We start from the raw sequence: 143,633 nt of genomic DNA on the forward strand, positions 1-143,633 counted from the left end.
GGGAAGGCCTTGTCTAGACACCAGGAAATGTCCACTGGTTGGCACGCTTCACTATCCCGGACTTTTTAAAGATTCCAAACACCATCAGGATGCAGGCAATGAGTTTTTAATTACTACGCGTGGTGGCATCATCTCTTACAGATGCTAAGTGGGGCCAGGATGCGGTGCTGGAGGTCCAACAGCCGAAAGAGCCCTAGGTGGAACCATGCACGCCGCTGACACCTATTCGGGGTGCCTTTCGGGTTTGAGGAGGGCTCAACAGGTCATGCCTGCCGGATGTGGCTGGGTTTCCTTACTAGAGGAGCCCTGTGCGCGGTGGAGCAGTTGTCAAGGCCCGCGGCTGCTCGGGGCGAGCTCCAGGCCCTCTGTCCCCCCCTCCCCGGGGTGCAAAGGGTTAAGTGCGGAGGCGCGGGAGAGGCGGGCAGGCAGGCGCGGGGCACAGCGCGCACTAGGCCCTCGGAGGGCAAGCTCAGCCGCAGCCCCCGCGGGTGGATCTCGATCCCGGAGTCGGCGCGCGGGGCCGCGGGGTGCACGCGCGCCGGGGCCGTGGGCGGTCTCCCAGCTCGCGCTCCCTGCAAACGCGGGGCGCACGCACGAGAGAGCGGCCGCTGCCAACCCCGGAGGTTGGCGCCGGAGCGGAGGAGCCCGGCGCGCTCCGGGCGGTGGGAAGGCGCGCAGGATCGCGGCGCTCGCTCTCACAGGTGCGTGGAGGGTTCGCCTGGGCTCCCCATCTCCGCTTCCACCCTGCCGGCGCTCGCACAGGTGCGCGCGAATGTTCGCACGCGCATGCGCGCCTGAGACACCCCCCCCCCCCTCCTGGCCAAGCTGCGTGTCCTGGGCTCGGGTGGGCGCAGGGGTGGAGGGAGAGCGGCGAGCCGCCAGCGTTAAGGTAGGGGGACCGGGCGCGGCCTGCGGGACGCTGGGAGGATGGAGGGACCCCGGGGATGGAAGGCAGAGGCGCTGATCTTGGAGGGAGGTGGGGACTGGCGGGGGGCCGGGTTCCTTCTAGGTAAGCACCGGGAGGGGCGTAGGAGGGCGGCAGGAGACAGTGAGTCGCCCGCGCGGGTCCCTCCCAGGCCTGGATCTGGCCGCTCCTTTCTGCTGCCTGCGGCGCCGGGTTCTTTCCTGGGGGGCCCAGGGACGCGGCACTAGCTCAAAATGTGGACATGGTTTGGTGCGCCTGGACCGGGGGCCTTATGCTGTCTGTCCCCATGCGCCACGCTTAGTCTGCGGGGGTGGGCCACGGCACAACCATACTTTTCGTTCCGGTGAGCCTCGGCTCGTGGAGCCAGACGGCGGGTCGGGGATGCCCGGTGGCCTGCGCGGGTACGTGCCTGACAGCTCGGTGGGGAGGGGGTGGAAAGGAGGAAAGCGCGCTGCATTTAAATTAGGACTGTGCGGGCCGCTCGCCTTGATCCAGGCAAAGAGGCTGGCAAAGGAGCCCCAGCCTTCCGGGAACCCTGCCAGCCCGGCTGCGCGGCTGGGACAGCCCCTCCGGGGCGGTGGGGCAGATCCTGCAGAGTTCCTCTCCATTGGCCCGCTGCACCTGTATAGTTAGACAGGAAGGTTTTTCTCTCCAACACTATTTAGCTTTCCTAAATAAGTACCCGCCCGGGCCCGCACGCGCCGCCGCTAGTGTCTATTCCGGAGACAGGAAAAGCACGTCATCGTGGTGAGTGCTTTCACTTCCACTCAGCCCACTCGGGAGCTTATCTTGAAGTTCCTTAGTTCCCTGTGGGTTCCCAGCACCCCACCACTTCCCACTGAATCGCAGTTACTCAGTCTCTAATTAGTAACCCCGTGGCTGTCAATGGGGCTCTTAAGCCTTTCATCCTGAGCGGTTCCTATTATTAGAACCCTCCCCACTCAAGTCTTGCCAGGCAGAAAGGAGCTTTCCCCGGGTACCAGAGTTGCTGGGAGAAACCAGTCCCGTTCCCTCCCCCCCCCCCCCCCCCTTGCACGCGCTGATTGACTAGGTGCTCCAATGCTCCCAATGCTCCCTTCTGGTGTAACTCAGCTAAGGTTCGATGACAGCTTTTCAATGTCAGCTACGAGAAATGGCTCATCATGTCATTAGAAAAATACAGAGGGGAAATGCTGAAAATATTTTGCTTACAGTACGTTGGTCATCTCTGGTTTAGGAGGAGGGAGAAAGCATTAAATGTGTCCTTTTTCTTTACAAGCCCTTCCTGGCAACGCCATCTTGGGGGCCACTACGCCCTGAGAGGATGGAAGGGTCTAGATCTATGGTTTGAGATCAATCACTACTTTGTTCCCCGCTGTCGGTGGTCTCTGTTGGGGTATGTTCCAGTACGAGTCACAGCATGAACAAAGAAACTGGACAGCGTCTCTCTCCTTGCAGTATGCTTCCTGAGCCAAGCAGCTCTCCCTTTGCAAAGCGCTCCATCGAAGCTCATATTTCAGATGTTTCCTAAACACCAACGGCATAGATTACTGTGTAATAACAGCTTGGTGCAAATCTGGATCCACTTAGGCAGTTGCAATGATTCTCTGGACCGCCCTGCATCTCCGCTGTGGTCAGAACAGACTGAGTCAGCTGGGTATGGGGACTGCATGGAGCAGGGCAGGCTGCCTCCAGTGGAAACCAGCCCAGCCTCCTGTGAGTCCCCTTAATCCAGGCATGTCTGCCCTGTTCTGGAAGCCACGGGTTATTAGCTCACCGATGGCCTCGAATTTTAGCTTTTCTCTTGAAACTATTTCGGTTATACACTGAGAGTATCAGTAGCAGCAATGTTTGTAGAGTATTTACAGCCAACAACTTTTAGAATAAAATGCAAACTTCTAGGAGTTTATGTTTGGGGAACATTCTGGCTCCCGCTAGACGTAGTATCATAATTAAAAACTTCCTTGGAAACCGAAGCTGCTTCAAGTCCTGTGAGTACTGTTCAATGGCTGAACACTCTTTCAGTAGTGTTCCTTGATGTCTGCTGTATGGTATGATTCTAGCTGCTAGGTACATCATTCTGGGTAACATGGCCTCATCTCTCTGCCTGTGCATCTTAGACTCGAAGCAGTGAAAGGTATGAAGCATGCCCTGTCAATACTGAAGGGAGTGTACACATCCCGTAAACATACATAATGAAGGCTCCTGGTGTGGCAAGGGGATTGGTATGGTGCCTCAGCAGGGACTTCATGTGCAAAGGCCCTGCAGTGTGAGATCACTAGGGAAGGCCAGAGAGGAGCCCTTGGAGAGCCTGTCAAGGGTCTGTCTGTAACCTCAGTTCACATAACATCGATGAAGCTCGATCCTGGAGGTCCCAATGGAGTCACATGTGGCTCAGTTTTACAGAATGGAGATCCTGAGTCAAAAGGAAATCCTGAAAGTTGGCAGGTGTGGGTAAGATGTTGCATAAATAAAAGGCCTCATAGGGATGTTTGGGGGTCATTGTTTTGGTTCAGAAGCCATACAGCTTTGGTGTCTGCCTTCACTGTGTCTGGGATCTCTGAGCCACATCCATCTTCTGCTTTTGCTGGTGTGGTGGTCTCTATGCAGGATGTGACATCTGCTTTTGGATGCAATGGTCAGCACCGCCATTTGGGACACCCATCTTCTGAGATTGGTCCTTCACTTGCTTCCCACCACCATAGGATACAGTCTGTAGTTCAAGCATCAAGACTCCTGTTCAGGTTCTCTGAGAAAACTCGATGGCTTAGACAATAGCATCCATTCATTTTGCTTGCCATCCTGCAGTCTCCGAGGTGGTGGTATGTCTGCCAATCAGTGCCAGATGTGGTAGCCTGTAGGCAGGGCTTGAGTCACGGAAAGCTGCTGTTCTCTTCTGGCATGGCTGGGCGGGGGCAGCTGGACCTCTTAGTTATCTGTGTGCCAACTTGCTCCCTGGTGGATCGTGGGCTATAAGGAGCATGTCCTTAGAAAGAGTCCCATAGAAGCTGGACCACTTTTCCCGAGAAGCCTTGAATCACATAGTGTCGTTTTCATCCAAGTCACAGCCTGCTGATTGAAGGAAGAGATAGAACTCCACCACTCAGGGAACTGTGTCATCTCATACCCCAGGGAGAGCACTGAAGAAGTCACATCTAAGAGGTGTCTTTGGAAAGCGTCACTTGTCACAGTCAGACCTCCAGCTGCTGCATTCAACACCTCCCCCACCCCCACCCCATGAGATGAGGGTGAACAGTCTCAATACCTGACATTCTTGTGGGGGTCAGGGTTTTTAAGTCAGGTTACTGGGTGAAGGAGCTGCCTTGGAAGGCCTATGTACCAAGGAGGGAAGATGCTCGCCCCACACCCACAGGTACCACAACGGGCAGTACAGGGTCACTGTCAATCCTGTTAATGTTCAAACAGCCTTGGGACGTGAGCGTGCAGGCATGTGTGTGGGAGTGGGTGCTGTGACAAAATAAGAAGAAATTAAGGGCAAAGGGACTTGTTCTGGCTCATGGTCTGATGCAGGAGCCACATGGCAGGATGGGGCCATGCTGCAGGGAAGGCCCGGCTGCAAGAACATGAAGTGGCAGTCAGGGAACAGAGAGGATGGATGTGCTTCATTTTTCCTCCTTTACTCAGCCCACTTTCAGGGCGGGTCTTCTCTTTCGAGGCGTCTTCTAGATGATTCCAAATCCAGTCAAACTGACAGTGAAGATTAGCCACAACCGAGCCCCCACTGGTGGGGCAGCCCAGCAGGCAGAGGCCCAAATCTTGAGATCTCAATGTGGTTTCTTCTCACACGGCTCACAGTGCAGCTTGGTCCCAGTTATGGTTTGGGTATGAAGTGTCCCCTGAAAGGCTTGTGTTGGAGGCTGGGTTCCTGATTACTCGGTCACTTGGAGGTTGGCGCGGCCATGTGCAAGCTCTTGTAGCGCTTGGTTCATTGTGAGCCTGGCCCTCACATTTTGCCTCTTCTGGAGGCATCACTTACCCTCTGCTTTTGGCCAGGCCTGCGCCAGAAGCCATGTAGACAGCCAGAGCTGTGCCCATGGACTTCCCGATCCTCGGAGATAAATGACTTCCTATGTTTTATAAATTTCCCTGGCTCAGGTATTCAGTTACAATTAGAAAATGGGTTAGTACAGCAGGAAGAGCTGATGGTGCAGCGTGAGCCTGGGGGGTGAATTCTCTTTTCCTCAGACACCTCCATCTCTTTCTTTAAGCTCTGGACCGACCAGGGAAGGCCTACTCAGAGAATGGAGGACATCTGGCTTTACTCAGTCTGCTGACTTTGTGCTAGTCTTGTCTAAAAGGTGTTCCAGGTGACTTATAGACTGGTGTTTGACCAAACATCTGGATAGTGTGGTACACCTACATGGATGATAAAACTAACCATTTTCTCATCTCTTGGTGAGAAGGGGGATCTAAGAGGCTGATAGGCCTGTGGCCCACAGCTATCCCAAGACAGCCAGGTACAAGCTAGCAGTAGCTTGGTTCTGGCTCTCCAAATCTCTTCCTTCTCCTTGGCAATGCCTGCTCTTTGCAGCTAAGTGACTTTCTCTGCCTGTGTCCTGCCCGGTAGTACCCCCAGAGCCTAGGATGCTGTTTCATCCTGTACTGTATCTGTTTCCTTTAGCTGGAGCTGGCCCCATCTCACTCCATCCAATTTCCAGTTGTCTTGAAACATCCCCTGTGTCCAGGGCTCTCTGGAGACCCAGGCTGCTGGACAGAGGCTGAGTTTGCACACCCCATCTGAACAAAGTGTTTCCTTTACTCAGACTTCCGCAAGGCTGCTGTAAATAAAATGCTGACAGTTCCCAAAGGTGCTGCGCTCTGCCGAAAAGGAATCATAGAGCCCCATGTTTCTCTTCCTTGATTGTTTTCCGGGGCGGGGGAGGGTTCGCTCAGTGAGGTATCCTCACAGGAAACACAGAGCAGACACCTGCAGTAGACTTGCTAATATGGGAGTCTAACAGAGAAAGAGATGAAGCAACTAGGACCACAAAACAAATGACTGAAGGAAAGGCAGGAGTGAGCCTTACCTGCCAGTACTTACCTCAGGGGTAACATGGGTTCAATTTCCCCCAAAAAGCACATTGAGGCTGTTTTCCAGAGAGAAGACTCAATTAACAGTGCCTGTGAGAGGCGGGATGTCTAAGGTTAAACTGCACGAAGTGAGGTGGCAGAGAGATCTACTGTGTGAAAGGAGCCTGAGGGATTGAGGGTAATTGTGCTTGCGTCCAATGAAACAGGCTAAATCAGAACCTTGATGGCCAGACCAAGGCACTCTGTGCTGCCGGAGCACATGTAACGATCGTTAATTGGAGTCTTAATTGGAGTCACCGTTGATGTGATGAAACACCATGACCCAAAGCAACTTGGGGAGGAAAGGGTTTATTTGGCTCACACTTGCATATCACTGTTCATTACTGAAGGGAGTCAGGACAGGAACTCAAGCAGGGCAGGAACCTGGAGGCAGGAGCTGAGACAGAGGCCATTTAGGGGAGCTGTTTACTGACTTACTTCCTACGGCTTGCTCAGTCTGCTTTCTTATGGAGTCTAGGACCACCAGCCCGGGGATGGGACTACCCACCATGGGCTGGGCCCCTCCCACCAATTATTAATGAAGAAAATGCTGTACAGGCTTGCCTGCATTCTTATCTATGGAGGCATAGTCTCAGTGGAGACTCCCTCCTCTCAGCGAAGTGTAGCATGTGTAAAGCTGACATACAACCAGCCAGCACAAATAGCAACAACAATGATAAAGCAGAGATCAGTTTATCAGACAGGCAGTGTTAAGTTGCCAAACTCACTTGTTCTTGGAGCCAGGTGTTGTTTGTTTGGAAGGTTGACAGAACATGTAGGTCTGTTTGGCTTGGAGGCTGCGGGTGCCCAGAGCTAACAGGAACCTGCCTGAGACCACTGCTTGCTTGCCTTGGTTAATTTCTGTGTCCTCCCCTCTCAAAGGAGAGGGACACCTGGAACGCTGCCCTCTTAAAACTCAACCTGCTCCTTTCAACGTGGTGCCTGTCTTCGTGCCTTCTCTGCTGCTAACTGATAAAGAATGAATAAATAACTGATAAAGAATGGTAAAGAATTCTTAGGAGTGTCTAGAATATGCTCTCAGGACTGAGGAAGCTCCTGTATAAAATGAAAAGTGCCAAGGCCGGTCCAAGTGGCTGGACCACTCTCTCGAGACCCCCTTAGAGAGAAGGTGCTGATGTCTATTGGAAGGCTACCTGCAGAAGTGAGAGTCCCTGGCCCAAGCAGAGTCCCTGTGAAAGACTCTAGCAGGCCCGAGCATGGCAGCACAAAGTGCTGACAGTTTTTGCCTTCCCCTTCTCCGCCATTCCCTCTACCTTCACAAGCCTTTAGATTTCGTTCCTAAAGCTAGCCCCATGGTCTATTCCCTGATTTGGCCACTTCCTCCTCCTGAAGCTGACTGCCAAGGTCCAGCTATCCAAGTATTGAAGCCCAGCAATCAAAAGCCCCCTTTTGACCACCCTCATTAACACGCCCAATCAAAATTAACCAACTCATCCTAACACGGGGTTTCCCCCTTTTCCTTCATAAACCGCCATTTTCCTGAGGGCCACGTCTGTCTCCCCAAAGTAGCAATCCTTGTCTCTCCAGGGCAGATGTCTCTTCCCTATCTGCCTTGTTCCTTTTTCCGTTTCTCTCATCCTCTATCTCCTGTCTCTGTCTCTTATTCCCTGCCCTCTGTCCCTCTGGGGATAATAAATCTCCTTTGTGCTGAGAGCTTGGTCTTGGGGTGTCTTGTGCTGACTTTGAGGTCCCTTCATCCTGAATGTTCTACAGAGGCTACCTTCAAACCTGCGTGTTGGGAAAAACGAGATAAAGGTGAGTGTGTTGGCAACCACTGAGAAGTCAGCGATGGTGGTGAACGTGTCTGGAATTCACAGTGCCAAGCTCATCTCAGGGCCTAATCTTAGGCAGATTTTGCATCCACAGGTGTCTCCATCTCTCGGAACCTTGGGACAGGAAGTGGTCTTCTTGTCCTTACCCATTCAGGGTGGGCCTTACCCATTCTGATGCCCACTTCCACAGCAGTGGTTAAACTGTCATTGAAAAGAACCCTGCTCGTCTCTGCCCTGCTGCACGGCCAGTTAACCTAGTTAGTGGAGACCGTCACGTGACCAACCAGGGTGCCCCACCCCAGTCTTCCTGTTTTCAGTAAGTATCATCGGTTCCCAGCCTCCTCTTCCTGACACCCAAACAGGAAGTTTGGACACTATCATTGTGAGGAAAAGAATCCTGTTTTCTCTCTGGACCCGAAGCAGTTAACACTTGCTGTTGAGGCTGAGCAGGAAGTTCCAGTTCAATAATATCCTATGTTTGAGAACGGAGCAGACAGTTTTTCGTGATGCAGGCACAGTGGGTGAGGAGAGCGAGGAAGCTGAAGGCTGGCTGGGGGCTCCTGCCGGGTTTAAGTTTATCCAAGCCCTGTCATCTTCTGTGCTGACTAGAAGATGCAGATGGGACCTGCCGGTGCGTAGGCAGCCCTGACCCTGCTGCCATTGTGTGATCTTGTGCAAGCGTCAGTTTAATAAACCCAAGAGCCTAGAACTTTAGAACTTACCCCGTGAGTGTTCTTTTTGATTTCCTCTATTTCGTTTGCCTAGGACGTGAGTAACCGCCGAAGTCACTTATACCCGTCATGCCCCGCTGCCTGGTGACAATCTTATTTTGTCTGGGATTTTGCACCCTGTGTTTAGTGTAGGCCGGCTCACTTTTCCTTGCTGAAAAGCCTGCCACTGGAACATTCAGAATAACAAATTATAAACGAAAAGACTTTGAACACATGCAAAATATCAAAGAAACAAAAAGGAGGCCCCTCCCGTGTGTTCCTGAGATCGGACGTGTTGTTGTTGGGCCTTTTGATGTTCACTCATCCTGAGAAGCCCCACAGCAGAGAGCAGGAGGAAATGCCCCCGCACTTCACAAGGATGTGCTGCACAAAGACCCGTCTCACCCCCCTTCCTGTGTTTTCTACTTTATAAATGACAAGCAGCATGTGTGTATTTTACAAAGCCCATCCATGGCATTATAGGGTAACATCTGGTAAATCTTCATAAAGTCGGAATAGTGTTTGTGGGATTCACTTGGATTGGCCCGTGCTGATTTTAGCTCGTTGATTTTAAGGTAGAGTTAGCGGTGCTGTAAGTTAAGAGTCAAAATCTTTTCTCTTTTGTTCCTATCTGAAAGGACAGACTAGTCAGGTTCCCCCTGCACATTACTGCTTGGTTTAAATCTTTAAAAGCCGAGCCGGGTGGTGCCTGTAATCCCAGCACTCGGGAGGCAGAGGCAGGCAGATCTCTGTGAGTTCAAGGCCAGCCTGGTCTGTAAAGCGAGTTCCAGGAAAGGCGCAAAGCTACACAGAGAAACCCTGTCTCGAAAAAACCAAAAAAAGAAAAAAAAAAGAAAAAAAAATCTTTAAAAGCCACTCATAGTCCCCGTTGTGACCAAGGTGACAACTCTGTGGCCACCCAAGATCTTGCTGCCCCACTGGCTCCTGAGGTTCCTTACAGTCCATTGGCCACTCTCCTGTCCATTGGCCACTCTCCTATGGAAGTCAGTTCCACAGACTCACTCCACAGGCCTTACCCCTGGAGTCTTCTGCTGGCTTCAGCAGACATTTCATATTCTCAGGGAGCATCACCTGCCCTGGAAGTTAGATCCTATTATGACGTAGCACGCATCTTAAAAGGTCTTATTAATAAAATCAAAACTGGAGCCAGGTATTGGGGGTAATTGCTGGAAGATCAGAGAAGCAGAACCAGCCACAGTTTCCTCACCTTGCCAGTTCCTCAGCTGATCCCGTTTCCTCAGACTGGAAGCGTCTGTGTCCTCATCCAGATGGATCTCAGCTGAACTGCTTCTTGAAAGCCTGAAAACTTAACCAGATCAGGTTCCTGGTCCTCATGCCTTATATACCTTTCTGCTTCCTGTCATCACTTTCTGGGATTAAAGGCTTGTGTCGCCATGCCTGGCTGTTTCCAGTGTGGTTTTAAACTCACAGAGATCCAGGAAGATCTCTGCCTCTGGAATGCTAGGATTAAAGGTGTGTGTGCCACCATTTTCTGGTCTCTATATCTAGTGGCTGTTCTGTTCTCTGACCCCAGATAAGTTTACTAGGGTGCACAATATTTTGGGGAACACAATATCACCACAGTACTAGGTCTTGTGTCCACTCTTAGCTGGCGTAAGATTCCATTTGAAAACGTGCCAGCTTAGTTTGTCTCCTGATACAGCTCCAGAGGGTGAGGATTAACTGATGTCTTGCCTCATCCAGGTACCCAGCCCTGTGTACATGGTAGGTGTTCCGTGCATCTCTCTTGATGATTACTCGTTAAGTATTTTCCAGTTCTGGAGGATCAGTCAGAACCTAAGTGGTTGGTTGAGAAGGCTGCAGATTCATTGGTCTCGCTGGTCTTCCATTTCTGACACTAGCAGCTGTCACTGGTAAAATGTTAGATTTGGACTTGGGACTCACAGAGATTCCATAATCAGGCGGATTCAGGCAGTGCTAGGAATTGGACATTATAGCTATAAATATAAGATAGACTTACAGTTTGTATTCCTTTTTTCCACTTGAGTCACCAGGAGGGGCAGACACTTAGGATTTCATAATATTTCATTTGTGTCTGGATATGTGTCTCCACAGAAGTCTGGGGCACAGCTTGAGTCATCTGACCCTTGGATGCTTTGAGTGGACAAACATTTAATTTCAACCCTTTTCTGTCAATACATCTAAGTCTGATCCCAGCGAGTTTGGCTGCCTTGTACTAGAGATGGGGTGGATCAGGTTGCTCTATACACCTGGTTCGAATGATCCCATCCTTGGGCAGGTCCTTATCCCCATCCCCTTTCAAGTGTGGTACTCTAGGCATCTCATCACATCAAAGTAAAGTAAAGATGCATCCTATATGATGTGAAGCTAAGCCCTGCGTGTGTTTCAGAATAGTTGGATATAAAAACATCCACGATTGGGTGGAGGAAACAGATTGTGAACATATATGATTTCATGACCTGGTGTCCAACTGGATTAGTGGGAATTTAATCTCTCTACATGATACTTCAGATCCCTCCAAATAGCTCTCATCTGGTGATGGTCAGGGATCCCATGGGAAGGAATCCGGCCTCCTCTCTATTATGCAGTGTGGCCTGACCCTAGCATCACAGTGCACACAGGGTAAAACCCTGGGGCCTAGAGTATGTGACTGAGAGAGTGTAAACCTTTAAACACCTTGGCCAGTGAATAAGTCCTGTTAGCTCACATGGGCTTGCTAACTTAAGGACTAGGAATGCCAAGTGCCTTGGCTCTCCTCTCCAAGGCCACCTGTGGACTGTGCAGGGGCAATAGTGGGGCCCACTGCTGGACTTTGTTTGGTCTTTTGAGACCATGCACCTAATATTTCTGAGCACAGAACACTTTTTTTGTGTGTGTCTTAAATCAAGACAGTGGTAGCTACTCTGCTACTCTTGTGCATGGTTGTGATGGTGGCCACAGCTGTGGGAGCATGTCCAGATGAGTCCTGGTGGGATGTGGCTCACAGACCTCAGAATCCTGCAAGCCAGATGAAGGTCTGGGATCTGACCAGTGTTCTCTCCCCTGTGATTTTCATTTCTTAGACTTTTTTTTTTTTTACTTATGTGTTGAGATTCACGCGCGCGCGCGCGCGCGCACACGCACACACACACACACACACACACACACACACACACCCCACACACACACCAGCCATGGAATATGAGCTTAAGGAATAAGAATTTTGGCTCACAGGAGAATGGAGATTCCTAGACAAGGCTGCCTTCTCTGACATACACATTACATCTCTTCATGGCTACCATCCCGAGATGGTGGGCACTTACTGTCTCATGAGCTGCTATAGCAGAGAAGTGTCTGATGGGTGGGGATGGGAGGAAACACATCGCTCTGAGTCTCATCTACTGGCTCAAGGATCCCGGATGCAGTTATTGGTTCTTGACTATGAAGCATCAGGTAGACAGCAAAGACACCTTTTCCAGAGACCCTGTGGTCCTGTATGTGTGGGAGACACAGGCATGATGTGGGACAGACACAGGGGAGGTTTGTCTTATAAGTACTGCATATCATTGAAGTTTGCCTCAGGCTTGTAAGTCCATCAACAAAGTGAGCTGGTTGTAACGAGCTGAAGGATTCTAACAACTGGCATTACAGCAAAGCATAGCATTTAATTTTGAATAAACTAATAACCATATAGCCCAGTGTCCACAGTGGGAAGCCACATACAGTCTTACATTTTTATTCATATAAATGGTAAATAAACAGAAACTTAATATTGTTTAGATACTTTTAAGGTCTAGAAGGTCATATTCTTACAGAGGAAATGCTATGTAAATTACATTTAAAAGCTTGCTGTGGTGCATGGTTTCCTGACTAGTCAGGAAGGAGATTTTGCCTTTCATTCCCCTCCTCTGCCTGGGCACACTCCTTCCCAGCAGTCTTCTGGTCAAACAGGCTGCCTGAGGAGAGTCTTGTCCTAAGGTCAGGAGCAGGCAGGCTTCAATTACTGTGCCATCATGGTGACGGCGCTCAGCAGGAGTCTCCAAGGAATTCTCGCCCTAGAGCTGACCACAAAGCAGGGAAATTTCCATTTCCAAATCCCATCTGGTTTGCAATTCCACAAGAATGGTCTTAGCTGGGCCACAGCTGTGGAACCTTTCTTTGTTCTATTTGCTTAAACTTGGGTAACTTCTCAAAGCCAGTATGGTTTACAGTTAATCCTCTAATGGGAATGTGTCTGTTTTAATTGTACAATTAACACTGCTTTCCCAAAGACTGTTGTACACAAACATGCGCAGGAGGGAAGTGTGTTCACACCAGAGTCAGGAAGCTCAGGCATTCATTCCCACTGACTGGCTGTCCAGGGAGCCGTCCCGTCTTGTTAGTGAGGGCTTGTGTGTGGAAATGGGCCGGCTGCGCTGTCTGTTTTCAGGTTAAGCTGTGGTAATAGGTGATAAGACCCAGTCTCCTTTAATGCCACCTCCAAAAGGCAAAGGACCTCTCTGTCTTGCTCATTTGGGGAAGTTCAATACCTCCATCTCTTTTTGGAGCTGGGGAGCTGTGCAGCCAGCCTGAGCTCCCAGTTCAGGTAACCAGGCTTGTGAAGTGTGACCCTGGCTCTAATGTGGGACAGCATGATTGTCAGATTGCTCAGAACCTGTTCAGCACCAGCTTCCCAGAGGTGTGGTTGACAGGTTTTGCTGCAGGGTGTGTGTGTGTGTGTGTGTGTGTGTGTGTGTGTGTGTGTGTGTGCACGCTACTGGCTGTCACAGGGCGACAGCAGAGCTCTTGGTGGAGGGAGCAGAGTAAGGCTACATGAGCTGTGTGCTACATGCCATGCTCAGACCACAGGACTCAGCCAACTCATCCTGCCGTCTGTGCTGAGGGTAGCATGGGACATGGAGGAATTCAGTGGGACACCGTTAAAGCCATACTCTGGAAATATGCTTCCGAAAGTCATGTTGGGGGTCATGTGTGTCAGGAGTAAGAGCCACATAGGCTTAAGAACGCAGCAAGCATGCTTTTGGAGGTAGCTGAGTTTCCTTTTCCTGAATGACAAGGAGCTAGAGGCAGCTCCATCCCAGGTCTCCTGAACAGGGACAGGCCCACAGGTGTGGGCCAGCCACACCACTGCCTTAGCATAGCTTCAGCATGGAGACTTTGTTAGTTATGGGCACAGTAAAATGCTCACTTACTGCACATTCTTTCAGAATTTAGGACCTTTAAATGGCCAATCCCAAGCTGCCCTTTTAGAGTCTTCTGTTGTTTGGTTCTTCTCTCAGGCTGTGAAGCCAGGGAACCAGGTAGTTCTGAGACCACTTCCCAAGTCAGAAGATATTCTAAAGGTGACAGTCTGCTGTTCCTCCTGGAGGCAGTGTGAAGAATGGGCCGACCAGGAAAGCCAGCTCTGCTTCTGTCTCATACAGCGAGGTTTCCAGACATTTCCACGTGAGACTTGAAGCGTGTCCTGCTTCTGACTTCACGTTCCTTCAGTGGCTAAGCCTGGAGGAAAAGCTCTATAGCCCGTGGGGTGCTGGGGTACCCATCCCTCTGGTGTTTGCAGTCATCCTCACGTCCTCATCGCTGGGGGCCAACAAGTCCTACTGATGCCTGGACGGACGGAGAGCTGGATGGAGGCTTCCTTGGGGTGGTCGTAGGTCAACCAGAGGACATCATGCCCTGTACCCATCCTCCTTGGAGTCTCCTGACCCATGGGCCTGGTGAGCAAGGCTTCAGGTCCCCAGACTCCTAGCATCACCCTCCTGAGGATCTTCCTGCAGTGCCATGGGCAGAGTGAACATGCCAAATGAAACCGTTCTCGCATGGAGGGAACGGGATGTCTCCAAATTCCATAATAAGCTTGTCAGTGGCAAAGTGGCTTACAGAACCGGTGTGGGTGGGAGTGCTGCACACTACATTCTTCTGTTATTCTCTTCATCCCTATGACAAAACACCTGACCAACACCCTCAGAGGTGAAGGATTTGGGGGCTTGCTGCTTAAAGGGTTATAGTCCACTACCGTGGGGTAGGTATGACAGCTGGGGCTTCGTCTATGATGGTGAGAGCCTGCCCAGGGTTTGTCGTGTCTTAGCAGATCAGAAAGCAGGAAAGTAGTTGGGAAAGAGGTATGGTCTAGAACTCAGCCACAGCCACAGCCACGGCTCCTAAACACACATGTATCTAGGATAGCAATGAATGTGGCCTAAAATCAGATTTATAACTTAAAACATGAGGGGATTGTTTTTTTTTTTTTGGGGGGGGGGTTAAATTGACTGCACAGGTCTCCGGGCAGGAACGCTATAGAGGACAACATTCTATTGCAATGTTGAAAGGTTAGGTATGCCAGTTTCTTCAGGCATCCACAGCCCCATCCAATAGCACTTCTCCCAACAGTAGCTGGGAACCATGCACTCGAACATAAGCCTGTGAGGGACAGTTCACATTCAAGTTCTAACAGCATTTACATAATAGTGTGTGTGTGTGTGTGTGTGTGTGTGTGTGTGTGTGTGTGTGTGCGCGCAGCAGGTCAGGAGATGTGCAAGGAAAGTACCTGAATGTTACTTCTTGCCTTGGGGAGGCAAGTGCGTTCTCTGTATTAGTGCCAGCCCGTGAGCTGTCTCCCCTCATTCCTATTCTTCTGAAGGCTAGAAGAAAACTGGGCCACACTGTCCTGCCCCTCAAGTCCCCTCCAGCAAGGCAGGGAGGCCTGCACCAGTGGCTGCCAGTGCAGGAGAACTCTGCCTCGTATTCTGCAGGGTCCTGACCCCCTCCCACACCTCTGCAGCTTTGCCTTGCTTTTTCCTTTACCCCCTTCATGCTCTTTGGCAACTGCCTCTCTGAAGAAGAGACCCGGTTCCAGTCATGACCACAGGTGGCAGGTGGAGCCCCAGGATCCGATCCTTGACTGAAGACGATTTCAAATATTTGATACATACTTGTTGTAATTGAGTAAGATGGTTGTCCAGAAAAGCCAAGGGAGACTGCCAACACATTAATAAAGTTAATGAGGTTTTGTAGCCACACTGAGCTTCTCGACACATGGTCTTGCTTCTGAACATACTTCTACTAGGCTAAAACTTGATGTTGATAGCTGGCGATGTCCAACTTAATGGAACTAGCCACATGTTGGGGTTTCTTTACTGTGGTCAGAGCCTCTTTTGGTGGCACCTATTGCCTGAACTGGGCTCTTCTTAGTCTTGTGCCAGAAGTGGGGGGGGGGGAGCTGAGTAATTATGTATTTCCTCTCCACCAAACTCCAGTGCTAATCAGACGTTTGGCCAGACAGAGACTACTAACTGCTACTGATGGAGGGTCTGGGGTAAAACCATTGCACTCAACGATGAAACTCAAATCTCCCCGCTTTCCTTCTGTGAACAGGAGCAAGAATATGGAGAGTGATGTGGGCACCTGACACCCCACAAAGGAAGCAGCCGAGGCAGGCTCCAGATGGCACACGAAGAAGGCCTGGGATACACAGCAACTGCCTTTCCAGACACCCACCCATAGGTGGAGTGGTTCCCTAAGTGGACAGTGTGGGTGCAGAGCTGCCACCCAGGACTCAGAGAGACACACCTTAGCTGAACTCTGGGCTGCACAGCTGGAGGCTCAAACAGAGCTGAAGCCTAGGTTCAATGTGGTCACAGCCCCTTAAGAGAGGATTTGCTGGTCTTGGGGCCACAGCGTTGTGAGGCAAGGTGACACAGTGGGTTCGTTCACACAGAGTCAAATGAAGGGCATGTCTTGGTGGACCAGCCCTTAACCTCAGTTCTCCAGAGGAGCCGTGCAAGACAGCCGCAGCTCAGGGCTGTGGGACGTGCAAACTGCAGCAAAACTTCTTTGGCACCAAGCTGGTTGGTTCACCTCCACCCCAACGGATATAGCCAGAGTGGAGGATCCCGCGGTTCAAAAGTTCAGTGGGAGTTGGGCGCGTCCTCCTCACAGGAGAGGAGAGTGGGAAGGGCAAGGTGGGAGTGGCCGTGAACAGGGGTGTGGGGTGGTGGACATATGTGAAATCTGATCTGGTGCCAAGGAAAGGGTGTGCTGCCAAAGACCCCAGGGCAACGACCGCCCAGCCTCCACCAGGCATGTGTGACTCCTGAGCTGGTAGAGACTGCACACAACACACAACCCACTCATGGAGAACTCTGTGGCGTCTTTCGTCCTCTACCCGGGGACTGAGCCCGGGACTCCGAGAGAGGACAGCCTGCCGCTGCCAGGCGAGGAGGAGGGCGCTGCGTCCCCGGCGGCGCAGACACCCTGCAGTCTCAGCACCTCGCTGTGTTTCAGCTCCGGGGACGACTCCCCACCGCAGTCTCGCGCCTCTGCCGCGGAGGGCGCCGAGGCCTCTCCTCCTCCTCCTCCTCATCCCAGCGACTTGCGCGTGGTGGAGACGCAGTGGGAAGTCAGCAGCTCTGCGTCCCCGGAGTCCCCGGAAGAGTGCGCGCGCCCGGAAGAGCCCGCGTCGCCGGAGGAGCCCCCTTCCCGCCACGAGGACGCGCGTCCTGCGGAGTCTCTAGACGAGCTCGGGGAGCCCGTGCCGGTGCCGCCCGGGGTCGGGCCCGCGCACGGAGAACCCGACCTGGTCATCGAGGTGGCGGGTCGCCGGCTGCGGGCTCATAAGGCGGTGCTGGCGGCGCGCAGCGACTACTTCCGCGCGCGCGCGTCACGGGACGTGCTGCGGGTGCAAGGCGTGAGCTTCACCGCCCTGCGGCTGCTGCTGGCCGACGCGTACAGCGGGTGCATGGCGGGCGTGCGGCCCGACAACGTGGCCGAGGTGGTGGCCGGCGCGCGCCGCCTCCAGCTGCCCGGCGCTGCGCAGCGCGCCACCGATGCCATGGCGCCGCAACTGAGCCTGGACAATTGCTACGAGGTGCTGAGCGCGGGCAAGCGGCAGCGGCTGAGCGAGCTGCGCGACGCCGCCTACCGCTTCATGAGCGACCACTACCTGGAGGTGCTGCGCGAGCCCGCCGTCTTTGGCCGCCTGTCCGGTGCCGAGCGCGATCTGCTGCTGCGGCGCCGCCTGTGTTCGGGCCGCGCCAGCCTGCTGGCCGCCGCGCTCGGACCAACCGGGGAGCGCGCGGGCAGCCGTCCGCAGAGCCCGTCCGGGGACGCGGAGTCGCGCGGGGACGCGGCCGTTTATTGCTACCAGGCGGAGGCCGGGGAGTGGCGCGAGCTGACGCGGCTGCCCGAGGGCGCTCCAACGCGCGGTTGCGGCCTCTGCGTGCTCTTCAACTACCTCTTCGTGGCGGGCGGTGTGGCTCCCGCGGGTCCCGATGGCCGCGCGCGCCCGTCGGACCAGGTGTTTTGCTACAACCCGGCCACCGACTGCTGGAGTACCGTGCGGCCACTGCGCCAGGCGCGCTCGCAAGTGCAGCTGCTGGCCCTGGACGGCCACCTGTACGCCGTGGGCGGAGAGTGCCTGCTCAGCGTGGAGCGTTATGACCCGCGAGCGGACCGCTGGACCGCGGTAGCCCCTCTGCCCCGGGGCGCCTTCGCAGTGGCCCACGAGGCTGCAACCTGCAACGGTGAGATCTACGTGTCCGGGGGCTCGCTGTTCTACCGCCTGCTCAAGTACGACCCCCGGCGTGATGAGTGGCAGGAGTGCCCGTGCAGCAGCAGCCGAGAGCGCTCTGCTGACATGGTGGCCCTCGACGGCTTCCTTTATCGCTTTGACCTGTGCGGGAGCCGTGGTGACGCTCAGGCTGCGGTCGGTCCAGGTGGCGGGGTCAGCGTCTTCCGCTACCACTGCCTGGCTAAGCAATGGAGCCAGTGTGCTGTGCACCTGCGCCCCCCTGGCGCTCCATCAGGCCTGCAGCCCTTCCGCTGCGTCGCCCTGGACGGTACCATCTACTGTGTGAGCCGCGCGGGGACCTGGCGCTACGTGCCTTCTCAGGACACTGAGGCTGGCGGCGAAACGGGACCTGGTGGCAGCTTTGAGCCCGAACCCCTAGGATCCCCTCTGGATGTCCGGGGCGTACTGTTTCCATTTGTGCTCAACCTGCCTGAGAAACCGGACCGCGGGGAGCAGGGTGCCGCCTAGGACAGGATCAGCTGGGCAACTCCACGGTCCAGCAGCCGGGGGGGGGGGGGGGGTGTGCTGTGCAAGTGGGCTAGGGCCCCCCAGTGGGGAGGGAGGGCAAAGAGCACAGGAAAGGAGGGAGCTATGGAGAGGGCAGGCTGCTGGCCACACTGCATCATGCCACCGCTTTGCGAGTAGAAGCTTGGCTGGTTCTGAAGACATTTTTGCAATGCTGTTTTAAGCCCCGCTTTGCAGCGCTGGATTCTCCTGTTGCTTCACTTGGTTAGTGGGGTTGATGGCATAAAATTCAGGAAGATGCAGATAAACCGATGCCTAAGGGCCACGGATGAAGCCAGATGCAAGGGTGGACATAGGTGTGATGAGGAGCCTGCTCAGTCCCTTCCTTACCAGTGACTGCAAGGTTCTCAAGCCTGAATGGGGTCCTAGAGTAGGCCAGGCATCAACCCACACTGAGGTGTAAAACCATAGCTTCTAAGATCTACACGACCTGAAAAGTTCACTGTGGGAGGCGTAACTTGAAAAAGAGTAATGCATCAAGTACTGAAGGTGAATCTTTGTTGACCAGCATGGTTTCTAGTCCCAAACATACGGTGCCCAACCACAGACACACAACCAGGCCTGTGTTTTAGAGCCGAAGCATGCGTTGAGGCAACTGTGGAGAGGATGTTATTATTGAGAGTGGTCATTTATCTTTGCTTAGATTTGAAGTCTTTGGTGATGACATGCTATCCGGCAGCATGCTGAACGGGAAAGCATGGCCAGCAAGGGAGTCTTCTTACTGAAAGGACCCTAGGACGGCAGGCTCTGAATGCTTCCCTACTTCCCCTTTTTTAGAATGAACTAGGGTAAGCTTTCCCCCCTAAAACAAGTTAAAGTCATGTGTTGATGGTCGCACGGTTTGAGCTCTCTGCTCGGTTATGTTTTGAACATGTCTTCTGTGGTTTTGGTGAGGGGGATGAACTGACAACCGTCTCCCAAGAAAGTGTAGGAAAGTGATATGCTAGGGAGTAGGACAAGGAGAAAGAAATACATGTGCTTTGAATGTAGCTTAGCAAGTAAGTGACATTTACCTAACTTCCAAAATACCCTCATAGAGTTGAAAGGAATCTCATACTCAGAGAAGTTTGCAAGGACCAAAACCAAATCATTTCATTTTTTTCTCGTGTGTTAGGATGTCATATATTTTGAGTATATACGGACAAGGCTTCCTATTTATTAAGATGTTAGGGACCAAATGCATGCTCCCATGCATTTGGTTCAGATTCCACATCTAGCCTAATTGTTTTATTACAGCAGGGTCCCTACACGTCGAGAGTTTCTAGAACATACATAGAGGAAACTCCACATTCACCATGTCATCTCCATAGAAGTCGGTGGTTAGCTGGGAAATAGGTCAGACTTTAAGAGTCTGCTCTGAAAGGTCACAGTGAAGTGTGTTTAGAAACAACCCACGTGGTTATTCTGTATGACCCAGGAGAATGGAGGTTTCAGATTCTGTTTGTGTGTTCTGGTCGCTTTGTGTTTGCTTGTGATTACTCATAAACCAAGAAAATGTCTTGGCAACTTGGTTAATCATCTTAGGGAAGAAAAACAGACTTCTTATGGCCTGGTTTTATTGGTCTGTCTTAAAGGGGTCCTGGAGAAAGGTCTGCAGATGAGCAAAGTGAAGCAATGTTTAGAAAGATACACCTTTTAATATTGTAGCCTTTTCTCTCTGGAGTTTTGTTTCTGTTGCTAACACTTTTGTATGAAATGGTCCCCATTTTCCATTCCTTAAGTACCAAACTTACAAAATACTGTTAAGTAGCTTTTTCCTCAGAAATCATTCCTTTGATGTTCACTTTTGAAATTTGGCCTCTTGAGTGACATGAGAGGGCAGATGTATACCAGACAGGGGAGTCTTCCTGTGAGGACTGGCATGCTCTTGCGCCCCACAGAACACAAACAAAACCCAAGGAAGTCAAAAGGGTAAATGTATTAATTTGTGAGTCATGAAAGGAAAATTAGTTCATTGATCACGAATAGATGTGTGGCCAATCCATTTATAGAGAGCATATATTTTATATCCTGTTTTTAAATAGTGACCCCATATGAAAACATACTACAGGCCCTGGCACGTCTTAGCAAACATACATTTTGTTCTTGGGATTGGGAAGACCTACTACCCATCTGTCTTAGAGTCATTTCATGTTGACATAAGCAACTTAGGGGAGAGAGAGCTTATTCTGGCTCAGAGTTCAGGTTACAGTCCCTCATGCTGTGGACATCACCAGGGCAGGACCTTGAGGGAGCAGGTTATATTGATCTGCAGTCAAGGGACAGCATTGAATGCATATTACTGCCCAGCTCCCTTTCTCTGTGAAAACATTCCCAGGACCCAGTCAGGAAATGGTGTGGCCCATAGTGAGTAGCTCTTTCCATTTTAATTAATGCAATCAAGGTAACTCCCAACAGGCATGCATAGAGGCCCATCTTCCAGCTGATTCTAGAGCCTGTCAGTAAACACTGACCCTTGTGCCCCCCTACCCTCACCCCAATAAACAGACATGAACTCTATAAGGTGTTTGGTTTGGTAATAAGGGGAGCAGGCATCTCTGAGATGTGCCTCCGGTGTGTGAACCAGGGTAGGTCCTTTCGTGTTCTACATGCTGGTCACACTCAGCATCTAACTCCACCTAGAAGGATGGTTGGTGTGAGCACAGATAGGGCTATCAGTTAAAAGAGTCAAATAAGGCACTTATGACACCCATTTCACAATCTCAGGACATTAACCCTTGCACACTGACATCCCAAGTGTTCTAGAGAACAGTGCTGCCTCAAGAGGAAAATGATTAACACACAAAAAGGATTGACCTTTTGTTTGGTTGATGGGTAATTACATTTGTATTGCCAGGGTTCATTTGGGATCCTAGGCAACAGGGCTAATGTTTCTTGGTTTTCTTTTTGTTTTGTACTTTGGCATGGGACAAGCCCCACCTCTAGCACAGACTCTTGGCAGCTTCATGGACTTGGAATGTGGTGATTCGGTTTCTAAGGACAGGATGGCAGGAGCTTCTTTTACTCTAGGGAAATGAACATTGTGGAAAATTTGCTGGCTGTTTATAATTTCTTACCTGTATTGGCTTTGCTATGTCGGAAAACAAACAAACAAACAAACAAAACAATGCACAGTGATCTCTAGTGATCCGGGTGGTGCCTGGGCCAGCTGTTGGCAGACTTTCTCCAGTGTTGAAGTTGAAAGCCTCTGAGGGTCTGATGAAGTCAAGGTGAGTCAGGGCGTGACCATCGGGAGTGTCTCAGTGGCCGATGGGGGACAAAGCGCTCTCTGGTGTTGTGTCAGTTTTAGATGCCTCCTCTAACTCACTGTTTTCATTTTGATTCTCAAAATTTTCTAAAGTCCCCGTTTCTTCTGTGATCTTAGTCACAGGGAAGTAATGACCCACGCTGAAAGTGGAACTGTGCCAGCTCTCTCGCTGCATCTGCTTTTATCCAAGCGGCCATGTCATATATACTCTCTCCACACCCGTGAAGAGGGCTGTACTGGGAGATGGCAGGACACTGGTCCCCCCTCCCCACCAGCCGCATCACGTGGCTTTGTGGACTGGTTTGGGCAGAAGAAACAGTCTAGGTGTATTTTAATGTGAGACTGCAGCCCCCTTCCCCCCCCCCCACCGCCCCCTCACCATGCTCGGTAAATCTCCAACCAGTACCTACTAACTAGTTCTCACATGCTGCCATTTAGTCAAGATCGGCACCTGTTGAAGGGGCAGCCAGGCCAGCTGTTACTGGATACATAGTTGCCGTGCTAACGCTTGAGTTCTATCCTAGGCATAAACACTGTAAACCCTTCATGTTTGTCACTTATGCCAAGACGAAATAAACCATGTGGAGACTGCCCGCGCTTCCGAAATGTTGCTGTTTTTGCTTCCGAAATGTTGCTGTTTTTGCTTCTCCCTCTGAGCCCCAGAATGGCAGCGGCGGTGTGTCCCCATAATAACCGCATTCTAAAAATGAGTCTTGAGAGACCTAGGGTTAGTATGCCCGCAGCCAGCTTCCAAGGATGCTGAGGTTCCCTTCTCCCTTTCAGTCAGTCTCAGGGTTGTTCACGACCTCCATCTTTATACTTGTCCTCATAGATAGCCAGGTCACAGCCAGGTCCTGCCCTGGAGCATGGGGTTACGGAGCCAGGAGGTCTGGGTGTGGGATCATGAGGTTCCCATAGCTGCCAGAACCAGGAAGTGGTCACTGCATGCCATGGGTGGGTGGGGAGGTGGGGTGGGGGCTGGGAATCCAGGACAGAGTGAGAGTTGAGCCAAGCCAGGCCTTTGCTGTGGCTCCTGTAGGGATAGGCAGAGCTGAACAGACTGCTCGTTGTTGGCAGGTGTGACTGTTCTGGGTTCTGGGCTTTGGGGTTCCTCTCCAGCTCCTTGGCTCTATCTGGCCTTTGGGATCCTCTTTGATTCTCTGGCTCTGGGCAGTTCAGAGCATAGGAAGCATAGTTTTGCATCAGAGAAGGGTGTGACTACATCAGTCTGTCTGAGGGACGTGCTAGCCAAACCCCATGCTGCTGTTCCTAGGAACTGACTGATTCGGGGGGGAGGGGTGTCTCCCCTCAGCAGCACGCTCTAGCATGCCAAAACATCTTAAAACAGAAAACACAAGATAAGTCACATCAGTCAACCACACCTCTTGGAGAGGGTTCATGGGGAACTGGAGATAGCTTGACATTCCCTTTCTCCCTATGATCACCACCTGATTTGACTGGGATCCCACCGTGTATTGGGTCTGGGGTCTCCTACACATCACATGGCCTCCTGCTATCCCCAGAAAACTCAAAATAAACCAGAACAGGCTCAGCAGCTGAGAAGAGGGGACCCCACAGAACAGAGGGGACCCAGACGAGCTGAGGAGAATCAGATGAGCTGAGGAGAACCAGATGTGCAGAGCACACCCAACTGAACACAGGACCTGGGGAAGCATGGATGATTCCTAAGAGCTTGGGACACCCAGATGCTTGGGTATTGCCTCCATGACTTGGGTAGGAAGAAGTTTGGCGTTGGCTTGGGAGGCAATTAAATCAGGTGAGCTTAGCCAGTCCTTGACAGAGGCCACTGAAGGGACTCTAGCCAACCTGAGCATGGCTCACATGGCTCTGGCAGGCCTTGTCCATCTCCCCCATTCCTTCTTTCTTGCTAAAAACCCTTAGATTACATGCCTGAAGCTAGCCTCCAAAGTGTATTCCCTTATTTGGCCACTTCCTCTTCCTGAGACTGCCTACCAAGGTCCAGCTATGAAAGTATTGAAGTCCAGCAATCAAAAACCCCCTTTTGACCACCATAATTAACACGTTCAATTAAAATTAAACAAATCAATCGAAATTGAACACCTCATCCTAACACGGGGTTTCCCCTTTTACCTTATGAACTGCCTGCCATGTGCCTATGGGCCTTCCAGGACACATATCCCTCCTCTCTCTCCCTTCTTCCCTTCTCTTTCTCCCTCATCCTCTATCTCCTGTCTTTGTCTCTTATTTCCTGCCCTTTGTCTTTCTGGGGCAAATAAATCTCGTTTGTCCTGAGAACTTGGTCTTGGGTGTCCTGAGCTGATACTTGTCCCTTCATTCCCTGGGAAGGGAAGCCCAAATCCTTGGAGGGCCACAAGCAATCAAGCTCTTTGGAGGGGCAGACCCCAGGGTAGCCTAGCATGGAGGGAGGGACTCCCTATTCCCTCCTATGTAGAGGGAAAGACTGGCATATGACTGATGTTCTCTTATTGGAGAGGGGTGTAAGCCTTGGACCCTAGGAGAATACTCTTGCTATTAGGGAGATCCAAATTTCCAGTGTATATGTGTGATGGGAGGGGATGTCCAGATTCTGCTGGAACTTTGAGGACACCCACACACTATGTGTTTGTCTCAGGGTCTGGAGTATCAGAGTGTTAAAACACAGAATTCTGAAAATGAAGCTCCAGGGTTTTGAAGGCCCATGAGCCTGGACTCCAATACATTGTCTGGGCTCCATTCCTGCTCCTTATATCAGACATGGATAAAAAAATGATGAATCATTCTTTCTGTATCTGTTTCCTGCTCCTTATGTTCAAGATGACATTTGGGTATTTAGGCGATGGCTCAGTGCTTGCCTTGCAAACACAAGACCTGGTTCCATCATCAGATTGAACCTAAGAAACCCCGGGTGTGGTAATATGTGCTTGTAATCCAAGAAATGGGAAGGTGGAGACAGGTGGATCTCCGAGGCTTGTGGCTTGCCAGCCTGACTTATTTGGTGAGCTCCAGGCTGGTGAGACACTGCATCAGAAAGCTGAGTTACGTTGTGCCTGAGGACCCACAGTAATGGTTTTCTTTGTTGTGGTTGTCCTCGGGCCTCCACATGCTTGAGCATGTGTGTGCATTCACACCTAAACATAGGCGTGTGTGCACGAACACACACACACACACACACACACACACACACACACACACACACTCAGATGACATCTAGCTGGAGGCTCCTCCTGGCCACTGCCCACCTCCCGCTCAGCTCCTTGTCCTATGTATTTGATGTGAGGTGGTGTCAAACATAACCAGAGGATTTATGCCTCTCTCTAGATGGGGCTCCTGCTCTTAAGTAAGCTCTCAGTGAGAGGCGAAGCCTAGACAAGCTCCCTGACTGTGGCAACGCAACGCAGCCGGAGAAGATGCTGCCAACAACCCAGAAGGAAGAAGGAAAGCTGGTATCTTAAGTTCCCACCGTGTCTTTTCATGGCTGGATTGCGATTTTCTTTCCAGTGCTGAAAACTACTACTCCACGGTCTGGATATGCCACGGTTTACCTGTTCTCCTCCTGAAGAGTGTCTTGGTTGCTTCTCAGTTTTTAGAATTATGAGTAAAATATGAGTCACATATGGGTTTCTACATGAACACGCTTTCAATTTATGTTACTTTGAGACCAACTCTATCACATTGTACTGTGTACTTGATAATACTCTCATTTCCGACATATGGTTCACTGGCTTCTGTCCAAATGTGTTTACGTTCAATTGCCTGTCCATGTACTCAGAGAATCAGTCAAAGGGTCGTGGTGCATGTCTGTAATCCTAGTACTTGGGAGGCTGAGGCCGGAGGATTGCTGTGAGTTTGAGGCCAGGCTAGGATATATAGTAGGTATCTTGTCAACCTGGGGTTATGGGCAGGGGATGACCACATCTGTTGCTTGGTCTGTGTGGTCGGCAGAGTTCCACAGTCCAAATCTCCTTCCATTCATGACTACAATGTTGAGATTTGTGATCCTGGGATGGTTCTCAGGTCACTGTCTGACCTTAGCCTGTCTCTGACTGGTGAGGTGGTGTATAATTCTATCCTTCAATCAGAACATCCTCTATCTTCCTAAGACCAGCTGGATCTGCTTGCAAAAGTTCGTCATAGCCAGGCACATAGACTGTCAACATCCCCTCCTATAATGAGAGGAATGGAGGATTATTGGACCCTGACTTGAGTGGACCAGCCATTCCTCCCAGCCAGTTGTTTGCAAGTTTGCCTTAATTGCATGTGACCTCAGGCTCTTGAGGAGAGGCTGGAGCATAGAGCTGGGAAGACAAGGGGAAGGTGGGTTCTATTTAAGCAGCCACAAGGGAAGCCATCATTCATTCTGGGGGCAGACCTTCCAGCATGGCTGTTTCAGGGTCACCTACACTCTGTTAATGAGCCTAATAAACTCATTGGTTCCCTAGGTTGAACTTTGGTGGAACAGAACTTTGAAGGAGGGGGTAAGCATTGATTAACACCCCCCCCTTGAGAAAATTCATCAGGCACTTGGGGACAGTGGAGGCAGGGCTAAGGAGTCCCATTGCAAGGGTGCCTCTGTGGGGTGGACTGTTGTCTCCAGTAGGGGCTTTTGATGTGTATGGAACCATTGATGGTGGCTAATGACACCTAGGCCAGGCCTCTTACCTTCACTGCCTAAGCTACAAAGCCTGTAAGAAGCTGGTGGGCACATGAACACTCCCCACTCACTCACCTGTCTTGGCATGGGTGCCCAGTGTATGTGTGTTGTAGATACTATGATGTAAACTGTCCAAGGACCTGGACAAAACTTCTGGGGGAGGTCTCTGTGACCTTGGTCATGAAGCCGCTTAAGTCCACCATGTAATACCGTCCCCACGCACCTGCGGGGAGTGTGCCCACCCTCAGGGCATTGAGATTGGAACACCACTCTCCCATTCTTGCTTTGTGTCTCCCCCAGAGGAAAGTATGCGTTTCTGTCCCTACACAGGAGCCCTGTGTGACCTGCCCAGGAACATCTCTGTGTCTCTTTCGTGGATATTTTCTGCTCATGTGTAGTTACTTGTAGGTTTCAGATAGTACCAGTTTGTTACTTTAGGATTTAAAAAATATACCCTTAAAAGAAAAAAATACCTTTTATTGGCCTGCTAGAATTTTTTTTTAATGTGCAGTTTTTCAAGCCAGGGTTTCTCTGTGTAGCCCTGGCTGTCTTGGAACTCACTCTGTAGACCAGGCTGGCCTCAAAATCAGAGAGCCACTTGCCTCTGCCACCCAAGTGCTGGGATTAGAGGAATTCAAGGCATGTACCACCACTGCCCAGCCCCCACCTAAAAAAATATTTTAAGTTAACATTTTTTTTATATGTCTGAGTGTTTGGCCTGCATGTATGTTTGTGTACCACGTGCATGATGGATGATGACTGGTACCCATGAAGGCCTGAAGATAACATAGGATCTCTTGGAACTGGAGTTTGAGAGGGTTTCAAACCACCAGGTGGGTACTAGCAGTCAAACGCAAGTCCTTTGGGAGAGCAACCAGTGAGTGCTCTTAACTGCTGGGCAACAGCGGTCTCTTTTTTCTTGATTATCAAATCTATTCAGCCCTTCCCTAATAGTTTCTTATTTGGGGGTTAATTTTTAACAGTTTAGATATTTAATATTTGTTAGTAGTACTGTGTAAACTCTTCATATTTTGTAAGGTCTTTTGTAAAAGGAAACAATGTATTTTGTATAAGAAGCTTTCAAATGTGCTCTTTAAAAACTTAAATTGTGCACCGGGTGGTGGTGGTGGTGGTGGTGGCGGCGGCGGCGGCGGTGGCGGCGGCGGCGGCAGCAGCGGCAGTGGTGGCACACGCCTTTAATCCCAGCATTCTGGAGGCAGAGCCAGGTGGATCTCTGTGAGTTCGAGGCCAGCCTGGTCTACAGAGTGAGATCCAGGACAGGCATCAAAACTACACAGAGAAACCCTGTTCCCCACACCCCCCCCCCAAAAAAAACCCCAAACCAAAAAAGCTTAGATCGCATTTTATTTATTGTGTGAGATGAGGGTCACATTTGTGCCGTGCTGTGCATATGGAGGTCAGAGGGCAGCTTGTAGGAGTTGGTTCTCTTCCATCAGGCGATTGAACTCAGGCAGTCAGCCTCGTGGCAAGTTCCCTTACCAGCTGAGTCGTCTCCCCAGCCCACGTGCTCTCTTAATATAAATGGGTGTATGTAAAACCATGTCCCAGTAAATGACCCAAACAAGGTCCTGACATATAGTGGAGCTCAGGTGCAGGAGTGAGCACAGGAGATGACAGGAGGGATGCAGATGGCCGGGTCAGACCCAGACCCAGACCTAGATCAAAACCTAGTGATGATGAACAGGGAGTGGCAGCCCCCCTCCAGACACTGCAGCCATGAGTGAGCTGCCCACAGATAGTCACAGTGCCCCCCAACCCCAGCACACGGACTGCAGAGCCTCCATTCTAGCACAATTCAGGAGTACATGGTAGCCTAGAAAAGAACTGCACACATTAAATCTGGGTAGCTATTATGTGGTGATTGACCAGTTCTATGGGATGTGGTCTTGTAAAGGATCATCACAGATTCCTGGACTCAGAAGACCACTGCTTTTATTTCACCCTTAAGCCCCAGTGCTCTCAAGACCTCTGGACCTCCTCACCCTCCAGATGAAGGCTGGATGAATGTAGACAGCTTGAGCCTTGGAAAATCACAGAGCAGAGTAAGTAGGTCATCTGGAGAAAGCTGAGATCAGTGAGATGAACTCTCAGGGGTGCCCAAGCTTCTGACATTGTGAAAGACTGTGTCACCTTCAAAGTTTGAGCTCAAGAACTTCAAGAGCTCACTGAGTTCTAGAAATCAATTATGGGCTGGAGAGGTGGCTTCGTCATATAGTGCCTGTCGTGCAAACGAGAGGACACAAGTTTGGATCCCCAGCACCTGTGTAAAAGCCAGCTGGGTGGTGTGCATCACAGTGCTGGGTAGTGTCCATCACAGTGCTGGGCAGTGTGCATGACAGTGATAGGGCAGCGTGCATCACAGTGCTGGGCAGTGTGCATCACAGTGCTGGGTGGTGTGCATCACAGTGCTGGGGCAGTGTGCATCACAGTCCTGGGCAGTGTCCATCACAGTGCTGGGCAGTGTGCATCACAGTCCTGGGCAGTGTCCATCACAGTGCTGGGTGGTGTGCATCACAGTGCTGGGGCAGTGTGCATCACAGTCCTGGGCAGTGTGCATCACAGTGCTGGGCAGTGTGCATCACAGTGATAGGGCAGTGTCCATCACAGTGCTGGGTGGTGTGCATCACAGTGCTGGGGCAGTGTGCATCACAGTCCTGGGCAGTGTGCATCACAGTGCTGGGCAGTGTGCATCACAGTGATAGGGCAGTGTGCATCACAGTGCTGGGGCAGTGTGCATCACAGTGATAGGGCAGTGTCCATCACAGTGATAGGGTAGTGTCCATCACAGTGCTGGGGCAGTGTCTATCACAGTGCTGGGCAGTGTCCATCACAGTGCTGGGCAGTGTCCATCACAGTGCTGGGGCAGTGTGCATCACAGTGCTGAGCAGTGTGCATTACAGTGCTGGGCAGTGTGCATTACAGTGATAGGGCAGTGTCCATCACAGTGCTGGGCAGTGTGCATCACAGTGCTGGGCAGTGTGCATCACAGTGCTGGGCAGCGTCCATCACAGTGCTGGGCAGTGTGCATCACAGTGCTGGGCAGCGTCCATCACAGTGCTGGGCAGCGTCCATCACAGTGCTGGGCAGTGTGCATCACAGTGCTAGGGCAGTGTCCATCATAGTGCTGGGCAGTGTGCATCACAGTGCTGGGCAGTGTGCATTACAGTGCTGGGCAGTGTCCATCACAGTGCTGGGGCAGTGTGCATCACAGTGCTGGGGCAGTTTCCATCACAGTGCTGGACAGTGTGCATTACAGTACTGGGGCAGTGTGCATCACAGTGATGGGGTGGTGTGTGTCACAGTGCTGGGGAGATCTCAGAGCTTGCTGGCAGCCAGCATAACTAAATTCATCTCTCAATGAAAGACTGTGGCTTAAAAATATACAATGTTGAAAGGACTCAGGTGAAAGCAATTGCCATTGAATGATGAAAGCCTTGTGGACTGAGTTCAGCCCTGGAACCCACACAAAGGTGAGAAGCAATTCCACAACGTTGCCCTCTGACTGCTAATGTACCCATCACCACACACACACGCACACACACACTAAAAATAGTAATAAAATATTAAATATTAAAAATGGAAACTTTAATGGGCGGAGAGTGATCAAGAGACACCCAAAGTTAACCTCTGGCCTCTACATATATATACACATGTGTGCACCCATACAAAACGTGTACATTCAACACACATACAACCACAAACAAACACACAGACAAAAGCCCAAATCTCATTCATCATTGGCAAGCTTACATTTTGTGTGGAGCTCTGTTCATTGCTATTCTGGGCCACCCCGGCTGCAAGTTGGACCTGGCCGCCGAGTGCATGGGTCTTCCTGTAAATTCCATATTAACCTTGGTTGTATAGCCTTACAGCATTGTTCTATCCTGCCTTCATGGCATAATTATTATCTAAAATATGGAGCAGTAAGTCTGTAAACTTAAAAATAACTCCCTTCAAAGGATTTCCTGGGAACTATGAGGTCAAGAGCTCAACAGTGGACCCTCTGCTGCTGATAACATTTACTTGTAAAATGCTATTTGACCTTTGAGTCTTATAGGAAGGAAGCCTGTGCTGCCAGCCCCCCCCCCCCCCATTTTGAGACAAGGTTTCTCTTTGTAGCCTATGCTGTCCTGGAACTCACTCTGTAGACCAGGCTGGCCTTGAACTCACAGAGATCCTTCTGCCTCTGCCTCCCGAACGTTGGGATTAAAGGTGTGCGCCACCACTGACTAGCTTTCCAGTCAGCTTCTCTTTAGTGTGATACAGACCTTGGGCCCCCGAGACCCTGTATTTTACGCCACATGGGCGGTAGCAACAGCAAACCAGGTATGTGCAGGTCACTACAGGACTCAGTATCCCTGAGTGTCCACCCCAACCCTGGCAGCAGCTGGCTCAGGACCCGTGGCTCGGAAGCAGCTTAGCTGAGGAAATCTGCTTCTTCTTTGTACTTTTCCTGCTGTCCTGCCCCGCCCCCCACCCCGCCCCCACCCATGTTCCCAGCTCCTTTTCCTTCCAGGGTTTAGCCTGACATCACTGAGCCCCGGGCACCCTGTACACAAGCCACTTTCTTTGGTCGGTCTTGTGTGTCACAGTTTACCCTCTGTCCAACAAGGACAGAAAATCAGCAGAGAAGTGCCCATTGTCCTCTGCTGTGGGGAGGGCAGTGAAGGCTGCTGGGTGGACAAATGCCCTTTCTCTGCTGGGCCCTCCAATCGGATTTCCTCTGGTTCCCCCTGCTCTGGCCGGATGTCATTGTGGGGCAGATTAAGAGTCTTAGTGGCTTCTCCAGAAGGCCCTTATGGAGAAAATGAGCGGTTAGTCATGATAATACCTACAGTGTCATCAACAATTGGGGGCCTGCTTTTTTTTTTTTTAAAGTTTTGGGGAGTTCTATTCAGAAAGCCAAGGCTGAGAGCTAACAAAACCGGATCTGAATTCTCAGGTCTTCCCAAGACCTCACCCTGAGAAGTAGGTGTCCCTTGCCTGCTCCCCTTGTTGTCTGTCTTTATCTCTTCATCTCTGGTGATCCTTGACTCTGTCTTTAAACTCCCTCCTGGGCTCTTCTCTGTTACTGATAATTTCTTTGGTCCAATTCAAAAGATCTTCTGTCAGAGGTTTGGGTTCTGTGAATGGATGAACATTAAAAGCATCAAGGCAAGTCATGATTTACATCAATCCTTGAGTGTGGGAGAGGAAGAGAGACCCAGGAGTGTGGGATGCAGACAGGAGTGCTCTGGTGGAATGTGTCTCCAAGGAGCCCCACCCAGCCTGGGACATCCACAGCTGGCTCCATCTGCTTTCCTCAGATGCAGTAAGTAGGCTAGGGGAGCTTTGGGAGAGCTGATGGCCCTAACTCCCACATGCCAGAGGCTCATGGGTTGCAAACCCGAGAGGCTCACAGCTCTGATTCCTCAGCACTAGCTTACAACCGCAAGCTTTCCAAGCTAAGGACTATGAGCTCTCCATGCTCAGGCCCAGCAAGCTTTAGGCTTTTGATGATGGTTCTCTAGCTGTGGGTGCCAGGACCCTTGGCTCTTAGCCGCTCGTGTTCCAGTCCCCAGACTTCAGGTGTTCGAGGCTTGGCTCTCTACCCTTGGAAGCTCCCTGGATCTCTTCTAGCCACAGGCTGCGGCTCTTCCGCTCGGTTCTTTGCACACTCAAGCTCAGCTGTTTGGGTTCTCTGTAGTCTCCAGTGGTTTCCCAAGGGGACAAGCCGACTAGCTGCTGTTCCTGGGTGCCTGGGACTGGGAACCCAGTTTCACCTGTCCTTAGCGTCACCCGCTCTGCCTACTCTCCCCGTGATAGAGACAACAGGTAGCAATGCACCACCCAGAAGAGGCCATTAGTCCTCTTGTTGCACCATGGAAGTGGAAATAAGCAGGAGGGCCTCCTAGGTTCACCCATCAAGGGTGAGAAATCGCCTGCTTATGTATCGAAAAAAGGGGTGCAAGAAAATTCTGCTTAGCTGCAAGTCCACCAGCCGTAGACTTGCACGTGCATGGCTTTCCTATACACCTCTCTTAAGGAGAGGTGGCTCAGTGGTTAAGAACACTGGCTGCTCTTCCAAAGGTCCTGAGTTCAATTCCCAGGAACCACATGGTGGTTCATAACCATCTGTAACAGGACCTGATGCCCTCTCTTCTGGCCTGCAGGTATACATGCGGAGCACTCGTACATAAAATATAAATAAATAAATTTTTTTTTTTTTTAAAAAAAGGAACCAACCGGAAGCCTGGTACTTCACCAATAGCAGGCCCTTCAGGTGATTCACTGCGGAGCTGCTCCGCCTTGAGGCAAAGGCTGAGCGAGGTCATCTGAAGTTCACTGAGGCGTGCCTGGCCTGGCCTGGAGTTTTCTAAGGTGCCTGGGGTGGTAGTGGCCGAGGTAGGAATCGCTGCGTGAGCAGCAGCAGTGGGTACAGTGGTCGCTGCAGCTGGAGTTTCCTCAGGGTGACCGTGTGTGCTGAGAAAGTCAATCCCGGACCCTGGGATGGATGAGGAGAGATGAGGTCAAGGACCATGAGTTGAACCACTGACTCTTCCTAGAGGCTCGCTCTCTATTTCCCTAAGGTCCTGCAGGTGGGGAGGACTTGCTTGATTATCTCCAGTAGTCACCAAGAAGGGGCCAGGAAACTGCACCGTGCATAGCCCAGCTCTCGGGAACCCTGGGTCCTAGGCCCCACAAACCCCAAACTGTTAGTGTCTCCACTTCCGAAACCCACCAGCCCTTTGAAGGGCAGAACCACAGTCCCTGGTACGGTACCTCCCTACCTCCCTCTTCTCGAGGCCTGGGCTGTAGCCCTGACCGGTTCTGATCCTTTCTGCCTTTTGATGGGCAGTAAGTACAGTGTAGCATCGCCCAGCCTTCCTCTGTGGCGCTGCCCGTCACACTCAGTGGTACCTCCAATTCCTGATGCTGTACCTGGCAGGCTATCTTCAACTGCTGGACCCTTTATTCGGGGCCTCCAATCTGCTCCTCTGGTCTTCATCTCTCCCCCCCTCTCTCCCCACATAGTGTCCTGTCACCTGCTGCCAGGAAGTTGAACATGGGAGGGAACAGACAAAAAGAACCACGGAAGTTCACCCCCGGGTACCAAGAGTGGCCACATGCTTTTCCTTTTAGATTTAAGCTCCACACCACCTCTCCTTAGGCACGGAGCCTGGCCACTCAGGCTGTGGCTTGTTTCACTGAGACACTGAACAAGGCTTTGTCTTCCTTAAGATACTGCCACAGTCCCACATCTGAGGACATCCTTTTTCCCACAGATAAGGCCTGGTTGCTTCCCCAGCCTTCAGGGCATGTCTAAGCATCTCCTTTACATTCATCTTTGTGATACAATTACAGCTCCTGACTGTTCCATATGCATCTAGTAGTTTATCCGATCTCACTCTTAGTAGAACTTAACGTTTGAAACATTAGTTAGGAAATGGAGCAATGCTGAGCCGACCATTAATACTTTATCACTCACTTTGCTTTAGGGATACAGCACTCCAAGGGTGATGCTGTGGCTGAGGGTCATCTATGAATGAGTCAACTTACCCACGAGGAACAAAGCCTTCAACACTCAATATCTAAACCATAACAGCTCCCTAGCAGGTGGCAGCCCTTAGGGGTGACAGTGTAGCCTGGGATCTTGCTTGTCTTACAGCTTCACCTGAGCATGGGCTGGGTACCACAGCATCTGTGGTTTGCATTCTAGATGGATGGAGAGGGCCCCACAGGGAACTGTGGGTGTTAAAGTCAGTCCATGGCTGTGGCCGAGAAGGAGCCACTTTGAAGTCTGTTCTGCTGCTGTGGGAGAGGAGTGTGGCCATGGTTGGCCCTGCAGGCTGCTCTGGGTTTCCTGACACTGACTATGGTAACCTAGTCTTGGGAGAGGAGGTTGATGAGCCTAACAGAAGACAAACCCACCAGAGCTCCTGAATACCCTGCAGAGAGTTATCTCTTTTTGTTTCAATATTAGAATAGGGAGCACTGATACTGCCCCGCATTGGCACAAAGCAGTGTCTATACCCCATGGGCCACAGTCCTCACCTTCAGGTGACCTGTGAGTGAGTCAGGCCAATCTGCTGTCACTGGGGTAGAAATGGCATAGAATAAAGATGAAGTTGGGTAAATAACTATCATTCCTACACCGTGGCCTGGGCTGAAACGTGTTGTCCTAACAAATCTGAGAGCCATTGGTGACAATGTGGGTTGGCCCTAACAGGGCAAGAACCCCCTTTCTTACAGAACCCCACTCCTTATGGGGCTGTGTTCTCTCCATTACATACATTCTCAGCTTCACAGGTGGAGTCGGGGGTATTCAACATGGCACACTCAGGCACCCACCCACCCAGCAAAGCTTACCTGGACCCACTGGCGGGCTATTTAAAATGTAATGTATTTCATCTGCTAAGTGCATTTTGCCACACGGGGTCTCCGTATCCTGCGCACATTGCTGGTAACTTGTCCCAGCCACTTCCCCAGGTTGCCACCATGGAGCGCCATGCACAGGCTGATGCAATGCCAACAGTGGGCTGTATAGCCCACATTGCACTCTACACTGGACCACCCTGAACGTCTATCCACTGTCACCAGTCCAAGACCCTCTCTAGACACCAGCGTCTGGATTAGAGCCTTGGCACCTGCTTTGGGGGCATCGACATACAGCTCCAGAACTCTGTACTTTCCTGTGCTGTGAGGATTTTTGTTTCCTCTAGTTCTGGTCTCTGTTAGAATGGCTTTGCAAATTCTATTCCGTGCCATTGGATGCTTACTGCAAAGTGGGCATCAGACGCTCACAAATGCCTTTCATGGCTCTGCAGTGACTTAGATTTCCCACAGCCAGAGAGCGGAGGCCAAGGCTTGGGAGGTGCAACTCCAAATCCAACACCACCCCCTGCAGGTGACTACAGCATACTGCAACTGTTAGGTCAAACTGGAGAAAATGTTCAGAATATTGAGCTAGAGAAAAGTAAAGCATATTAAATAACAACAAAGTTACTAAGGATAAATGGCAACAATAATGCCATATTTTCTATTTTTTACTGTGTGTGTGTCCATGTTTTCGTGAGTGTGTGCGTGTCTGTATTCAGGAGTGAGTGTGAATGTGTGTGTGTGTGTGTGTGTGTGTGTGTGTGTGTGTGTGTGCCATAGTATGCATGCCAAGTTGATGGGTTTTCTTCAGGCTTTGCTTCTCACCTTCTTCCTTCTTGGAGACCGAACCCCTATTTTTACTGGTTTTTTTTCCACTCTGTTTACACCAGGCTAGTCAGCTACAAAGCTTCCAGGCATTCTCCCCATTTCTGCCTCCCACGTGGGAACACTTGCATTATAAACCTCTGCTACTGTGCCCAGCTTAGGTAAGTTCTGGAAATTTGAACTCAGGCCCTCAAACTTATGTGGCGAGCAATTTATCCAGTGAGCCATCTCCCCAGCCTTTCAGAAAATTTTAGGTACATTTTATATTATTTAAGGAGTGCATGCACAATAAATGCTTGCTAATTAAAGACGTGAAATGCGTTTTTTTCAGTGCAGTGCTTGCCATGGAGATGACAAGCACCTGGAAGCACATGTTTCTGCCTATAATACAGCCCACGATGCCCCAGTGTGTGCCTGCCTCAGCCCAGCACGTCCCCAGTGTGTGCCTGCCTCAGCCCAGCACGTCCCCAGTGTGTGCCTGCCTCAGCCCACGATGTCCCAGTGTGTGCCTGCTTTTGTGTAAGCTTCGTGTTCTGTGTTGACAGACTGAGAGTCAGCGCCCCAAGGGGTCTATTGGTCCTGCAACCAACAGGGCTTTACCCACTTCGGAAAATCCCCAACGTCATCCCAGAATTCTTCACCACGGAGCCAGAATCTGTGTCTAGCACTCACCGTGTAAAAACTGGAAGGTTGTGGGAGAGTTGGTGCTTAGGAGTTCCAGCCTCATTCAGCCATTCCGGTTCCTGCTAGATGGCTTTTGCCTCAGTATCACTCTCCTGCGCCAGGACCTGTCTCCACCACACCATAGATCGCCAGCCCCTAATTACTTGGTCCCACACAGTATGACTGAGGTAGGGCAGGCTTGGACACTCCGGATACAGTGTTACTTTTGTGCTATGGGACTCTAGGGAGCCTGTGAGTGTCACCTGCTGGAGCCCACACTAGATGGGGACCTCTGTGATGCTTCCCACTCATGGGTCTTTTTTTTTTTTTTTTTTTTTATGGTTGCTTCTGGCCCTGGCTGCTGACTTTTCAAATATAAGAATAATATTTTATCTAAAGGGATCATTTGAGATCAATTATTTATACAAAGCTAACACTTTCTAAATGTGAGGTCATTTTTTAAAAACTGAAAATTATCATAATCATGAGGAGTCACCCATCTACTTAATAACTATTTATTAACAGATGAAACTATGAGGTTGTTTAAAAGAATACAGGTCTGACACTTGGCTGCCAGCCAGACTGCAGGAAACAAATCAAACCTCAAAAGGCAGAGGCAAGCTGTGTTAGCCACTCAGGGAAGCGGGCATCATTGCAGGCAAACCCTCTCCAGTGAAATTTAATGCCCTCTTCAATGAAATTTAATGCCCTCTTCAATGAAATTTTTATGTCACACCCTCAGCATGCTAAGTGGCTCCTGTCTGCCGTATTTACAACATAGCATGCCAAGGAAGGTGCCTACCATCTTTCTTGAATATAACCTTAAATTGAGCATGCTCAGGAGTTCACATCTTAACAGCATATTCAGTGACGTGCCCACTTCTGAAGGGAGTGTATGTAGGCTCCCCGAGTAACATCCAGGCACTTTGGGGAAGGCACCGCTTTGGAAATGGCCCCCTGTCCTTTCCTGGGGCAGGCAATAAATCTTCCCCTTCTTGTTTCATGCTGGTTTGTTTTGACTTTGTACTCACTAAGATGCAAACAGAACCAGAATTTCATCCAGAAAACCCAGGTTGTTTGCCCAGCAACCACCTGCTCAGCCTCAAGTGGCATTTCCCTTGTCAATCTGTGGTCAAGGAGGACAGTTGTGCGATGCTGGATGCAATTCACTCTGTCTATACAAATCCCCACTTGCTTTCACTCAAAGCTTCCTGGAGCAACCTGTTCCCATTACCGGGCATTCAGCTCCCAATATCAATGTTCTGAAGACAATTTCTCCCTTTGCTTATCATTTGGGTCAAGAACACTACATATGAAATCTGCCCATTGCTGTGTCTCTGCATCCCTTCCTCCTGGGGACCGTGTTTGCAAGTGATAACCATCCTTGAAGAAACAGGTGCAGCAGACTGTGGGGAACGTTAAGGATTTGGTCTCGTCTTGGTCTGATGAAACAGACATGTCTCTGTGGGTTTCCTGGAGGCTATGCCTGGTAGGTTGGGGTCCTAGGAGCTGCAGGTGGGGGTGCTGCTGGCTGTGTGTGGGCAAGTTTTCACGCATGTGGCAGTGGGTGGCACCTCTTTAGAATCACTTTATCTTTCTGCGTTTAGATGAGACCCACAGTAGAGAGAGAAGTCGATTTTATGAACACATCACAGGAGCAAGGACAAAATACAAGTGTGTTAGTGTTTGAGTAGTCTTAAAGGGATGGGTCAACTGTTTCATCACAGACGTCTGCTTCCGGGGGAATCTAGTGGCCAAGTCAACCTCCTTGGTTGTGAAGAACAAGTGAGCAGTAGGAATTATCCCCCCTCCAACCAACCTACCTCACAAGGGCACCGGGGGCTGCTTTAGTGGCACCTTAAGTCAGGCTTGAGCTCACCTGCCCTCCTATGCTGGTGATGTTCCTGAGATGGCTCCACAGAGGTGCGTGGCAAGGAGAACACAGACACTCTAGAGGCAACAAAGAATTAAAATCCCAGATATTTCCCTTTACCAGGACCTGAATTTATGTTTCTTACCAGGCTTTTAGCGCTGCGTTCTTTCCCCATGCTTCCAAGGCTGTGGAGGCCTTTGTTTCTAAAGCTTCTCAACATCTTTCAACCGTAGTTCACGTGTAGTGAGGCTGTGTGTGCCGCCATTGCGGTTTTATTGGCTTCACACTTTATCCGTTGTGGATTCTCAGTGTGGTTAGGGAGACCTCTGCAGCTCATGTGGCCCCACACTCCACACTCCTAACTCTGCATTTAAAGCCCTTGTGTAGCTGAAACATGGGTCTTGTAAGGATACATGGCCCCAAATCTACGGTTTGGCTGCCCAGCGGAGCCATCTGTATAGGGGGAAGGAAAGGACCTGAAGATCACATGAGAGCCTCTTGGGGTGGGTCATTCCAGGTCAGTGTTTAGTGACAGATGTTGTATTATCTCAGTACATAGTTACAGTAACTGGATTAAAAAAAATTTCTAAGAATTGTTTAGTCTTAGTGTATTGTTTTTGCCCCCATCTCTCTTACTTTTCAGGATGGGTTCTATTTTTTTTTTTTTCAAGACAGGTTTCTTTGTGTAGTTCTGGTGCCTGTCCTGGATCTTGCTCTGTAGATCAGGCTGGCCTCGAACTCACAGAGATCCACCTGGCTCTGCCTCCCGAGTGCTGGTATTAAAGGTGTGTGCCACCGCCACCCAGCAGTTCTATTTTTAAAAACTATCCTAAATTTGTTATTGTTGTTGAGTTTTTTTTAAAAAGAGATTTATTTATTTTTATTTTATGTGTCGGAATATTTGCTTGTATATGTCACCAGGTACGCGCCTGGTGCCTACGAAGGAGGCCAGAAGAGGGCTGCGTTGTCTGTTAGACACAATTACTGTGACCAGCCAGAGCCCCAGTCAGGAATAATGGAACTTTTTCCACATTGCAAAGGATTATGGGTAATAGTACACTAGTCCTTTTATCTTTTCTTGTGCACACAGTTGTTGGGCTCCAGTTAGGGAAGTTCTCAGGGAAGAGATTTCTGGTGGCTTGGTGCTCCCTCTTGTGGACACATGTGAGATTGCAGCGGTGGCTGTGAAGGGTGCCGTGAGGGAGGGAAGGGCTCTCTGGGAGGAGAACTCTCATTTATGATTTTGCAGATATTTTTTGCAGCGATGGCTGAAGTTAATGAGTGTGTTAGTTACTTGTCGGTGACACAGAATACCTGACAGATCAACTCAGGGAGGAGGAGCTTGTTTGGGCCACAATTTGAGAGGATACATAGTCCTCCAAGGGCAGGAGGCATCTATCTGGTCAGGCAGTGAGAAAACAGAGCCAGATGAATACTGGTAACCGGCTCACTTTTTCCTTTATATGCAACCTGCAACCCCAGTCCATTTACCCATGGTACCCTCTAGTACCCCCATATTTGTAGTGGGTCTCATCAGCTAACCCTTCATGAAAATACCTACACAGACCTACTCAGAGGCATGCCTCTAAGTTGGGTCTAGCTCCAATTAAATGAACAACTATTGTGCATGGGTACCATGAGTATCAAATCAGGTTAAACATATGCATTCTTAGTGCATCTGCTCTGTGGATCGGCTGGGTGTGTTCAGGGTGACAGACGTCTGGACCTCTGGGCATGCGGTGATTATCGACAGCCCCCCTTTCCAGTCTCAGAGTGGCTCTGTTGTAGATGATCAACTGGATGGAACCTGTGGGAGAGAGGTAGTCCCGAGAGAGCCCCTACCTAACCACTTCATACTCACCCTTTCCTTTGGTTGGGAAGCCGAACCTGTGTCTCTTCCAAGGTCACAGATCTGGAGGGTGAGCGTCTGGCTAGGATGCAGCCTGGGATGTCTGCCCCATCCCTAACACCCACTCATTTACTTGGTAACCTTGTAGTCTTCCTGTTCTGCTCACCCTTAGCCTGCGGGGCTTCAGGTGCAGCCACAGCAGTTACAAGTAAGTCAAGAGATATTTATTCAGGCAGCTGCGGGGGTCCTTGAGTAGGGGGCTTGACAACAGATGGCTTACACTAAGGGATGGGAATAGAACTATCTGGGCCCATACCTGAGAATGGGCCTGTCCCCAAGGAAGAACCCCTTAGGTGCTGGCTTCATTCAGGTCTTGAGTTAAGGGGGGGTGGCATATGTCAGTCTTCAGAGTGGCTTAACCCTGAGAAGGACACACCCTTCTTCCTGTCTTTCCTATTGGTTGGGCAGCCATAGTTCTTAGTTGTACCCAGAGAATGTGAGACAGTTGAGGCTGCTGAGGATCCGCAGAGCTTAAGCTTTACATGGACCAGCAACATATTCCCAGGAAGCCAAGGGAAGCAGGCATGGCATTCCAGCTCTGTGTACACGGAGTTTAGCCTCAGCCTCAAGGTGGGGATGGTTGAAATTGCAGTGAGTATAGTTGTTGACTTAATTGTTCTTTGGAGATAGGGTCTTGTGGGTCTCGGGGGGGGGGGTGTCTTGAACTTGATATGTAACTGAAGATGGCCTTGAGCTCTTGACCTTCCTACCTTCACCTCACAAGGGCTGAGAGTCTAGGCCTGCCCCACCACACCAGACTCCAGTGGCTGTTTATGTGGCTCCTTAAACGACGTTTGACTTCCCACCCCTGTTGTTGACTGTGTCTTGTCCAAGCTACACAGGTCCCTGAAAGCTGCTCAGTCCACTGGGCTCACACGTGTGCAGTCCTCACACTTACTCATCACGGCCTCCTGAGCTGGAGTTCTGTCCCAGGTCCAGGCTGGCCTAGATGGTAGCCCAGACTTTGATCGTAGCCTGGCTTTGGGTATCTCTGACCCCTCCCAGGAGGCTCCACCACAGAGGGAGGGCTAGAAATGGGAAGAGGTGAATTTTAGTTCAGAGTCTTCTACTGGCTTTGTATAGACCTCTCTGGACTGTGGTCTCTACTCTCGCAGTTGAGGTGAAGGTAGGGACGCCGTTCTCATGGATCTCGGCAGAATGAGTTCCTCTCGCGGCTGTGGATCAGCCTGTGTTGTTACCCCAACAGTTCTCTTTTTAGGCCAGTGGGCACACTGCTTACTCCACATCTCGCCAGGACGGGCAGAGCCAGCAGAGTGGACTCTTGTGCCTATTACCACTTTTATTTTATTGCAGCCACTGTTCTTGTAAACACGTGGCGTGGCACACTGCTGCTAATCTTTGAGCCGCTGAGCATTTTCAGAATGGAATCCTTGTTGGCATGGCTGGTCTGAGCCTTCACTACTGTTTCCTGGAGCCTGGCGTGGGCCAGGCAGCTGGCCACACAGCCCTGTGCAGCGAGCTTAGGCTCAGAGCATGACCGTGCAGAACCGAGCCCAGAGCCTCTTGGGGCTTAAACTAGGAGTATCTAATCTGTTTCCCACTGTGCCAATGAGGAAGTCAAGGCCCAGGCAGCTGAAGGGATTCTTAATAGGCATGCAGCTCCCAGAATAGATTAACCAACAGAGTCAACCCGAGCTGGTGCCCTTGATTCCCACTTAGGGCTCTCCATCTAAACCTGGCTGCCTCCTGCCTTAGCCTGCCTCACTGAAGCCACTGTAGGAATAAACTCCCTAGGGGGCTGGATATGACTCAGTCAGTAATGCACTCGCCACACAAGCCCTGAGGACCTCGGTTTGGATCCTAGCACCTACACACAAGCTGGATGCGGTGTCACGCTTCTTAACCCCAGTGCTGGGGCACAGAGACAGGCAGATCCCTGGAGCCCATTGGTTAGCCAGTGTAGCGGACTCAGTGAACTCCAGAATCAGTGAGAGACCTTGCCTCAAAATACACAAGGTGGACAGTGATTGAAGAAGACACTGAAAACTTCTGTTTTCCCAATGTATGCAAACGTGCATGTACACACACACACACACACTAACATGGGCATGTACATACACCCTCATCTGCAAGAAATAAATGCAAACACCAGAGTCAGATGTTTCTAAAGGCTGATGCCCATCCATAGAACCCAGGTAAAATCCAAGCCTTCACATTTAGTGGAATATATACTTACTGACTCTATAATATGCTGGACGTTGATGGATCTGTCAGAGCAAAGACGCAGATCTATGCCAACATCTGCTGGCAATCCTGGCTCCTTGGTGTAGACAGGTTGTGAGAGAGTATGCTATCCTACTGGTAAATTCCAGCTTGGTGGCCTACTCACACAGGTTAAAAGGCTGCAGGAGTGTTTCACTGCACCCCAGTGTGCTAGCAAGATGCATGGGTGTGAGGCTGCCCAGATAACTAACTATACACACACTAAGCCACTTGTGTTCCTCTCCGTCACGCACTAGGCCCCATGTCCTCTGTGGCTTCCTGTCTGCTAAGAGGGCTTTCACCCTTGGCCTGCTGAAGACAAACTTTTGCTATCTGAGGGAAAGCCTCCTGCTGCTGCTCTGAGTCCTGGGCTTCCTGCCGCTGGGGCCTGGGCACGTAGGTCGGGTTGAACACGCTGGAGCTGGTGCCAGAGGGTTGCACACATGATACCTGCAAGGTACATTGCTGAGATCTGTTGATGGGTTTCCTAGGATACGTTTTGATCTGCAAAATATGCAAAGCCTGTGGGCTCCATTACAGAGACACGGAGAAATGCCAAACACCAAGCATGCAGGCTGGGCAAGTGACCCCGTGCCACAGAAACCATGCTTGTCTTAAAATGAAGAGCGGCCTACTAAGAGAAGCTGTGTGTGGTATGTGCCCCTCATCCTCCCTGTGCAAGAACCTGGGTTTTATTATCCCAGTTCCAGTGGGGGTAGAGTGCATTTCTGGGTGTGTTGAAAGTGTCAGGTATAGTTAGGAAAGCCCTCACCCAAGATCTGAAGTCACACTGACATTGGTCTCAGAAGAGGCACCGGATAACCTCACTAGGAGTACAAAGTAAGGTGAATATTATAAAAAGGATCAATTAAGGGAACATGAGCATTGCCTTAATAGTCCCTGATAATGGGGTGATAAAATAAAAGTAGGAGAAACACTGTATGTATGTGTCTTAGGGTTTCTATTGCTATGAAGAGACACCATGACCGTGGCAACTCTTATAAAAGAAAACATTTAATTGGGGTGTCTCACTTACAGTTCAGAGGTTCAGTCCATTATCATCATGGCAGGAAGCATGATGGTGTGCAGGTAAACATGGTGCTGGCTACATCTTGATCAGAAGGCAACAGGAAATGGACCATCTCACTGGGCTGTATCTTGAGACTATATGGGATCTCAAAGCCCACCTCCATAGTGACACGCTTCCTCCAAGACCACACCTACTCCACAAAGCCACACCTCCTAATAGTGCCACTCCCTATGAGATTATGGGGGTCAATTACATTCAAACTACCACAATGTTTAACAAGTCAGTTGACAAGAGACTCTTGTTATTAAACATTTTCTGTCGACTGTGCTTGACTGACTAAGAGCTAGGAAAAAAACAGAGTTCCCCAGAATGGGGTCATATCTCACCGATGGCCACAAGAAAACATGTGACATCCCATTGGGGTTAAAGGCACTGATTCTTTTTTGACAAGTCCACACGGACAGGGGAGAGGTAGAAAAACACAAGCTATAAAGAGCACATGGGTTCGGAATCTGGAAGTCAAGGCAGGGCATGCTTGTGTAACCAGAATGTGGTCACTGATGCCCTCTGCCCCAATGCCACCTCTAAGAGGGTTGATTTCTCTATGGATGGTTTCTATGTTGATGGGGGATGATAGTAGCATCCATGTGCATGCTGTGCCACAGCTCCTAGCTACTCCAGTGGGCATGGGTAGAGGTGAGTCCACAAGCAGCACACTCTTCCTGAGAAAGCTCTGGGTGCAGTGGGTAGATGGGATCCCCTGGGGCGGGGGGCCTGGTCACAGCAGCTGCTGCTTGTGGCCCTGGAGAAGGCTCATCAGACCCCATTTTTTTTTTTTTTTTTTCATTTCCAAGAGGAGAAAATAGAGGCCGGCCGAGGGACATTCCTACACTCACATAGGGAAGATGGCAGATGTCTTGCTCAGCTCTTTGGACACTTACCTGAAGCAGGATTGCTTTCCCACCATGCTGAACTGCTTCCCTCCTGAGCTGTCCTGACCCCTGGGGGCTTTTCCTTTTTTTCTTTTTCTTTTTCCTGAGGCAGGGTTTCTCTGTGTTGCAGGCCTCGAGAACAGAGTGGCCTTGAACTCACAGAGGTCTGCCTGCCTCTGCCTCCTGAGTGTTGGGATTAAAGGCATGCGCCACCACGCTCAGAACCAGGGGCTTTTCTGATCGTGAGCAGCTGTGAGGGTTTGGCCAGTTGGATGGATGTTTTCCACCACACATTAGACCACCTTCTAGTTTCTAAGACATGATACATGAAAATTATTAACGCGAGAGTAACTTTATTCCCCTCAGGTTCTCCTCAAGTTGAGTTCCTGAGCTGAACATCAGTTTTGACTACGTGGTAATTTAACCAAATCCTCTGGATTTATTTTGGTCCACACACTAAAGACCCCAGAGTTTGGTAAGATTCAAAATATTTGTGATCCCACTCTTTGGCTCTTGGTCTCTTTTTATGTAAAGGGACATTTTGTATAGTCCTTTTACTAAGTTGTAAACTCCAGCTGGGAGTTTGAACAGAAAATTACTGAAGTTGGAATTTTTTTTTTTTTGCCCAGCCCAAAGTTTCAGCAATGAAGTGCATTGCTGGTCTCATCCTTGGGGACCTGGTGGAGAGCCCATATCTCATGGTAAGCCCTGCTTTCTGCACTTTGTCTCTCACCATTTGGCTTTTCAAGCTTCAGTCTATGGCAGATCAACTCCAAATAGGGGCCAATGGCAGACAGAGTCTCAGGGAGGGATACAAAAGGCTAAGTTTAGATAAATGCATCCTACATAGAGCAGAAGGGACATTTATCCCCAGGGGAAGACGTGGCTGCCTCTCATCGGGAACCTCTTTGGTCCCAGTGAAGGGCTCTTCCCTCAGGTGGACACATCCAGAAAGTCGAGGACTCTTCAGGTGCAGCGCTCTAGGCAACAGGCTTTCTGTATCACAGAGCACTGATACACATGCAAAATAAGCTAAATGTAACTAAATAAAGGAGGTGGGGTCTGGGGTCCTTTGAGACTAGCCTCCTGAGACAGGACTGAGCTGGCAATCGGAACCCAGGTAATTGGAATTTCCCTGGGTAGGAATGGAGCATTATAATGTGCTTTCTGCAGCCACAGTACATGCAAGTGAGGCGCGTGCACTGCACCATGCCTGGATATACAGGGGGAGGGCAGAATTGGTCCCTCATATGTATAAACAGCATGACCTTGGGACTTCCTCTGTGGCCTGTTCCCTGTTACATCTGCACCCACAAGGGGATAGTGAGGGTGTGGGATTATGGGAAGTGATGAGGTCACCAGGGTGGAGCCCGGGTACAAGGGATTTATAGGGACTTTAAAAAGTGACCCATGAAGCTCCCTGTTCCTTCCTCCATGGAGGACACAGTCAGGAGTCACTCTGTGCACTAGAAAGATGTTCCCACCTGACCTACAGCCTCTAGAATTGAGAGAAAGTCCTGCTGTTAGCAAGCCCCCAGGCTGTGGTCTTCCAGTGTGGCAGCCCAGTTGGATTAGAAAATCACAGTGCACAGACTTTTTAAGTGGGATCTTAAATGTTCCAGAATGGTTCTACTATGTATGCACTAGCACACAGTACCCTGAAATTGAGGAAGGATCCACACAGAGCCTAGAGAGGTGTGATACTTCCAGGAGTCACTGAGAGAAGCCTGGTTCTGGACAGCAGTAAGACCAAGTAGACACCCCTGCCATCATGCCAGAAGGAAGGTGTATACACTGGTTAGGACCCAGGTAACTTCACCCTAGCTGGAATATCCCTGGTTTATTTGACGCTAGTACCAGAGAGTGCAGTGCCTTCCTGGTGCTGGGACCAGTTGTGAAGCTCTCTACACACCACCCTGATGGAAACTCAGCAGACAAACTGTCCAAGGTCACTCCAAAATGCTCATGTTCCTGCACAAATGGCATACTGCACCTTCACCAGTAGCCTCTCCTGGGCTCTCTTCAGGGACTCTGACCCTGACACGTGGTGCCAAGCCTCTCTCCACGATTTTTTCCATTCTGGAGTTTTTACTGCAACTGAGGCAGATCTCTTGACCAACAGCCTCTCATGGTGCCAAGCCTTGGCTGCTTCCTGTGACCCCTTCATGCCTTCAAAACCAGTACCAACTTAGAAACCCTTATACATCACCAAGTTCCACTGCCAGCATGAGGTACAGCCTTGGCTCCCCGTGGACCACAGCTTCTGTGTGTCAACCCTGAGGAAGCACTTCCCAGAAGATGTCACCTCCATGATGCTGGTCTCTTCTTAATCACGGATGATTTTTCACTGGACAACCAGTGGCAGTTGTCCCAGCAAAGCCAAGGTTTCACTTCAGTGGTTCTGGTCTCTTGTTCATGACAGCGGATTCTTCAGCCCCAGCTGGCCAGTACCACGTAAATTGCCCTGTAGAACCTTCAGGAGCCAAGCGTCTACTATCTGCCCCAGTCTTGGGTTTATCTTCCAAGTCCCCAAATAGCTCATTGAGCTCCTAACATTGAATGGCTTTTCTAGCTCTAATTCCAAAGCCCTTCCACAATCCTCCTTCACACACAGTCAAGTCTTATCACAGCAATACCTCATGACCTGGTACCAATTTCTACCTTAGTTATAGTTTCTATGGCTGTTATAAAGCATCATGACCATGTTATAAAACAAGACTTGGAGAGGAAAGGGTCTGTGTCAGCTTACAGTTCCATATCATGGTCCATGATCAAAGGAAGTCAGGGCAGGAACCAAGAGAATGCTGCTCACTAGCTTGCTCCCCATCCCTTGCTCAGCCTGCTTTCTTATAGAACCCAGGACCACCTGCCTGGGGGTGGCACCATCTACAATGGACTGAGCCCTCCCACATCGATCGCTAATTAACTCCCCACAAGCTTGCCTATAGGGCAATATGACAGAGGCATTGCCTCAGCTGAGAGCCAGTCTGTGTCCAAGTGACTCTCACATGTGCCAAGGTAAAAATGAATTAATCAGGACAAATATATTAGGGCACTGGGGTGCTAGGAAAAATAAGACACAGAATAAAAGTGCATAAATCACTAAGAATCCGAGGGGCTTTTGGATGAGGCAGCAGTGGCCTTTACCCTAGTCCTTTCTGCTACTGTGTTTGCTTGTTCCTCAGCTTATTCTGATAAACTACATACAGGAACATGGATTTCCTTAAAGGCTTCCAGGTGCTTCGCAAGTATCATGTTCACAACAAACTCCTAGGTAGTTGCTCCTGTACCCAGCCTAAGACAGCAATACAGAGCTGTGGGGCTGACTGGCTGGAGTCCTCAAGCGACAGCCATCCCTTCAGACTCCTCCTCTTGGCAGGGTGGCCATGCCAGGTGCATGTTATTTATATTTGGACACATGCTGTGTAAAAAGATGGACACCTGCCGTTATCCCCACAGGTCAGCTGTTGGCACAGTGTGAAGACCATAAATAAGACTGAGCTTGCCCCGCAGGAAGGCTGTCCCCACTCAGGTGGGCAGCTCCTGTTAAATTCTCCCACGGTAAAGTCACACCCCGATGGGAATAGTTTAAATCAACACACACACACACACACACACACACACACACACACACACACACACACACACACACACAAAACTGAAAATACATGGGGCTGTCGTCTTCCCTGCCTATAGTACCTTGGATTTAGGTGCTTTGGCTAACAGGTGACCCGGATGTTTATGGATACTCACGTAGAGAACCACCACTGCACATGTCAGGGAGCCTTCATGAATGAGAAAACATGCCTGAGAGCTTGGGTCTGACTCTCAGATCTCATGCCTGAAGCTGGGTAGATGCAATACCAGAGTCTGCTCTGTCTTCTGGGCAGTAGCCAGAGGGGTAAAGGGTGGAGCACCCTGGGACTTGGTACCAACACTTTCTCCTTCCTACTTTGATCTGGTGCTTCTCCTCTAGTGAGCAGGCCTGTGATTTATGATACAGGTATGGGTTTGGGAGAGGCAGTCCTGTGCCTAAATATAGCACCTCCTCTGGCCATAAATGGGAGGGAAGCACAGAGCTTTGCGGGGAGAAATTAGCTCTGCTGTCCTCAGCCAGTGTCTGGGAAACTCATCCGCAGTGGTGTTCTCCTCTTCTGGCCCATCTCCTCTGGGTGAGTCTTACTCCTTTCCTCGGCTTTGATTTTTAGGAGACCACAGAGCATGCTGCATTTGCTTTCCCGTGGGGGCATGTCTAGGGTGAAGAGTTACCTGCAGCTGTTCCTTACTCTGGGACAAATCAAGCGATTCCACCCAAGGTGTGCCTGTCTTTGACTGGACTCTGTGCTCAGCCCAGCTAGGATCCTTCCCCTCCCTTTCTTCTTCCCCCTACCCTCTCTTGTTCCCCTTCCCTTCCTCCCCCTGCTCACTTTTGAAGGGGGAGGGGCATATATCCCAGCCTGGTCTTGAACTTGCTCTGTAGCCAAGGATGACCTTGAACTTTTGATCCTCTTGCCTTCATCTGAGTGTTAGAGTGCTGGAATCACAGGTGTGTGCCACCAGGTATTTTTTTTTTTTTTTTAATGTAGTGCTGGAGATCAAACCCAGGGCTTCAGGCAAGCTAGGCTAGTCCTCTACCAACTGAGCTATGCCCTTAGACATTACCCCCAAGATTGTTCTTTATTTCCCTATGTTCTGGGCCTCAGTGTTGTACAATCTGACACCCCTTCATGGTAGGTTGTGCCTCTGGGTTTCCTGCCCTTTTTATTTTTATTTTTTAAAAACTATTCTTAAAGCAGCCGATTGACTTGGTCTCTGGGGTTCTTACAAAGGATCAGAGATGAAGAGAGGAGGAGGGCTCGGATTAGAAAAAAGATACTTTCTTGTGTGGTGGAGGGCAGAGGAACACCAGGCATTCATCCCAGACCTTGGGCAGGGCTGGGGAGGAGGTTCAAGCCCTTTCAGTGAAAGGACAGTTGTTTGTGGGTTGTCGGTTTCCTTTCCTTGTGCATTTGGAGTTTGGATCCCGCGGGTCTCCACTCCATGCCTTGTGTGGAGCTGTGTGCGAGCTCTGCCCGCCCGCTAGGAGGGGAAGGGGCTCCTGCTGCATTCGAGGGCCGGGCTGGCTTTCTCTGTCACCTGCCCCACATTCCTTCCTTCCTGAGTGCAACAAAAACAGGAAACAGTGAGCACGCGGAACCAAGACACTTAAAGGTGATATTGAGTAAATGGGGGCCCCCAGATAAAAACCCGTGCTAGGAGCCAAGAGCTTCTTTTCTGGGGCCCATGCCAACTCCATGTGCCCTCTGGAGATGCTGTGCCCCATGAGCTCACCAACTGACATTTCGAGCTCTGCAGAGGCAGAATGGAGCAGAAGTGAGGGGAAGATTACGTGCAGGACCAGGGGAGATTGTCAATAGGACTCTGTGCTGTTTTTTATGACTATTGACTTCACTTTCCTTTGTGAAGTAGGGTGGCGCTGTGGGTGGCTGTAAGCATTGCCCAAGTGGGAGCTGCCTGGGATGATTTCTGTGTCAAATTCACACTATTGAAGTGGGAAGCCGATGAGTCCTCACAGACAGCAGAGCGCTTGTGAATACAAAGTTGGACCCTTCTCTATCTTATGCCAAGGCTCTCAAAGGAGGGGGCCCTGCAGAATCAGCCATGTTTAATTGATTCCCAGTGTCCCCATGGCTTGATTTGTGCCTAGCTGTTGTTTTTGGTGGTAACAGGTCCTTTTTGGCAATAAGTCTTTTTTTTGTTGTTGTTGTTTGTTTTTTGTTTTTTGTTTTGTTTCTCTGTGTAGTTTTGGCGCCTGTCCTGGATCTCGCTCTGTAGACCAGGCTGGCTTTGAATTCACAGAGATCCGCCTGGGGTTAAAGGCATGTGCCACCACTGTCCCGTACAAGAAGTCATTTAAAAAACCCTTTAGACTAACGTGAGTGAGCTGGGAAACAATTCATCTCATGATCTTGGGGCATGTTCCTTGTGGTCTACACCGTGTCAGCTGGTTCTCTCTTCCTTTTTGAATTATTTTCATTCCATGTGTCTATGAACTTTGGCATTTTTAGCTGTATAAATAGTTTCTTTCATTGCACAGGAGTAAATGCTCTCCACCTGACATGTCTTCACAAACTGAAACCATGTTTAGCGACACAAAAGAGGTTGTTGCCACTGTTCCTTGCAGGGAGGCCTCAGAACAAGGTGCATCACAGACATGGAGCCCCGACGCCCAGGGACAGGCTCAAGTTTCATGGTGGTGTCATAATTCCTAAACATGTCAGGAGCCTCTCGGGTGTGGTTCCAGAGCTGGGCTGAGGTGGAAAGTGCCTGGGAGTGGTCAGAGGAGCAGCTGGTGTCATGGCTCTGCTGGAATGCACCAGTCTTTTGGGCAGGGCGTGTCCGTATGAGAGGGTTCAACATTACTGGTCAGAATGGCCTCTGATGTTAGTTACGTACAGCCATAGACACACACTGCTGGAGGTGAGGGGTATTTAGAGAGTTGTTTCTGATGTTAGTTCAGTTCCCTGGTTTTATAGTGAACCACACAGCAGCCTGGCGCTGTGAGGGTTCAGGCCTTGGGGTTCCCAGAACCAAAGCCTCGCTGTGCTCCCGAACTCCAGGGGATCGTCAGAACCTGCCCTTTGGAGAAGAGGTGTTTCTCATCTTTTTGGGTATGTGTGGGGACACTTAAAGTATTTCTGAAAGAGGATAGTCACAGTGTGAATCTGGGGGAGCTCTCCAAGGGCCCTTTCATGCCTATGCACCTGATACTCTCAGACTACAGCCCCAGACCTTTTTCTGGGCCACAGGAATATGCTTTTAGGAGGACCCATTGATAGATATGGGGTAGGGAACCCAGCCTGACTCAGGGAAATTCTGAGGTGAGAAGTCCCAAGGAGTCAGTGATGGCAGCAGAGCTCACACTGGGGTCCCACGAGGCCCTCCTTTTCCTGTGATATGCATTGCTGGGCATGAGGCTGGTAGCAGTCTGAAGAGACAGGTGGAGCCGAGGGTCCCAGATACAGTGTTCAGGTGCACTGATGCAGCTGGCATTGTCCCTGAGCCATGAACTCGAATGTGTTGCCTTCTTGGAATCCAGTGGTCTTGGATTCAGCAATGGTGGACACACGTCAGTTGCTCCACAAGGCTGTGGTTTGAAAAGAGCATAGAGTGGAGAGTTCCTGCCTCTTGAAGAGTCCTCGACTCCTGTCCTTGATGGCATTAGGTGTACAAAGTATAGGAATAAGTGCAGGAAAGTGCCATTGCCCTTGTCAAAGACACGCAGAGGACGTATCTGCAGTGGGTCTGTGTGTCAGAGTGAGGGGCCCAGGGAACATGACCACTTAAGGCAGGTGGTTTCTTGCTAATCACTACAAAGTGTGTGTTCCTCACACATGAAGTGTTTGAAGACTTCCAGGCCCACTGGACAGCGTGTGAGGTAATGTCAGAGATACACCGTACCGTGTGTTGTCTGTGCCTGTAGCATTGAGTAGGACATTCTCTTGAGTTGAAGGGAAGAGGGCCATTGGGATATAAAGACCCGTGTCGACTTACATTACACACGGAGGCATACATCTAATGAAGTGTACTTGGCCCTCTTTTGTGGATAGTTCTCCTAGGAACAGAGCATGTGTTTGGAGTTCTTTTTACAAAAAACAAATTGAAAGTTAACACAGCATGAACACATACCTAAGTACACATATGGAATGACGTGGTAGTCTATGGTTTCTGCTGAAGAATTAGCAGTTATCAGGGCAGATGGATTAGGGAAGAGATCCTAGAGAGGAAACTAGTTTCTGGTGGCTATTTCTGTCACGCTGGTTTATCTTTAGTCCCCAGATATGCACGGCTCCAGAGACAACACATGCAGCCATGGGTAGCAGACCTTTCTTGGGGATCACTTTGCTGAGGTACAGTTGCCCCCCCACCCCGTGTTAAAGTGAGGGGGCTTTTCAGGTACCTCTTCCCATCTACACGGTTGAGTGTTGCAATGACCCTGGGGCAGAGACAGCCATGGAGCCTGTTGTTTGTTACTCCATACCAAGCATAGTGCCAACTGTTAGATAGATTCAGTGTGGAATATCAGAACTGGGGAGATTAGGAGTAAGCCCCAAGGCTACATCACAGAGCTGGAGGCAGAGTCTGGCCCCAGGGAGCCTGGCACCTGACCTCTGAGTTCTCCTTCAAGGCTGGCTGGGTTGCTTCTGTGTGGCCCTTAGGGTGCAATGTCTCTTTGCACATTTGTAACCAGTGGACGGTGGCACACTTTGTGGAATCTGGAAGCACACTTGGCCTCTGGGACAGGAGATGGCTGGTTAACATGTTGGTTGTTAAGAAGACATATTGACGCATGCTAGTGTGTCAAAGCATAAAAGGCCCCCAAGACAGAAGTTACTGACCTTGGGGGTGGGGTGGGGTATGGGATGGCCTGTGTTTGGATCATTCCCAGGATCTCCCCCAGCTCTGTGATTCTGCGATCCCACAGTCTTAACTGGAATTGATCATGGGGTAAATGATGCACTATGGTGAGTTTTCTAATATACAGACGGCTGAATGATGATGAGGATTGGAAAAGGGGGCAGGTCTCCTCTCTGAGCTGCCTTCAAGTTTCCCTCCTGAGCCCCCATTCATGTCATTTCATGTGAGTGGCAGTCTCAGGGCTGTGCTGTGGGCTCTAAACACAGCAGACTCTGAGCTCAGGCCTGGGGCTGTTCTTTGTATCTTTTTTTTCTTCCCCTTTTTTATTATTAAGAAAATTTCTATTCACTTCACATACCAACCACAGTTCCCCCCTCTTCCCTCTTCCTGCCCCACAGCCTCCCCCTCCCAACCTAACCCCCATCCCCATGTTTCCCAAGTCAAGGTCTCCCATAGGGAGTCAGCAGAGCCTGGTACACTCAGCTAAGGCAGGTCCAAGCCCCTCCCCACTGCACTAAGGCTGTGTAGGGTGTCATACCCTAGGCACTGAGCTACAATGTTCTTAGTATCTTATCTGGGAAACCGAGGATCACAAAGATGAAGGAAACCTGCCTCTGAGTGACTGTGTAGTGTAGTGGGTAGCCATTCCAGCTTTGACCTGGACGTTCCAACCCCCACTGAAGCTGTGGTAACAGTCACGCCTACAAGGTTCCTGGACCCTGGACACTGGAGGTAGACCGAGCAGAGTTCTCCAGAGAACACCGCCGGACTGCACTACACCTTTCCCAGACCCCGTTACCTATCCCTTCACTTGTTACCCCACAAAATAAACCTCCCATTTAACTACATGGAGTGGCCTTAATAATTTCACCAATAGTGTAGAGGTGACCAAAGGGTCCAGGCCTGAATTTTATTTACTTGGGGTGAATCGGTGCACTAGATGAACACGTGTAATTCCTGCAGTACTCCAAAATCTCTCAGTGGTTTCTCCAGAGAATTCCACCCAGACTTGCTCACTTTCTCACATCCTGGGGTTTCATTGCTGTCCTGGTTTGTCCTTTCCTGCATCTGCTCCAACCTCGATACCAGAAGCCCATGGTTCATGACTTCAGATGACCCTTGGAGGCACTCGGGGGTTAATAATTTTCCAAGGCCCGTGGGTCAGCCCCCGGAGGTTTCTGGTGTGGCTGCAGCCTTCCTAGAGTAAGATCCTGCTGCACACCATGTTCCTACCTTCATGCTTCGGAACCGTTCCTGCCTCCTGACCTCTGTCTGTTGGCCCTTCCCACACGTCCCGTGCTGGGGCCCTCTCTTCTCCTTTGTAGGGCACTCTGTATCTCTGTGTGGCCTCTGGCTCCCATCACTTTAGGTATTTGTTTACTCCTCTAATCTGTTTAAATTATTTTTACCCTCTTTCCTCACACTGCTTTTTGCATTGCCCTGAGCACATTAGGCACATTCTATAAATACCGTTAAGGAAGAAATTAAAGAAAACATATAGTCATATTTTCTGATATTCATGGACACTAACAAAAAATAAAACTGGGTTCCAGAGAAGTCTGTGGGTTTCATGAGTATAGCAGAGGATGATTTGTATCTGTGTAATTCTTTCCATCCCCCTCTTGGGATCCGAGTAGCCTTTCTTGTGTGTGTGTGTGTGTGTGTGTGTGTGTGTGTGTGTGTGTGTGTCTGTGTGTCTGTGTGTCTGTGTGTCTGTGTCTCTCTCTCTCTGTGTATGTATCTGTGTGTCTGTGTGTGTCTACCTGTCTGTGTGTGTCTGTCTGTGTATTTGTGTCTGTATATATCTGTGTGTGTGTGTGTATCCGTATGTGTGTGTATTTGTCTGTCTGTGTGTGTCTCTGTGTGTGTCCTCTCTCTTTCTTTCTATGTGTCTGTCTGTGTGTTTCTGTGTCTGTTCTCTCTCTGTCTCTCTGTGTGTGTTTGTGTGTGTCTGCTACCTCTCTGTGTCTCTGTGTCTGTCTGTCGGTCTGTCTGTCTGTCTGTCTCTCTTTGTGTGTGTCTGCTCTCTCTGTTTCTCTGTCTCTGTGTGTGTGCGCGTGCACACACACATGTGGAGGCCATAGATCAATGTCAGGTATCCTTCTCAATTGTTCTCTACCGCACTATGCGGCAAGGTCTCTCACTGAGCCCAGAGATTCCCGCTTTCTAGACTGCCAGGCAGTGAACTCCTGGATCCCTCCTTTCTCCCCTCTGCCCCCTCCAGCCCTAGAGCTACAGGCATGTGGCACTGATCCTTTCCACATGTGGCACTGAGTCTTTTCCACGGGTGCCCTAATTCAGGCCTTCATGCACTGCAAGCACCCTTTCCACAGAGTCCATTGCCTCAGCTCCATCTTTCTCCCTTGGAACAATGCAGAATGTAAAGACAGAGATCACAGGTCCTGACTCCTCATGCTCTTCTTCTCTCAGAAGCACCCAAGATGTCCCTGGTGGCAGTTCCTTTCTACCAGAAAAGACACAAGCACTTTGATCAGTCATATCGAAACATCCAAACCAGGTACCTTCTGGACCAGTATGCATCGAAAAAGTAAGTTGACAGGTCCTGGCTCGACTTCCTGAATTCTGAATGAGCAGCTTTGATGTTTTCTGGCTAGAGACTGAGCTGTTCCCTGAGGTTTGGTGGTGAAATGGTTTGTGGGAAGTCTGACAGCAGGGAAGACCGCATCCCTGATATACACATCCCTTTTGGAGATGAAATGTTGGGTGGGTTGCATGACCCAGCTGGGTGGGGTTGTCATGTATCCTGCAGCACCTGTGGGCTGACTCTGAGCCCCTGGAGGAGATGCCCACAATTGCTCAGTACAGGCCCCTGACTTTCTACTCTTCCCTGGGACTCTGGCAGTGGGACTTAAAGAGCCACTCACAATGTAGGAGAACAAGGAGAAAAGCAATGGGCAGGATGTTGGCAGGGTTCCTAGGCAGCAGAATGAAGATGGAGATGATGTCCGTTCTGACCACAGTTCCACTACCTTAGTAGTACAGGTGTGACACCTGCGTGTCCTCCCTGTTGGGTGCAGCTGGGTCTAGCCCCACATTCACCTCCGTGCTTCTGAAGGACTAGGTGTCTTCTAGGCCACGCTGAAGGACGAGGTCTCCTCTAGCTTGCAGCTCATGCCTCCCTGGCACGGTGTGTGGGGCAGTCTATCTACAGCTTCCATGGGCTGATTAGAGAGAGGGCTGTGAGCAGGAAGGGGCCTCTGAGCCTGGTCTTCTCTTGCTGTAGGTGCCTGCCACATGTCACCAGCACCCTATATTTAGAATTGCTTGTGGCATTCATTTAGTTACCATCCCTTGTTATAAACAAAGCCAAACATTTGCAGCTCATCCCAACAGTGATTGGGATTCTAACACACACACACACACACACACACACACACACACACACACACACATTACACACACATGCACACACCATACATATATTCCACACACATACCACTCACATATGCTTACACACTACACACACACACACACACACACACACACACACACACCACATAGCATCTTGGCTGAAAACCAGGAAGCATGGTTCAGAAATGGCTGGCAGGAGGAACACCAGCCACAGGGAGCTCAGGGGAATGCTTTCCAGAGGGTGTTTGCAGACAGAGAGAGGTTGCCACATGCAAGATGCAGGCTTGGGTTTAGGTGAACTCGTGCATATGTGTGTTTGCTTGTATGCATATATATCACTGTATATGTGTGCTTGCATAAGTATAAATGTCTGGGTATGTGTGTGAGTGTCCAAGGCCATGCATGTTGCTGCTTATGTTTGTGTGATATATACTGGTGTATGTATGTGCCTCTGTATGTGGCATGTATGCATACACATGTATGAGGTATGCCCAGGTGCATCTGTATGAGCTACTCAAGGGTATGCATGTACATATGTGTGCACTCGTGTGCCTGTGCTCTGGATGCACATGTGTGTGCTGCAGGGAGATTGGATGCATAGAAAGGGAACATTGTGTGTTAGCATACGTGTTAATAATTTTCCAGCTCATCTAATCATCTTCACTGTTTGTGTAGGCGAGCAACCTCCCAGTCATCATCTGAGAGGTCTCTCTCAGAGAGGTCCTCTTCGCAGAGAGCTTCCAGTCAGAGCTCCACTGCGGGGGTGACCTGCAGGCTCTGCGCTAAGCGGGTGAGCGCATCAGAAGAGGAAGTTGAAAATGAAAACAGGTAACTGCTTCGGGTCCTCCGTCAGCTGCTGCCCTTAGCATCTGTGCTTCTAAGTGCCGGCGTCCAGTTCAGCTGAGGGCGGAGAAGGGTAAGGGGTGCTCGTTGGGGAGGTTCAGCAGCAGAAGCCTGGCTTGCTTATAACCAGAGCTGAGTTCCTCTTTCCCATCACTTACTTACCCTTTACCATCTGATATCAGTCGCAACCCACAAAGAATTGGGACTGCACCTCCATCATTATACTGGCCAGGGCTGAGATACGGTTTTTGGCTTACCTCTCTTCTTAGATCCCTAAGCCATCCGGAGCCTCAGACTCCACTGTTGAGTTTCCATCACACTCTGTTGTTCCTTGGAGCAAGGTCATCTTCTGAGGAGTCAGCCAGTGTTTAAACAGCTGTGTCTGTGGACACCAAGGGCTACGAAGGGTTCCATAAATCATCATATCTTAGATTTCAATGGATTTGGCTCACCAGGGTGCACTGTCATAGGAAAGAGATGGACCAGCCAAAATGTCAGTCCTAAAGTTACAAAATCCAAATGATGGGGAAACAGCTGGTGGTTGCGCATCAGTCTTTCAAGAAGAACACGAGTAGACATGCAGAGACGGCTCAGTAGTTAAGACACTTGCTGCTCTTGCGGGGGACCAGAGTTTGATTCCCAGCTGGCTCGCAACTACCTGTAACTCCAGTTCCGGGAGATCCTATGCCTCTGGCCTCCCCACACATCTGCACTCATGGACACAATATCCATGATAATTAAAGAGAATAACACGAGCAGCCAAATAATTCATACCTACTGTATATCTCAACTGCTGCTTCCCGAAGTTTCTCAGAATTTCTCTGAAAGAAACTCTAAGGGTACATGAGAGTCGGGTAGCTTGCTTCGTTTGAAAGTTGCTCAGTGACGGCGTAACTGATGGTGGATAGCCCAAAGGACCGACTTCTTTTCAGTTGTTTGAAAAGTACAGTTATTCAACAACAATGATACATTTTAGAACAGTGGCACAAAGTGAGATGGAAACAAGATTCCTCATGTTTTTGGATTCCTGGAGTGTTAGTCTTTTAAATCCAGGGACAGTAAATCTGTATTCCTAGGAACTCTCAGCAATGTCTAAGTTACGAGTATTTTTAAGCGTACTTCTAGTAATCTTCACACTATCATTTAATTAGTTATGATGTATGTTTAAAGACTAAAAAGCACCAAGTTTAGTAGTACTTATAAAGAACTACTTCCCAGAGGAATAGTCAAGCAGGGAAATCATATTTTAAAAGCCATGTCTTGCTGTAAGATATCAGCTCTCCATGGACTCACATGTGGGCACTGCCCATTTAAGGACTTACTTTACATTGAAATGTGTTATTATACCTTAAGAGTTCATTCAAAGGACAGACATGAAAAGTACTATATATGTGGACTTACAAGTATGAACTTTATTCATCTCTTCTTAAAAAAACAAATTAGCTTATAAATGCCTTAGGTATGTAGTTCCATGCAAATTGTATAAATTGATTTTATTATAAAGTGAGAGCTTCTGGCGTTAAAGAATGACTTCAGAATGTAAGCTGTGTGAGGTGGGAGTATAGCTTAGTGGGGAGGGTGCTTGCTTAGCATCTGTGATGCTCAGGGTATCATCCCAAGTCCCACATAAACCAGGTATGATGGTACATGACTGTATTCCCAGTAACTGGGAGGTAGAGGCAAGAGGATCAGAAGTTCAAGTCATATTTGGCTCTATAGTGAGTTCCAGGTCAACTTGGGCTACGTGGGGGCATAAACTATCTTTAGTTTTAAGTATTCAATTGTTTTGGAAAGATATCTCCTAATTGTATTTAAGTTTGTGGACTGGACATGGAACATTTGAGCCATGGCGTTTTATGTCTGTCAGTGATACATCAGTGTGACTTTGAACATAATATGCAAGTTCCTGTCCCTCAGTGTCCTCACTGTAGGGTGAGGAAAGTGAACATCGTTAACTTGAGTGGTTGGTGTGTGGGTTATGAACCTCGCACAGTTTTGGAACAGTCTCAGCTGATGAGAGTCTTCATGACACACAGAGCATTTGCATTGGGTCCTCTCAGTTTGAGTCTGGGTTTGAGTTATGATGGCGCCTCTTGGCCCACTATAGATGGTCAGTCCTCTTGGTAGGTGTAGGCTTGCAGGTGTGGGGTTGGCCATCCCTATACTGTCCCCACTGCCCCCCATAGAATCATGATAATTTTACTCTCATCACTCATGTGGGTGTCTTCCCCATCTCAGGTCTTGAGATCACTTCTTCCTCAAGTAGATTAGGTGGCTAGTAAGTGATCCCAGGGTTCAGGGAGATGATACCATTGCCTTGTAGGGTAGCTGTGGAGGAGGAGTGGGCCCTGCTGAGCGCTGATGGGAGCCTCGGTCATTCAGTACTCACTACCACTCTTGCCAGCCCCAGTTGTTATCACAAGCCCTTACCTTTCCTTGCAGACATTAGTTTAGTCTGGTACATACTGGTCCTTGGCTTTGACAGGAAGGGATGACTCGAACTTCCCAGGGACTGAGGCTGGTATTTCTTCATTGTTTGTGACCCCTTGACCTCTTCATGCAGGGATCCTTTCAAGCACCCACATGGACAGTACATGCTCCTGAAGGACTCGAAAGAGTGGCCAAGTATATTAGTTGTGTCTCTCATGCCAAGATGTATGTTTATTATCTATATTAATAAACTACACACCTGCTGTTCTTTGTAATTTCCCGTGTGCCATTAACACACCCTGAAAAGCAAGAGGCAAAACTAAGTAGAAAAAGTTGTTTTGTCCCCTGCCCCCTCCACCATCTTTTATCCCTTCCCACTGAGGGATAGGCAGCCAGAGAGGATCAGTGTAGTCTGTCAGTACCACACAGTCTTGTCACATGTCCTATGACTAACAGAGTTTCTTGGCTCTCCTAGGTACCGGTCCCTAGAGGCTTCTTATGGAGAAGCTAAGAGGCAGCGTTTCCTCAGTGAGCTGGCCCAGATGGAGGAGAATGTACATCTGGCACGGTCACTGGCTCGTGACAAGTTGGACAAGTACTCCCTGGAGCAGATGGTAGGAGGACCTCCAAGCTCCCTGGGGCATATAGAAGGAGAGTTTGTCTGCATGCGGGTGGTCCAATGCTTCACTGCTAGTGTGATATTCTTGCCACACCCATCCTGAGCCCCTTGCTTCTTCCCAGCAGATGGAAGACAAGCTAGCTTGGGAGAGACACTCATTTGAAGACCGGATGAGCAGAGCCCCTGAGATCCTGGTGAAGTTAAGGTCTCACACCATCTGGGAGCGGATGTCTGTAAGGCTCTGCTTCACTGTACAGGGATTCCCCACGCCTGTGGTGCAATGGTGAGAGACAGCATTCGGGGATGCTTTCCTCTAAGGGCTATGTGCATGGAAGGCATGTGTGCCTGAGAGCCTGCCCTATAGACCTATGGAAGTCCGTGTGTGAAGTGTGTGCACAAAATTCAAAAGGCCTGTCTAGTTAATGTTCTATCATTCCTGTTTTAGGGACATGGACCTGGTGGCTCTCTCAGAATGTTTTGTTGAAGGGTTAACTCCATGAATAGGCATGCATGTTTGTTGTCTTGGCTATTGTTTATGCACAGGCTTCATTGCTGACCTTGTACAGAGAGCCCATATATCTGCTTAAATTATAGGAGGGCTCATGGAGGGAAGCTGTAAATATTAGTGAGTCAAATCTTTAAGCCCCACTGACCCTTCTTGTTCAAATCACAGATTGCTGTATATATATCCCCTTGTGTCCCAGGTCTCTCACAGGAGTCTTGTAACCTTGTAGCTCAGCTCATCCATGGTGTTAGGAGGCGAGGGAGTACTCCAGGACTTGCCCAATTATAACACAGACTGCAGTGGCTAAGCTCCGCTTTACAGGTTGGGGGCTGGATTCAGACCAGGGCTTCATGCTCTCTGTGGCATTCTTCTCATGTGTTCTGACTGCAATTGTGGCCTGATGGGCCAGGCTGGGACCCGGCTAGCATCAGCTATGTTTCTTTTTACATGCAATGACAATTTCTAAATTCATAAGCCGTTCAAGCAGATGTATGAGGTTCTGTCTGTTTGAATGTTACAAACTCCCAGAGCACCTTGCAGTAATGGGCAGAGGAAAGAGGAGCAGATGTTTCTTAGAGCACAAAGGATATTGAGACAAAACTTCAAAAGTCTATCTGCCACTGTACTAAAGTGAATATTTCCCTCCAACAGGTACAAAGATGGCAGTCTGATATGCCAGGCAGGGGAGCCAGGGAAGTACCGAATTGAGAGCAGGTATGGAGTGCACACCCTGGAGATAAACAGGTGAGGAATTACAGCCAGTGAGTGCTGGGGTCACATCCTATAACCACGTGCAAACTAAGACAGCAGAAGCTTGCTGGGAGAGGCAGTAGAAGCCTGATCTCCACCTTTAGGAGGCTGAGGCAGAGAGATTGGGATGTCTAGGCCAGCCCCGATGGACTGAGACCTAAGTGCATCTGGAATATCAGGTGTGCCTGCAAGAGTCACGTGACAGCACAAGCATACTACACTCAGACATACAGGTGCATGCAGACAGGCTTATTCTTCCTGTGGCTTTGCCTAGATGTTTGCTTAGAATAAAAACATGTTCTTTTTTAGTTACAATGTTTTGTGAATTGGGTTCTGTTGAAGAAGTGATGAATTCTGGTATTTGTTTCTGATGGTGAGGTGGGTTCATGCAATGACAGCTGTAGTGGACAAGTGTGTTCAACCCTTAGCAGACCTGGAGCGGGACACCAGAGCCAAGGAGAGGGTGGAGTCCACAGACAGAAAGGGAAAACAGGAAGCTTTTGGGAAGGGGTTCTGGATAAATGCATCTAGCAGGATTCTTGATGAGCCTAGCTGTTCCCTGATGGAGATGGATGAGGGGCTCCATTAGGATGGGGGAAGCGGTCAAAGTGAGTGCTCTTGCTCTTGAGGTCCTGCTCCAACATGAGCCTGTTTGGACTGGAAGCCTGTGTCAGGCCCTGGCCCTCTAGCTGAGGTGGAGCTTCTTCTTCCTGCGTCCCAGCTTTTCTTCTTTCTATCTGCTTCCTTGTGACTCCTGCTCCTCTGTGGGGGAGATAGTCCCTTCTCTGGGCTCATCTTGGTGGCCCGAGGACAGGATAGTGCTGTCCCTGAGTCCTGTAGGACCATGGGCCCCTCCCTCAAGGACCCCACTGTGCAAATGCCACTCCTCCGCAGCTATCCGATCTCTGCTAACCTAGAAACTCTGTCCCCAGATAAGCTCCAACTCCTGGCCTCACAGTTGGTTTCTTCAGTCATCCATTGATAGCCTACTGAGTACCAGCTGCTGTGCTAGGTGGGGCGGTACATGGGTGGCCACCAAAATTGGACTTGCTATCTGGTGTCCAGAAGGTGTCCCATATTTGCAAAGGCGAATAACAGGTAGGTGAGGGGAGAACTGAGCCTAGGGTGGCAGATCATGGCAAAATGAGGACCAGGGCCAACTTGCTCAGAAAGATGCAGCCTGAGTTTCCAAGGTGAGAGAGTGCTAGGTGGGAACCGCATATTTCTGTGAAGGAGCTCTAACAGTGTCTCATGGTACCCAGGTGCTGTGTACCGGGGCTAGAAGGAGAAGGAGAACTGGAGGCCAGAGATAGGACTGTAGACCAGGGAACCTGCAGGGCAGGTTGGATGCTGGCTTTGCTTAGAAGTTGAGGCAAGGGCTGGAGAGATGGCTCAGTGGTTAAGAGCACCGACTGCTCTTCCAGAGGTCCTGAATTCAATTCCCAACAACCACATGGTGGCTCACAACCACTTATAATGAGATCTTGTGCCCTCTTCTGGCTTGCAGGGACACATGCAGGCAGAATACTGTATACATATTAAATAAATAAATCTAAAAGAAGTTGAGGCAAGCAGACAGGATCCCTCTTGACTTGGGGCGGGAGGGGCCCCTGGTGACCAGTGCCATGTTCTTGCTGAAACTCAAGAATTAGGAGCCAGGTGTGGAGCGGGTGGTGGTGGTGGTGGGACTGCTGAGAGGGATCCAGAGGGATCCAGAGGGATCTAGTCTACTTACTCTGCAGGTAGACTCAGGTGTCCCTGGTGGAAGCATGCAGAGCAGGGAGAAGCCAGTTGGGTAGCAGGTCTCCAGATCAGTGGCACTCTGTGGAGAGTAACTCTTCCCTTGACTTCCAAGGATCAGTAGGCAGTATGCCAATACCAGTTTTCTCAGGAGGACACTGATGTCAGGGTATCTGATCACTGGGCAGGGTATGCTCTGACTAGCAGGCCTGGATAGGTTGGTTTGAATGAGCAGTTAGCTTTTTGTCACGAAGTGTTTTCTCTTGAAAATACTCACACCCTCATCCAATGTTGGCAGTATTTAAACATTACACCCAGAATAACATCCACTGTAAACAGTGAAGAAACACCCAGAATGAACTAAGTTAATTGGCCCTGGTGGGCCATGATGATTCAGAAACACAACACAATTCTCTTGACTTACACTTGGCAAGACCAGCATATCTTCTCTCTCTCTCTCTCTCTCTCTCTCTCTCTCTCTCTCTCTCTGTGTGTGTGTGTGTCTCCCTCTCCCTCTCTCTCCTTCTTCCTCCCTCCTGGGATGTTCTTAGTAGATCTAGAGAATTTCATGTTCTTCAAGAAAAGAGCAATGGGAAACCCCACAAATTATAGCTCAGCTCAGCTGTTCATTCCAAAGTGCTGAGCTACAGATCATCTGATCCGTGGCATCTCCGGGGTGTGGAATGCCTTGTCCACCTCTCTAGCTGGCTGTGGAATGAGCTTTTCCTTGCATTCTGAGATGACATTTGCTCCTATGAATATTCTTTGGCTCCTGCAGCTGAATTCTTACGACGCTGAAAAGCAAACAGGCTCCTTGGTACTATTTGAACTTGAACTTGTAATCTTGTAATCTGCACCATATATATATATATATATATATTTATACATTTTTTCCTCTGGCCATAGTGAGAGCCTCCCTTTTGTTTTCAAAGGGTTTTTATGCTGTTCTCTTATTCTGAGGGGCACTTAGAATACACTGTCTCATTTCTTGTTAGTGGCACCGCCATCCTCCCCTCTTTGCAGAATGTTTTCATGACTAAACTTTTCTTATACTTTACTTTTTGACTTTGGTATTTAAGTTCTGAGTTTAGAGTTACGTTCTAAACCTGTTTTCTGTGTCACTTACCGTTTAAGGACCCTGAGTGCTGCCTACCAATGAGAAATTCGCTTATGACGTCTGTTCGTCTTTAGAAAGATAAAATTGCATTGGTTCTCACAGGAAGTTGTGTTGAGATGCTTGTACACTGAAATTCTGGGAAGCAAAGGTACCCCTGTGGAAGTAAAAATTGAGACAAAAAAAAAATCCCTCTTATTCTGGGAATCCATCCAAACAGAAAGTAAAACCCTCGCAGAGTTCTCTCAGCATGAAGCAAAGGCTAGAATTAGACTCTGGGTTTGCTGAACATTCTCTGTAGGTCCTGAGGGGCAGAAGGGAGGGAGGTCCTCCTGGGACATGGTGGAGATGAGGTCATAGTTCACTATCTCCAAGTTAGCCTTTGCTGCAATCAGAGTTTGGTGGAGTTCCCAGAACCACCTTGACTTCCTCTCTGCTTCCCGTTCTGTCTCTGCTCTAGGCATCCTGTTTCCTACAACTCTGCTGCACTCAGTAGTGGGGGGGATATTCCCGGCTTGCTTAAATATGTGTGTGGATGCTCACTTATTATTTATATACATAGCACTGTTTCAAAGTTTTATGGAGTACAAGACACCAAGGAGTGCAATGAACAAGATAAAGGAAGATACTAGAACTTGTAACCTGCGCCCTGCTCACCCAGCAGTCACCTGGTGCACCTGGTTTAGGGCAACCAGTGTCCTAATCAAGGGATCTCATATGTGGGCAGGTCGTGGGTTTTCTGCCTCCTGAGCTGGCTTTCCTAAGCACAGGAGTTTATTGCAGAGGGAGAAGGAGCTTCTCCCATCAGACCTTCTCCTAACTCCATGCCTTTGTGCTAGAAGTGCTAATGGGTGAATGGAGGAGCTAATCAGTGCTAATGCGTTAGGTGGCGCTTTCCCATCTTCATGTCAGCCCAGGGCAAGCTGGGAGTTACAGAGAGGTGGCCTGAGGCCTGACTGTTTCAGCACTTCCTTCCTCTCTCAGGTGGTCCATTCTGTGACAAATTTCTTTTCTTCCTGTGCCAACACAGCTCTTCCTTACTCAGGAACAGTTCAGAGGGCTTGGAAGCCCCTGATGTTAGGAGGAATTTGGGGAAAGAAAGAAAGAAAGAAAGCTTTGTATAGGAGAGAGAGTGGAGGACTCTCTTTTGACTCAGGGATTGAGTTAATACATTTTAACTGATGATGCTGAGCTTGATATTTATGTTTATTATATTACATTTATAAAACTGTAAGAGTTTTTCAAATACATTGCTTGATTTTAATCATCAAAGCCACCCTTATAAAGCATTTTAGGAATTTAAAATATCGGTACCTTTTGGCTAGATAGATGAGGGCTGTGAGCTGATCTGAGGAAGTGCATAGTACCAAGGTACCTCGGCTGCAGAATTATAGCCTCGGCAGCCATGTTCTCTGCTGTTATTCTGATTGACTGCTGTTGAGAACAGCCCTGAATTGAGAAGATGAGCCATTAGAGACAGAAACAAGTTTTTTACCTTGAGCTTAAAGGACATTACTCAATTAAACAGAGGCAGTAGAAGCTTTACTGAGGCCTAGGCCCAGACCAATTATATACTATCTAAATTATATACTACAGAGTTCTAAACACTGCCCTTAGTTATGCAAAGAGGATATGATACATCCAAGCATAGGCATTTACTCTGGATCTAAAAATTGAAGAAATTTGCAGTGCAACCAGGGAAACTCAGTTTGGAAACCATCATATTAACACGAAGGGCTGTTGACGGAATTGGAGATGGTGAGATCTACGCAGTTGACTGGACACTCAGGTACCATCTGTGTCCACACTTTCTCTGAGGACTCTTTATGGCCTAAGTGTTAATCCTCTTCTCAGCTCTGAGGACCAGGTGATCTGCTGGGTCAAGGGCAGTCTTTGTCCTCTGGGCTCCTCCTGGAAGTCCTGCTCAGGCTTCCCCACGAACTCTGTTAGCTGCTGGGTGGTTGCTTTGGGTGTCCTGCTCCCACTTCCCGCTGGGCTCCATGTTGGTCAGGCCGTCACTCCCAAAGATTTCACCTCTTTCCATCAGCTTTCTAGGACCTCCTGTCATGCATATGGTCCGCATGCTGTTTTCTACTTTTGCAATGCTGTTGCAAATAGAGGCAGGTGAATGCCAGTGGAGCCGGCACTCTCTACTGCACACTGCTTGAGGTAGGGCTGTCTGCAGAGTGTCCAACTGCAGAGCCTGTTGCTTCCTCATCAAAGCAGGCCAGCGCTGCACCGTGCGGACAGGTGGCAGCCGGCATTCACTCTTCCCAGGTGAATGGAACATCATGTACTGGTGTGAGTGTCCAAAGGGACAGGGCTGGGTTGACCTCCGTGAGCAGTGACATTTAAAGGGGGCCAGATGTCACGTCTGACACAGCAAAAATGGGTTGAAACTTCCGAGAGAAAAGAAGGGCATTGGCAGACAGCCTAGGTCTCAGAAAATTCTCTCCCTTTTCCTAGACATATTAAATCTTTGGTCAAAGGAAATATTTTCAGCTCCGAAAGTGACAGAGAAGAAAGTCAGGTGACCAAAACTTGCAGGACAGGGCTTTGTCCCTGGGATTACTGGCTTACGGCACTTTAAAGTGAGACTTGGGCAAAGTTTTTGTTTCTCAAAGGTAAACTTACGCTATTTCTTTCCCGAGATTAAGGCCTCGCCCTTTGCCCCAGTTTGGAGGGAAACAGCAGCAGGATTGCAAATTTTGGAGCCCTGTGGACCTTGTTTTCCAATCTCTCCAAGTGCCGAATTCTCCCATGGTGCTTTCTAGCATGCACGGCAATGTTACGTGAGACAGTAGCTGAGGGCTGTGTGCTGCAACTGTGGCGCAGTCAGTAGAGGGCTTGCTATGCAAGCATGAAGACCCGAGTTTGATTTCCAGAATCTACATGAGAAAGCAGGGCATAGTGGCATGTGCTTGTAATCTCCGTGCTGCAGACACAGAAGCAGGTGGAGACCTGGGGCTTTCTCTCTAGCTAGCCTAGTTTAGTCCAGGCCAACTGGAATCCCTGCTCCACAGGCTGACCTCTGGCTTTCATATGCACACACACATATATATCTACATGTACATACACATGAGCACATACATATACACACAGGAGAGACAGCGAGAGTGAGACCCCCCCTACCCCTGCCCGGACCCTAATGGAGTACCTGGCATAAATCAGAGGATGTGAAGCTGCCTGCTTCTCTCTTGTCCCATTTCCTGGGGAAGATGAAGGGGGGTCAGTTCACAACCATGGGAGTGGCCTCCCTTCTGAAAGATGAAGTGAGGAGATGAGAATTCTGCACCCGAGAGTCTGGGCCCTTGCCATTTCAAGTTCATAGTCTTCCTGGGATGGACACGTATTCATGTCTAGGACTTAGGTGGGGCCCAGTCTGGGTGTTTTAATGAGGCTGATGTGTGGGTCATTCCAATCTGGGGATTGTACCATTTGTGGTTCTCAACATCAGCTACTGGCTTAGGAGTGCTTCTGGGGAATGAGGTGGGGCTCTGGACCTGCTTTACTTGACTAGCAGGGTGTTCCACACTTAGGAAGGCTCATAGGGTTTCTGCTCAGGCCTTAGATACAAGCTCGGGGTCCTGCCTGAGGCTCTGGTGATGCTATGATCTTGGAGCCATTTAGAACAGGACAGTGGCAGGCACAGTCCTAGATGGGAAGCATCAAGACAACATAGAGGGTAGAACCAATTGTCAGCTCCTGGTCTACCTTGAGCTAACCAGAGATCAGCTCCCAGGGAGGAGAGCAACTCCCCTCCACAGAACAGGTGCAAGACTCTCCCCAACATACTTCTTTATTGTCCCAGCAGGAAGGGTTCTGCTGTGGACCAAGACCCCAGAGGCCTTCCCAGTGGCTGCATGAAACAATAGCCTCAAATAGGCTGAGAAATAGAGCCAGACAGACAGATGATTTCTCCTTGAGAGTGAAAGAAATGATTTCTGGAAGCTCTCCTATCCTTCCTTTCTAAGAGTCCAAGCCATGCATAGTTTGGGGTCAGGCATTCATCTGTATCTATAATTAATACTATGCTCTGCCCTCCGTTCCAAGATAGAGCTGGCGCTGTTTTCCAATAAGTCACAAGTGATCCAGGCCACATGGTTTGCTCTCCAGGAATGCTTTGTTCAAGTTCAGGAGGCCGACTGTGTCAGAACATCTCACAGACTTGCTTTCTCTCCCCAAGGGCCGACTTTGAGGACACAGCCACCTACTCAGCAGTAGCTACAAACCCCCATGGACAAGTGTCTACCAATGCTGCTGTGGTGGTGAGAAGTACGTTCCCGCTGTCTGTCCGGGGTAGGGGAAGAAGGCCTTAGTCCCTGCTTGTCATCTTCTGTGCCTCATTCACCCAATTTTCCCCGCAGGGTACCGAGGAGATGAGGACCCATTGCACTCTGTAGGACTCCCAATTGGATGTGAGTGTACCTGGGTGTCTTTGTCTGGAAAGATGTTTAGTGACGTAGCCGAGAAGTGAGAAATGATTTTCTCAGGGTAAAATCTTTGTCGAACATATGTTTCTAATACCTCTCTAGGTTTCCCCAGCCAGGGTTATTGTGTGATAATTTTCTCTGCTGGCAAGTTGGTGTGTTTTTAGACACAGGCGAAACCATCGCTCATAGAGACTTTATGTATCTGGATTGGAAAAAAGAAATGCATACAAATTCTTAGGCAGAGTCTGGGATGGTGCCATATTTTGTGTGTGAGGACACTCCATGCTCCTGAAAGTTCCTAGGCTGTTTATACAGAGTAGCTAGCTACCTGAGGTCTAGGTGGGCCACACAGCCCGCGTATGCTGAGAGTGGTACACACCGACAAAACTCTTCCTCATGTGGGGTGCCCTTGGGGTGCGGCCCCTTGCTCTGATGTCACTGTCAACACCACCCCACTTACCTTTAAATGCCATCAGAATGGGAAGAAACTACCCACCAGCAAATAGGCTCCTTGTCCACAGTGACCTGCTGGGGCCCTGTCATGAGACATGCATTTCCCTGTGACCAGGTTGATTTTTCCCTGGGAAGCCCAAGAGCTGTGCTGACCCGGATCAGGTGAGCAAGGCTACCAGAGATGAGGGCCTACTTCCGACATAACTCATGTATGGGTTAGGGACAAGGTTTCTGTTTGACCCATATTTCTACCAGAGGAATTGTGCTTTCTGTGTGGGCTTTGGCTTGGCCATGATTCTATTTACACATGAGCCCTAATCATGAAGAATTGACCAAAACATTTCCTGATGGTAGATCCTTTGGCAACCACCAAATACATATATTTTTGGTGTTTGTGCATGAATTTTATTGGATGGGCCCACACCTAAGATTTGGCTGGTATTAAATCACCCCAGGAGTATGGGGCAGGCCAAGGTAGATATAGGGAGGCCCATGGATCTGGAGTCCCATACACCTTGAATACTTGGATCTTTAAGTTATTTGCTCTACTCCTAGTTTTTTTCCATTAAAAAATTATCTTTCTAAACAGAAACTTGAAGTATCTATAATAGTTACAAAATACTCCAGGATCATAATGACAATAAATGCTCTTGTATTCACCATGTAAATGGGTTTTTAAAAAAATACCATCTTTGCACTTTTGAAATTAGTGTCAAGTTCACATGGCATAGAGTTAACCCCTTAAAGCACACAGTTCAGCCATGCTTTATCTATTTTTAAAGGGCTGGAGCTATCATGGAAATTCTAAGAACCTCTGGACACTCAGCCAGTTCTCCAGGTCAAAAAAATCACTATTTCCATTTTGCAGATATTTTCTAAATCACAGGTGGTTGTTAGTTTTCAAATTTTACCTTTTTCTGTTTTGTATTTTTGTTGTTTTTTTGAGACAGGGTTTCTTTGTGTAGCTCTGGCTCTCCTGGAGCTAGCTCTGTAGATCAGGCTGGCCTCAAACTCACAGAGATCCACTTGCCTCTGCCTCCTGAGTTCTGGGATTAAAGGCATCTGCTACCACCACTGCCTGGCCTAAAATTTTACTTTCTAAGTGTGGTAGTGAACACTGGTAATCATATCGCTTGGGAGGCAGGAAGATGGCAAGGTGAAGGCTAGCCTGAGCTACATTGTAAGACCTTGTCTCAACAAAGAACTGGGACTATCGCTCAGTGGTGGAGTGCTTGCCTAGCCTGTGGAAGGCCCTGAGTCTGACGCCAGTGCTACAACAACCAAATGCCTGCTGACGTTCTTCTGACTGACGCACACCCTCTACTAAGTGTGTTTTTGCAGTGTAGTCTGTGTACAGGCCTAGTTAGTTCACTTGCTGGGAATGACATGCGGATAAGAACAGTGCCACAGTTTATTTTTATAGAGGGAAATGCCACAATTCCAGCGGGTAGGACTTTCCCAAAGCCACTCTTTGGGCTGAGGTGGGACATAAATCCTATGCTGTAAACACAGTCGGGTCCACTCTGTGTCCCTGTGTGACCAAGTCAAGACTAATGACTTGTCTGACAACAGAATGTTGGTCTCCCAGGAGGGTGACTGACAAGGGGCCTTTATTTCCCATGGTTTTCAGTTTGCAGGCCTACTATCTCAAGCTGCCTGTGTGTGTTCTAGGGGAACTTGGCTTCCTGGTTTATAGATGGTCCTCCCTGGTCCTCCTGGGTACAAAGCAACCTCTCTCCCTCCTCTAGAAGGGCACTGACCCCATCATGGGGCCCCTCCTCATAATTTCATCACCTCTGAAGGCCCTGCTGCCCTCATACCAGGGTGGTTAAGGCTTCGGCATGTGAGTTTGGGGGACGCAGCCCCTCAGGCACCTCCCCACCCCATAGGGCATGTACTCCATAACCAGGTAAGGAACCGCCTGGAAGCTGGCGGTACTCTGAGTATATCTGCTGTGCTGGGACATAGGCACGCATGCTGGCTGGGTGCTAACAGTATCTACACCACACTCCCACTCCCCCATAGTGCCGCTTTCATCTGTGATTCCATACACACATTTCGATGTCCAGTTTTTGGAGAAATTCGGGGTCACCTTCAGAAGAGAGGGTGAGACAGTCACACTCAAGTGCACGTTGTTGGTGACGCCAGATCTGAAGAGAGTTCAACCACGGGCTGAGTGGTACCGGGATGGTGAGTGCTGTGGTGAATCAGGCCCGGGGACCCTGCTGACATGTTGAGTCCCCACTGCTGTACCTGTGAGCCCTCTGTGGAGGTGTGGCCTTCGGCAGTGTTTGTCCCTCACCTCTGTTGGTGTGTTAGCTGCCAGCAGAGAAATAGACCTGGGGAGGGTGCCCTTGGCAGTGTGACTCTGACCTTGAACTTCATCCAGGAGTCTCTTGGAGCAGCTCACGGGGAAGCACCTGGAGCTAACCTTGCTCTCGGATGCCATTTCAGACGTGCTGCTGAAAGAGTCCAAGTGGACGAAGATGTTCTTTGGAGAAGGTCAGGCCTCGCTGTCCTTCAGCCACCTGAACAAGGATGACGAGGGGCTGTACACTTTGAGGATCGTGTCCCGGGGTGGTGTCAGTGACCACAGTGCCTTCTTGTTTGTCAGAGGTACCTCTGTGGGTGGGGTCCAAACAGAGAGTGGGAAGAAGCCACATGGAAGGAGGGGACAGGGAAGAGATATAGGAGAGTGGGTGGTGGGTCTTGGTCATTGCAGACTCCCCTGACCAGAAATCGCCCCTTCCAAAGTGCGAGGCATGTCTGCCATCATGACTGACATGTGAGTGAGCAGAAAGAGTTAGGCTCATGGCCTCTGCTCCCCACTATTCTTAACATCCTAGAATTTACAAAGGGAACCTCCAGAGGGAGTGTGCTGCATGCTCACTGGAGTGTGCAGTGGGCTCCTTTAGACTCTGGTGTTATGACTGACACAAGACTAGGACAGTGAGTTGTTCATCTTTGCTGACTTCAGTTAATTCCTGTTTCCTCTGGTCGCAACATGGCAGCAATAGCTCCAGAATGCCCTGGGTCTGACTGAATCCTCTGTGCTGCTTATTGCCCTCATCATGGGCTCATCAGGATGCCATTCATAACTTTGTGATGAGGAAATGTACCAGGCATAGCTTCAGGCAATAGCAATGGTGGCATGCATTGTAAACACTTGTCATATACATGTGTGTAGGTGTGCATAGATGTGCGTGTTCATGCACAATCTGTACAGACCTTCAAAAATTCTCATGACAACTCTGCAAGTTGCTCTATTTCCCGGCTGGAGACACCAAAGCTCAGAGAATTTGGCTATCTTTCTTGTGGAGGAACCAGGGCTGACTTCTGTTGGAGCCACAGCCTGAGAGCGTCCCCTCAACAAAGCCCAGTGTACTGGGCTAGGGCTGTATCCCTTTCTCAGGGTTTTGCTTCGTCCCTCCTGACCCACCAACCCAGGCTGCCCTCTGTGGGCTCCTTCCTGAGCCTGTTGGGGAGACCCCAGCTATGGCTGCCCCCCAGGATGCCATGCTTTCTGTCTTGCATGGCCAGCCATCTTTAGCTGGTCCCTGTTCCCCCTGCTGCAGCTTCAGGTGTGGGTGGTGTGAGAGAGCCATTGGGATGTTAGATTTTTTTTTTCTGGTAGTTAGAACAGAACTTAATGGAGGGCTGTGCCATTAGAGTATGTTACCTTGGGAACATAAACATCCATCTTGCTCCTGTACTTCCCACAAGCTCATACAAGCACACAGGGTTGCGATTTCAGCTCTCCCATATAATTTTGTGGGTTTTATTAGGGTTGGCATTAAAAGATACCTTCCATTCTCTTGTGTGCCTCTGGCAGGGTGTTTTGCACCATAAAAACGCAATGGCTTCAACCAGGTTTGATTGCTTTGCTTATTCAGCACTCCGAGCAGGAAGAACAGGGCACAAACCTGGGGAGCTCAGCCGTTCTAATCACTTTCTGGATGTTATGAATGCAGAGGAAACACCAGGCTCAATGGCAGTGAGTCCATGGCCTAAAGTACATTAGGGAGGTTTGAACTAGATACCACAGAATGCCTAGACCTCTGTGGGCACAAAACAGCCATGGCTCCTGAATAAATATGGATTTTAGATAAGAAAATCAAATGTTAAGTGTATTAACTTTCTCATCATTTCTGCTGGCCTTCAGCTATAATTAAAATTGCATTTGCAGGCTGCAAAATGAATGGGAAACTTTAACCCAGGCATTTGACCACAAGTTGCCTTTTTTTTTTTTTTTTTAATTCTCACATTTTCTAAGAAATTCGAAATATAAAAGCATCTCAGTTGGTATTTCTCAGGTGTTGTAAGGACTAGCTTACCACTGTGTTTTTAGTAAATCTTGACAACTTGTAAGGTTTGACCACATAAAATTAAGTGAAGGTAAATTTTAATTTTGGATCAAATTATAAAAAAGTTACAAGTAAGAAGATTTAAAAAAATGCATGCAGACCTTTATATTTCTTGATATCAGTCTGCTGGGTTAATAGATGCATTCAAATAATTTGGTGATAAATCAAACTGATCAGACAGAATGTGAGTTTGGACATCTATGGGCAGGCTTGGCAGTGACCCCACCTCGTAAGTGATGTGAACACATTTCCCCACAACAGATGCTGACCCATTGGTGACAGGGGCTCCTGGGGCACCCATGGACCTGCAGTGCCATGACGCCAACAGAGACTATGTTATCGTGACTTGGAAACCACCCAACACCACTACTGAGAGCCCTGTCATTGGCTACTTCATTGACAAGTGAGTGAGCTTCATTCTCCTAGGGATGGAAACCCCAGTGTCATAACTAAGGCCACACTTTTGGATGTATAATGTCATTGTAGGCTGACAGTGCCATTCGGGAGAGTGGGCCTGCCACTATTTAGGCATTCAATGTCATCGATAAAGTAATTGGTAAATGATGCTGGTAGGTTGAGCCCTGGGAGACACCACTGGGACTTGTTGGCCAGTAACAAGCCTGACCCTTCACTGCAGGATAATTAGAAGAAGGTGACACTCTTTAACATGAATGCTAAACTCTACAACTTGAAGAGCCCAAAAGACTAACTTTCTGACCTTGTCATTTTCTTCTAGGGACTTAACATAAAAGTTTATATTTACATTCCTTAGCTTATGAAAAACAGAGGCTAGTCTTGTTTGCATTTCCAGGTTTCTAGACAGGACTATATTTTCAAAACTCTTCCAAATTCTGCATGGGAAGGGTTCTGGAAACTGGTGTCTTACTGTTCAGTAGCCTGAGCAGGATCCCAGTAAGGTGTCAGTTAAGATGGTAGATCCTTCCCCAGACTTCATCTCACAAGCTGAGGAACCACCCCATGGCCTTGCCACTCAAGCTGCCAAGAGAATTGCCAACAATGTGGCTTGTCTTGTTCAACTTTGATGTGATAGTTCTTTTGTTTTATCTTATATTTTGTTATATTTTATAATTATCACTTAGAAGCCTGTTCTTTTACAATAAGAGACAGAAAGGGAGTGGACCCCGATGGGAGGGGTGGGTAGAGAGAAACTAGGAGAAATAGAGGGAGGAGGAAAAACTAAAAAAGAAATTGCCAACAATGGGTTTAAAACAAGTTTTTGAGCAGATTTGACTTAAACATGTTTGATGGCAGGAATTATCTTAAGCTATAAACCACAAAGATTGAACTTACCTGTCTATCCATGTAAATGCATGTATATGGCTTTCTCCCTGTCATCTACTTTTCCTTTATTTATCTTCCTCTATCATCTATCTATCTATCTATCTGTCTATCTATCTATCTATCTATCTATCTATCATCTATGCATCTGACTATCTTACTTATCATCTATTTATACTTCTGTCTTATCTTGTATTTCTTTCTTATCTACCATTTATCTACCTCTCTATCTTGTCTGCCTTACCTTCCAATCGTTTCCCCATCTTATCATGACTATCTTATCTATAATCCACCTACCTACCTTCTATCTTGTCTTGCCTGTCTTATCTTTATCTCTATATTATCTATCCACTCCTATCTATCTATCTATCTATCTATCTATCTATCTATCTATCTATCTACATTTCATCTATCTTATATCTATACTATCTATCACTTATCTATCCATCCACCTTTGTTACTATTAATAGATGTCAATATTTCAATAGTTTGAATTTTTATCCAAATGGTGTGCTCCTCTGTGATAACTGCTCTATGAGAATATACCTCGGAGTATTTAGTAGATTATTACCATGTGTGCTTTTATTCCTCTACATTTCTTTTTCATTTGAAGATGTGAAGTGGGAACTAACAACTGGGTCCAGTGCAATGATGCACCAGTAAAGATCTGCAAGTACCCTGTCACAGGACTTTTTGAAGGAAGGTCATATGTGTTCCGTGTGAGGGCTGTCAATAATGCTGGCATCAGTAGGCCTTCCCGGGTCTCCGATGCTGTGGCTGCCCTTGACCCTGTTGACCTCAAAAGGTTACAAGGTATGCTCATTTAAGCCCCAGTATGAACTGGGAACCTGTGGACCACATGCATGTAGTTAGTTCTTTCTCTGTTATCCACTGCATATAAGCATGACATCCCATGAGGAGTGGGACAGGAGATATTTCCTCATTCTCAACATCTCCATCAATATGATCTTTTGGCTTGGAGGTGATTGACATGCCTTTACGAATAGAGGCTGATAACTGTGCTTCACAACAATGCTTCTTGTCTTTACCAAGCAATGCGATGGAACCTAGATATCCTCCAACTTTTGGTGGCACAGTTTCTGTACGTGGTGGGACTTAGGTCTCACCCCCAAGCCACTCTGTGCCTGAGTTTTAAATTCTATGGCACAGATTCTTTCATGGGGCTAGACCCTTCATCATGGTTCACTGGAGTCATTATTTTTACCTTCCTATGAGTCCTTTGACCCTCCACAAAGAATTACCAGCAACGCCTCCAAAATACCAGAGGTCATGACTCCCAAAACTTTTTGTTGCCTAAATGCTGAGCCAGCTCCCAACTCACCTCCAATTAGGGAAAACTGTGCTTCCTTCAGGGAGCCCTTGGAGGTCAAAGTCACTGACTCCTTTTTCTCTGCAGCGATTCATTTGGAAGGAGAGAAGGAAATTGTCATCTACCAGGATGACCTTGAAGGTAAGAATCCTCTTTTTTCAGCTTTGTGAACTTGAGGGTTCTAGTGAGAGATGAGAGAGGCTGAGGGCAGAGCAGACAATGATCAAGCTATAGTATGTCTGGAAAGCACTCTTCTAGAAGGGCCCAAATGCATCTTCTAGGGCCTCCTGCAGGTAAAGCTGAGATATGATTCTTAGCTGATGTTGGACCCTTATTTATTGATGTATTTATTTGTGCATGCGTGTATGCATGCGTGCGTGTGTGCGTGCGTGCGTGCGTGCGTGCGTGCGTGTGTGTGTGTGTGTGTGTGTGTGTGTGTATACATGCGTGCATGCATGCATGCACATCTAGAGACCAGAGGACAACTGTTGTAGCATATTATTTTAAGGTTTGTTGTTACTTTTGTTTATGTTGCATTTGTTTAACTCTGTGAAGCTGTGTTACTGTGCCTGTCTGAAACACCTGATGGTCTAATAAAGAACTGAATGGCCAATGGCAAGGCAGGAGAGTGGATAGGCGGGGATGGCAGGTAGAGAGAATATATAGAAGGAGAAATCTGGGAGAAAAGAAAGAAGAAGCAAGAGAAGGAGGAAGACACAAGGGGCCAGCCATCTAGCTACACAATCAGCCATGGAATAAGAAAGAAAGATATACAGAAACAGAAAAAGGAAAAAGCCCAGAGGCAAAAGGTAGACAGGCCAATTCAGGTTAAAAAAGCTGACAAGAAACAAGCCAAGCTAAGGCTGGGCATTTATAATTAATAATACGCCTCTGTGTGTGACTTATTTGGGAGCTGGGTAGTGGGCCCCAAAAGAGAAAAAGAGTAAAAATGAACAACAGACAACTTTGTCATTTCACAGGTATCATCCTCTCTCTCTCTCCCTCCTACCCTGTCTCCCTCTTTGTCTCTTCCTTCCCTCTCTCTTGAGACAAGTTATCTCTCAAGGGCCTGGAGCTTGTCAAACAGTGATGAATCCCAGGGATTCACCTGCCGCTGCCTCCTGAGTGCTAGAATTACAAGTGTGCACACCTGGCCTTTTACACAGGGGCTGGAGGTCAACAAGCACTGTACCCATTGAGTGACTCCCTGTCTTACCAACTCTCTGAGTGAAAGAATATTTTATTTTAAACTTTTCATCAAGCATTTCATTTTTAACATTTGAACTGACATGGCGTTCAAATGGCATTCTTGAAAGATCGCATTTCTTTTGTAGAAGCTTGGTGTTGTGACTATGTCTCATTAACATGTATCCTGAGACAGCTGGAAAGAGGGGCTGAGGTGACATATATCACTCCATGAATGAGACATCCCAAGATTATGGCCAGATCACAATACATACAGTGAACAGAAACTTAAAAAGTAGCATTCCAGGGCTGAGATGACCCGTGGGTAGACAGGCTTCCTGGGTAAGCTTGGTGACCTGTTGATTCCTTGGACTTATAATAGAAGGGGAGAAAACTAGCTCCTGAAAGTTGTCCTCTTACACACACACACACACACACACACACACACACACACACACACACACATTCTCCCTCCTCCTCTTCTAGAAAGACTGCAAATTAGTTTGAAGCCACCAATGAAACAGGAGTGCTTCTTGGGTCTTCTTCAAAACACAGTATTTGAGAAGGTTCCTCCTAGGGCAGTTGGTGGCTAGGGTTGACTTTTAGGTTTGCAGGACACAGTCTCCATAGGAGAAGCCTCACATTGTGTCTTCTACCCTGTGAAGGCTGTGGGGTCTCTGAAGGAGTGTGTCCCAACCCTGACCACAGAGGAAGTAAAGTTTCAGGGAAAGCACTCGGGGATTCTGCAGAGGTGACCCCAAGGTGGCACTAGTGGTCTTTGTCAAACATGTATCTCCAGAAGACCTGCAAAGCCATGAGAGACCTGATCAATACTCAGTGGAGGTAACTGGCCCTGGCAGGGTGGCTTACAACCCTCCCTAACTGTCTGGTTCCCTCAGTCTAGCACTCTGCTCAGTGCAGGATCTACTGAAACACAAATATTTGAATGACTGAGAAATGGCTCCGAGATATACTGGAGAAGTCAGTCTTGCTGTGAGCAGGCCTGTATAAATGGGAGGTTTGGCATGCTGGGGAGGGGGGGCAAGCATTCTATTTCACTCTCATGGGAGGTAGGATTAGTGGAGAAATGCTGTGCTCTCCCAGTGTGGACGGTGGTGGAATTCACACCCCATAACAAAGGCCACGGTGAGAAGGTGTAGCTTGCATCACAAATGCCGTGGGTCTGTGATGAAACCTGTGGTACTGTGAAGCAGTGGAACCGAGTAAAACCCCCAAAGGCAGGGACCTTCCAGCTCTGCCTTTCTAGCTAGAGTAGCCACCTTGTATAGTCTATAGGCATTGATGCATTTGGGAAGCATGCTGAGTAAAGAATAATGTTGCATAAAGAAAAATGTCAAGTCAACGAAGCATTTCCACAGCAATAACAGGGTGATATGGTGAGATTCTGCCTGTGGTCACAGTGGCTTGATTGACTGAGGAAGAAGCTGAGGGCATTCAGCTAGTCCCCTGGTCCCCTCCCTGCATCTCCTTTCCAGCTGGTTCTGCCCTTCTTCGTGGTTGCTACATTCTTGGATGTGGCAGTGTTTGTTCACGCATCAAAGCATTCCTGAGGCTAGTACCTATTCATGTGGCTAGCCTTGGAAGGTGGAAGATGAGACCACGAGGTGGAGGGCTGGGGACCTTGGTATAGGCTGGTAGTCAGCCTCATGGGGATGCTGATCCTGGTGTGAGTCTTTGCTTACATAGAATAGCAATTCCTACAGTCTGCAGCAAGCTGGGTGTGAATTAAGGTTCTGGTGTTGTGGGAGAGGACTTGGAGAATAGGTTTGTATTCTAGTTTTATCCTGTTTTTATGATAAAACAAAAGCACTCCAAACTAATAGCAACTTGGGGAGAAAAGAGTTTATTTCATCTTACACTTCTGGTTACAGTCTACCATCGAGGGAAAATCAGGATAGGAACTGAAGCAGAAACTGTGAAGGAACTTACTCCTCATGGCTTCTTGGCTTGTGGCTTGATAGCTTTTTTATACAGCTCAGGACCATCTGCCTAGGTGTAGTACCGTCCATCTTTTGCATCAATTAGCAATCAAGACAGTATCGACAGAGGCAATTCTTCAGCCTCTTCTCAAGTGACACTAAGAACTAACCAGGACAGCCTGTTTCATTTAGTCATTTGAACATAAACACTGAACTAATCTTTAAAGAGATTCTATAGCGTTTTTAAGCGAATCATGTCTGAGTTCAAGTGTTTGTTACTAGCAAGCTCCTTTTTCTATAATGTTTCATAGAATCAGCACCCCCACAGTGCTGAGGAATCAAGCCAGTGTTTTGCACACACTCATCACAGTACTGAACCTCCCTACGTCCTCAGCTCTGACTCTTTTAAGTTCAAAGATTCCTTTAGACATTTGTTTTAGTGAAATGGAAACATTACTTTTATTGACCAAGAAGAGCCCTTTGGCTATTTTAGTCTTTATGTTGTGCTTCTAGCCTTTCTTATTTTTACCCTCATCTCAGTTGGTTCACCCCTTCCTTTAAGCATTCCATTCAGGCCGATTCCTGAATTATCACATCAAAAAAGCACGGTCTATTCTTGGAGTGGCTAAGATAGGATCCTGTGTAATTTACTAAGATGGTTTTTATTTGTATATTTATAATTTATTTATGTATTTTTAAACTTTATTGCTGTGTGAGTCTCTTTGTCACTCTGTGTGTGTGTGTGTGTGTGTGTGTGTGTGTGTGTGTGCATGCGTGTGTGTGCCATGGTATGATTGTAGAGGTCAGAGAACAACTTTGTGGGGTTAGCTCTTGCTTTCCACCTTTAAAATTAGCTTTCTCTGTCAACTTGGCACAGCCCTGACTCACCTGAGAAAGGAGTCTCAGTTGAGGTATTTCCCAGATAAGACTGGCCTGTGGACATGTCTGTGGCACATTGCCTTGGTTGTTAATTGATGTAGGAGGGACCAGCTCACTGTGGGCAGCACTAGTCTCTGTGTGGGTGATTCTGGGGAACACAAGAAAGCATGAAGTCCAATGAGCCAGCAGGTAGTGTTCCTCCATGGTATTGCTTCAAGTTCTCACCCTGACTTCTTAAAGTGATGGGCTGTAAACCATGAGCTGAACAAACACATTGCTCTCCTAAGTTGCTGTTGGTCAGAGTGTTTTATCATAGTAACAGAAATGAAATTAGACCATGTGGGTTCTGGGGATTGAAACCAGGTCACCTTTTTAGCTACTCAGTGATCCTGCAAGATTAATTTCATTCTACTGATTCCATATCCAGGATCCTGTGGTGTGCCTTAGACCAGGGAGCTGGTACCCTGTGTGTTCAGTTGACCATCTCTTCTGGAAATTGTAGCCCTTGGCTTTGGTTTCTCATTCTCTTGACTTCTGGCCCCTTGAGAGATCTATGAATTCCAAATCAACCTCCGCTTTTAGCAACTTAAGGAAACTTCTTCTGGGATGATGATGGTTTCCTTGAGTTGATAGAGGGAACAAAGCCCTAAACATAAACCCCAGCTCAACTTCTCAATAGTTGTAACATTGGGTGTGGTATGGGCTCCTATTCTACACTCTAGACTGGAATTGAGCAGTGTCATCTTCCAAGGGAAAAAAGATGATGGATATGGAAGCATTTTAAATAATAACAAGATAAAATTGACACACATCTATGTAGTTAGTCTGAGAAGTATTTCTGTACATATAGTATACAACACAGTTATATATGTGCCCATCTCTCTATCTGCATCCAGTGTAACCATAGCTTACTGAGTCAAGGCCCCAGAGAACTGGCAGAAAGTGGACAGAGGTCAACGGTATTTGTAGAGGTCAATGGTATTTGTAGTGAACCAGCTGCATCCAGTTCTACAGCAAAAGGCACAAGGAGATGTATTTGGTCATTTTCTTTCATCTTTGTCTCTACAGACCTCTCCCCTCACCCTAGCTGTGTGTCTGTGAATCTCATCATTTCATTCTTGGCACCTAGGCCATCCCCAGCCTGGTTTCTTCTGTCTGTGGCTAAGGTCTCCACAGAGCTGCTGCTTGCTCCCCCCATAGGCAGCATAGAAAATCTCACTAACTCAAGAATTTCATCCTCACTGAGAACTCTTTGTTTGCAAAGACCGGGTTTTTATTTCTTGCCTAGAGGCTGTGTACCCAAAACAACACAGATAGGTCTCAGCTCTGAAGTGTGACATTTGGTTTGTAGCTCCTGCCTGCTCCAGGGTGGTGAGAGCAGTACATGATATGTCCTCCTAGTTTGCTCCATTGGAAGCGAGTTATCAGGTTCTGGGAATTTGACAGACTTTCTGTGCCTTTCTCTGGGTACTTGCTTGTGCCCTTTTGGTTTTTATACATATACAAGGGTTGAGAACGGCTAGTGGGGACCTGGGCTGCTCCCCATTCCCTCAGCCACCTCTGTTTCCCCACTTTTCTGAAGACATGCTGACTCCTCAGTGAAATTCAACCCACTAAGTGGCAGTATTCCAGATCAGGCTGAACTCTCTCGATCGAGCGATCGAGCGCACTGTGTTCTGGGAAGGGACTCTCAGAGTGAAACCCAATCTTGTTTTGTGCTGTTTCCATGTGGCTGCTCCATTTGCTGCCTGGAGCAGAGTCCCAAGGGAGCAACTAGATATTGCAAAGGGCAGAGAGATGTCCTGGGGACTGTTCAAACCATTTTAATCATGTGCTAATCTAACTGAAAGTCTTAATATTTTGTCTAACAATTAAAGAGACCTGTGAAATTCTCTCATAAATTTGAACACAAATATTCACCACCTCACACGTATTTAAACAATGTAGGTAGGTGAGAAGAGACATAGGTATACCAGATGTCTTTGATCATAAATACCCCTTCACAGTTATTTGCAAAAGGCTTATCACCATTTCTCCTGAAGTTCAAATAAACAAGTGCAGATTACAGTGCTTGCTAATGTTTATGGATCTTTGGAGGGAGGAAAGAGCAACGTGTCTTAGGAGCTAATGTAAGACTTCAGTCCACAGTATGGAGACATCAGCGAGGTGTGGCCAGTGCAGGCTCCTTGGCAATGCTGCCTGAACAGATCCTAGCAAGAGACAGTCCTAGTTTGGTTGATAACTTCTGGATTCTGATTCCTTTGTCCTGTAGAAACTCTGAAATACGTTTATATGAGACTCTTAGGAACTGCTTTTTTTCCCCCCCTTCAAATTGGAAATAAAATGGAGTGATCTTTATTGGCGTGTTTTTGACTCTACATAAGGAAGCCTGGGATCTTTTTGCCTTCTCTGAGTAGAAATGGCCAACTGTAGCACGTCAGCCTTTCAAAAAATATTTATTTTATGTGTATGAGTATTTTGCCTGCATGTATGTCTGTGTACCATGATATACTCAGAGGCCAGAGGAGGGCTCTGGATCCCCCGAAACTAGGGTTATAGCCATCATGTGGATGCTAGGAATCGAACCCAGGCCTTTTGGAAGAACAGCCATTGCTCTTAGCCATACTCGCAGCTCACTGGGACAGTCTTTGGTGCCCCTGGTCATGCAGGGGAATGGTTGAGTGTCACCATACAGCACCCACTCATTGTTCCCTCAGGTGACGTTCAGATTCCTGGGCCTCCCACCAATGTCCAGGCCGCAGAGGTCAGCAGAAACTATGTTGTCCTCAGCTGGGATCCCCCTTCTCCCCGCGGCAAGGAGCCCTTGATGTACTTCATTGAGAAGGTAATGTGGCCAAGCTTCCAAGATGGCTGCACTCAGGCGGCCACCCTCTTTTCTATGCTTTACTTAGGGGCTGTGAGTCCATTGGTCTCCATAGAGCCTGACCACTGTTGTATAAGAGGAGGTTAAATAGTGGAGGGCTGGGATGAGGCCTGGGGCTGGTCCCTCACAGGTAGCTGCTCTGGTATGGAAACTTGTGGAAACTGAGCTTTGTCATCTGGGTAACAGAGCTGTCACTCAACTGTTTGGTTTCTGTGTCCCATGGCTTAGGGAGGAGTGGAGTTTGCACATTGGGACCTGCCTTCCAATTTCTCCCAGGCACTGTTGGTTTCCTGAGAAGTCGACTTACTACTGTTCAGTGTTTGCGTGCAAGCCATGCTCAGCCACTGGATGGCGATCTTGTCGAGGGAACCATGTGTTTGAGCAGCTTGAGGCTTCATTCCCTGGATTTAAGTAAAGACAGTCTCATTTTATGTCACAGCTTAGTAGAACACACACACACACACACACGCACGCACGCACGCACGCACGCACGCATGCATGCACGCACACACACATACACATATAGAACCATATTCGACAAATTATATCTCTATACTTTTTAAGATATACTGTTATACCTTATGTATTCTCTCTTACTTGTTTTTATGAACTTGGATACTGAGTTTATATAATTTCCCAAAGGCCTTTACTCATGAGCTAAGTAGCTCCATGGTTTAGATATGTGACACCATTGTGTGACCTATGTGCCTGTGGACACATAGATCATGTCAGGCCACCACCCTAAGTAGCTGCAGATGGTAAAATTTTTAACTGAATTGTGACTCATTAAGTGGTGTTGGAATGTCATAAGTCCTCTCCTAAACTCTTTTTAATTATCCTCCCTTCCATCTTCCCGAGACTCTGATCTCCCGTTCCTTCTGCAGTCCGCAGTTGGGAGTGGCAGCTGGCAGAGGGTCAATGCCCAGACAGCAGTCAGATCGCCTCGGTATGCCGTCTTCGATTTGGCTGAGGGGAAGTCCTATGTGTTCCGGGTTCTGTCAGCCAATAAACATGGCCTGAGCGACCCATCAGAGATAACACCGCCTATTCAGGCACAGGACATGATTGGTAAGTTATGGCACCCAACCAGAATCCATGGCACTTCAGTGAGAGAATGAATGACTTCGTGCATGGTGTCGGATCCACTCACAAGCCATGAAAGGCTGGCCCCATGTTATGGCCAACACTCAGTGTTTCTCCAAAGGCCTGTCTTCTTTTTGTGAAACCCGCAAGTGGTTTGTTAGTTTGTTTATTGGCACAGGGCCTCACCTTGTAGGCCTGCCTGCCCTCAAACTCAAAGCAATCATTCCATCTCAGGCCCTTGAGCACTGCGATTATAAACATATGCCACCACACCTAATAATGCATGGATTAAAATATATGTTTAGGCCATGGTCACTTAGCGACCCCAACCCTAAACACTTGGTGCTCTCTTGCTCATCCGACTTGAAGATCCTGGTCAGAAAATTTCAAATGCAGCTCATAGAAACTTGGATTTGCAGTCCATCCTAAAGTATAGCCCTCTCAGGAGGCCTCCTGAGCCCTAACAGGGGTGTATTCTCAGGAGGCTTTGTACAGGATGTGCCTAGTGTTAGGTATTCTCATTCTGAGCATCATGGTGTCCCCTCTCCTGGGTACCACATCTTACAAAAGCTGGAGATGACAGTGAGCTGGTATTGGGGATGGAGACCTAGGCTGCCTTCAGATCCTCCTTGGGTTGTGGCCTGTTTCCACTGTCACCCAGGCTCTTAGAAATCAAACCCAGGACCACAGCTACCATACCTGTAGTCTCCGAGGAGAGGCCCTGGCCTTTTCCTTCACTTAATGACATATACACAAAGTGACAATAATCACTGAACACTGGGCATGTGTCTGAGGTGTTTAGTTCTGGAGTGGCTAGAGGATCTTTGACTATAGCCCACTGGGGAAAGGCAGAAGATGTGAAGACCAAACTGTGATTCCATTGAATATCCTTATAGATTCTCCACAATAGGACATCAGTGTGTCTTATTTCAGACATGGCCATCAAGCAAGGCCTTCATGTACTAGAACCTTTCATAGCATCATGGAAATGAAGATTTCACAGTAGTAATTCTTTTCCTATCAGTCATGTGACTCAGGAAGAGGCGCTAGTCCCACAGCTCCACCCAGAACTCACTTCCTTGTAGAGTATTAAAGCTGGCTTTTATTCCTTGGGGACAAGGTGGCTCTCTGGAATGACCCACACTCTGACCATATCTATCTTCCTGTCTCCCCTCAGTGGTCCCATCTGCTCCTGGCCGGGTGCTTGCCTCTAGGAATACAAAGACCTCTGTTGTGGTGCAGTGGGACAGGCCAAAGCATGAAGAGGACCTGCTGGGCTACTATGTGGACTGCTGTGTGGCGGGAACAAACCTGTGGGAGCCCTGCAACCACAAACCCATTGGATATAACAGGTGCCACCCCCTATCACCTTGCAAACCAACCCACTGTCACAGAGGCAGGTCATTGGACATGGTGTGGCTTCCAGAGCTGGAGATACCACAGCAGAGTGCCAGTGTCTCCCCTGTAGACACGATCCTTTTGTTTAGCAGCATATGTTAAGTGCTGACTTGAGTTGGGCAGGTCACATCACTGAGATAACTTGTCTATTGATAAAAATAACCTTTCCTATTATTATTTTGATTGTATAAATGCATGGTCAGCAATGCAAGAGTCAAACCTACGTATACAATATGTAACAATAATTGCCATTTCCTTAATATTTTAAATTAGATTTATGTGGGGACCAGAGTCCTTGACACACAGCAGGGTAAACCCTTCTTTGCCCATACAAGGACAGTTTTGTTCTTCTCAGCCCCTGACAGGGTTAGGACAGGGAATAATCTGCTCCTGGCTGGGCAGTGCCCCAGAGGAGATGTGTGTCTTTGGCGGTGGGAAGCTGGAGTCTTTACGTTTGGAACTTTCTCACTTCTTCTCTCTGCCCAGGACACATGGATTGTCTGGGTTTGCATTTCCTGTACGATGTATTTCACAGGGAGGTGCAGTCGCTATGGCAATGGCCACTGTGGAGGGTTCTCAGTGGTAGCTCCACCATCTTCCCTTAAAAAGAATTCTTTTTAAAAGGCATATTGTAAAAATCCAGGGGCATGAAAGAATAACAGCTAGGTGGTCTCTCAGTGCACTGCCAGCAACAGGAGAAAGACCCATGAGAGGAAGAGACCTGGGGCGTATTCTCAGGAGGAGTCTGTAGGAGGTTGGTAAATTGTATTGACTATAGATTCATAACAACCACTTATATTTCCTGAATGCTTGCTCTGTGCAAGGCAGGTGGGCCAAGTTCTTTCTGGATGGTTCTCCAGTTGATGCTCATGGCAGTTCTGTGAGGACTGAGTATCCCTGCTCTCCAGGAGGGGAAGCAGAGCCTTGTAGGGGTTAAGGAACAGGACAAGGGACCTATGGTCTGGTGGGTATCAAAGCCGATGCTCCAACTTGTTCTTTGTGAATTTGAGGTCCTCGTCTCTACCCGTTGTCCTGCATTTATTTATCACAGACCTCTTGGTGAATTATTAAGGCAACTCCATGTAGTTAAAAGGGAGGTTTATTTTGTGGGGTAACTTACAAGTGAAGGGATAGGTAACAGGTTCTGGGAAAAGTGTGGCGCAGTCCAGCGGTGTTCTCTGGAGAACTCTGCTCAGTCTACCTCCAGAGTCCAGGGTCCAGGAACCAAGAGAGCTGGTGCATCCGGATCTCGGGTCTTCAGGGTACTCTCTGGGCCCTGCCTTGTAGGTGTGACCATTACCGAAGCCTCAACGGGGGTTGGAACTTCCAGATCAAAGCTGGAATGGCTACCCACTACACTGACCTCTTGGATGTGAGGAATTGAATGCTATAGCAGAGCTTCACTCTAGAGAGGCTCCAGATAAAACACTGAAGGGAGGGTCTCAGACTTTGACACTAAATGCAATCTAATCGGGGCCGCTGGCTTGCCTTTTTACCCTAAACCATGCATTAATTCTTGGCACAGAAAATGAGGATGGATGTGTGTAGTTTACAGGAAAAGTAAACTTGGGTTTAGATCAAGTGAGAATTTTTATTTGAAGCACCCACTGCCTTCTACTTCAGTGATAGGGAGCCATAAGCTGGGACTTGCACTGTGTGACTCTTGGTCATGTTCCTCAGGTTTGTGGTACATGGCTTAACCACCGGGGAACAGTACATCTTCCGGGTTAAGGCTGTCAATGCTGTGGGGACCAGTGAGAACTCCCAGGAGTCGGAGGTCATCAAGGTCCAGGCGGCCCTCAGTAAGTAGCTTATGGGCTTTTCTGTCTCTGTTTTGTGTTATAATCCCTGTGTGAATAAATACTTGCCACACCACCTAGACCACCAACAGGGGATAAAGGTGGTAGCGGCAGGGCTTGTTACAGAGTCCACACCTCCCAGTGGGCTGTTTGTCCTCGAAAAGGCAATGTGAGGGGGAATGGTAGCAGGCCAACACCATGCCAATTAAATATGGCAGGCATTACAAAAGCGCCATACTGAGGTGAGGATATCCACTATCTGCCATGACTATCCCTTTGAAACATGTGCTTTCAAGGAGAAAGCCAGTGTGGCTTTCCTGTCACTGCCTGGTCCTATCCATGAATATTTTAAATGTCTGTTATTTTGATCAAACAGGACAATTCAGATCTGGTTTTTTTTTTTTTTTTTTTTTGCACACATCTGTGGTGTGTGTGTGTGTGTGTAGTGCGTGTGTGTGAGCGAGCGAGTGCTTGTGCCCCTGTGGGTGTGTGAGTGTGGAGGCCTGAGAGGTCTTCCTAGGTCACACTCCCTTTTATTTCCTGGGGCAGGATTTCTCCCCTGAAGCTACAGCTTGGGGACAGGGCTAGCTTAGTGAGCCAGCTTGTTCAGGGATCCCAAGGCTCTACCTTTGGAGTTGAGTGGTGATGAGACCTTTGGGCTGTCCCTAGACGAGTTTGCTCTCTCGTGTTCAGTGTCTTACGCTTGTTGCTGTAGCCTTTTGCTGGGCCCACTCTGCGGCTGAGCATTTGCAGGAGGAATACTTTAAAATACCGACGTCACATGTGCGTGTTTCCATGACAGTATTCGCTCTTCATTCCTAAGAGATATGTTTAGATTTTTGTTTTGAACTCCAAATAACTTTACCACCATTTTTGGAAGTTAAGGTTTCCCTCCTGGTAATAATATTCCTGAGATTCCCTCTGCCCTCTCCTCCACTTTATGTTTTTTGAGACAGGGTCTCTATGTCACCTGGGCTTGCCTGGAACTCACTATGTAGGTCAGGCTAGCCTTGAACTCACAGAGCTCCACCTACCTTTGCCTCCCACATGCTGGGATTGTATACCACTGCTCCCAGCTCTGGGACTTCTGAGGACAGTCTGAGGACTCTGGTAACTCCCAGGTGAGCACAGGAGCAGAGAACATTTGTTCCTGATTCACACGGCTCTGCCCTCCCAGAAGTCTTGTGCTCATCCTTACTTGCCTTTTACCCCATTCCTACTGCAGGAAGCTGAAGGCTCGTTCTTGCTCCCAGTGGGAATTACTGAGGATGAGCCAGTCTTCAGTCAGAGGGAAGCTGAGGCACACTCCTAAGCTTGTTGGGGAAGGTGGCAACCATCTAGATATGGTGTCCAAACAGGGAAACATGAGCTATGTACCCATATTAGTCTGAAGTTTTCATACCCGAAGGAGAACGCAATGGATAGTGCTGCCCCCTTCTGGCCACATGGTGATTGTTCCTCTCATATGCAGATTGGAAAGCTGCCTTTGTCCACCTTCAGGGGCTGCAGGGCATCTGCTCCATGTCTGGACCAGGTTTAAACAGGTTCCTGTCCCACCATCATGATGCTTGAAACTGCATTTAGAAAGAGCAATGGACACAGGTGAAAGCCCCTGCCCCAGGAAATAAAATGGAGTGTGACCTAAATGCACTTCTAAACTTACCTCCTTTGAAGGAAGCTGTGAACTGAGCAGGGATGCCTGTGTGTCTGTTTCCCCCTGTGACTCCAAAGGTGGCTGCTTGGTGGGAGGAGGAACACAGAACCCTCGTGACTGCCATGCTTCTGTGTTCTCATAGCTGTCCCCTCTCATCCATATGGGATCACCCTTCTCAACTGCGACGGCCACTCCATGACCCTGGGCTGGAAAGTGCCTAAATTCAGCGGTGGCTCGGCCATCCTGGGCTACTACCTAGACAAGCGAGAAGTACATCATAAGAACTGGCATGAAGTCAACTCTTCGCCTGTCAAAGAGAGGATTTTGACGGTTGGTTTTGGTCTGTCCTTTGCTTTTGCCTAGGTGATCTCTGGTGACCTTTGGATGGACTCCTTCATTCAGAGTTTCAGAGTTCAGTTGGCTTTTGGGTCCTTTGATCCTGAAATAGAAGTAGTTTTAAAAGAAGTCCTAGAATTAGGAGGTGTAGTTAGAGTTTTCCTGCCTGGCCCAGTCAGGACAAATCTCTCTTACCCGCCAGTCCCACAGTTGCTCAGACCCAACCAAGAAAGCACACAGAAACTTACATTGTTTAGAAACTGTACGGCCGTGGCAGGCTTCTTGTTATCTGCTTCTTGTCATGGAAGGCCATGTCAGGAAGACTTTATAGTCAGTTAATGACCAGTTGGCAGGGATGGTGTGTCCATTCTAGGATCCCAGCTCTGTGTGTGTGTGTGTGCAGAATGGGGGAAATGGGTGGTGGTGGTGGTGGTGGTGGTGGTGATGGTGCCAGTGGTAGTGGTGGTGGTAAGGATCTAGCTGGGCAAGTGCTGATGGGAGAACACTGCTCTTTGTCAATCACCACCTGTCCTAGTTAGGGGTTCTATTGCTGTGAAGAGACACCATGACCATGGAAACTCTTATAAAGGAAAACATTGAATTGGGGTGGCTCACTTACGGTTTCAGAGGTTTAGTTCATTATCATCATGGCAGGGAGCATGGCAGCATGCAGACAGACATGGAGCTAGAGAAGGAGCTGAGAGTTCTTACCTCTTGACTCAGAAGCAGCAGGTAGTGGTCTGAGACACTGGGGGTGGCTTGAGCACATAGGAGACCTCAAAGCCCACCTCCACAATGACACACTTCCCCCTACAAGACCACACCTCCTAACAGTGCCACTGCCTTTGGGGGCCATTTTCTTTCAAACCAACACACCACCCTTTCCTAGAAATCCCAGCGTTTCCCATCTCCTGTCCCAGTGTGTCACACCCAGATGCAGAGGGAGTGACAGATCTGGAGTCAAACCCTTGATTTTTATGTTAACTGTTGATGTCTTTGATTTCGCATCTGAGCAGTGATGAATGAGTTCACCTCATCGCCAACACATAAAAACTGATCATAGCAGACACATTGGAAAAATGAGAACTTGGGGCAAGTTCTTAGCAGTCTAATATCTGTCATATAGAAAACTGCTTTATGATATATTTTATTATATAATTTTGTAACATTTAAACTATATTTACAATACTTACATGTTATGATGTGTGTGGCTTAAACTCAATGTGTGTGACAATATTGACACTTTCCAAGTTCACCCTCAGCAATCAGGGGATCTTTCTTGGGCCTGTGCCCCTGGCAGAACTCCTTGCTTACTCTGTAGGTGAGATGGCTCTGCCCTCTGGAGAATAAAGCAATTTAACCACCAAAGTCTTGCTTTGGAAATCAGTATCTAGACCTGGATATGGCTTCCATCGTACCTGGGTACTGCTGCTAGGTCAAAGGTCTTCCTTTCAGGTCTGCCAATGACTGATAGAGACCCCAGTTCTTCTTTGTAGATCAAAGACTGTAGCAACTTGAAAACCCATGAAACTCAGCCAGCACTTGAACTTAGGGAGTAGATTTTGTAGCGACTACAGGTGACAGGTCTGGTGACTACAGCTGAACATTAACCCAGCATTACTACCAAGCCAGGCTGGAGTCAGGGTTTCTGTGAGCCCCCACTCCATCCCACGAACCCCAGTGGTGGGTTTGCAGAGATGGAGCAGGGCTTGGAGCTGGCCCCCTGCTCCTGATTTGCTCTTTATGGGCATCACCTTTTCTCTCAGCTCAGCTCTTCACCTGCCCAGAGGTCACCATGTATCAGTCTGGTGGAAGACATCATAGGGTTGATGTCATGACGGCCACGTACTAGGTGCAGAAGCGGCCCCTTTGCAATGACTCTTTGCAATGTCTACTTCTCCAGCATTGTTCACTCCGCTTACATTTCTCTTTGCAAACTCATCGTGAGTCCTCTGCAGTCCCTATGCATTTTCACATAGCTTTGACTTCTTATATTAATTGAAACAAAATCCATACAGGTGGACGGCTTGACAGAAGGCTCACTGTATGAGTTCAAAATTGCTGCCACCAACCTGGCTGGGATCGGGCAGCCGTCGGATCCCAGTGAGCATTTCAAGTGCGAGGCTTGGACAGCGCCAGAACCTGGTGAGGTGGTCTTCCCAGACAGACCTCCCTACCTCAGCACGGCTGGCCAGAGGAGGCTCCCACAGCAGGCTTTGGGGTGGCTGCTAGTATGTTGTCACCTACTTCCACAGTGATAAGGTGGCCACGCACATGGTGCAGACTGTGGCAAGAGCTGCGTGGGGTAATGAGACTGGACCATTGCAACTGAGCATAGCCACAGAAGGGGCTCTGAGTACAGAGCGGGAGGCAGTGTGTGGAGGGAGCCACTAGCCTGGGCCACAGAGGAGAGGGAATGTCCCAGAGTCCACAATGTGTAGCTGGCACCCAGAGTCCACAATGTGTAGCTGGCACCTGACGTATGACCTGAGACAGATGTGGCTGTGGCCATTGGCTCCTAAGGATCCAAGAGATGAGGGCAAGAGGTCCCAGGCAGGAAGGGAGCCATGAGCCCTGCTCAAGTCAGGGCAGAGAACTTCACCAGGGGCCCCACTCCTGTGTTAGCCTCTGTGCTCCAGGATGTTGGGAAGGAGGGCCCCAGCTCTGAGAAGTACAATTGTTGCAGTGCGGATTGCACGTCCTGCTTCCTTCCCTCTTTCTCTCTTTCATCCCTCCCTCCCTCCCTTGCCCCTCCTTCCCTTCCTTCCCCCTCCCTCCCTCCCTCCTTCCCTTCCTTCCCCCTCCCTCCCTCCCTCCTTCCCTTCCTTCCCCCTCCCTCCCTTTCTCCCTCCCTTCCTTCCCCCTCCCTTCCTCCCTCCCTCTTTCCTTCCCCCTCCCTTCCTTCCTCCCTCACTTCCTCCCTCTCTCCCTTCCTTCCTCCCTCCTTCCCTTCCTTCCTTCCTCCCTCCTTCCCTTCCTTCCTCCCTCCCTTCCTCCCTCCCTCTTTCCTTCCCCCTCCCTTCCTCCCTCCCTCCTATTCTCTTTCCCCTCTTTCTTTCCTTCCTTCCTCCCTCCTCCTTCCTCTCTTCCTTCCTTCTTTCTCTCCCACGCCCCCATGTTCCTCTTTATTTTTCATTTTTATTAAATTAAGTTGAACCCCTTAGAAATGACTCTTCAGAACAACCCCCCCTCCTCCTCTTCCTCTTTTCTCTTCCTCCTCCCCTGCCTCCTGGTCTCTTTTTCAGTCCCTGGGAATGAAGCCAGGGTTTCCCACCAGCTTGGCAAGCCTTTTATCATGCTGCTACATCTGCAGCCTTTTTCTATTATTTTTAAAGATCAACTTTATATTAAAAACTCAGAAACAGAAAAGAAATCACGCAGTGAAATTAACCAGACCCAAAGTCTGTAGGCACTCCGAAGCTGTGGAGCTTCACATTGGATTTTACTCTTTTGCTATTGAATGTATTTTCACGAACTTTTCTACCACTAAAACCTTTAAAAAAGTCTATAGCAGAGTTAGAAGTGGGAAGATAATAGCTTTGTATTCTCTTTCATAACCCCTGTCCATTACACTCTATTTTTATTTTGAGAGAGGATTTTACTAAGTTGCCAAGTTAGCTTGAACTTACGTTTGTAGCCAAGACAGACCTTGAACTTTCAATCCTCCTGCCTCAGCTTCCCCGAGTAACCAGAATTGCAGGTCTGCCCTGCCATGCCCAGCTCCAGAGTTTTTTCGAAGGCTTCACACAAGCTGTTGTAACACACAGGCTACAGTGAGATCTAATTAAGATGAAGTTGCTTCTAAGAGCTCCTCTGGCTTGCTGGAACCCTGGAGAGAGCTGTGACGTGGGTTAGCAGGCGGGGAGGTCTGTGGCACAGCGATGGCAACAGTTTCATTGTCTCTGTGATGCCCACGTGCTGGCCTGAGAGAGTGAAGTGCACTGTGGATTACTTGGTTCATACTCACCACCCAGGTGCCTGATGGAGGGGATAGAAGCTGGACTCTTTCCAGCCCCAGCATCAGGAACCTTCTAGAGAGAGTGATAGCTGAACGTGAAGAGGATACATGCGATGTCTATGGAGGGAAGCCCTTGTCAAGGCAGCAGGGAAATCACTGGAGTGGTGGGGTTGGGGAGGCAGGGTCACGTGAGTAATGGGGGCGGGGAGGCAGGGTCCCTGCAGGGTGACAGGGTCGTCAGGTTGGGCTGAGTCGGGCGCTGCTCAGATTTCGTGACTTTTCAGGTCCCGCCTATGACCTGACGTTCTGCGAGGTCCGCGACTCCTCTCTGGTCATGCTGTGGAAAGCCCCGGTGTACTCGGGCAGCAGCCCCGTGTCTGGATATTTTGTGGATTTTAAGGAAGAGGATGCGGGGGAGTGGAAGACCGCCAGCGAGGCCGCCACTCCGAACCGGTATTTGAAGGTGACTACCACCCATTTCACAGGCATGGTTTTGATCCTTTAGCAGACTGGCCACAGTCTCGAGGGGAGAGGTGCGTGGAGACCGCCGCAGGGGACTCACCCCCGGGTCCTCAGCGAGTGTGGAAGCTCCAGCAAGGGGCGGCAGAGCGCCCCTGGGAGGCGCTGGCTTCACAGCTTCCAGGACCGGCACACAGCTCTAGGACCATGCCCCTTGTATGCAGAGACCACGCCCCTTGTATGTAGAGGTGGGTTCTCCCACCTAGGCAAGGATGACAGCACACCTGTGTGCTCCAAACTCAAGCCCAACATTCGCTTCACCTGCTCCCTGTGGTTGCTAATAGTAATTGCTCAGCTTTAACAATTTCTTATTTAATAATAATAATAATTATCTTTAATAATTATTGCTAATAATAATTGCTTATCTAGTTGATGAGCAGCACACACGTACACAGACATGCATGCATATGCACACACTCATCCACGCATATTTGTACACCTGTGCTATATGCATGTGTACATACACATAGCTGTACTCACCTGACACACATGCATGCATAGACACACACATCTACCTATATACCTGTGCTCTCACACATGTACATATACAGCTGTACTAACATGCACACATGTACAACATCTGCTTGCATTCATATGTACACTTGCATGTATACATCCTTTTATACAGATTTAGTAACTTCACACTCTTATACACATGTACACACATGCATGTCTATATTCACTCACACACGTGCACATAAACAGACAGAAGCCCACACATGTGTATATGCGCACCTGCACGCTCACACATGCATACATATGTGCAAGTACACACATGAACTCATATACACACACCTGCACTGTCACTTACATACACCTGAATACATGCACTCATACACATGCACTCATGAGCACACATGTACATATATTCATATTTGCACTTACACATATACACATAATTTCACACTAGCAATCACACATGTCGACACACACATGCACCAAACTTGCACTATTACACACATGAACACATACTTGTATACCTGTACACACATGTTTGCAAGTATACACACGTGCAAACTTGAACTCACCCACCCATGCACACATATGCACACAGATGTATGACTGTGCCCATATAAATCACATATGCATCCCACACATGTACACCAGCACTTTCACACACATATGCACACATACACACCTGCATTGCCACATGCACTTACATGCGTACACACCTACACACCTATACTCACATGTCCACACTCACACACACTCACACACATGCACAATGTAAATTAGCTCACCCTTGTTTTCCAAATATTTAACACTTGCTGTTTTCTTGTCATTGGGTCGGCAACAGTGACTTTGAGTACCTGGCCTGCATCCTCCGGTGCTGACCTTTCCTGACCCAGGTTTAGACAGAAGCCTGTGCACCTTCCTTCAAGGAAGGCGACATGTGTGTCAGGCCCTGGAGCACACTGAGGAGGCACAGGCAGTGGTTCTCTCCACAGAGCAGATTCACAGTGGAAAACAGACTCCTGTGAATGAGTCAGTGATTACCTTAGAATCCAGCAGTATGCACATACATGTGAAAAGAGACTGATTCGATTCCAGTATGCCTAAGGGATGGTTCTCATAGCCGGAAACCACATTTTAAATAGTATCTGGTCCTGGAGAATCAAGTTAAATATCACCAGGTTGTAACCTTGTCAGTAGCGTTTGATATTGCACACCGGTGTTCTGAGGAACAAATGAAGTAGACAAACCCAGATCTGCTCATCTGTCAGTGAGATTGGCCCCTGTCTGCCCTGGTACATGTTTCTTCTGTCCTTTCAAGGTCAGTGACCTGCAGCAAGGTAAGACCTACGTGTTCAGAGTTCGAGCAGTGAACGCCAGTGGACCAGGGAAGCCGTCAGACACATCGGAGCCTGTGCTTGTGGAGGCCCGACCAGGTGAGTCCCACCTCTCAGGCTGCTCAGCACAGTGCATGTCACCCCACAGTGGGACCTTGAGGGGAACACTCATGCTCTGTACATATATGTATGCATGGGTGGAGGTGTGTTTAAATGCATGAACAGGTACCCTGCCATTTTAAATGTTTTAAAAGTTCTTTGATAATTTCATACATGTATATAATGCATTTTGATTATATATACCCCTGTCCCCTGCTTACCCCTCCCTCGCTGAACTCTTTTTTTCTTTCCCACGGGTTCCCCACACATGTTTTAAGCAGAACTTGATTGACAGGAGAAGTAAGGCTACATCCGGGCTCTGCATCTACTCTAAGCCCCTCGAGCATACAGACATCTGCCTGGTGTGGAGAGGTTGTTCTAGGTGTAGCAAACAGTGTCCAAGAGGACTGTGTTGTTTATACAGCTGCAGGGGTCAGAAGGCTATCAAGCTATTGGTCACTTTTTTGGCTACACTGTACTCCTTGGCGGTGATCTTGCAAAGAGGCACCTCTGGGGTTAAAAACCAGCTCACAGGATGCATAGGCTGGTTGTGTGCCTGGGTTTAGGCAGGTGATGGAGCCAAGAGCTGAGACCTCAAGGTCTACTCCTGGGGCCTCTTTCTCTCCCCTGTCTGTTTCCCTCCTTTTCATTTTCCTGGTAACCCAGGAACATCTGTGTTACTGACTTTAGTTCCATTCACCAGCAGAGCTTAGCTTTGTCTGCTTGCCAACACCACTGCCACCAGCAGCAACAATATAGCTTCCTCTTTTTCTTCTTCCTCCTACTCTTCCTCTCCCTCTTCCTCCCCTCCCATAAAGATTTGTTTTTATTTTATGTGTATGCGTGTTTTGCCATGTATGTGACTGATGCACTCAGAGGCCTTCTGAGAGGGCACCAGATCCCTTTAAACTGGAGTTACAGATGATTGTGGGCCACCATGTGGGTGCTGGGAATCAAACCCAGCTCCTCTGATAGAGCAGCAGATGCTTTTCATGGCTGAGCCATTTCTCTGTCCCCCATTCCTAGCTTCTGAGAGTTGTACTCTGAATGTCTGGTGTCAGGCTAAGCTGTTCGCCTTGGTCAACACATACCAGACAAATAGCAGCATCCATGCCCCAGAAGACAGACTAACAGATGTGGAGAAGGAAGAATGTGTGGGTGATCTGGGGTAGCATAAACATGACTGTCCAGGTTATGGTGTGGGGGTGATAGGTCAGTCTGAGAGGCAGTATGGGGGTTTCTGAAGTGCTGGAGAAGTTTGATGATATAAATGGTATCAGCAAAGCCAGCAGCTGGCCTTGTCAGCCAGTTCCCTGAGGCACACTTGCTCCTCTAAGCCTCTCTGGTCCATTTTGGATAGACATTAAGTAAAACTGATGATACAACCAATGTCAAACAAGCTTCCACCTGGCCAGTGCCACCCCCTCTCTAGAAAAGGAATCTAGAGGATATGGTGTTCCTGAGGATCCCCCCTTCCTCCCATCCCTTATAGGCACAAAGGAGATCAGCGCTGGTGTGGATGAGGAGGGCAACATCTACCTTGGGTTTGACTGCCAGGAAATGACAGATGCCTCCCAGTTCACCTGGTGCAAGGCCTATGAAGAGATTGCTGATGAGGAGCGGTTCGAGGTTCACACTGAGGGTGATCAGTAAGTCGCCGGGAAGCCAGAGGCGGAGAACCATTGGCTTCTGCAGGCAGACAGAAGTCACTAACGCTCACCCTTCTTTTTCCTTTCAGCTCAAAGCTGTACTTTAAGAATCCAGATAAAGAAGACATAGGGACATATTCAGTATCTGTAAGTGACACGGATGGTGTGTCCTCCAGCTTCGTTTTGGACGAGGAAGGTAACGTCTTCCTGACACGGGCTGGTCTTTCTCAGCTTTGTCACACTTTCAGAGACAGACTCTGATACAGAGAAAACACATTTGATCGGGAAGAAGGCTGGACATGGGGTTTGCTCATGAGCCAAGATTTCTTTAGAAATTTAGCAAATCTAGACTAAAGGTCTTCTTGCTGCCTCTTTCTGTCTAGAAAGTATCACATGGGGGAAGCAGAACTCAGTCTTTACAAGGGCTTCACTGTCTCAATAAGAGCCCACTGCTGGGACAGAAGTGTTGGTTCATGCCCACCTCAATATGGCTCACAGAGGAGTCAGTTTATAACACGTGAACTTGAGGAGATGCCTTCATCCCACGCACTGTGGGGAGGGAGGTGAACACCTGGGAGGAGGGCGTTTATGACATGCTGATGGTTCTACAGGTTTGCAGTTCTACTTCAGTTTTGGTTAAACTCAGACAAACTGAACAAGACCCACCCAAGAACAGCAGAGGGTTGGCATTGCCCCACCCCGTAAGCTGCACAGAAGGGTTTTGGCAATCTGCCTTTGAGGACCTCTCTGCTCGCACAAGAAGTGGTGCTTTATTCCTCTGCACTGCAGTTCCCACAGGGCCTTCTGCATTACAGCTTCATGTAGATGCATAGGATGCATCATCTGCTGTGCTTTATATAACTGGTGACCCAAGCCAGACCTCAGGGACCCAGGTGTGGTTCACTTGATTTATGCACATCCCTGCTACAAGGAGTCACTGGGAACGGAGGTCCTTGTGGTCAAGACCATGGTCAGATGAAGTTTGCTTTTGGTTGAAAAGAATCTGACTTCTTTATTGAGTACAAATGAATGCTCCCATATGTCCATGACATGGATGAATTCTAGCCTTGTGAAGGAAAGGAGGAGGGGAAGAAGGGAAGAAATGGAGAGACATCTTGGAACTTCAGCTTTTCTGACTTTCCTCAGGGTTCCTCTAGAGCCATGCATTCTGCTTTTACCCCGTTGCAATTTGCCACAATGAGGTTTGCTTGATCAGGGAACTTCACTCTGAATAAGAAGGAAGTCTTGGAAGGGGAAAGAGACCCATTAGCCTCAGCATGTTCCCAGGAGCAGGTTAGCTGTAGGAAGAGCCTCCTGTGTTAGAGAGAGCGGCCATCCCTAGATTTGCCGCTTTATCCACTCTCTGCAGATTATTTTAGATTTCCGGAATGCTTGCCATGCCCAGACCCACACTCCCATGTCTCACCCTCAGCTGTCCTTTTAGTAAGTAGCTTGCATGGTGACGACTCTGGCTGGAGTAGACTGCTAGTGTACTAAAGGTTAAAGGCCCTTCTCTGTCCTTACGTTTACTTTCATGTCCTCAGAGTAAATCTTGGTGATGTGAAATTAGCCTTGATGTCTGTCTTAGGGTTTCTGCTGCTGTGAAGAGACACCTTGACCACAGCAACTCTTATAAAGGGAAACATTTAATTGGGGTGGCTTACAGTTCAGAGGTTTAGTCCTTTATTATCATCATGGGGAGCATGGCAGCATGCAGGCAGACACAGTACTGGAGAAGGACCTGAGAGTTCTACATCTTGATCTGCAGGCAACAGGAAGTGAACTGTCTCACTGGGCATGGCTTGAGCATATATGAGACCTCAAAACCCTCCTCCACAGTGATACACTTCCTCCAATAAAGCCACGCTCCAACAAGGCTACACCTCTAAAGTGCCACTCTTTGTAGTCCAAGGTTTCAAACACATGAGTCTCTGGGGGCCATTCCTATTCAAACCACCACAAAGTTGTTCACAGACTTCTGAATGCGCGGGTCAATACTGATGAAGTTTTTTCTTAATTTTAGAACTTGAGCGTTTGATGGCATTGAGCAATGAGATAAAGAACCCCAGTAAGTAATCCTCTTGTTTCATACATGTGTTTGCAGCCGCAGAAGGAGGGAGGGCCTTCATTAGGCTTATAATGACCTACTTAGGAGAAATGCCAGCTTATGATGTGGAAACTTGCCTGTCTGTTCCTAATCCAGGCTAGTTGTCTAGTAAAGTCTATCTCACAGAGTCACTTCTCAACCTCTGACCATGTCCAGAGAGTCTCAAGGAACTCATCCAACAGGAGGATTTTCACATGATTTTTCATATCCTGTTTCCATGATGCTGGGCAATATTCTTGTGGCTTACCTTCTTGACATGTTTAGGAACTGGGGTTGGTGTTGTCTTCCAATCTGTAGCTGTCCATCTGAGAATGATCTGTTCACCGCTGACTTATGATTTTTCTTCCCCCTGTAGCAATTCCTCTGAAGTCAGAATTGGCTTATGAGATTTTTGATAAGGGTCAGGTCCGCTTCTGGCTCCAGGCAGAGCATCTTTCACCTGATGCCAGCTTCCGGTTTGTTATCAATGACAGAGAAGTCTCTGACAGTGAGGTGAGTTCTTGGATGTGAGCTATGGCTCAGAGGGACTTGGATTTGCTGAGCTGGGAGTGAGCGAAAGCTTAAAGAAATCTGGGCTTACTTGGAAGGTTCTCAGAGTCAATGTTTTGTGTTCATTCCTACCCTTTCTGAGTTACAGAAACAGGAGTTCAGAAGGTTGACCAGATGGCTTGAAATGTTGTTCTCACAGTGCTCAGAGATTCAGGCTTGGTTTGGTACAATTGAGGCTGACTTTAAATTTCAAATGTGTTAAAATGAAAAATGAGGAACTGTATTTTGAGACTTGGAGTTTGGGTTTAGGAAAATGTTCAAGATAAAAGGGGATTAACTTGATGAATTAGTCTCTTTCTTCCTGATTGTGGTTCTGAAGCCTTGACATTTTGCTCTATTCTGGGAAATGGTCCCCTCTGTTTCTTCCTCTGACAGCTCCCATGGGGGCCACCAGGTGGAAGAGAAGTCTCAGTGGCACCTTGGTCCTCCTGAGCTGTTGCCTTGGTGTGTTGGATCTGATCTGGACAGAGGAAGGGATGGGACTCTCATAAATGGTTACTATGCTAAGATATAAGCACTTGGTCTTTGTTCTACTTGTGTGTGTGTGCATGTGTGTACGTATTCACTTATATAAGTGGTTGAGGTGAGATGTGCACATGCATGCCACACGTGGGCATTTTCCCTCAGACATTTTTCCCTTTTTTGTTGAGACAGGGTCTTTCGTTGGCCTGGAATTTCATCAAATAGACCAGCCTATCTGCCTGCAAGCTTATAGAGCTCTACCTGTCTCTGCCTCCAATTTTGCTATCTCTGGGCATGAGCTACCATGTTGAGCTTTTTACATGGGTTCTGGGATCCAAACTCAGTTTGTAATGCTTGTGAATCAAGAACTTTACTGAACGAGCCATCTTTCTATCTTTTTGATTATAAAAAGATTTTAAAAATTATTACAGTCTTCATTTTTCACTGTGGAGCATTTGAGAAGTAATTAACTATGTTTAGATATATTTACCCTTGTCTAATTTATAGCATTCTGGGGAACCCAGGTGTAGGACATCTATTTTTTATGGGGTCTTTTTTTATTCAGGGGTGGGTTAGGTGAGTCATCTATTGGTATGTCCCTCTTTCCACTAAATGCCCAGTGTATGTACTTGGCATTAAGCCACCTAATCCTAAATTCCCATTGAGGTGTTCACACACACATATCAACTGGGAGCTGGAAATGAGAGCCCACCCATGTTTATGGGCAGCCCATTCTCTTTTCTATGAGCTTTACTATCTACTTTCAGCCTGGTCTTTATGTCTTGCAAAGCAGGCCTAGATGAAGTCTATCAAACAGAAATCTTGGGATGTCAGGATCATGTGGTGTTTGAAAATCACATGATCTCGTCAGTCTGTCCTATAGGAGCCATGACATGCTTTAAGCAGAGTGCAGTTAGATTTTGTGGGCTGCAAACAGCCACGTGAATGCATACTGAGTATGGGACAGTACTGCCTGATCAAGGTAATTGGAGAAATTTTCTCTGAGCAGAGATCATGCTAGGAAAAGAAGTGGAATATGGAGTAATTGCACATTATTCGCTGAACATCTTTTGATTAACATTCCCTACCTGCCACAGAGAGCGACGGTGCCGCTCTGAAGCTAATCTTTTGGAGTAGGATACACCATTTCACTTCTTTAATTAGCAGCCCACAGGTGACTTTCACATTTAAAGACTGATACTGTTTTGTGAAAGTCATATAAAACCTTGTATTTATGGGGCTCATAAAATCATAGAAATTCATCTTGCTGCATCAAGATGCCTAATTATTTCCTAAAGACTTCTCAGATACTGTGTTGTGGGAGCAGAGGAAGCTGGAGAGCCTACTGTATCTTTAAGCTTCTAGTTGGTGAAATTCAAACCTGTGATTTCTTAACTAGTTAGAGTGGGTCCCTCCAGTTCTAGGAACTGATGATGAACTGATAGTGATATCGCACAGATACTGACTATTTGTTGAGCAACTTGAAGGTTGCTTTTGATATTCAAATGTTATCATTTGAAACTAGACAGATATGCAAGGACCAGGACAGAGGCAGCTCACGGGGTTCTTATTCTTCTACTTTGATATGGTGGTGACCTCATCATTTCAGGACGAGGACACAGTGCTTTCCCATAGTTTCTGTCACTAACCTGTTCCAGAAGGTTCTACCTCAAGACTAATCTGCAGGCTGGTGCCCCTTCATTGTGGCCTTTCTTGAGCACATATGTATACCTGTCTTTTCTTCTAGCCACCTTTGAAAATATTCAGTGATGTTATACAAGTACAGAACATGTGATTGACATATTTGAAAGCATATTTGAATTTCTTCCTATTTTTTTTTAAATGTTTATTGGAGATCAAAGCCTGGAGATGGGCAGGCTTTAGCTATTTACAACCTGGAGGCTGTTTCCTGTTTCAGAGGCTGAAGTTCATACTTATGCACTGGGAAACTTCCTGTCTCTCTTCCCTTCCCAGGGGACGGTGATTTGTTTTTGGTTCTTGGTTCACTGAGAGGTACAGTTGATAATTTTCTTTCTGAGTTCCTTTTATTGTACCAGTTTTGAGAAACCCCCAGAGACCATCAAGGAGCTGGTTTCTGATGCAAGCACATACAGGTCCTTTTATTCAGGTTCAACCTTGGCCACCATGTAGCAGATGGAAGGAAATGTGGTGGCTGAGAGCCCAGGTGTAGAGAGTTTTTATAGGGAAAAACCACAAGCCAGGAGTTACATGCTTGGGATTAGATAGAAGGGATACGAGGCAAGGTGATTTTTTTGAAACTATTGGTCTAGACTTTCGGCACAAAGCCACATATGAAACTATTGGGTTAGACTTTTGGCGGGGAACCACAACTTGCTCAGCAGGATTATCTGGATGGCTCAGCAAGATTATTTGGATATGGTCGAGGGCCATAAACTACAGACAGAATGTCTGCAGGAGCATACTGCCCTGTATCTCTTTGAGTTGTCATGGCTCATTCCTGAGGTCTTTCCTAGGACTGAATACATCAAGTGGCCCTACCCTAAGATGGGGTCTGTACTGCCTTCACACTCTGTGTCCCCCAGTTCCTTCATATATAATGTCTGGTGTGTCTTAGTTAGTCTTTTGTTGCTGTGAAGAGACACTGTGACCAAGGCAACTCTTCTGAAAGAAAGTGTTTCACTGGGGGCTTGTTTACAGTTTTAGAGGGTTATTCACTGATCATCATGGCAGGAAGCAGACAGGCATGGCACTGGAACAGTAGCTGAGAGCTTTACATCTTAAACCACAGGCAGCAGACAGAGAGAGGGTGGGAGAGAGAGAGAGAGAGAGAGAGAGAGAGAGAGAGAGAGAGAGAGAAGTATGCGCCAGCACCAGTGCAGAGCTCACCTCATGTGGACTTTTGAAACTCTTCCTCTAACAAGGCCACACCTCCTAATCCTTCCCAAACAGTTTCACTCTCTGGTAATTAAGCATTTCAATAGATGAGCCTATTGGGGGCCATTCTTATTCAAACAACCACAAGGTATAACTGCAACTTGGAGAAGCAATTTCATCACATCATTCTCTGTGTCTTTTATGGGTTCCAGACACACAGAATTAAATGTGACAGATCAACTGGCATGATTGAGATGGTCATGGATCGGTTTACTATAGAAAATGAAGGGACCTACACTGTGCAGATTCAAGATGGAAAAGCCAAGAATCAATCTTCATTGGTGCTCATTGGAGATGGTATGCTACAGTGAACATTTTCACATGCCTGCAAAACATAATGGAAAGAAAATTCCTTTGAATGGAGAGATATTTCATCTGTCTATTTTTTTTCTGAATAGCATTCAGAGCTGTTCTAGAAGAGGCTGAATTTCAGAGGAAGGAATTCCTCAGGAAACAAGGTAGGTGGTGCCTTGCTCACACCATGAGGTGCAGACTTGGCTTTGCAATGTGTCTCGAGCACACCCTGCAACTCACAGCTGATTCTGAAGAAATGTAGAAAGATCAAACATCACACCATCATTTTAGCTCTGGAAATTAGGTGATTCCCCTGTCTTTAGTCCTCTAGGGATATTTTGCCTGTATTCTTTCTGGCTTCTAAACCTTGGATGACCTTGGATATATATTCATCATTTCCTGTTACTCTCCTTACCACGGAAGCAGTCTATCTATAACCAGCATCAGCACCAATGGCTGACTAGTCCCTGTCCCTTGCAACTTGATAATCCCTCCCAACATCTTTCTTTCCATGTTCCTCTGCCTGCTACATGTTGATAACCTCACACAGAAGTGGTAGGAGCTCAGGTTAACCAAATTCACGGCTTCCTTCAGCCCAGTAGAACCCTCTGGACAAGTCATACAGACCACTCCTTATTTGGTCTTTCTTTTCCCACAGGTTTTAAAAAATATATTTTGAATTGAAATATAATCACATCACCTTCTGTCCCCCTTTCTTCCCTTCAGTGCCTCCCAGGTACCTTCCTAGTAGCCCACCCACAGGCTTTAAACAAGGCACCAATTGAATCATAGCCTTATAAAATGTATTAATATGAAAAAAATCAGCACAAGCCTGCTTCATATTGTTGTATTGAATGAGACAATAGTTTTATTAGGATTTGGCTTACTCCATGTTTATTTCAATAGAAATAAATGATATTTTTGAAAAACATACATGAGTCCATCTCTGATCTGAAGTGATAAACATCTACAAAGTTGTGAGGTCACATTGCTTTATCTTCATCTTCTCTACTAATTCTCTCACTTTAAAGATTTGATCATTATGCTGCTCAGTGTTCAGTCAGATGCACAGCCCAGGAACGAGAATGTGAGGAGCTGGATATTACAAATATCTAAAGAGCAATAGACCCCAGGTGCAGTAAGGAAGGGGGACTGTGTACTCCCACTAGGAACAGGAGGCTCAGAAGAGAGTCAGCTCTAAGGCAAGTGGGCTTTAGGACTATGAGACATACTTTGGCTTTATAGGACACAACAGGTTCCTCCAGCCAAATATGTTTATACATCAAAATAGAGCATAGAGTTATATTAAAACATACATACATATGCGTATGCAATATCTACATTAGCCGTAGGTATCTATATGTGTAAGTTCTTATTTTAAAACTTCCTCCTTTCTCCATAGGCCCTCATTTTGCTGAATATCTGCACTGGGATGTTACTGAAGACTGTGATGTTCGGCTTGTCTGTAAGGTGAGAGACCCCGTGGTTCCCCTTCATGTTCCTTGTGGGGATGCCATTTAGGGATCAGCTGTGGTGAGTGAAGTGGGTGGTCTAGGTTGAGGTGAAAATAGACAAGAGACTTCAGGGTCTAGTGGACTCTGGAGAACTTAGATGGTATGTACCTGCCCCTCCTTCTTCATAAAGCATTAGCGTTGTGACGTTCAAAAGAAGACTTAAAGAGGTAGCTTACTAAAAGATGGACTTAGAATGTTAGCAGTGACTCCATGAGAAGGCGTGTCATGAGGAAAGGCACCTGCCATGCTGTCCATATGATGCCATCAGGGACTAAAAGGCACATTTGGGGAGCAGGTAAAGAAGCTTATTTCTAAGTTGTATTTTAATCAACAAACCTTTAACTTGTTGAGTATCTGCCTTATATCTTTCACTGTGGAAAGTACTGGGGATAAATGATAATAGTGCATTACTTTTGTCTTTAAACTACTTAAAAATTACTTAAAGCCCAAGTAGGAAAAATGAAAATAAACAGGCTGTTGGGAGCTTCATGTGTCAGGATAGTCCAGATCCAGGGGGTGAGACCAAGAGCAGGAACTGAATGACACCCTTAACCACAGTCAGAAGACAGCCGATGTTATGTGCACTTTTGCACAATAAGAAGCCATGGAGCTATATCAAGAGGGCAGAGTTGGTGGATGTGGGGTTGCAAGAAGGATTGGGTATGATGGTGGAGTCTGAAGTATTGATATTTAGAGGCTAGAGGCTATCCCTCTACTGAACAGCGGGCTGTTTACATGGGCAGTTTATAATGGATAAAACAGCAATTTTCTCAAATGACTACCATGTTTAGAAAGGTATGCATTTCTGAGGTGAGCATTCTAAAGCTCAGCTCATTCGGAGGTCAGAGGTCAGGTCCAGGAATGAGGAGGGTGACTGATGCTCTGGTTCTGACCCTAGCACCAAGACATACTGGTCTTCCTGTGTCCTAAGGACAGGGGAAGAAATGAGAGGTCTGCTTCCTGGGGCTGATAGCATCCGAGTGCTTTATAACTTCCCATAGACATTTGAAACTACCTCAAGTTCCCTGATCACAGAGAGGCATAGGCCAGTAGACACAGAAATTAGGAAAATGAAAGAAATCTTGAAATGAGTATTTTGTAATATCATGCATTTGGTTTACACATTCATGCCCCCATAAGTGATGCAAGCCATCTTCCTGAATATTTTTTTCAGTCAGTGATAACTGTGGCAGGTGATATTTCTTAATTTATTTATGTGACAAGATGTGTAGAGAATAGTAGAAATTAGGATATCCTTACACTTTTACAGAAAAGCATTTGAAAACAAAAGAAGTATTTAACAGAAATCTTAATCACAACAAGAAGAAAGTGTGTTGGAGTTTGTCATACTCTAGAGCAGTGTGATGAGAGAGCAGTGCCCCTTGGGTATGGGCATGGCGTGTGTGTGATGTCTGATGAATTTGCTTGAGTCTCTTTGCATGCTCATGTACACATTAGGCACCTGAGTGTTCCAGTGTGACAGAGATGAATTGCAGGGTCAGAGAAGATGCACAGGGGTTGTGCACAGGGTAGAGACCCCTCCAGCCATGTGGCAAGAGGGTGGAGGCTGTTTAGAGATGAGATTGAAGGGCATTGGAAAGTCTTTGATTTCACACACACTGAGTAGCAGCTTCCCCCTTGATAAGCAGAGTGAGCCTCGAAACAGGGAAGGATGGTAGAGAAGGGCGCTGCAGGGAGACCTGGAGAAGATCAGGCAGTTATTACCCTGTGATGTGTGTTCACTCATGTTCTGTGCTGGAATGGGGGCACTTCCACGGTGGCTAGTGCATGGTCTCCATCCATTCCTTAGACACTGTGAATGGCTTCTCTGTACCAAGCTGGCTTTCAACTCTAGGGACTAAGGCAGGCAAAAGTACCTGTGGTATGTGATTTTTCTCTGGTGTCACTGGTGACAGCATTGCATATAGCTGCTATGGGAATCCCAAACACATGACATTACTGGTCTATAGAGCCAATCCCATGGCATTATCATTTGTCGTGTTCCACTGCTGGCATTACCTGTGTGGGGGTCTGTGTGGATGGGGATGCAGACTCCTCAGCCTCCTGGAATCCACAGCCATCCAACATCTGTCACACAAAGTAGAACATCTTCTTCTTGAGATAACGTGTCAGGAGTGTGTGTGTGTGTGTGTGTGTGTGTGTGTGTGTGTGTGTGTGTGCTCGCGCGTGCACGTGCGCGCGCTTATTATCTAAAGCCAGAGGCTCAGTTGTGAGGAATTCCTGTGTAGGGAAGCTCTCCTTCTGTGTGTCACCCCTTTGTGTTTATGCATCTGAATCCCATACTTTCAAAGAGCAGTCACCCTGTGATCCATAGAGCTCTAAGAACATTTATGAATCAAAGCACTTAGTTTAGGCCTCATTAGTGACATTTTCTATTAAACGAGAGACTTTTATACTTACTGACATCATTGGTCCTGTTGGTGGCAGCTGTAAGGGCTTACTGCTTTTAGAAGACAATTGAGAAGTGCATTTGCTGTTATTAGAAGTGACAGTTCTTCCCTGAGCCCTTGCTGAGCCTGTTGAGGGTAAAAGCTGCTGTTTTTTTTAGGTCTGGGGTTGACTAATTTTTTTTTTTTTTTGCCTCCTGAGCCACAGTGATTCACTTAGGACTTCTCTGTTCTGCAGGTTGCAAACACCAAGAAGGAAACCGTTTTCAAATGGCTCAAGGATGATGTTCTATATGAAACTGACACACTACCGGACTTGGAGAAGGGGGTCTGTGAGCTGCTAATACCAAAGGTACCATGCAGCCAGAGAAACAAAACAGCACTCTCCATGACTTGTAAACTCAGCAATGCCTTCCAGTTTGCACACCAATTTCCATGCTTTGCAAGGAAAAATGTACTACTACACCATCTCATATCATGGTGTTGATTCTGCGTAAATATGGAATGTGTTTTATTCACAGTTGTCTAAGAAGGACCATGGTGAATACAAAGCAACCTTGAAAGATGACAGAGGTCAAGACATATCCATCCTTGAAATAGCTGGCAAAGGTAAGATGGTACCTTCTTTGTCTTAGAGTGAAATCTATTCTGTCCACTGGATGAATGTTGTTGTGGAGCTGTGTCTACAGGCACCCTGAGCTGTGTGCATCTTTCACTGAGCAGGGCTCCGTTCTGTCCATGGAATGAGGGGTGTTGTGGAAGCCTGCTCAGGAGTACCCATAGCTGTGTGTATACCAGCTGAGCAGGACTCCAGTCTGCCCAAATGATGAGGGATGTCGTGGAGGTATACTCATATGCACCCTGAGCTGACAGAGCTCCATTCTGTCCATGGCATGACGGGGCACTACAAAAGTAGACGCATGCGCACTCCGGGCTGTGTGCATTTTGCCTCTGCCATGACATTGGGCAAGAAAACAAGATTGTACTTTGTCTGCATTTAAGAGCTGGTTCACCGTGTTAGAAAATGCACGCTATCACTTTGGGCTTTGATGAAATGTCATTTCACTCCCTCATCAGAAGCCAAGTTTGATTCCTTACAAATGCAGCTAAGATGATTGAAGCTCCCAGGAAGTTATTCAATTCAATGTACAGTTGGATTTATGTTGAACAAAATGTTCTTGTACCGTGTTTAAAAAGTGAATAGGTTGGAAGGATTTATGGTGCACATAAGCCTTTTATGGACAAATATTACCATTTTAATGTTTCATTTTTCAAATGAGTATCACAGTTTCCCGTGTCAATTTAATTAGACATGGAAAATGCTGCTTTCTGTTAAACTCACACCCAGTGATGGTCCATTTCCGTTCTCCCTTCCAGTGTACGAAGACATGATCTTGGCAATGAGTCGTGTGTCCGGTGAGTAATAGCCCCTGAGTTTTCAAGTCTTGCTGACTGAAGCATCTCTGTTTCCTAGAGTGAGCACTCATGTCCCAGAGGACACTGATGGCTGGGGTGTGTCCCCTGCCTGGAGTTGGGCTGGTGGCAGGGAATGACCTGCCCACTCCATGATGCTCCTCCAGAGCTTTGCAGTGTGAATGTTGGAGTCTGTGTTCAACTTCAGAAGCCCCTGCTGGTGTTACCCAACAGTCACCTTTGCCAATTTGCCTTTGCCCAGCCTGGGCAATTGTTTTGTCCAAAACTGCTATTAGTTTTTCATCCAACACTGAATAGTAATAGTGGGTATTTATTTAACATTTAGATTTCATAGTCTGGGTATTGAGCCATTTGCCTTTGTATAGAAACTAGAGAAAAAAATACTGCTTATAAATAACAAATAGTAGCTTACATGTTAACAACTAGTAGTTTATTACTCTAGACTCTCTAGATTTGTAGGCATGCCCAACCTGTGACCCACTGGCCACATGTAATGGCACAAAGTCAAGGATTGCTACCCATGTAGACCAACACAGAATCATACACCTACTTGTGATGGTATGAGACATTTTGGAATTTCCTTCCCTGTGACTCTGTTGTGAGGCTCTCTGGATTGACTCTTATATATGACCACACTGTGTTATACTGTCAGAAGATGGGACACACCATCTAGAGAATACCCAAGTTATGTTTTCTGATCAAGTAACCAAAATCTGTGTCGGCAAGTAGATGATCAATGAACTGAGTTGGGAATCACCAGAACTCATATCCTCTTTACCTCAATTACAGAGTCCTATGCTTTTCTGGAATCCCCACGAAAAACCACTGTCTGCTCACCTCTAATGCTTTTGCAAACAGCCGTGTGAGGTAGAGCTTTTGCTTTTGTTAATGAAAGGATCAGGCTACATTTTAAAATGAGGTCCACTTGGAATGGCTTTCAGTGAGTCAAGTACTAACCCATGGGTGTGCAAGCCACTTGTAAGATGAACCAAGCCATTTGAAAAATGGCTTTGCTCTTACACTCTGGGGAGTTGCTTTGTATTACATATCTCATAATGTGCTGGAGGGTCACCTGCTGATGACAGGTTAGTCACATGTAGAGAACTGGTAAGTGCAACAGTCTGGCCTCACACGATGCTTCTGTAACTCTTGGCTTACTCAATCACTCAAGGTGGACACAGGCATCTTTTTTGGGGAGTGAGGTGCAGATAGAGAGCAAGTATAGAAGTCTCCATGTGACTAGACCCCTGGTGTCTCTGTGACATTTCAGAGGAGTGAGGGGCAGATGTCTCCAGTAAGGAGGGTTCCAGCTGTGTCCTTCCACTCTGGCTTCTGCTGACTCCCCCCTCCTCTCTCCTTATGGGTTTTCTGTAACTGTTTAGATTTGGGTCAATTAATAGATCAGGTTTCATAGTCATTGTCACCAAGATTGATTCTTCCATGCAAGCCAAACTGCTAAGGGCCAGGTGTGGATTATTTTTGCGAAACTTCATGTTTCTTTGGTGTTAAGCAAAGGGCTTTTCAAAGTACTCTGGCAGGGCAGGTGCGTGTTTAATGAAAGCATATGACATGGGAGGGAGGGGGGAGCTTCTGTGGCCATGACAGGAATGAGCACCAACTTGAGAGATGTGCTGATACTGTGGATGGATGAGCCTTACCCTAGGGCCATGGGCCTGTCTTGACTCTCTGAGATCTGAGGTAACATCCTGTTTCACTGCAGGAGCCTCTGCCTCACCGCTGAAGGTTCTCTGCACCCCCGAGGGCATCAGACTTCAGTGTTTCATGAAGTATTTCACAGAGGAAATGAAGGTCAGCTGGTATCACAAGTGAGTATGAGAGCTCATGCCCATAGCTGCAGCAGCCCGTGGCTCAATGTGGTACTCTTGGCAAACCACAGGCCGTGATCATGTTCTCAGTAATGGTGCCAGGCTTTGGCTAGGTGGGCCATGGGGAGGGTCTGGATGAAGGAGAAAGAAAAGGAAACATCAGAAGGTGTCAACAGCGTCCTCACTGGTGGTTACTAATGACACCAGTGCTTAACATACATTCTCCAGGTAGAAGAACAAGGGGACCAGTGTTTAGAGTCCAAGCTCCGAACTACCAACCAGTGGCTTTCTCACTAGATGTGAGTAAGAAGGCAAGGGAGTCAGCGGGGTAGGAACCTGTGCCAGTGAGTGACATTTGATTCGTAGATACCAGTGAGAAATGTGCAGAATGCAGACTTACGTGTGGACCATTGTTCATTGCTTTAAAAAAATGCCAAGTCATACATCAGGGAATTTAGAAAATGCCACTTTAAATAAAAGGCTGGGAATCTATCTTGCACAAATGAGGAACAGGCCAAAAGGAACACAGCAAAAATGTTCTTCAGAAAAAAAGACCTCGTTGTCTTGCCGGAGGGTGAAATTAATGTATTGTGCAGACATGGCAAAGCTCAACTGCCTGAGGATTGACCACTTCAGACTGAGTCCCAGCCACCCAAGGGACTTCTTGCTGTCATTATAGGAAAAAACAAAGCTAGCATGCTTTGACCTAAGGCTGTATGTGTTTCCTCAGCTTGGAAGGTCTCTCCTCCAGTGGTCACACACATTAGGCTAATGACTCCCCTTAATCTCAGTGGGCTCCAATTACCTGCAAGAATGAGATGCTTTCTGTTTCCTACACCTTACCTTTCAGTATCCTTAGACAGGGTGGGAGTGGTGTTGAGGTGAAGGCTTCCTATGTGGTGGATTCTCTCCCACTCTGGGTAGGGCTACCGGCTGTGGTGACCTGTGACAGAGCTCTCTATGCTTACAGTGTATTTGAGTTTTAGAGACAGAAAATGACATCTCCAGATTTAAGCAAGATTGAACAGGCTCCTGGAGTTGTTGCATATTTAGGGATGGTGGCCAGGGACTCACACAGCACTTGAAGCAGATTGCAAATCCCTAGGTGTGGTGAATGCTGTCTCCTTCTGACAACCAGGGAGTAAGCTACAACCTTCAAACAACATGTGGTCACTATAGGGCTGGCTGAGGTGTTTCGGGGTGGACAGCAAGGGGGGCACTTATCAGTGTGTATGCTCACATGGAGCCCTCTGCCTCCGATTCTTTTGGCTTTGGAGGCATCAGAAGATTGGGCTGTAACTCCCTGATGTGTGCTTGTGTGGGTCTAGGAAGCTGTGAGGCATTGTCTAACCCTCATTTGGGTAGTCAGTTCATGGAGGTTGGCAGGGAGACCGATCACACAGTACAGTGTGTGTGTGTGTGTGTGTGTGTGTGTGTGTGTGTGTGTGTGTGAAAGAATTTTCTTTTCTGCAGAAGCAGAAAGTCTATATAAAAGTCTCATTATTCCTTTTAGGTAGGGATGGACAATTGTGAGTGCTGGGGTGACTCTTCCCATTGCTTTAGAAATAGAGATTTTGCTCTGTGCTCACTGTAAGTCTAGAACTGGTGTGTGTTACCCTCAGGTAAAGAGCCAGCGGACTAGGATTAACCCAGCAGAGTATGAGCAAAGTATTCTGGCTAGAAAGCTGTGGCCTCCGGCTTGTCTTCCCAAGTGCACTGAGGGCCTCTGCTTCCTCCTCCCAGGGGTGTTTTACGCTCCGCTAGGCATGCATAGTGCCTTAACATTATATCCTTTTGTCCCTGCCTGGGCTGGTCTTCCATGGAGCCTTCCTGGCTTCCTCCCTCCCCATCTGCCCACATTCCTGATGCTCTGCTCTAACAGAACCAGTCATGTTTCTATCCTGGATTAACATGCTCTGTGTCCCCACATTATGAGTGTTACCTGCCAGAACTGTGGTTCACAGTGAAGAGTGCCAGGCAATTCCTTTCTCTCCCTGAACTGCAGAGCACACAGTGGCCAGTAAAGGTGATAGAATTGCTATTAACTCATGGCCAATTCTCTGCAAAACCTGAACCAGCTCTCTAAACTGTGGTAACTTGAAATTTATATATATATACACATATACATATATATACGTATATATATATATATATACACACACACACACATACATACATACATACACACACACACACACACACACACACACACACACACACATATATATATATATATATATATATATATATTATATAATGTACCATGAGTATAATGTAGACATGCATGCACACCAGGCAGGTTGTCTTGACAATGAATGAGTGTGGTGTAACACTCGGCTGACTTGAAGGACAGCAATGGTATTAGGTGCTTTAGTCTTACTTATATCTTCAAAGTTGGAACAGAATACATCAAACATAAAATTTGTTATTTCATCTACTGTAAGGATGCAGTGAGACCACATTGTGGGCAACCATCTCCAGAGCCTTCATCTTGTAAAATGGAATGCCGTCCCCTTTGTACACTAGCTTGATTCTACTCTCTGTTCTCGAGTGTGGCAACTCTGGTGACCTCAGATTGTAGAAACATGTTTGTCCTCTTGTGACCAGCTTTGTAAATGTAGCATAATGTTCTCAGAATTCATGTATGTTATAGCATGTGTCAGTTCCCTTCTTTTATAAAGATCAGCAGTATTCCACCTTGTGGATAGACTGCAGTTTAATTATGTATATGAATGACAGGGTCATGAGGTGGTCCACATTGGCCATTGTGAGTAGTGTTTCTACAGATATGAGTGTCCAAGTGTCCCCATCTCTGCTTTCGGCTATTTTGAACATGCACCTAGAGATGGAAATGCTGTGTCAGGTCCTAAGTTCCATGCTTAATATTCTTACGACTGCATACCAAATCAAATGTTCTGAAGTCCATTAAGTTGTAATCATTTGGCTTTAGGAGGTTTCAGGCCTGAGTTATTAATATACTTAAGTTTATAATAGCCAGAAAAATCCCTAATACCTACTGTGCCATTAGCATGAGCAAGTGAGTAGAGCCTCCTTGCCTCAATGTGAGCAAGTCAGTAGACCATCCCCAAGTGATACAAGCCAGCAGACCAGGCCTCCTCACTCAGACATAGTAATGTCCCCTCACAGGTGTGAGCATATTGATCAGGAGGTTAACTGAACACACCAATGTTGCTTTGTGGAGAGGCTAAGATCTCATTCAATGAGCATATTCAGATTGGAGGAGGTTAATGGAGCACACCCATGTTGCTTTGTAGAGAGGCAAAGATCTCATCCAGCGAGCACATGCGGATTGGAGGCAGCGAGGAGATGGCGTGGCTGCAGATCTGCGAGCCCACAGAGAAGGATAAGGGGAAGTACACTTTTGAGATTTTCGATGGCAAAGACAACCACCAGCGCTCACTGGACCTCTCTGGACAAGGTAGTAGATTTTTCTTGTAGCTCGTTACATTCCTGTGAACAACCCATGTAGATACTGAAAAGCAAAGGGTGCATTAAACAATCCATGGATGTCATGACTTTCGTGTAGAGGGACTGACTTAAGAAGAATCAGTTTATTAGTTTGATTGCCCCTCAGTTTTCATTTTGTCATTTAGCTAGTGGACCATCTGAGTGGATGGAAGTTAAACACGTAGGAACATGACTGACATATGGAATGTTTCCTTGCAGCTTTTGATGAAGCGTTTGCTGAGTTCCAGCAGCTCAAGTAAGACCCATAGCTTGCTAACATCATTTCTGATGGGGGCGGGGCAGGGCTCTGACTTGGGTTCATTCTGGCCACATACAGGGTCGACCATAAGTGCCTTAGTGATTCCAAGGATGCTCTGTTCCTGGGATGAAAATAGCAATGTAAGAAATTCAGTATGCAGCAGGGCATCCATTTTTTTCTACAATAGAAATGCACTGTGTATTACCTTCCTAGGCCCATCAGAACCTTGGATTACTTTATATGATTAAAATGATGGATTTCTCAAATTGTCATGATCCAGGTGACATGGCACACAGAGCAACTGTTGAAGATTGCTTCAGCTTTTCAAATGAGTGTCTGAGCTTTAGAGTATTAAAGCAGAGGACATCGTTGGCTCCTACTAAATTATTCAGGATGCCTTTGTTGAGTGGATATGTGACAAGTATGATAAATCAGAAATTGACAATTTAACAAAATGCCTAGGGTCTAGGAGAGGGCTTAGTCAGTCAAGTGGGTCCTTAGAATCCATGTTTGAAAGAAGCTGGGTACAGAAGGACACACCTGTAATCTGAGCACTGGGGAGGCAGTCAGGAGCTTCTCTACAATTCCTGGCCAGCCAGTCTAGCCAAATTAGCAAGCTGCAGGTTCAGAGATAGATAGATATATAGATATATAGATAGAAAGATAGATGGATGGATGGATGGATGATAGATAGATAGATAGATAGATGATAGAGATAGAGATAGAGAGATGAGAGATGAATAGATAGAGAGGTGGGGATCACATCTTAAAAGTTAATACGGTGGAAAGCAACTGAGGAAGGTACTTGGTATCAACCTTTGGCCTCTGTGTGTATGCACATCCACACCTGTACATGTACACCAACCAGCACACACAAGTGCAGACACACAAACATCTAAAATTCTGGTGAATTTGGTGCCAAGCAATACACCTACTCAACCTGAGAGTCTGCATGCTAATCTTCCTTTTGGTTTTAGCATCTTCCCCCACTCCAAATGATCAGAGCACCAGCCTTCTACCTGGGTACAGGTTCTGCACCCTCAGATCCAACCACGATTAAAAGACACTGTAAAGGCAGTGCATTTTTCCTGTCATCATTCCCTGTAACAACAGTCTAGGAGCTCTTTACATAGTTTTACTCCACTGGGTACTGTAAGTGACTAGGGATGATTGACAAGGCCCAGGAGGATGAGTAGATGTTGTAGTGAATACAACACTGTTTCATCTCAGGGACTTGCATGCCCATAGATTTTGGTCTCCGTGGGGTTCAGCTATGGAACCAATGCAGGGATGACAGGATAGCTACATACCATTAGACCTTCCTTCTGTATGTGCTCATACTGCTAGCAGACTTCTCCCGTGCATGGTGTCCTTTGGTTAGCAGCATTTCTTACAGCTTTCTCTCTCTCCCTCCTGTGATTTCTAGGGCGGCTGCATTTGCCGAGAAGAGTGAGTACTTGTGTGATGAAGAGGGATAATGGGCATGGGTGGGGACAGGTGGGGGAGGTTCACATTTCACGTGGTTAATTTAGTGGATCAGTAACAGCAAACCTTCCTGCCCAAGGTTGAGTGCACCCCCATCTTTTGACCTCTGCTCATTCCAGCCTGACCCCCTTCCCCACCTTGTCTGCACCCACCCCCACAAGTTTCTGTATCCCAGATGCCAAGACTCTCTCCCTTGTGAGATGTGGCTCTTTGTGTGGTCCTTGATGAGACCTCCCTGGTTCAGTTGATTCTCATTTCTATTTTCCTGAGACCACATGTTCACCAACCTGCACAGAGCCAGCTAGTCCTTGCCTATGGCCCCTGTGGTAGCTTTCTCCACCTGGAACATAAGTTTGTTTGTGTCCTCTCCTGAGGGTGTGCCCACCCTTCCCTGTTTCCACCATGGTATCACTTGGTGTTAGCCTCAAGCTTCTTGTAGGACCTCCCTGACAGGGTCTCCTCAAGCTGTCTCTTTTTCACTGCAGATCGTGGCAAGGTGATTGGCGGCTTACCTGACGTGGTGACCATAATGGAAGGCAAGGTGAGAGCAGACGGCTGGGAACAGAGCTGGGATGAGGGTAGTGATGCAGGGTAGAAACTCAGCTGTCATCTTAAGGTGGGACACAGGGGAGCCTGAGAGCTGGAATCATTCCCTACTCAGCCTGCAGGGCACTCAGAGATACCTTCCATTGTGCTGTTGCCCCTCTGTCCTGAACCCCTGAGAACTGCAAACAGGGAGGTGGGGTAGTTCAATAGTCAAGACTGGGGTGCCCCTCAGTGGAAGAGGGTTTGGTTAGTGTATGTTAGTCATTGGGCTTTACCCTCAGTACTGAAAGAAAAGCCACACTAACAGCAGCAGCAGCAGCAGCAGCAGCAGCAGCAGCAGCAGCAGCAACAACAACAGCAACAAAAGGCAGGATTGCAAATCCTCAAACACTAGGCATGTTGTGTGACTCACGGACCTGGTATAAGGACCTTGGGGTCCACAGCGTCTGATGTCACCTGGTTCAGGGCTTCTCTATATGAGGTGGTGGGTCAGCTCCCAGCCATGGTGAAACTGCAAGTCACCACTTTTGAATGTAAACAGTCACAACCTCTTTAATATTAAAGAAAAGAAAAGGAAAAACCCTGCTCCAATTTCCAAGGTCATCCTAGAATCTCTAATTGAAGTTTTAATTTGTCTCCCATCAGTGGAGTTATTGATATCTAATTGGCACTTGTGCGGCATAATTCTAGCTCAATGTCATAGGGATGTAGGTACTCGAAAGGACTTTATTAGGCCTAAATTTATAGACCTCTTTTTAACAGTCAGTGAAAGCATGGAATGCCCCTGAGATGGACTCACTGTGATATCACAAAAGATGTAATTGCGAAATGAACAATCACAGTCTGCAAGGGGGTGAGCCCAGGCAAGTGTGCAGTTGCTGCATCTGAGTTAGGAGGTATAGATAGAATATTCTCTGGACTTTTCAGAGGAACTGGGAAGAGAGACCCCTAAGTCTAAATGTAAAGGACGTTTAGGGGCTAAAGGATGGTTCATTTAGTAAGAACAAGTGCTTCTCTTAGAGAGAGAGTAGGGGTGAATCAGCTCCCAGCACCCACACTGGGCGCCACACATCTTCTGGTACCTCCAGCTCCTGGGGATCTGACAACTTATTCTGCCCCCCCACAAGCAGCTACCGCTTACATGTACTTCCCCATACACAGACATGCAGGAATGCACGTACATTAAGAATAAAAGCTAAAAGGCTGAAAAGCAGGTTCAGTGGAATGATAATAGAGTGAATCCATTTCCCAAGTTTAACCCCCAGCCAAGGTTAGAACTTGGAACAGGTAGAACCACTTTCACAGGTTTTCCTCGCCCCCCCCCCCCCCCATAGCACAGGGCTCCTCGGCCTCCATCTCCCTTTGGAGCCTGCGTTGATGAAAGGTGGCTGATGTAACAAGTGATCCACAGGTGCCAGTAGGCATGACTGAGCTGCCATCTTCAGAGAGGAGCATGGAATTTTTATTCATTTCTGAATTTAGTACTGGAGAATTCCACACACACTTGCAGTGTATCTCGATCATATCCCACCCCCGTCTCCCACTCATTTTCTAACTGTCTTCTTTCTTCACCCTGTCTTCCCTCCAAAGACCTTGAACCTCACCTGCACAGTGTTTGGAAACCCTGACCCGGAAGTGGTCTGGTTTAAGAACGATAAGGACATTGAGCTAAGCGAGCACTTCTCCGTGAAGGTGGAGCAGTCCAAGTACGTCAGCCTGACCATCCAGGGGGTGACGGCCGAGGACTCGGGCAAGTACAGCATCAACGTGAAGAACAAATACGGAGGGGAGAAGATTGACGTCACCGTCAGTGTGTACAAACATGGGGAGAAGATCCCAGATATCTCACCTCCCCAGCAGGCCAAACCCAAGCTCATCCCAGCCTCCACCTCATCAGAATAAGGAGATGCAGTGTTCCCTGGGCTGGAGAGATGGGAGAGACCTTTGGAAGTCTTAGGATGTTGTATTCTGTGCTGAGTGGTTGCCAGTTCTGAGTGATATCACGTGTGGCAAGATGGGTGATTGCACATTAGGCTTTTGATTTTTTGCACTTAAGGGCAAAGGGAAAGTTAATGTTTCTACAAGGCTGAGAAACTTGTGTGAGTCCAAGAGTAGAGGGCAGTGGAGAGTGAACTGAGAGAGGGCAGCTGACATGTCCAGGGTCAAGGTCATGTGGAGTGATGTTCAGATGGTTCTAGCATGTGGTGGTCTGGGCAGTTATTTCATCCTGAGGGTGATGGTAGGGCCTGCAAGACACAACTCTGGAAACCCTTGGGAGCCTTTGAGCATGTTATTGGGGTACCTTTTTCCCCTCTTGCTTTAGGCTAATAAAAAGAAAAAAAGGCATTTTTTTGGCTGTGGTTTCTATACCAACATCCTGCCTACCAACATGTTCCTATCTTGGCTCAATAAGTTTCTCGGGCTTTCATGCTTCTGTGGCATATGGACTATGGCTCTCCTGCTGCTCTGTTCACCAATAGAGACGTAGAGAGGGACCCTCAGTGAGGAGTCCTGAGAAATGTGCCCAAGGCGCGGGTACCTAGCAGCTATCTGCTGCTTCACTAGGCACAGTGCTCAGGGCATGGCACAAACAACCAACCACTACACAGAGGGACAAAGGGCTGCTTCTGGTTAAAGAGAAGACATATGTGGTCCATAGGCAAATGGCAGTTTATAAAGGTAAAAGGGGAAACCCCATGTTAGGATGAGGTGTTTAATTTTGATTGGACATGTTACTTGGGGTGGTCAAAAGGGGGCTTTTGATTGCTGGACTTCAATATTTTGATAGCTGGACCTTGGTAGTCAGCCTCAGGTTGGGGGAAGAGTGGCCAAAAAAGGGAGAGGGAATGGGAGAGAGGGGCAAGGCTTGCCAGAGCCATTGTTTACCATGCTCAGGCTGGCTAGAGCCCCTTTACCCTTCCCTGGGGTGATGCAACACACATATCTACACCCCCACCATGCCATGAGTTCATGACAGACCGAAGTACAGACACCATCAAAGTCCAAATTGGTGAACCAAGGAGTTTTGTTGGGGTTACTTACGGAAGTATGGGTGAAGGGTCACTTAAAGAAGCAGAAAAGACTGAAAGACAGCTATGTCATCACTGTCCACCCCCGCATGAGTGACAGCTTGTAAAGCTGGGAACCTGGAACACACTGCACAGCCTGCAGGCAGCTCAACAGATTGGGGAGTGTCCTTTCCAAGTGACTCAGTTGGTCTGAACCTCTTCCAAGAATCTTGGCTGGTTTCTGTTTCAGGCCGCTAGTCTTGTCTGAGACTCTTCTTTGCAGCTCAGCTTTCTTCGATCTGAGGGGGACTCCCAGTTTTTATTGCTTACTCTGGCAGGGAATTCACACTAGTGAATCTGGTCAGTTTCAGGGACTTCCTGAAGCTATATGAGTTGTTCACTTTCCTGCTTAAGGAGCTTCCTTGCAGGATGGAATGTTTCAATCTTGGGAAACTTTTGCACAATCCTCACTCACAGGTTTGTCTCCCAGATGAGTCTAGATCCTGTTAAATATATATATATATTTAAATATATATATATGTTTTTTGAGACAGGGTTTCTCTGTGTAGCTTTGCACCTTTCCTGGATCTCTCTCTGTAGACCAGGCTGGCCTCAAACTCACCAAGATCTGCTAGCCTCTGCCTCCCGAGTGCTGGGATTAAAGGTGTGCACCACCACCGCCCAGCTCCTGTTAAGTATTAATGGTCACAAAGGCTAATCCTTTTTAACATTGCCTCATGCTTTCATAGAAAATATTGGCAGTCATAGAATTTCGGAAGTGGTGACAAGGACTTGGTTAGTCATTTGCCCTTTTTGGTAACATGGGCAGTTGGCTGGGCTGATTTTATCTTGTATTTCTTATACTTCCAGAACACCTTTGCAGCTACAGACTCTTTTCCACATGAGACCTTTATTTTATTAGGCAGAACATACTGATTTTCAAGTTTAGGAACCCATTTTCTTTTTATTTAGCAGCTGTGGCTCATAAAACAGAATTGTGATTTATTACAAAGATTTTATTTTATTTTTAAATATGTGTATGTGCCTATGGCTTATGGCTCTATATCTGCTGAAGGGACACTAGCCGACTAGCATGTAGCTCTGGCAGGCCTTGTCTTTCTCCCCCATTCCCTCAGCCTTGCTAAAAACTCTTAGATTACATACCTAAAGCTAGCCACCAAGGTCTATTCCCTTATTTGGCCACTTCCTCCTCCTGAGGCTGACTACCAAAATCCAGCAATCCAAAGCCCCCTTTGGCTCACCTAATTAACATGCCAAATTAAAATGAATACCTCATCCTAACACAGGTTCCCCCTTTCCCTTTACAATCGGCCATTTGCCCATGTGCCATGTCTGTCTCCTCTCTATCCAGAGGCAATCCTTTGTCCTCTGGATCAAATACCCCTTCTTCCTTTCTCTTGCCCCCTTCCCCTTCTCCCTCGTCCCCTAGCTCCTTTACCACTGTGTCCTAGCCTATTCTAACACAGACCTCCCCTTTCCTCCTCTTCAAAATGACACCTGCAAGGTCATTTGCTGCAGTTTTCTGCCTGGGTCAGAAAGCGGCCACTTGAACTTTCCTTCCTGCTCATTAAAGGATCTCTCTGTGAAAAACAGGTGTGTGCGTGTGATTTGTACCCAGTCCGGAGTCCAGGAGGAAGCCCTCACTGTCCGGGTTCTCCTTCATTTGCACCACACACAAGAATATGGCTGACTTAAGTATAATTTGCAGCCCAGTTCTTGCTGTTGGCTATATCACTGAAAGAGTGTGAAAGGGTGCCCAGCTCAAGCAGGAAGTGCAAGATCATTCATCTTCTGAAGAACTTAATACTGTCCAACCATGTTTGTAAGAATCCTTCCTCCCTCCATTCCTTCTTCCCTCTCTCTCTCCCTTTTGGGCACTGGATGGAGTCGAGAGCACAGTGCATGTTAAACAAACATTCTGTGGTAAGCCACACTACTGGCCCAATTCACTTATTGATTTTTTTTTCATTCACCCTCTTAGGTTTGAACAGAATGAAATTGTGTAAGATTAGGAAATGAGTCATATTCAGTTTGGGGAACAACATTTTGCCCTCGATGAGATAATATCTGTTCTGTAGGTCGCCGTGGAAGCACCCAATTTATGTTAAATGAATACTGAACACTGAGATGTCCTTCAGGTAAGTAGGGGGAACTTAATGACTGTTCTCCAGAACACCAGCTGTTTTCCACAGCATTCACATGGACTTCTGAAGTCTGGGGTTAACAAACCACAACCCATATCTTACAGAGCACTAAGATCTCATCTCTGTGGTGCCACACTGTAGTGTTACCCTCTGCTCTATCCTCTAGTGACAAGAGCGGGTTGCTTACAGCAAACATGTAGGTTTTTTTTTCTAGGAAATGTTTTAACCCAAGAGAGTCCACACATGAATGTTAATGACCTAGAAAATTAAAAACCATAAATAGAATCAGAAATTGAATTTCATAAAGAGTACATGAACCATGATGATGACACCAAGCAGATGTTTACAACAAGAGAGGACAGAGGTGATTTGTCACTGGGGGGGGCGTTGATTACAGCATTTAAATAATTCCAACTCTTCTTGACTTCAAGGTGAGTTTGTGTCTATGTCCACGGAGGAAGGGATTGGTAAGCTGAGGGCTGAGTCCTTCACACGTTCTGGGGAATGCTTGTTGTCCTCCAGGGCAGATATCCAGCCAGGTAGAGGATGCACTGTACATGCATGTGACAGGGACCATTCTCCCTCCACCCCTGCCCCACATCACACCCCAGTATCATACCCCTGGGTCTCTTCTAAATGGGAACTCTGACAGTTGGCTTTCACCAGGTGGAGGGATGATGTCCCTGCAGGGAAATGGGATGAAGGCAGGGCATCTGGAGGGCTGCCTTTAGCTCACCTCCAGATCCAAGCAACTGGGCAAGAAGGTTCTAAATGAAAGGAAATTAGTAGCTGTTGGCCAACAACCACCTTTCATATTATTTTTTTCCACTGTCTAGATGGAGCCTTGGACAGCATCTTCCAGATGTTCCTCCTTTTCCCAGGTGTGGTTAGGAAAATGGTTATAGCAAGTCCTTCCTCTACCCTTTCATGAGGAGACTTCCTCTCAGGGGGCCTGGTTTACAACCAGGACTCAGGGCCAGCCCGTTGAAATGTCCTTGTTCCCAGTTCATGTGAGAGCATGAGCCTAACTAATTTCCAGTTCTTAGACTCTATGGCTGTCAAACCAGCCAGCTCCTGATGTCCCCCAAGGCTTCCTGTGAATGTTGACTTTATTCCTCAGGTGTCCTGGCGAGTTTTATGTCAACTTGACACAAGCTAGAGTCATCTGAAAGGAGGGACTCCCAATAGAGAAAATGTCTCCATAAGATCCAGTTGCAGGGCATTTTCTTAATTAGTGATTGATGGGGGCAGGCCCAGCCTATGGTGGGTGGAGCCATCCCTGGGCTGGCAGTCCTAGGTTCTATAAGCAAGCAGGCTGAGCAAGCCATGGGAAGCAACCCAGTAAGCAGCACCCCTCCATGGTCTCTGCATCAGCTCCTGCCTCCAGGTTCCTGCCCTGACGTCCTTCAGGATGAATAATGAACAGTGATGTGGGACTGTAGATGGAAAAAATAGCCTTTCCTCCCCAAGTTGCTTTGGTCATGGCGTTTTATCACAGCAATGGTCTCCCTAACTATGACACCAGGGAAGTAGAGTCCTTCCTCCTTTTCCCTTTCTGGCATGAACCTTGTCTATAAAAAAATTTTTTTTGAGGGGTCTATTTAGATACTTTGCCTGTTTTTGTTTGGTCTGTTTTCTTGCTATTGGGTTCCTATATATTTTAAATATTAATCTTTCATTATGGATGCTTTACAATTATCTTCTCTCCAAGGCATAGGCAACAGAGGCGAAACCAAACAGGACTGCATCAGCTGAAATCTTTTTAACAGATAGGTCAGCAGCGGGTCCATTGAGATTATGTGGGAGATCTTGGCTCAGAACAATGTATGCCAGCACTCATGTGTCTCTGATTCCTGACTGGATGCCACATGACCAGCAGCCTCAGGGGTCTCTCTCCCTTCCCTGCCATGATGGACTGTGCTCTCAGGTCCTGAGCCAAAATAAATCCTTGAGTAGGTTGTTTTTAAAGTAACCATCAGTGTGTGGAGCATAATTACAGATAACTTTTGTTTTTCCTGGGGAACTAGTCAACACAACACTTGGGTTTTCATGGTCTGTCATTTGGGGCACACACCCACACCAAACACACAAGAGGCGATTCTGGGGTTACAAAGGGAGTTCAGGCACATAGTGTGGTGTGGGGTCAGTGGACCAAGGTTGACTGAGCCTAGGGCAAAGGGGAGGCCTGCCGAGGTGTCTTTCTCCCGGAGTCCAGTCATCTTATTTGCCCACCTCATCTCTAGGGGACAGAAAGCTGTGGCAATGTCCCCAGTCAGCGTCTTAACTGTGTCTTGGAGCACAAGCTCACGTGAAGCTAGCTGGCTTTGCTGGGCCTCTCAAGGCTGTCTTGGCATTTTGTTTTGTTTTGGGTTTTTCGAGATAGGGTTTCTCTGTGTAGCTTTTTGCCTTTCCTGGAACTCACTTGGTAACCCAGGCTGGCCTCGAACTCACAGAGATCCGCCTGTCTCTGCCTCCCGAGTGCAGGGATTAAAGGCGTGCGCCACCACCGCATGGCTGTCTTGGATTTCATTGTTCAATTTGCTCCACATACAGGCTTAGGCAGGGGAAATGGCATGCGTTGGTTCCCTTCTTCAGCCATGTGGGGTCGACTCCTTTCTCTCTGTTCTTTTTTGAAGTTAAATTGTAAAATAGTGGCACCCTCAGACATGTTAGTTTTCAGTCTATTAAAGATTCTTGTTTCTCAATTAGGCAAGGGGAGGCCACCAGCTAGCCTTCCTGTGGTCATTCCCGAAACAGCCACGAGGTGGCGCCAAGACACTCAGTTTAGCCACTGGACCAGTGGGTTTCCTTGGTGCAAACCCATCACTTAGAGAATGGAGATTGTTGGAGGCATGAGACTTACCCCAGCGACAAGGACAGGTCTGGCAAATTACTGTTTCCAGGAAATAGCAGGTCGTTTGAAGGCAATAGTACAGCGTCTTAATCTTCACGTGACTCACACTGGAAGGAATAAAACACACCTTGTGAGATATTACAAGGCTCACATTGCATCAGCGAAGCCATAAAAGTGTGTGATCTATCTCTACATTAAGTCTGGGGTGTGAATTTTAAATATCCCATGTTTCAGAGAGACATGACAAAGGCGGCGGGTGCCCTCATTTTTCAAAGCAGTAAATTACAACATTGGAATTCTTCCTGTTAGCTCTGGATACAGCAGCACTATCACAGTGATGGGCTTTGAGTCGGGACTTCCTGGGTCTCCAGGGAGCTGTGAGCCCAGGAGTCCTTCTCTGTCCTTCAGGGTTCTGCTGATGGATCGTATCTGGGAGGGGCAGTCCCCTGAGGGTCAGAACCCAGCCCCCACCCCGTTCTGTAATGATCAAACACAGCGAACTTGGCCATCTTTTACAAAAAAATTTAATTGATTCTTTGAGCAATAGTGAAGTAGTGAATTGGATGAAAGATCACGGATGTTAGCCTCATTTTTCACTGGCTTCAAGTGGATTAAATTCCTATTTAGACTCATTTCACCTGCAGAATCATGGCCATATTTTTAAACAGAGCCTGTTAAGAAGGTTCATCAGAGTTGTACAATGAAGAGTACGTTCACTGGTACACTGACAATTGAAAAAGAACCGCAGGCCAGCTCAGTGTTCTGACTTCAAAGACGTCCTGGTCACTTAGTACCCTACATGACCTGCTGCTGTCCTTTACATTGATTTCTCTGCTTGTTCTGAGATGGAGGTTCTCCACTGTCTCCAGACACACGAGCACTGTTTCTTTCAATAGACTGCTGTGAAAACCATGATCAATTCCTAGCACAGTGTTAAGGACACCTGATTTTTACCTAGCAGATGGCCTTATATAAATCACATTTCTTCTGTGCCTCTCAGTTTCTTTAGCTGTAAAAAGTGGAACCAACACACCTCCAGCTGAACCATATCCCTACTCATATAGGGATCCCACTTCATGACCTTCAAGACCCACGGACACACCCTGTCCTCTGTTCCATCAGCGGACCTTCAGTCACTGTCCAGAATGTTGGATCTTCCCACCATATTCCCTCCCAGTGCCTCATAAAACCTGATGCTGGATCGTTTCTAAGGCATGTCTCAGAGCTGCTGTGCATACAGTTGGACTGAGCACCGAGTGTGGCTGTGTGACCATTTCCTGGCTCCCTGTCCAAGACATGCTCCATAAAGAGTAAGCTGTACTCGGGTCCGACACCAGCAGCAACAACAGCCATCACCCTTTTACCTTTTCCTTACCTTTCTCCCCATGTCCTAATTAAACCATCAAAAACAGACCACAGGGATGGTAAAGAATAACTGGTCTCTGGCCTCTACAGGATAAAACAAACCAACAGTCCATGTTTGAACGCATCAGGCTGGCTGGCAGCCTGAACAAGGTCAAATCTGAAGGGCCCTACCATAACCAAGAAGCCAGCAAGGTAGAAGCCTCAAGCAGGTGCCTATGTGAGTTTTGGGACAGTGGAGATGACCCATGTGGCCTCAGCATGCGGACAGGTCTAGAATTCAGGAAGGAAACAAGACTGTCTTCTGCCAATATGGCACCATGATTTCAAAGACCCATGCAGGTGTGCCATCCTGCTGGGGTACAGGAAGGGTTAGGTGGTGGGAAAATACTGAGTCTTGACTGTGGACGTCTTGGGGAGGCTGTTTTGTGCAGCCCAAGGTTTGGGGCCTCGTGGTCTGGCCAGCAGGCCAAGATGCGGACCTTTCAGCCTTCTGGAGAAATCGTCTCCTGTCACTCTGTTTTCAGAATGTCCCCAGTATTTCCTCAAAGAGAAACAAACAGGCATGCATTTCCACATCTTCCCTTCTAAAGACCGAGAAAGAAAAAGAAAGAATGAAGAAGCCCTTCTATGTCTGCTAAGCCATTTTCATAAAAGGATGCTTTATGACAACTCCCCACCTCTCTGCTGTTTTCACCTGACTCAGTTCTACCTCTGTCTAAGGGGTGAAGGCATGCCTTCATTGCATCAGACATTCACAGTGTGAGAGACCCGCAAGCAGAAGGGTCCTCAGTGCTAAGGTAGAGGTATCTGAAAAGGCTGCTCAACAGACATTTGAGTAACGTGGAAAGTTGGAGGTGGGCCCTGTTTCTTACGGCAAGAACTGGCTTCATCAGCTGGCAAAACCAGACTGTCCTGTGCAAACAGAGTGGTCACTGGGTTCTGTTCCCAGGTGAATTTTATTTGGCATTGTCCACAAAGAGTTCCCCAGGTGAGACAGTCAGTGTGGGTAAGAAGCTTCGGAGAGTACATGCACACCCCATATCCATTTCAGGTGTTCGATGCTCAGTCTGTAAACCCAGGAAAGCAGAGCCTTCCACCCGCTGCAGTTCCTGAGGACCACTCTCTAGACCAGGGGGTGGAGTGGTGTGGGGTGGGGGGGAAGCTGCTAGGCTATTTTGCAAAGGTAGCTGAGCAAGCCAGCAAGCCATGTTCTTCCACGGTTCTAGCTCCAGGTTCCTGCCTTGATTTCCCACTCTGACTTCCCTCAGTGATAGATTACGATGTGGAAGTGTAAGTTAAAATCAATCTCTTCCTCCCCAAGCTGCTTTTAGTCAGGGTGATGCAGGACGGTTACAGGAAGAAATCTTTCTTTGTCTTGTCTTTTTTTCCCCCCTCTCCTTTTGGGTCAATCACACATGAGTCTACTTACATTTTATAATAATCTTAAGGCTTTGACATTGGCTTATGCATGTCACACACACAACAGTTGCAGTTAAAACAAAACAAAACAACAACAACAAAAAAAACAACTCACTCTTTTCTCCTCCCCTTCCCTGATTCTAGAATTTGCTGCATCTTACCTAAAATTGGTATGTAAAATTCTCTTACCAATTTTGTCCTCTAATATCATATGTGACTCTATTATTTTCCTTCTGAGAAAGACACGTGTTGTTTCACATTTTTGATATTGAAAACAGCATTAAATGTGCAGTATTGTGGGTGGACAGTTGCTGGACTAGGGGTCTCTAGCTGTGCACTTCATTGTGTCTTTTCAATTTGCTCTTGAAAATGCCATTGAGTTTATGTAGTGGTCAGCCACATACAGAGTTCCTTTTGTTTCTCATGTTTGGTTACACTGGACACCTGGGAAAGACTGGTTCAGAGTGGTGTGTTGTTATACCAGCCTCCTTCTGTGTCATTTCTCATGATTGGTAGGTTTGTTTGGCTTCTTCAGACTAACAAACATGTTGTTTGCAAACAAGTTTTTCTTTTCTTTTCTTTCCTTTTCTTTTCCAGTTCTCTTAAATTACATATTTCTTGGTGCATCTGTGAACTAAATCTCCAGGATGATGATGGGTGTGCCCCAAGGAGCCAGTGGATGTGGCAGTGGCCATTCCCTGGGCTTGCTGGAGATGATGTTCAATATGATATGCTTGGGATGGGTACCACCGGTTATTTTCACCAGTGTTTTACCTGAAGAACCACAATTCTTAGCTGCTGCTTTACTTTTTAAGTCTGTTTGGTATCGAATCATGTTCATGAATGTCCCAACATCAAGGTACTCTTGCAGGCCTAGATTTGTTTGGACACGCCGTATTTGTAAATAAATGCTGCCAGATCATCTACAGATATTAGGGATGTTCATGTGTATGAATCCCATATCAAAAGCTCAACCACTGCCGCTGGTTTGAACATTAAGAAAAGATCACGTCTTCCTTGGAAGTTTGGTAGAAGTCTCCTGTCATATTATACAGAACTTATATTCTTTTGTGATTTGCTCCCACAAAGGCTTGAAGGACAGTTGGGTGTTTATTTCAAGACTATTAGAACAATATTTTTAAAGTCCTCAGTTTGGATAAGTCTGTCAAACTCATTACACTTGGATCTCATGGTCCTGTCTTGTGCTTTCATTCTGTGTTCTCCTTGTAGTTAATGTTTAGAAGGTTTCTGTGCCTCATAGTCTGTAGTGATGGCTCATTCTGTGTTCTTGTAGTTAATGTTTAGTAGATTTCTGTGATACATAGCCTGTAGTGATGGTTGCCACTATTTGGGTTTGTTCATTATTTTCAGAAATCAGTAGTTGCTCTTGTTAACCTTCCTCATGATTTCTTTATGTTCTAAGTGATTATTTCTGCATTTCTTTCTTGCTTTCCTTGGGGATGAATGCCAGTTCTTCTATTCCCCATCTTAAATTCTGAATTCCACCTCTCCTCTCCCATCTTACAGGGCCTCTCTATCTCACTTGTAGGCCTCCTGGGCTAGCATGTTGGCTCTTCCAGACAGGCCTTGAGCTTGTAGCCTGTGGTGACCTCAGTGAGACGTGTCCCACACAGGCTCATCTATGTAAGTACTTGGTCCCCAGTTGGCGGCATTGTTTGGCACTGTTATGGAACCCGTCGGAAGTGGCCTTGTGGGAGGAAGTACATCACTGGGGGTGGGCTTTCAGAGTTATAGTCTTGCCTCACTTCTGGCTCTCTTTCTGCCTCCTGTGTGTGGTTGAGAAATGATCTCTCAGTTTCCTGATCCTGCTGACATGCCTTCCCTGCCAACATCCAGCTGTCTGGGACTGTGAAGTCAAAATGACTCTTCCTTAAGTTGCTTTTGGCTAAGGTATTTTATCCCAGCAACAGCAAAACAACTCACACACAGCCTCTGAGGCTGCAGCTTTGGAAAGAGGCTCAGTTAAAATGCCCATTTTCTATAGAACTCTTCTGACAGAAAAGAAACTCACTAAGGAGGTATAAAATGTAAAAGTTTGAAGGCTGGAGAGATGACTCAGCGGTTAAGGGAACTGACTGCTCTTCCAGAGGTCCTGAGTTCAATTCCTAGCAACCACATGGTAGCTCACAACCATCTTTAATGAGATCTGGCACCCTCTTCTGGCCTTCAGGGACTCATGCAGGCAAAACACTGTACACATAATAAATGCATAAATATAAAAAAATGTAAAAGTTTGAAAGACATCATAGGATAGTTTTTGTGAAACCAAAATGAGACATCTTAGAAATAAGACCAAAATGCCTTCACCCTAAAACTAAGGCCTAAGATTTCTCCTTTTAGGAATAGGCCAAGAGTTACTGAAACCAGTCAGTCCAGATTATAGAAACCAGGAAGTATAAAAGTACAGAGTCAGAAGGTAGTCATGAGGTAATGACTGCTGGACTATGGAATGTCCTTTCCCTGGTTTCCAGGGTAACTGATCACAGAAATGTCCCCACCTGAGGGCAGCCAGTGGGAAATGGTGGCAGGCAACCACCCCCTCAGAAGTAAGACCAAGCCATGATTTATAGAAAGACCCTAGAAGCAAGCCAATCAGAATTGTACTCATACTAGCACCCCTAAATGATGTAACCTTGTGGTTTTTGCCTTTAAAAACTGAGCTTGCAGAGAGGTGGGCACTTCCTCCAGCCTCCACTGTGTTGGATGTATTGGACGAAGGCCCTGCCTAGGCTTGTATTGCTTTTGGATATCTGAAATTAAACCTTACTTTTGCATTCCAGCATGCTCATCTTTGGTGATCTTTCTGGGTGGTCGCGATCTGGGCATAACAGTTTTCTGTTGATAATGCAAGTTAGAATAGAAAGTGGGATAGAAAGTGATTTAGGTACATTTTAGACTCGCCAAAATAGGATAGATATTTTCTCTGAATTTGTCAAACACAAATGGACTAGACATTGTTGATATATTTATTGCTTGTATATATTATATATAGTTATTGTATATAGTTTTTCTTATGTCAATTATAACTTTTAAATTCTTTTTTATTTTATTTAGACAAAAAGGGGAAATGTGGTGATATTTTATTTGTGCTAAAATGTGATGATATTTTATTTGTATGTTAACAAATAAAGTTTGCCTGGAGATCAGAGATAATAGGAATCCATTAACACAAAAGTCAAGCAGTGGTAGCACACACCCTTCATCTGATCACTTGGCAGGCAGGGTCTCTGTGTGTTCAAGGACACACTAGGGAACAGCCAAGAGTAGTGACACACGCCCTTAATCCCAGTACCAACCATAGAGACCTGGAGGTCTGTACAGACAGGCAGTAACAAGGAAGTGAGGTAGCTAGGCTAAGAACCAATGAGAGGATAGAACAGCAAGGCAATAAAAGCCTGGGTAGACAGGAAGGACCTCTCTTGGGAAGCAATGGTAGCATGGTGAGTTAAGGCTCGCTGGTGTCTCTCACTATTTCCCTGATCTCTAAGGCTTTCACCCCTGTATTTGGCTCCGTGTTTCTTATTTAACAAGACCATTTAGAAATTTGTCTACATAAAACATTCTGGAGATGATATGCTTTTCTTTTTTTTTTTTTTTTTTTTCAGAAGAAGAGAGTTAGTTAACTCATACTGCCTCATGAGTATGTCCCCCAAACCCACACCTAACATTAGCATTCAACCCTGATGTTTTACACTCTGGGCATGTGTGCAATGATGTGTGTCCACCATAAGAATCACACAGATGAGTTCCATCGCTCTTAAAATTCCTCCATGCCCCATCTGTTTATCTCCCCTTATTCTGGCTAGTTTTATGTCAACAGAAGCCAGAGTCATCAGAGAAGAGGGAGATTTCAGTTGAGAAAATGCCCCTATAAGACCAGGATATATGCAAGCCTGTAGAACATTTCCTTAGTCATTAGTGGTGGAGGCACCAGCCCATTGTGGGCGGGGCCACACCTGGGCAGGTGGTCCTGGGTTCTAAAAAAAAAAAAAAGAAAAAAGCAGACTGAGCAAGCCAGTAAACAGCACTTCTCCATGGCCTGTGCATCAGCTCTTGCCTCCAGGTTCTTGTTCTGCTTGAGTTCCTGCCCTGACTTCCTTTGATGCTGGACTGTGGTGTGGAAGTGTAAGCCAAACACACCCTTTCTCTCCAAGTTACTTTGGCTATGGTGTTTCATCACAGCAATAGTAACCCTGTTTTGCACACACACACACACACACATTTCTAGCCTCTATGAGTAGCTACTAAGGGTTGTGATTGTCAAATTGTATACCAAGAGCGGTTTTCTAGGAAAACACTATGTGGCCTTCTGCAGTGTCTGTGGCATCTTGCATTTGCCAGCACTGAGTGAGGGCGCTTGCTTCTCTATGTCCCTCTGTGTCAGTGTCCAGGTGTTGGTTGGATTTAGAGGTGAGCAGTAGCAGCCTTCAGCTTTGGTTATGTTTTTGTGGTTGTATGACCTGTGCTTAACTTTACTGCATCTGAGCTGTGGCAGCAAACCCAGGTCAGCCATCCTCTCTCCCCATTCCTGGCTCCTCCATGTCTGTTGCTGGGCTTCATGCCCTGCAGATACCAACACCAGTGTACTAGCAACATCCATCCTTCGTGTTCTCAGGAGGGATTTCTCCATATCATCCACCTGCTGTGTTTGAGAGCATGGCCTTGCAAAGGGAAAGGCAGTGGGCTCCTCCCTCATGTTTTCTGGCTTCTGAAGAGGAGTACACCATATTTGTGGCAGCCTGTTCATTTTTTAAAATTATTATTATCTAGGCAATAAACATAATTTCTAATCTTCCATGTGCCCTCTTTACAGGACACCACTTAGCCACGCACGTGAATTCTTGCTTAGACATTTCTTTCTTTCTTTCTTTCTTTCTTTCTTTCTTTCTTTCTTTCTTTCTTTCTTCCTTCCTTCCTTCCTTCCTTCCTTTCCTTCCTTCCTTCCTTCCTTCCTTCCTTCCTTCCTTCCTTCCTTCCTTCCTTCTTTCCTTCCTTCCTTCCTTCCTTCCTTCCTTCTTTCTTTCTTTCTTTCTTTCTTTCTTTCTTTCTTTCTTTCTTTCTTTTTTTCTAGACAGCGTTTCTCTGTGTAGCTTTGCGCCTTTCCTGGAACTCACTCTGTAGCCCAGGCTGGCCTCGAACTCACAGAGATCCACCTGACTCTGCCTCCCGAGTGCTGGGATTAAAGGCATGAGCCGCCATCATCTGGCTAGACATTTCTTTTTAATTTATAAAAGTTTATGTTGTTTAAATGACTTTTCTGGTTAGTGAGTTCTGGACTGCTGGTCTTCAGAGCTGTGTGGATCTAGAAGCCACTGGAGGCATTCTGGAGATGATATAGAACCATTGGAATTCCCTATTGCACATCACCGATGCTATTTGTTCCCTCTGCCACAGTCTAGCTCCAGCCCACCAAACCTTTATCAAGACCTTGTCCACCAATTTGTCCTTTTGCATCTGATTTCCCACAATCTCTGCCCCACTCATCTTCTTAAAGCTGGGTCCCAGTCACAGTACTCTCCAGAGCATGCTGCCACTCATTTGAATTATCCTGCTAGAGCCTGCCATTTGCTTAACAAGCCCATTACTTATTCCATTGCTACCCCTCAGGCTGCTAGAACGCCATGGCCCTTCTGCTTTTCTTTGATGAGTCTGCGTCACTCTGCTGTGGGACTCCAGCCTGCTTCCTCCCCTGGTCCTGCCTCTGTAGGTAAGCTTGCTGGTCCCCTAGCTCCCAGCTTTTCCATAGGCCTGGCTGATGTCACATGAGGATGCTTCTGTGTAAGTGGGAGTGGCTTTGAAGATCTCTCCTTCCCCCAACCATTTGTCCTCATATTTTGTGTCTCTGTTTAACATGACTGGTCAGTGCTGGTTCCATATTTTTGGATTTCCATATTAATGGGTTTTTGATCCCCCCAAGGGATGTTTATTCTTAGCCATTTGAATATTGAATGTGCTGACTTTTCTGTCCCTTGTGCATGTCATCAGTTCAGTGCAGGCTCTGGGGGACACGGGGATGTCTTGCATCTCCACCTGGCAGGCTCAGCACCCTGCCCTTGCTATGCCTTGGTTCTTCATGTCTGACACGACATATTCCTTGAGACCATGTGTCGCAGGCCACTGTGATTGGGAGACAGCCTTATCTGCGCCGTGTGCCCCTCTGGTGCACACTGGGACCGCAAACTGCTCCTATTTTGCAGGATCTGGTGACATGGAAGGCTCACGGTTCTTTTCAGATAATGTCGTTTACTTATTCTGGTTTTTAAGTATTTTTCTGAGGTTTCACTTCTACATCCTACCATGCAATGCTAACTGTAGTTTTTCTTTTTTTCTTTCTTTTTTTCCCCCCTGCTAACTAGAAGCTCCCCACAACCTCATTGCAAGGATGTGTGATCAAGAAAATGAAATTTCTTTGCAGAACTGCAGTTATGGGTTCCACCAGTGATTTAAGTGATTTCCTTAAAACCATGAAGTCATTTAAATGCTAACATTTATTCATTATAAAAAAGGAAGTGGAAATGAATACAAGAGCTGTGGTGGGGGTGACTCTTAACTAACTCAGTTATGGTGACCTGTTTCACAGTTATCAAAACATTGAGATGTGTACCATATATATGTGTATACACATATATATTATATAATGTATACATAATTTTTACTTATCAATTATGTCATGATAAAACTAGAGGGAAATATTTGGATGCTAGAAAGCTAGTATCAATTGCTCCATTTGATCCTAGAGAGGAGTCCTTGGTCTTAAACAGAGATGCTGGGCACTGGCTTTCTTCTTGTGCAGTTTTTCTTTCTTCTGGCCTATTTGCCTTTGATTTCAGTTTCTTTGATCATATGCTTTTCTATATTCTAGTGATAATGGTTCAGTGAGTGCACTCTTGTTGGAGTACAGATACGTTTTAAATTTGGCCAGGTCTTATAATTTCTAAAGAAAGGAAATAAAAGCAGACTATCACGCAAACAGGGTCATCTGGCGGTGGCTGCAGGTATGCACTAAGATAGTGGGTAGAGCCTGCGTGCCTTGACCCCGCAGCAGCTCTTAGAAACTGTGCTCTAATACTTGGCATGACAGGTAGGAGTTGTGGCTCAGTGAAGGTTGATTTTGCTACATAGCAATTGATCCTGTTGAACCTGAGTGAAGCTGCTTCTCAGTGAGGGACCTGGATGTTCTGGTCCTCCTGGGATTAATTAGTTTTCGGTTCCCCTCAAGCATGGCTGCGCCAGTAGCCCATTGTGGATGCTACTCAGTGAATATGCTTGCCTACCCTGCAGACTCACACATTGCTACAGGTTTTCTTTAATTTGTGAGCTCATTATTTACTCAAGAGTCTTGGAACACAGAACTACTTTGACATTTAACCGTCTTTCCTCAAATATTTTTTATGACAGACATTAAATACAGAGATGCATTCCCAGGGCAGAATTCAATAAATACATAGTTAATAGCAAGCAGCTCCCTACAGGCTGCTGCTGTCATTACTTAGCATTTGGGAGTTGGGGAAGGACAGAGGTGGTCACCATTCCCATAAGCCTGACCTCATTAACAGATTTAACACAGCTCTCCCAGGGCACCATCCCTTATGATCAGAAAGGAACCCCAGCTGAGACTCTGCCTGAAGAGAAGTTGGGCTCAGCCTTTACAGTTTGTCTAGGAGGGTTTGGCTCTTAAATCCCCCAGGTCTGGAAGCAGAAGAAACTTGGCATTTGTGAGTTTCCCTAGATCACAGTGAACTAAGAAACAGTTTTAAATGGATATGCAGGTTCTTTACAAGATGATGCTCTAGAGACCAGGTCTAGAGATAGGGCCAAAAGGCCTTATTTTTGGTTTCTTCTGGGAAGAGTGTCTACTTTTCTGGCTGCTACCTAAAGGTATAGCTTCTGTAAGCCTGCATCAGGATGCTTATAGGGCAGAAAAACTATAGACCTCTAGGAGAATGAATAGAATTGAATGGCCACCATCACATAGCTCCCAAGGCCTGCCAGCAAAGATTTGTGCACAGACCTAGTTTCAACCAATGATTACTCAAGATGTCTCCTGACCACAGGAGCTTTGGAAACACAAGGATGCCTAGGCCACAGAATGACGAAGTGGGTTCTGAACAGGAGAAAATTTCTTGTGATTGTGTTGCCTCGGCTCAGTGGGGGTGTGGGCAAAAGTAAGGTTGTTTTCCACGGACTCTCTCCATGACTTAGAGGGAGATATGTTCCAACTCTTAGTTTACCCACAAGGATATAAAGTACTAGAACACATATCTAACATTCAACTTTTAAAGATGAATGTAGATGGTTTGATTCTGTTGGGGCACTAACAGGATGTGGCTTATCCTAATTTTGTAGAGAACACTAAAAAGAAAGAGGTTGGTTTGGACAAGAGACCCTCTGGCTGGGGCTGATTTGGTGAAATCAAGGGAAAGGGGACAGGACGGGGAGGGTGAGCCTGTCTTCTGACGTGTAGCAATCAGCATGGAAAGTCAAGAAGACCAAACTGAAAAACACATTCCAAGAAAAAGAACAATACAAGTCTTCAGAAACCCTAATGGACTGGAAATAACTGATGGACCTCTGCTCATCACTTGACAAAGTAGTTACCTGAGTTTAGGATAATAAGGATACACAGACTGAGAATAGATGGAGAAAGATAGAAAGTACAAAGAACATCAATAATCAATCATTGACCTAAAAGCACAATAATACAACTGAAGATTCAGTAGACGCTTTGACAGAAAACTGAATGTAGCAGAAGGGGTAGAGAACTTGAGGACAGGTCATGGGCAATAAACTCTGAGGGAAGAGAAGACAAAACTCCAAGTGTGTGGTGTGTGTGTGTGTGTGTGTGTGTGTGTGTGTGTGTGTGTGTGTGTGTGTGTGTGTGTGTGTGTATGTGTGTGTATGTGTATGTGTGTGCGAGAGAGGGGGTGAGAGGTAGGGGGAGAGGGGGAAAGGGAGAGAGAGGGAAAGAGAGAGAGGGAGAACAAGGTTTAAGGGATCTGTGGGACACCATTAAATTAGAAATTTATAGTTATGGGAATTCCAGAACGAGAAGGAAGAAACAGGAGGCATCTTAAAAATCATGAACGAATATTTCCCACACTAAGGCAGGAGCTAGAAGTACTGATCCAGGAAGCTGAAGTGGTACTCAAAAAGATAAACTCAGGGACACTGCCATCCAGACACACAGTCAATCGCCAGAGGCTAAAGACAAAGAATCTGAAAGCAGCCAGAAAAAGGACTTGTTACTTAAAAAGAGATACTCTTGACTTTTATTTTTCAAAATTAAAGCATAATTACCCCATTACCTCCATCCCTTTCCTCTCTCCTACCCCTTGATGATTCCCTTCTATTTTTCATATTCTTGGCCACTTGTTCATTAATTATTCACTCTCTCTCTCTGTTTAGAGCATGTGTTGTCACCTATATATGCATACGATCCCAGGGTTGACCATTTGATATTAGATAACCAATCGGCGCCTCTGCCCTAGGGAAGACTGTCTCTCTCACCCTCCGCATTCTTTAGCTGCTGCAGTTTTTTTTGCCTGAGGTTGGAGAAAAATGAGATTTCCCCTTTCCATGTTAGCGTGTATATTGGTGCAATTGTCTTTATAAAAACTGCAATGATTTTATTCTTTGAGCATTTTATGTAAATTACTTTGACCATATTTACCCCCACCCTTTATCTCACCTCCTCACAGATCCACTCTTCCACATCCCAGCAGATGGCCTGGTCTTTCTCTTTCTTCCTCTATGGTCCCTGAACATTAGGTGTAAGGGTTATATTGCAAATGTGTCAATTGGGGATGTGCACCCAATGCTCAGTGGTTCTCTGCATTTTGACCAGTGGTGGCTTTCTGTCTGTTGCAGGAGAAGCTTCTTTGATGAGGGTGAGGGCCACACTTAACTGTGGATATATATGTATGTGTGTTTTTAGAATGCAGTTAGAAATGATACTGGTTTAGGAAAGTGGCCATAGTAGTTTCTCCTCCAGATGCCATTGTCTTAGCGCTCCTGGTAACAAGACATATTTTTCAACAGACTATCCAAGCCTAAGGGTGGGTGAGATGATGTATTCAAAGTGCTGAAGAAAGAAAAGCACCTGCCAACCAGTAGTATTGTACCTGGCAATCTTACCTTCTTATGAAGAAGAAATAAGGACCTTGTTGGAGAAATCCCAACAAACTCATGGTTATATGTGATGCGTAATTCACACATCTCATGTGCAGAGTGGGATGACTGTGGTTGGTGACATTGCCTCTCATATGGAAAAACTGTTAAGAGATGTTAAGGTTTTAGATGTTATTATCTCAGGAAAGACAGCTGTGCAGCATGATGGGTATGGGTCATTTGCTTGACCACAGTAGTAATTTCACTAGATATCTTGATGCTGTGCCTCATGTGATATATTCAACATCCTAAGAGAGATGTTTATATCTATCGACTTCATTCAAACAGTACTCAGGGCCTATTTCCTACTGTTTGGCTCTCTTTTACTAAATGAGAAAACTTTATTTATAGAGGACAGAGCTGACATACAATCACTGCTCAAAACATTAGAAATGGTTTTATGGAATTGTCGTGTGTGTGTGTGTGTGTGTGTGTGTGTGTACCAGTCATTGAGAAACATAGCTGGTGGGTGGGGGTGGGGGTGGGGGAGCTTCTTCAGAATGCAGTGTTTTTACTATCAAAACATGAGTGTTCAGGTATCATTTTCTAGGGGCAAGCACTTTAATATTTGGCAGTATTTAATTTTGAGTGCCATTTAATTGGAGGGCTGGGATCAGGATGCCAAGAGTCCAACAGCAGCAGGACCCTCCTCTGAGAGCTGGGTCCTGGGTCTCCTTTCCTGTGCCACAGTGAAGTCAATGGCCCCATGGTAAAGAACCTGGGGACCATTTGAATTTTATAAGTATAGTAAGAATTGCTTCAGGGAAGGGATTGTTTAGATTGATTTATGTCATAGCAGACTGAGGGCAGAGTTGTCAAAGTATGCCAAAGGTGTGGCTTTTAACATTGCTTAAAAATAGTGAAAAGTGCTGGATGGCAGTGGCACACACCTTTACTCCCGCTGCTTAGGAGGTAGAGCCAGAGAGATCTCTGTGAGTTCAAGGCCAGCTTGGCCTACAGAGCGAGATCCAAGACAGGCACCAAAACTACACAGAGAGACCCTGTCTCGAAAAACAAAAAAACAAAACAAAAACAAAAAAAGTGAAAAGTTGGAAGAATACACCAAATATTACAATCAAAATACAATCATTTATTTAACGGCGGGAAAATACCTTAAGCTCATCACAGATCTGGGTATTCCAGCCTCGACAAACTTGTTTTTGTGTATTTATTTTTATTTATGTGTGTGGCTGTGTTGGTGTGAGTATATGCCATATGTATGTGCTTGATTATAGAAGCCCATAAAAGGTGCTGGATTCCCTTGAGCTGGAGTCACAGGAGGTTGTGGGTACTGTGAACCCAATTTGGGTATTCCTCTAAGGGCAAGAAGCTCTTACACACTGAGACATTTGTGCTATATCTCCAGCCCTTCAACAAGCTTTATCTCATTTTTAATGCATTTGGAATTTCCAATAAGAAAAGTATTCGTGGATGAGCTCTGGGAGTGATAGGGTATTATTTTCATGTCATTTATGACATTGTCTTTGAAATTCCATTGAACTGGCCCTCTAATTGTGCCAAGTGTGCTGGTTTTCAATCTAACACATGTTTACACATTATTCGAGGACACCAGGTTAAACAAATGTATCATTTGCTAAAATCACAGGGTGTCTGGCACCCAGGAACCAGCTGCCAGTCTGGAAATGCATTTATTAGTACTTCTTGGCATTGAGACAGATTTCTGCTCCTTCCTCCTTGGGATGCAGCCTGGTGAATGAACCAACTACCATCTGCAGGCATGGCAAGATTCCTTCCTTGTGGCATCACACCTTCTTCTGATCACTTGAGTGTGATGCACATCCATCTAGCAGCAATCAGTCATGTGCAGGCAAAACCCCACCATTCATGAAATCTGTTTTTTTTTTTTCTTTTGGTCTCTGCTTTCAGGAGTTATTAGTCTTTCCTTCACACTCCACAGGTCAAAACATCATAGGGGTATTAATTTAATTAAAGCATCCCATGTGCTTTACCACATGGAATATGTAACCCAATCAGTTCATAATCAATACTTTATAATTATCCAGTTTGTACATAACTTTCATTCCAAGAAACACATTTATCCTCTTCCTTTATTGTTAAACCTGTTGACACCCAACCAGCAAGTCTAATTTTCTCAAGCGGTTACTGAAAGAAAAACATAATGCTTGAGAAGAGTAAATTCTCAAATCTAAGAATGGAACTGAGCACACATGGTAAACATTCACCTGACCCTGGACATGGCCTGAGGAGTGGGGCTTAAGAGATTTTGTATTAAATGCAGCAGCTTTGGAATCCTGTGTTTCTTGGCTCAAGTTCATGAGCATCTGACAGAAGTCCGGCTTCTTCCTCATGTACTGGTTCTAGAACAAGCCTCAGGAAAGTGCCTCTTTAAGTCTTGCCCAGGCTCACGTGATCTTCTGGGTTCCAAGGTCCTTGTTCCATACCACACGGGGAGATTATGTGGGCCTGAGGGGCTTAACTGCATTCAGGCTTCATAAGGTCTACCCCTCTGGCCCCAGCCGCCCCCTTGACCTTTGCTTCCTTGAAGCCTAGGGTATGAGGAGAATGAGCAGCCTGTGTATGTGGCCACTTGGCTCAGCTGGTCTCCTAAGGGCAGATCATCCACCCACGTAATTCCTCAGTGCAGAGCATTTTTGCTTCCTCAGTCTCATCCCTGCACATGCTCACTCAGATCCTACTGGGGATAGGAGCAAAGGCATGGAGAGCATCAGTTCCTTGTATCATCTTGCTTCCTTCAGGGCACCCTGTTGCACTCTGAGGTACTCAATCTCCCTATTCCCATCTAAGCAGATGCAGATGTAGGTGAGAAGGAATAGCAATCGGATGCATTAGATATTTTTTTTCCACCATGCTCAGACACCTTAGAAACAACGTAAGGAAGAAAGGCTTATTTGTTCCAGCAGCTCTAGATCCTCATGGTATGAAAGGAGTAAGGAATCAGATCAGCTACATCTTGATAGCCAGGAAGTAGAGTTGGTGTATACCTGAGCTAAGCTGTCTTTTCCCCACTCCCTGTTTATTCCATCCAAGCCCAGCATAGAGGATGGTGCTGCCCGCATCCACACAAGTCTTCATACTGTGGTTACTCCTAGTACCACACAGATACACCAGGTGAGAGTCACTAATCTTCTAAATCTGTTTGAGTTGGCAAGTGATGTGTTTGCCAGGCAAGGGTGGATATGACTTGCATGAGAAAGAGAAGGATGATAGAAATTTGGGCACAGGCCTGGATTTCAGGAAACACTTAAGTTTATAAAGAGGAAAATGCTCCCATCACACAACCAAAGGCTGGGTTTGCTAGATGGAATGGGAATCTGAACTTGGTTTCATTTGTCATCGGAGCTGCCAGGGTGCTTTTGCTGGGGCCCTCAGGAAGGTTTTCCTGGCAACTAACTGATCTACCTGGCTTTCCCCACATCAGAAGACTAATGCTTCCTCAATGTCTCTCATGGATCTCTTATTTTGGGGGAGATCACAGGAAAATGTTTATGCAGAGATGTTGCAAAGAGGATTTTCTCAAATTCTTTTTTTTTTTCCAGCTAGTTAGAACTATTTCTGGAACCACCTGCCCATTTTCCTTGTCCCCACATCGTCAAGGTCTCACTGGAGGGGAAGAAAAGCAAGTTGATAGATTGCTTCTCTCATCTGCTGCCTTTATTTGCCTTAAAGTTTCAGATTCAAGTTCTGAGAGCACACATCTCACATTGGCGTCAGGTACAGTGTGTTTAATAGTGGAAATGATCCAAACTACAACCAATTGCATATCAGCACAAGGTTCTTGAGATAAAAGTTCTCAGCTTTTTTTTTTTTTTTTTTTTCTGGCTTAGTGCATTCTTTGTGGGGCTGAGACAGCAAACCCCAGTGTTTTATGGGATTGAAAATAACTCAGTCATTAGCAGAATCAAAATGTGGCAGGTGTGAATTTGAAACCCACTGTGGCCCCGCTCCAGTGTTGACACGTGGACCTCACCAGGTGTGGATGTCCAAACTCCAGCTTCATATTTAGTGGGGACTTTGTTTTATTTCCTGACACTGAGCTCAGGCCCAGACACTTTCAGGGAAGCGTGACTTAGTATTAGTGGATTGACAGCCTCATCCAATTTTCTATACGCTGCGATCTTTTGTGTCAAAAGCCGACGTTGATCCCCTTTAAAAGGAACAAGATTCTGTCTTACTGAAAATGTCACACATCTGAGAGATTATCCCTGGTCTAGTGTTGTCATGCCATGCTTCAGAACGGGAAGACTTTGTTATTTTTAGAGCAGAAGCAGTCCTAGGGTGAAGGGGGGGGGGAGGAGGGAAGATTGCTGTGCTTGGAATGTTTTGTGCCAACTCTCTGGCAGTGGCTAGGATGGGTGAAGGGTGGGGCTGATGCCATCCATGGGATCTTATGCAACATGAACAAATGGTCTCCAAACCCAGCAGGTGCTGGCCGCCCTGTCAGCAGACTCTCCTAATGACATTTACAGTTGTGTTTCTTATATAACTGGATATTCTATAAATACTTCAGAGTCCAGCAGTGACTTGTAAGAGCCAAAGTTATCCAGCACTTTGAAAGGATCAGGATCAGCACTTTTGGATGGGGCAGCTAATAAAAACCAGAAGCCCCTTTCTTCTGAGTGCATTTTAATGCTTTTAAGAAGTAGCAACATTTGCATCTTTGTTGAAAAAAGTTTTCTTAAATAATATTTAGAATAAAATCTTACTAGTGAGACTTGTGACAAAGTGTGTGTATATGGATAAATGAGGAAGCAAAGAGGAAGAGGAGGGGCTGGAGAGACGGCTCCCAGTTACGAGCACTGCTTGCTGCTCCTGAAGAGGATGCTGGTTCAGTTTCCAGAACCCAAATCAGGCAGCTCACAATGTCTGTAACTCCAGATCCAGAAGATCCAATGCTCTTCCCTAGCCTGCAAGAGCACCTGCATACACCTGGGGTCCATGCCCCTCTCAAATAAAAAAAATCTTTAGGAGGACATGAGTTTATGTTATGCAAATTAAAAATTCTCATTATCTTTCATTATTTAAAAATAAATTCAAGCAGCTATGAATTAACATCTCTGTTTCTAGGTTGTCAATATAGTCAATTTAAAAGATCTTCTGTCTTTAAAAAAATTCACAATTTAGATCTACTAAATAGTTAATGAAATGTTCCTGACCCTTGACCATGAATATATCTGAAAGCATGTATTTTTAAATATATTTTGTTTCCATCTTAGAGCATTATGTTTCTGTCTTCCAAACAAAAACATTTGATATTCTCTAAGAGAGCAGAAGTCAGAGTTTTTAGTCAATCCTAATTTATGCATCTTGTTGAAGTCCTACACGTTGACTAAGTGGCATTAATGAATATGACATCTGAGGGTCAAGAACTTGAGATGACCTTTTATCCAAATACCCCAATGTAAGCATTTAACCACTACTGGAAAATGTAATTACAATGAGTAAGTCTTTAAAAATTCTATGCGAAGTAAACCAATAATAGTCCTTTCCTATGTTAATGTGTTTCACGCCATTTGATGCATCAAGTGTAAAGACATGTTACACACAACCTTATATTTATTTTATATGACTTGCATTTCTAAAGCTTTATTTATGTATATTTGTTTCTGTAGAATATGTATTTTATATTTATGATATTGAAAGCAACAAGTGTTTATTTAAGAAATACCAGTGATTAGAATGAAGAAACCATTTGTGGCTTAGTGTTACTTCAGTTCCTTCTGTTGCCATATCTTCTTTAGTTGTCAGACTGGGCAAGGAGTCCCATGCCATTTTTACCTTCTGTCTGTCTATGCAGATAGTCACCCATCCATCTATCATGTTCACCATTTCTCTTTGTAGTTTGTCTATATTTGTCCTGTCTATCTATCTATCTATCTATCTATCTATCTATCTATCTATCTATCTATCATCTATCCATTCATTTTATCTGTTTCTACGTATCTTTTATAGCATCATTGATCAACCTACTTATAGCTATCATCTATCTATCTGTTTCATTTGTCAATCATCTATACATCTATCTTACTCTATCTATGATCTATCCACTATCTTTTTTCTGCCACTTCATCATTTGTCTCAGATTCTTTTTTATTGCTGGAAAGAGAAACCATGACCAAGGTAACTTATAAAAGAGTTTGTTGGGGCTTGTTCACAGCATTAGAGGGTTAGTCCATGACCATCCTGGCAAGGAGCATGGCAGCAGGCATACAGGCATCTTCCTGGAGCAGTAACCG

The 143,633-nt window shown here is 47.3% G+C and overlaps 2 protein-coding genes across 5 annotated transcripts; both read left to right on the forward strand.

The window, feature by feature from the left end:
- The first annotated feature begins 310 nt into the window (after positions 1-310).
- On the forward strand, positions 311-22,411 carry Kbtbd11 (kelch repeat and BTB domain containing 11). Of its 4 annotated transcripts, none has more exons than XM_036209531.1 (2): positions 311-701; positions 15,855-22,411. In XM_036209531.1, the coding sequence occupies exon 2, from the start codon at positions 16,612-16,614 to the stop codon at positions 18,514-18,516; it is 1,905 nt and encodes a 634-aa protein (XP_036065424.1). In that variant the 5' UTR covers positions 311-701; positions 15,855-16,611; the 3' UTR covers positions 18,517-22,411. The 4 variants fall into 4 exon arrangements, with proteins under 4 accessions (XP_036065424.1, XP_036065425.1, XP_036065426.1 ...); XM_036209532.1 differs by lacking the exon at positions 311-701 and adding an exon at positions 815-889; XM_036209533.1 differs by lacking the exon at positions 311-701 and adding an exon at positions 1,111-1,326.
- A 25,968-nt stretch (positions 22,412-48,379) lies between these two features.
- Positions 48,380-118,740, forward strand: Myom2 (myomesin 2). The gene is made up of 37 exons (XM_036166567.1): positions 48,380-48,459; positions 55,136-55,253; positions 56,753-56,905; positions 59,826-59,964; positions 60,095-60,252; positions 61,126-61,218; positions 68,265-68,353; positions 68,446-68,496; positions 70,990-71,154; positions 71,419-71,580; positions 73,590-73,731; positions 75,241-75,440; positions 76,045-76,098; positions 82,679-82,806; positions 83,730-83,913; positions 85,106-85,280; positions 87,007-87,128; positions 88,922-89,109; positions 91,134-91,260; positions 93,358-93,536; positions 95,367-95,481; positions 96,974-97,130; positions 97,220-97,326; positions 99,154-99,198; positions 99,593-99,729; positions 103,317-103,461; positions 103,563-103,622; positions 104,861-104,928; positions 107,619-107,732; positions 107,902-107,989; positions 108,758-108,796; positions 110,535-110,640; positions 113,916-114,079; positions 114,328-114,364; positions 115,794-115,816; positions 116,338-116,393; positions 117,989-118,740. Exons 2-37 carry the CDS (start codon positions 55,147-55,149, stop codon positions 118,298-118,300), a joined length of 4,389 nt encoding a protein of 1,462 aa, XP_036022460.1. The 5' UTR covers positions 48,380-48,459; positions 55,136-55,146; the 3' UTR covers positions 118,301-118,740.
- Positions 118,741-143,633: the final 24,893 nt, after the last annotated feature.

This window comes from Onychomys torridus, chromosome 17 (assembly GCF_903995425.1).
Source record: "Onychomys torridus chromosome 17, mOncTor1.1, whole genome shotgun sequence".
Taxonomy (NCBI): Eukaryota; Metazoa; Chordata; class Mammalia; order Rodentia; family Cricetidae; genus Onychomys; species Onychomys torridus.

What these genes read in the sequence shown, in the direction of transcription:
- Kbtbd11 (XM_036209531.1), top strand. Translation starts at nt 16,612, where the DNA reads ATGGAGAACTCTGTGGCGTCTTTCGTCCTCTACCCGGGGACTGAGCCC.
- Myom2 (XM_036166567.1), top strand. Translation starts at nt 55,147, where the DNA reads ATGTCCCTGGTGGCAGTTCCTTTCTACCAGAAAAGACACAAGCACTTT. An exon ending in CACACCCTGGAGATAAACAG is followed by an intron (nt 61,219 to 68,264) that starts GTGAGGAATTAC and finishes TCTCTCCCCAAG; the next exon opens with GGCCGACTTTGAGGACACAG. An exon ending in ATTGGCTACTTCATTGACAA is followed by an intron (nt 73,732 to 75,240) that starts GTGAGTGAGCTT and finishes TTTCATTTGAAG; the next exon opens with ATGTGAAGTGGGAACTAACA.